Source organism: Zonotrichia leucophrys, chromosome 8 (genome assembly GCF_028769735.1).
Source record: "Zonotrichia leucophrys gambelii isolate GWCS_2022_RI chromosome 8, RI_Zleu_2.0, whole genome shotgun sequence".
NCBI classification, from domain to species: domain Eukaryota; kingdom Metazoa; phylum Chordata; class Aves; order Passeriformes; family Passerellidae; genus Zonotrichia; species Zonotrichia leucophrys.
In genome coordinates, this window is record NC_088178.1 from 15,160,298 (window position 1) to 15,280,200 (window position 119,903).

Below are 119,903 nucleotides of genomic sequence, written 5' to 3' on the forward strand. Positions count from 1 at the left end.
AATTTCAAGTACTCGTAGATTATATTCTTACTATCAGTCCAAATGATAAAAGAGTAGTGAATCCTGAAACAGCATAGCTGACTTTATAAGATCACTGTGCTTCCACATATCCAGTTATTCCCTAATGCCATCTTTCCTGTGTTATCTTTTAATTAAGGCTGCATAATGCCAGTTTATAAACAAATCTCTAAGTAAGATCAAAAACTGACATATTTTAAATGTTTTTCATTCTCTAGTTTGTGGTCTCCTGGGGGTGTTATTCTAAAATGTACATCCCTGTATGAAATTACTTTTTTATCACATTGTGTATAATGAAAAGAAATGTTTGAATATTGTTCTGTAACCTGACAATGAACAAACAAATGAAAGAACAAGTGCTGGGTAGTGTAAAAGATAAGCACAGTGTACAGTAGGTAGATAACTGCAGAAAACATTACTGTACTTTGTGATTTTATTTCTCTTGATAAAAAAAAAAAAAAGAAAAATACAAGACAAAATCCCCAAAGCCTCACTAGGCTAAATTTCCTCCTTCTTCTTTGAACAGACTACACAGATTTTGTTGACTAATTGAGATCAATCCCAGTTGTAAATCGCCTTGCTATCCTACAGCTTTAATTAAGCTACCAGAGGGAGTTGTTTATCAATTAACACTTGTTACAAATTATTAGTAATTATATGGACTTTGCGTATATACATCAGCCAGTAAAGACTAAGCCATACTGCCCTGTGATATAAATTAAGTCAGATATAGTGTATAATATTTTTCTTACCAAAAAACCAATCAGCACAAAAACATATGGAAATTAGACTGGTGCAGGAAGACCTAAAGTAATCCACATATTAATCTTAACTAAATGCAACAAATTTTAACATATCTTGTGCATAAATGTAGGCAATTACACTAAGTAAATTAAGTTAGTCAAACTTTTTAAACAATGGTAATGCTCTTTAATGCATTGCGTGCATTCCCATTTTGAGTAACAAACATCTTAAATAAGGAACATTAGGTAAAAGTTGATAATGTATTCAAACATTAAAGCTACCTATTGCTCTGTGCACTACATTCTGTGATAATTTTAATTGGCTTAATTGAGATGCACAAGTCTGATTAATGTTTAATTCCTTTATATTAAAAAAGAGGGAGTCAAGTAGTTAGACATTTCTTCAATTATGTTAGATCTTTCTCGACTTCAAAGGAATGTTACAGTAGACAGCCAGATACTGGATGAACTGATTAAAGAATAAAGACTGCTCATTATAATCTAAGAGTACAAAATTGGTTTGTGTAGCCTTTGAAAGTTGAAATTAAGAGCTGTTGAGTTAAAACTCAAGCTACAGTAATTAACCCAATTTATAGCCATCTTCACTTACCTGGTTGACTAAGATTAGTCATTTGAAATGATCCAGTAGATTCACTGGTTCATTTATTATTCATTCCATGACCAATGAGATATAATTTCACCCTGATGAAACCTTCATTTATGAGACAAAGATTTAGTGCCTCTACTTAATTTGTTTTTAATTACTTAGGATAGAACCTTCCTCATTCACATTAATGAGTAACAACCTCTTCAAAACCTGCTGAAGAGATTTTGGTTAGATTTTTTTTAAATTTTCTGGCTATGTAAGAAATTAAAGATTACCAATTTTTTTTTATAATATTATAAGAATTGCATGATAGAATTAAGTACATTACATTTTATATCAGTACCACAGTTGCACTTTGCTAGCACAGGTTACTGTCAGGCAGAAAGGGATAGGCTGTTCCTGCAGGAGGTGTGTGGATAACACAAAACTACCAGGCAAAGCTGAGCTTCTACTGTAATATTAGAAAAGAGGCATTGAAATTTCTTTGAAACTAGTCTATGTTGGCAGGAGCTTAGAGTTTGTCTGTACTGGCAAGAAACACCAAATCAAATGATTTTAAAAAACATCTTTGTGTTTTGACCAAAATAACAGCTTGAAAAGCCACAGCACCGCACTTGCTGAAGACAGATTCACAAAGGTCTCTAGTTAGTAACTATCTGCAACCCTTCATAAGGAGAGATAGTAGAAAATAAGCAAACAAAATTTATAGTAATAAATGGGCTTATGGATAGAACTACACTGCTAAATTAGTCACAGAAAGCAGAACACGAGCACAAAGAGAAGCGACAGGCAGGTAGCCTGTTTTGCCAAATGAAATTAGCTGTGTAACAGAGTGTATTTGATTGTCATGGTAATGATTTGATCAAGACTGTGCTACAGCTAGGCTGACAGGAGAGCCCTACACCCAGAAACAGGCACATGGACTGTGAGGACACCCACCCTAACTAACCAGCTTAAAGGTCTGTAAAACCAGAAGGGATAGCAGAGGAAAAAAAGCTTTTCAAATGGAAGCAGTACAGTGGCCAAGGGCTTGCCAGAAGGCATTGCTGGAAACCTCTGAATACATTATTTTCTGACAATACCTGGTAACTGTAACTGAACATAAAAAGACAACAACATCTGGTAATTTCTCATCTGGTGAAAACTCTCAAGAGTTCTAGTGACACTAGCTGGGGCAGAGGTAGTTTTCATATTCTTAGAAGATATGCCTAGCAGTTTGTAGTACCTCACTAGTACTTAGTTACATTAGTGTTACCTACAGAGGAATGTTGCCTTGTAATCTATTCACCACAGGCAAGAGGGGTTTTCCTATTCCCCATTTTCCACACAAAATGAACTTATTGCTCAGGGACTGAAGTGGCCTCTCTCTATAACACATTATGGTCCCTTTCCCTGAGCTATCAGATTTATAGTTGATTAAGGAAAAATAAACACAAAATATATCACAGTATCAAACCTGTAGCCATCTATCCTGCCATATAAATACCTAAATAATTTTTTACAGAAATTCAAAAGCCAACTAATCTATCTCTAAAAAAGAAGGCTATCTTTATTTCAGAAGGAAAAGGAAACACTACTGAGGCAGACTGACAGCCCCAAATCTCAACTATTCCCACAAAAATGCTCAGGACATGATTAATTAAACAAGATTATTTCTTCAACAGAACTAGAAGGAACTGTTTTTAACAGACAAATTATTTCAGATCAGTTTTCTCCAACCTCTGGAAAAAACCCAGATGGAAAATTCCTAGAACCTTATCTTGTCTGCATCAATGTGTGGCAGCACAGACCAAGGAAAGCAGCACACTGAGGAACTGGCTGGTTTTGCAGGAACAATGCCCACCACACAACAGCACACTGCTTCAGTCTTTACCTGCAAAGTCCCACAGCCACCCATTCAAGTTCCTGCTCCCTCTCACAGCAATAGCAGATACCACCAAAGATACAATTCCACCGTGCAAAGCCATGATAGCATCCACGTTTTCTGATATCAGAGAAAATGTGCTCATTTTCTCCATATTGAGAGGTTTTTACACAAGTTAGGACAAGCTGAGATTTTCTGTCCTCTTCAATACCACTGCTATTTCATCCCCTCACAAGGGAGACTGTCCCCCAGCTCACTGTATCAACTGATACTTTACAGATATAAAAGAAGTGGTCAGGTGGTAACCTGGAACCAAAAGTCTTCCTTTAGACAGTTATGTTTGAGTCCTGTAGTGTAATTCTGCAAATGGAAGCCAGGAAGACACTGAAAACCTTTTTCCATCATGCTCTTCCTAGATATGCAATAAAAGGTTTTTATAAACATTTTAATGACATGCTCCTATGGCATTAATAGCATCTTATTAAATTACACAACAATTATGGGGTTTATGTTTTTCCATAGTACTCTTCTTTCTTTGGGTGAAAGACCATCACTCATCCAAAAGGCAGCTACATTTTATTGAGGGGTAATACAAAATACAGTAATTTTTTTTAAGCAATGGGTATCCTTTAGAAAGTAAGATACTATTTGTTAAGTTCATCATCATCTACCCTTGTTTTGACACTACCAGATCTGCCAAATTATATGTTGCAAGAACGAAAGGTGCAAACTTATAGTGCCTCCCCACCTATTCAGTCTGTTCAGTGGATAATGGGAAGCTCTTACAGCCTCAGGAGTGCTCACCTGAATAGATGGCAGAGAAAAAGCAGCCCAGGTTAGGAGTTCTGCTCTCCTCCACCTGCGGCAGGGAGCTCTAGCAGATTTCACATCTAATTGTGAAGTTTCTTGATCTGCTCAAAAATGTTCCTAAACTACAGAGTACCTTTGAATTTTCATTGTTGGCTGAATATGACAAAACTCTTGGTATCATATCTTACTCTCACTCATCTTGAGCAGATCTTGTTAGTGCAGATTAGATCTTGTTAAAGATTAATTCTTAAAGCATCCTCAAGCTTTCTTTTCCAACAAAGGAAACATCAATTATAGGCTCACACATAAACTTTGCCCCTATCTTGAATACTTGCTGCCCTTTATAAATCTTAGATTTCTTCCCCTTGTGTGTGTTCAAAGGAGAGATTTTATTGCCTCCAGGGGTTGTTAAACTGATTGCAATACCACGTATTTAGAGCAGTTCAGTGGGAATTAAGCTGGTTCAATGCTGTCAGACCTAGAATATAGCTGTCAAATAGCATTACAAGTAAAACACCCTTGATAAGAAATAATGACCAAATGTCAATCTGTTTTTTACCAGCAGCGCTACAGACGTAGCCTTGCCAATGAAAAATGCAATATTTTGCACATTATAGTAGCTGTGCTTTTGTGATGTTACATAGTAAAGGGTGTTTCAGTCTTTCAATGCAGCTTATTTTTAGATGATAGGATTTGATCACAAAAATGTGTGTCTTGAACCCACCTTGGATTCACACTAGCAATGCCTTAAGTGTGGCTTTACCCTCCTTGCAATTTTCTGCTATAAAAAAGCCACAAAACAAAACAAAACAAAACACAACTAAAAAAAAAAAATCACAAAACCAACACATGCATTAAAAATTCATTAATCATACTTCCTAAACGTTAGCCATGCAGAAATTAAAACAGCCAATTTGCTTGGAGCTGCTTTATGCTCTTACAGCATAAAGGTTCATGTAACTTCAGACTGCAATGCAATACATTAGCTAATGTTATTTTTCTGATTTATGGATTGTTGTTTTTTAATAACTATTGTGTAGAAAATTAATACATTTCTTACAATTTCTTTGGCAGATACAAATATTTGTCACCTATATGAAGAATTAATATGCAATAAATGTTTTAATACTTACATATACACTATTTCTAATCCAATACTTAAATAGTTCTTACTTCAATACAGTGTTTACAAGTGTGTATTCATTTTTGATAATACATTTTTGATGTATATGAAATTGTTACCATAAATAACAAGACTTTAAAAACTAAAATAAAACCATTGCCAAGACACAACTTAAGACTCATTTATCCAGATGTGATGGGGTTTAAAGCAATACATCTGAAAATTTGGTTTAGATAAAGCAGGAAGTATTTAAAAATATCTGCAATAATTTGAGATCAAAGTTTGAGCCAGAATAATCACTTCAAGAGTGCTTTTTTGTCTAGGAGAGATCCAAGAGGAATTATATACAATGGAAAGGCAAGGAAAATCTAATACAATGTCCTTCAAAAAGACATGTTAGAACTAAGAACAGTACTAGTTCTCCAGGAAGTGATGAATGAACAGAGAGGGAAAACAAAACATGATGCAAACACTCAAGCACAGTAAGACTATGAATGTGAATGCCAAATTGTGCTCTCCACAGCATTCAAAGAGGGCACCTGTTGAGAGCAGTGAAAATCTTAGCACATGAGATAAAATTAATGCAATATGTTTAAAACAATTACACCACTTTGACAGAAACCTCCCAAAAATAATTAAAAATATTTGAGTGGCATTAACATTGTCTCACAATTTAAATCTGCAAAATCTACATGACATGGAAGCTAACTCTGAAAATGAGCTACAACATTTGAATAGAGGTTTGGGGTTTTGTTTGGGTTTTTGGGGGTTTTTTTCCACAGATGTATTTCAGACAGTAAAGCATGTTGCCAGCTTCTGACCCTGATCTTCCTCATCAATCCAAGGCTTTGAGCTCAAACTCAAGAGCACACTCATGGTATGTAACAGGCAGGAACTACTACCAGGCAGCAGTACGGGATAAACAGTACAATATCATAACCACTCTGAAAGATAATATCTATGTTCCAATGCATTTAACAAGTAAATACTACTTTCTGCATTAATGATCAGCATTCATTATTAATGGCTGAAGTAATGCACAAGGTAGTCCCTTTTGGGTGAATTCATGAGAATTAAATTCCACTCGTAGTTTTATTTTAATGCTTTTTCTTTTCCTCTTGTGAAATGTTTACAGCTCACACACTGATGCTGGAGGAGTAGCTGATTTCAAACTCAATGCCATCGTTTCATAACTACACTTAAGGACTCACAGGGGAATTGAGTGTCACCACTGAGTAATATGAATAATTTCACATTGTGAGATAAATGAGGCAAAGATAGGGCATTTATCCAAAAATCAATCCAGAGCTGCATGCAAGATTCCCTTTCATTTTTTCTTTCTTAAGTGAAGTGGAAATATCTGTGGGTGATGTCATTTGGCTTCCAGTTAAAAAATTCAGCATGCAGTCTCTAATTATAGATTTTGGCACAAACCAGCACAAGTTTCTCACTATGATGTCAAAAAGCCAGCCCTTAATTGGTCTTGCAAATGATTTTCTTTTCCTTTATTGTAGCTATTTCACAACCAGTTAAGACATACTGCAGCAAGGCTCTTTTATATTTATTTGTATTTTAGCAAATATTTTCAAATGCAATTTTTGTACTTATTTTGAATCAGAAGAGTACTAACCAATGCATCAAACTGACATAATCATCATTTATCTTTTTAAAAAAACGGTTTGAACTTCACTTAAAAAAATAGAGCTTTGCTGCCCTCTACCTGTCAACTTCCAGATCGTGAAACAAGACAGAAAAATCAAAAAGTGGGTCCAAAGTCCCAGACGCCACAGAATTCTAAAGAGAGGTCAGAATTCAGTATATATACCGGTCTTGACCAAGCAGAAAATCAAAGTCTCAATTCTTGTCCCCAGTGATTGAATTTAAATGAGGAAGTAGAACCATAGCATGTTTTGGGTTGGAAAGGACCTCGAAGATGATAGAATCACAATCATCAAGTGGGAAAGGTTGGAAGGAACAATGGCACCATCCGTTCCAACCTCCCTGCCCAAGCAGACTCTTCCAGGAACACACTACACAGGATTGCATCCAGATGATTCTTTAGTATCTCCAGTGAGGGAGACTAAGATCATATAGTTCCAACGTCCCCTGCCTGCCATGGGCAGGGACACCTTCCAATGGAATGGGTTTCTCAAAGACCTATCAAGCATAGGTTCCTACCTTGGACAACCTGTTCCAGTGCCTCACCACTCACACAGAAAAGAATTTATTTTTAATACAATCTAGACCTACCCTTTTTCAGTTTAAAGCCATACCCCCTTGTTCCATCATTACTTGTCCTTGTGAAAAGTCCCTCTCCAGCTCTCTTGCAGACCCTTCAGGTACTGGAAGGGGCTCTAAGCTCTCAACAAAGCCTTCTATTTTCTAGGCTGATGAACTCCAATTCTCTCAGTCTGTTTTCACAGAAGACGTGCTCCAGCCCTCTGATTGTCTTTGTTGCCCTCAACTGGACTCATTCCAACAGGTCCATGTCTTTCTGATGTTGGGGCCCCAGAGCTCTCTCTGTATTGTCTGATGAGAGCAGAGGGGAGAATCACCTCCATGGCCCTGCTGGCCACGCTGCTCCAGCTGCAGCCCAGGGCAGGGTTGGTTTCTGGGCTGTGGGTGCACATTGCTGGCTCGTGCAGAGCCAAACCCCCATCCTCCCCAGGGCTGCTCTCAATCCATTCTCTGCCCAGCCCTGTCAGTGCTTGGCATTGCCCTGAGCCAGGAGCAGGACCAGACTCTTGGCCTTGTTAACTCCACGAGGTTCACAGGGCCCACCTCTCCAGCCTGTCTGTGTCCCTCTGGGTGGCATCCCTGCCCTCCAGCAATGTCAGCCACATCACACAGCTTGGTGTCATTGTCACCAATGAGGGTGCTCTTGACCCCACTGTCCGTGTCACTGTGAAACAGAGCCAGTCCCAATATTGACCCCTGCGGATCACCACCAGTTACTACCCACTGGATTCCACTTGGGCATTGACATGTTGACCACAACTCTTTGAATGCGGACACTCAGCTAATGCCCTATCCACCAGGTAGTCCATCCATGAAATCTATGCCTGCCCAGTTTAGAGACAAGGATCTCACGTTAGGGCAGAGTCAAATGATTTGCACAAGTCCAGGCAGATGACATCAATTGTACTTCCTTCATCCACTAGCACCAACTCCCTATGTAGAAGGCTCAAAATTTGTCAGGTATCATTTTCCCTTAGCAGAGCCATGTGGGCTGTTACCAATCACCTAATTTTCCATGTCTTTGCACAAGTTTTAGGAGGATCTGCTGCATGATCTTGCCAGGCACTGAGATGAGACTGACTGGCCTGTCATGCTGTAAATTCTTTATGAATTGTCTAAAACTATTTGGAAAATATAATAAAAGCTGACCAACAAATCAGTTTGTGATTAAACATGAGAAGTGCCATTGGAGGGATGATTGCTAAATGCTTTTAATCATATTCAGCTGTAAGATGCTATCCCAAAATTACTCATTCAGTCCTCCCTTACCAAAGCTACCAGCGTGGTTTCCCAAAGACACTCCATGTCAGTGCACAAAGGACAACTGCAATGTTTCTACCTCTGCTTTCTCTCACAGTCTTTTTCTTTTTACAAAAATTCTGAGTTTGTTTTGCTGTTACATAAGGCAAGACCTGGACAAGAAAGCAGGAATCAGTCTGCTCTGATTTTCTTTCTGTTGCACAAAAAAGTTCTGAACATCTATGACTGAAATCACTGAAACAGAAGAAAACCTCTCTTCATTACTCTCCTTTTTCCATGAGAAATTTAAGTTTTATTTGTGCTAAATACTTGTGATCACAGAATCAATACAATGATTACTACATTCAGACACTGTTAATTTAGATGTCAACAGTTTTACCCCTCCTTTTTAAACCTGCAGTTTGTTCACTGCTTTCTCCTAATACTCCCTTAATTAAAACATCAAAAGAAAAAAACCTCCTCTTTGAATGCCATTTTCTGTCCATCCTCCTCTCTTACTGAAGAGTAAGAAGAGCTTCCAGTGAATATTTCCAATGTCCCCAGTCAGTTCTATGAAATCAAGAGACAGACAACATCCTTAAGATCATGATGGCTAAAACCAAATAGCAATAACCCTGCTGTTGCTGATATGAAATTAAAAGCTAAGGAGACACCCTCCACCCTGTCAGCTCAGCTTTTGTTACTGAAGCCATCAGCCAAAAGTAGGTGTACATGGAATATCATGAACACCCACTGTATTTTAGTGAAGTCCTAAGCTAAGACAGATGACTCATGATACTTGTATTGCACACTGCAGCACACCAGGTCAAACATCCAGAGCAACTCATTTACCTTAAAATGTAATGAAGCATTTGCATCTACTGAGTGTAAAAACAGAGGCTATGTCCTCTTTGTTAATTGAGTGCACCTTTTTTAGACATGGTCTTGATTTGCTCCAGAGAAAAGCCCTTCTTCACAGTCAGACCCCACTAATGGTTGTCTCAACATGTTTTATTCCAGTCATATAAGCAGCCCTTCAGATCTGATTCTTACTAAAATCCAAAAATCAGGATGGTGAGCAAAAGTTACTTTTTGTTAGGGTTAATGGCAAAACTTCTGAGACAGCTCCTGTTCTGTAAAGCTTGTAAAGATGTAAGAAGAACATACACTATCCAGTGAGTGAGAAGGGGCAAAAAGGCCTTTTCTCAGTCATGGTCTGGGTTCCACTCCCTGACAAAGCTAACAAATCAACACTGATCATCTCAGGATTACACCAGGCTCTGCTGTCTACCACCACAGAGGATAAAAAGCCTCCAAGTTCACTTGGGATCTCATTTTATTAACCACACAGCTGCACAGAAACTACACCAGTGGGCTCCATTATAAAGTCTAAAGACAGATAGCCAGACAGACTCAGCAATTCAGACTTTGTTGGGGTTTCTTTTTAATCCTGAGCTTGTTTTAAAGAACAACTCCTTTTTTCGTGAACTTCCCAGAAAAGAAAAAAAAAAAACAAACAAACCCGAAGTCTTTCAAGAGGACCTGAAAACTTGATGAGCTTCAAATACAAGAAATAACAAGCTTTTGAATGGAAACCATGGAGAGGCACTTTGGAAATTCAAGGACTGAAACACTGAGCCAGCACATGGAAAAGGAATTAAATTTTGCTCATGAAAAAGGAATTAAATGAAAGCATTTTCTTCAAGAAAGAACACAGAAGTCCTGGGGTTATTAAGTAATGGTAGCAACAAAATAGGTGATTCTGTGGTAGACTCTTTCACTTGGAATCTCAAAATATTTTCAGCTGCTTTATTAACTTTTATAATTTCCTTATCCAAATGAAAAGATTAATCATTACTAAATGAATTCCCACAAAACATCAGAAGTGCTTGGAAGAGCAAGAATCCTTGCTTGACTCTTATTCAGTTACTTCTAAAGCAATGCTTCACTGTGATACTACCACTCATTCAAGAACACTTTGGTGTTTTGTTTGGGGCTTTTTTGTTTGGTCCTATTTTGTTCATTACCAGTGTTCCCAAATAGCAGGCAAGCAAATAAGAAACTAGAAGGGGCACAACAAAACTTCTTCAAAGCAATCCTTTTTTAACTCATAGCAGCTCCTCAAACTGAGGTCAATGTAAAGGACCGTACAACTTTAAGAAGGCAGTTTACCTCCACTGACAGAAGTGCAGCAACCCGAAGCCTGTTCTCCTGTGAAGGGTGAGGTTTTCTGACCCCCTCAGAGGAAAGGAGCAAATACAAGAAGTTTTGTGAGGACAGTTAAGGATTTTAAAGTAGTATCATCACAACTGTACTCCGTCATGCAAGTGCAACAAAACTAGGAGGAGAAATGTACTATTGCTAGGGAATATCATTAGCAAAATATAAATATTCTGCATTTTTATATTGATAAAAAAAGGCTAACAGGCTTGAGCTTATGACAGTCTGTCAAAAAGGATTTTAAAAAATATGAACACTGATATAAACTTACAAAAAATAAAAATCAAGCCCTTTATAATAGGGATTATTTTTCTTAAGTTAGGAAAAATAATTTCCCAATAATTTGGGGGAGGGGGAAAATTATGGCCAAACTCCATTTGGAAAGAAAATACATTTCTCAGGAGTTAAACAATTAAAAACCTCTTACAGGAAGTGAGTAGGGGTCTGAAATTAAATGAAAGGACTCACGAAACATTGCATTCTTGTTCTGCATTTTGTGTGCCTTATTTTAGTTGCTTAAAATCTCAGGCACTTTAGTTTGAAATACAAAAGGTACACTGAAGTTAGATCTATCTGAGCTTATGTGTCCAGTGCTACAATTACATCTGGATTTAAATAAAGTTTCTACTATAAATGTATAGTAAACAAAAATATTGGAAAGTGGACAACTCCTTTTTTGTATTCTCTCAAAGATTAATATTTACCTGTCTGTCCATACTTACACTTCCAGCAATATTTATCATTGATTCAGGTTGGCAAAAGTAGTGATAGAACAACTGTGGGATAAGGAAGAAGAAATGAGTCTGTATAAAATATCCTTACCTCTTTGATGACAAATTAGAGACCATGAGTGGAAAAGGAAATGTGATACAGGCAGAAGGAACCAAGAGAGGCAGAAGAGAAAGTAAGTCAGTCTTGATTTACACCAATAACATCAACCTAAGAAATGAGATTTGACAAAGCTAATATGCAGAAAGAACAATTAGCACAACAGGGTACTCTGGCACATTATGGCACCCTCCACAGGCCTGAGACATGAAGGGTTCTGAAGGGAGCAAAAGACGCTTAGAAGAGAGCAAAAGAGTACATGCAGATTATATCCTCATAAATATGTGGAATTTAGCTGCCTCTAATCTTGACATGTTCTCTCAGCTTACTTCTGTGGAAATTAAATAAGTATTCATTATTTGGATGAACAGAAGTAAAGTCTACAGCATCTAGAAAAACAGCAGGCAAAATTCACATTCTGAGACCCACAATATCTGTAAGGCAGGAAATTGGGTGCTTTTTGCTTGAAGTAATGCCTTTTTGTAAGAATAAAATTTTCACTAAAAAGCCCACTGCATTTAAAATGTCCCATGCTATTATCTATCATACCTTAAACGTTCTGAAGCACGTTATCGGAAAACAATCATAACAAAAAATGTTTCAAACACTGTTAAAGAAGTTTGATAAGTTTGTGAGCATTTTTTTATAAGAAACTAAATGATAATGTGATTGTTTGAAAACTCTGTGAAACGGAAGCAAGCTAGTTCTCTTTAATGAAGATCCTTCCTTGTTTTGGCCATATTTAATGTCCAAAAAATCGTATTGTCATGAATCTCCAGATAAAACAAACCTCCTGAAAGCAGCAAGGATAAAACAAATACAAATTAAATGCTGATGTGATGTTCATTTTAGCTAACCAAGACCATGTTAATTACATCCTACATTACACAATGTATACATAATGTCCATCTCCACAACAAGCACAGTGCTCAGCTCTTATGCAAAAGGAATTAGGAAACCACCGTGCTCTGGCATGGAACTTTGAGTGCCCTCAACAGTGCTTTATGTAAATGTTCTTACATTCACAAGGACTTTGTCCCAGCTAAATTTTGCTGCAATTAACTAAGACTAAAGATACTAATTACTTTACATTTACTTTCAGAGCTTGAGATAGCCTTTGTTTAGATCACCTGAAAACAAACACCACCCTCATTCAAAAAGGCTACTGTAGTTTAATAATCTTTAACTCAGTCCAAATCCAAGTTTATAAGGGATGAATTCATACAGTTTGATATTTAACTTGGGAAACTGAATCCTTTGTTTGAAATTTTTTTCTCAGCCTTCCTGAATTCCCACCTGACAAAGGACAGGTTAAAGACCAAAAGTGCAGAGCTGTTTTTACAAAAGGGACTGAAACACAAGTCAGATATGACTTGCATGGTTTGTCCTCTGTAAGTAAGCTATTCTTACACCTTCTAGTCGACCAGTCATTCATTACCTTTCAGAGAAGACTACCAGCTCTCAAAAATATGCACAAGAAACTAATGTGAAATTACAGATGAAAACAATAAAAGATTCCATATTTTCTTTAGAGATTAGCTTTCACAGAACGTGTATGGAATTGTACTTCTGTAGTATCAGCAGAACCATCAGTTTTGCAAGATTCGTGCTGATGAGCACTCAGCCTTACTAAAGCAGGCTGGGAGCTGTCCTGCCTGTGCTGCTGCCTTTGGCCTCAGTGCAGGGGGAGCCTTGGCACAGAGCAAACTACTTCTGTCAAAATGTGACTGCTTTCCATACGCTAAATATATTTTTCTGGCAAATAGGAAATCACCAAACTGAAGCAGTTTCCCGTCCTTTAAAGATGTTGCAGAAAATAAAAATAGTGTGACAATTTTGTCAGCATTAAAGATGCTTGGATAAACCAAGAGCAATCAAAGACTGATAGCATGAACATAACACCTCACACTTAAAAATAGCCTTTTACACTTCATTAATCTCAATGTTTAAGCAGATGATGGAGGTTTAGGAGTAAACGAGTGCTAGCTTTCAAGTAGATATGTTCTAAATAATTTATAGTTAAAATACATGTCAATGCTGCGACACAGACATGAAAGTTGCAAAAATCATACAGCTGAAGTGAATATAGCTAGAGATTACAAGGAGATAGCAACAGCTATAGGGCAGGGATCATCTTCTGTCTGTACTCTGAAATGCCTGCCAGGCTTTTAGGTGGTGTGAAAACAGAGTATAAAGTAACATTTTCATGAGGCGTGTGTAGCATAAAGGTCAATCAATCACATTTTTCAAACTATGTCTCTTTGTTACAACATAAATGTTGCTATTTCACAAGAGTATTTAAAAACAGATGTTATTTTTAAAGGCCAGAGTTGTATTCTCATTAAATCAATAAAAAGCCAGGAAATCCCTGGAATTAGAAAACCTATACAGCTGTCCTCCTTACCTCTTATCCGTGTGACATAGAAATGCAGATTGTGACTGCATTGTGCAGATCTTAGCAGTGAATGCAGCTTTACAAGGTGCTTAGATTGAGTCTATTTCTTCTCACTTAAAGTTACATTATGCTAGACTTAAGGCATGCTTTATTTACATGCATTCAATCTCTAGTGGGAGTTTATATACTGTGCACTGGATAATTCTCTAAGTGAACAACAGTCCAGCATCAAGAAGAGTTTCATGCAGAATACAAATAGAAAGCATTAGACAACTACCTCCCAGGGACAGTGAGTTCCCTGGGCTTACGTTGGGGATGAGGATTGGTCGATCTGCTCACCCTCCGGGGCTGTCTGGAATTATAGATCAGGGACCTTATTGTCATACCCCAGCTGCTGCACAAAGCCACTAGAAGAAAGGAGATTTACGAGTATTTCAGCAGCACTGAACAAGGGATACAGCAGCTATACAACTGGGAGTACAGTGGCTCTAAATCTGTAGGCATTATGCAAAAAGAAAATGCAGAGTTCGGCATCAAGGGAGCTCTCCCAGAGCAATAGGACATCTTTGTAAATTCTCTAAAGAATAAATTTAACAGTTATTAAAGAACAACACCCTGTTATTGCAGTCACTGAACTTTACAACACAAGGAAAGATGCAAGGGATTTTCAGAAAGACATCTGTCATTTAACAGTGACAGTGACCTCAGCACAGACAAGGAATTCAAATCCCCAGTGATGGAAACAAATTAACCCCTTGGTACACAGTGGGTTGAGAACTCCAGCATTAAGACTGCTGTGCACTCTAACAGTAGAAACAGTTTTACCACTTAGTTTTACCTTCAGCAAAGCAATAGATGGAATGAGGGATATTCTTTAATTTATAATTGCTGTACACTAAATGTTATGACATTAATTAACATATGCTACTGACAGTCAAAGAAACATAGAATTGTTCAGTTTGGCAAAGGCCTTTCAGTGTTCAACCACGAGCCTAACACTGCCAAGTGCACCATTAAACCATGACCCTAACTGCCACACCTACATGTCTTTTAAATAGCTGCAGGGATGGTGACACGGCCATCTCCCTGGGCAGCCTGTTCCAAAGGTTGATAAACCCCTCAGTGACAAAATTTCCCCTAATATCCAATCTAAACTTTCCCTGATGCAATTTGAGGCCCTCTCCTCTTGCTTGTCCTACTGCCTGTGACCTGGGAGAAGAGACTGGCCCCTGCCCTGCTACAACCCCCCTTCAGGAAGTTTTTGATAGTGACACAGTTCCCCTTGAGCCTCCTTTACCCCAGACATCCCCAGTTCCCTCTGCAGCTTGTAGGACTTGTGCTCCAGATGCTTCCCCAGCTCTGCTGCCCTTCTCTGGACATGCTGCAGCACCTCAATGTCCTTTTTGTAGTGAGGGCCCAGAACTGGACACAGTATTCAAGGTACAGCTTCACCAATGCTAAGTACAGGGAGACAACTGTCCTGCTCCTGCTGGCCACAACATTGCTGATGCAGGCCGGGTGCCACTGATCTTCTTGGGCACCTGGGCACACCCTGCTTCATGTTCAGCCACTGTCAATGCCGTGTTCAGGAACTGGACACAAAAGTAGGAAGGCACTATCATTTGTATATACCCATTTCACACAGCACTTATGTTTTTGGGTGTTCAGTCAGTCAGATTCAGAACTGGAATACCAGAGAGATCCTCCAAATTGTCTCTTAGGAAACACTACAACACTGGCCTGCAGCCTGGCCTGACTCCAAATGCTACACATAGCTTATAAAGTCAGGGAGAAATACAAATTGTGACCAGAAATAAAAAACCCAGACACACAGATGTCTGTAGGGCAAGAAGAGGGACAGGCCACAGACATCACTCCATCTCAATGACTCTAGGATGCCATGATACACATGGAGAGCAGGCCCAGATAAGAAGCTCTAGGGAGCAGGACATCCAGCACGGCTTGACCCCAACTCCCATGGTAAGGCAACTGCTAACTGTCTACTCCCACATGTGCAGTAGCTAATTAGCTTAGCTGTGTTCTAAGACATTCAAACAGGCTCCAAAGTGTTTCAGCGTGAAAAAAGATTGATTTACAGGTACATTTGGAGGAACTTTAACAACTGATGGTTAATGATGAAGCAGCCTTACTGACAACAAAAGAAAACAAAAGGATATGGACAATCATGTTATTAGCTGGTGATGAAGGACATCTTTCTTATCACCTATCTGAAGTGAGAAGATTGAAAAGGATTATACCATAAAAGGTGTTCTTTTTTAAATGGGCCATGTTAACACTTGTGGCCCTTCTCCTAAGCCCACACAGCTGTTCTGCTCTTCAAAATCTTTGACAAATATTCAGTTATTACACAACAGTAGGTTATGCATATTCACAGTACAAGCATTGCTCCTGCCACCATGTTATCCATCCTTAGCTTTTTTGATCACCCACAAAAACTCTCAATATTGCTGACTTACCTTCACAGCTTTGGGTATATAAAGAACTCTACAAACACAGCAACAGTTTGGAACACATGTCCTAGAGTCCACAAGGAAGACATCCAGGGTAGACAGGAATGAAGATCCTAAGTCTTCATAAAAAGAACTGGCATGTTTGTTGCAAATACCCAAATGTTTCACCTGCAGGGGACCAGAAAGGCAAGCAGGTTACTTATTCCTTGTTCTCCTGTAACACTTGGTAATCCTCAAATCATGGGGGAAAAAAAAAACCACCACCACAAAAACCCCTCAATCACACTTCTGCATACAGAAAGGACTTTATTTTAAATCAGAATCAGAGGATAGTAAGGGGTTGTGGGGTCTTAAGAAGTCTTCTCTTTTGTTTTTGTCTCAGCAGATTCTGATGCTCAAATTTACCCTCTGGATATTTACTCCTTTCCCTGTTGGCATCGGCTTTGAAGTAAAAAAGAATGGGATGAGGAAAGCTTAGATTTGCAGAGTAAGATCAGAAGCTCTTTTGTATTAGATGTTGGACTTCAGTTTATACACCTTTTTATTTATACCGAAAGGCTTATTATTCATCAGCTAACTTTACTTTAAACCAGACAAATCTGTTTGAATTGAGATGCAGGACTTGACTTGAAAAAGAAGTACACTATTGTAAGCCTAAAAACGTGACACAATTTTAGAAATTAACTTTAAGAAATTAAACAGATGCTGTATTACTCATTTTTACATTTAGGTCAGAACAGACTTCACTGCTAAATTCCATGTAACATTCTAATCCTCTCACATGATTTGAGGGACTTCACTGCAGGCTTTTGACTCAAGAGGATGTGGGATTTAGCAAGGGTAGGAGAGATCCAACTCCCTGCTTGCTAGGGGCATTCCTTACAATAAAGTTTCTCCCTACAATCTTAAATCTGAGTGGGTGAGGACTTCAATTAGTAGGAAAACCAACTGAAGAAAAGCTCTGGATCCTCTATTTTAGGGCTACTTCAAAAGAGCAGAAGACATTCTAGAAGCTGAAAAATACATTTAAAGAAAAGCTTAATTTTTTTTGCAGAAGTCTGATAATCAGACAAGAAGAAGAAAATGTAAGCTTCTATTCAGCAAGCTGAAAACTGATTTCACTGTAGAGACACAGCAACAGTTTGGAACACGTGTTCTAGAGTCCACGAGGAAGATATCCAGGGTAAACAGGAACGAAGATGGTTAAGTCTCCATATCTCCCACATTCTTAACTGTAACAAAAACAGGAAAAGCCAAAGCAAGAGAATCTACAGGCTTGTTTCAAGATTTCAATCCTTCACACAGCATGAAATCAAACCAAGTATTACACAAGTACAATACTAATCATCCTAGAGTTATACTGTGCAGCAAAAAATAATTGTAGGTAAAAACCCTAGTGCATTTTGGCTGCAATATACATAAGAGCTGGCATATATGGCAATTATTCCCTGTGAACAAATTGCAAGGATTAGTGCCCATATTTCTTACTACTCTACTGGCTACCTTGCAAGTTCAACCCTAAAGGAAACAAAACCACAAAACTACACGTAGCATTTGTCAACACTGCTCAGAGCAAAAAGATTGAGGTAGACAGAATGTGAGACAAGCTGTATGTACTCTTCAGCACAACTATAAACCAAATACACCATTCAGTCCTATGAAAGACTAAAAATGCATCAAGATGTTTCCAGCAGAAATAAAAAAAGCATTAGTATCATCATGCAAGTCAAAAACTCTGCCACTCCTGTATAATGTGAATCACCACCTGAAACATTCCATACCATTTCACTACTCAGATAAGAGGCACCAAACCTCCTCTACTGATTCCACTCAAGACCCTAAAAAGTTATACAGCTCATGCTGTTAATTCCTAAGATAGAGAAGAGTACACCACATGTAAACACACAGAAAGCACACTTTCCCCAGGCCCAAGTACTTACCTGTCCTGGCAGGTGGACTCTGAATATATAAAAACTCAGCAATAAATGAGTCACTTAAGATGCAACTACAAACTTCAATGATAGTATCAATCAAGATTTAATTTGAAACCAGTTTAGTAGTCAGCATGGGGAAATTTTTGAAATACTTAAACTACAGACATTTAAAACAGTAATACTTCTTATGTATTTTATTGCTACAAACTGGTACATCTTATCACAAAAAGCTACAAGGCATATTATAAACACATACTCTATTATACAGAGTGCAATGCAGTCCTCCAAACAGCCACACTCAACAGCACAATTTTTGAAGTTACTCATCTTGTACTATGAGGTAAATATTTATAAGCTTACACCATAAAGCTTTTAAAATATTTACCCCACAGACCCATCCTCCTTTTCAACTGATTAGACCAGAAGTTATCATATCCAACTTTCAGTACACACACCAAAAAAATAGGATGCTTAAAAAAATATACAACACAATGTTTTGATCAGCTTTAACAGTCAGTTTTCTATAAAAAGCTCAACTAAAATAGTCTTAATTTCATTTTAACAAAATCAGAAACACAGAGGAATTATATAAACAAGTTCTCCATGGAATGGAATGCATGCATATCGTGGGGAACCTTCAGATCCATTTGAGACTATTAAAAAGTCAGAGCCACTTTAGAGCAGAAATAAAAAGCTGGTTTGCCCCCACTAATTTATTTTCATTTTCTTGCAGTTAGTTATCTTCAGTGTGGTCTAAAGTGAAGTCAGTTTGTTCTTCAGTTTCTTCCTCCTCTTCTTCCTCCTCTTCCTCACCCTCAGCTGGCTCATCAGCTTTTTCTTCTTCTTCCGTTTGCTGCTCCTGAGCCTGATCATTAATTTCAAAAGGATTTTCACCCTGAAGGAGAAGATTGAAAACAAACACTTTGCTATTTATTTTAAATATAAAATCATACTCATCATTTCAGTGAATGAAAGGGGCAGCCACTAAGAAATGCTACATTGCTTTATTTTAATAATTGTGGATTTTTAGCAAGAAAATCAAAACACATTGGATTTAAAACTAGCAACACCACATCTTTATGCACACAGGAAACTGGGAACCCAAGAAACTCTTTTAATGAAAGTGGACATGGCACTGTGAAAAAGCCAAGTATGCTAACTGAACTACTTCAGTTTCAGTTAATTCTACATTTGAATAAGGATGAAATATTTGCACAATCAGGAGCCAGATACATCTCCTTGAGCAGGTCCTGCTGAAAGTGTATTAAGTTCAGTCCACTACAGAAATCACCAGTGGTAGGCACTGTGAAAACATCATGGTCTCCTTGTGAAGACAATCTTGCAAATTTTTCTCTCCTCAGTTTCTGAACTGATGAATGGCAAATTTCCATTCTCCCTTTTGCCGGTCTCTCGCTAGGGGGCTGTATTGGACAAGGCACACCAGGCATAAGGAACTGGGAAGAGGTGGCTGGAAACACCAGCAGATATTCCAGGCTCTGCTCTCTGGCCATCTGCAACCTTCCCTTAACAGATCCACAACAGTTGTCTGAGACTGATTCACACACCCATCCATACATAATTTTTCAGGACACAACTAATTTGACATTTTAAATCACAATTAACTTGGGCACTGGCTCCTACCTTGCCATATTTCCAAAAGACAGTATTGCTTTGTCTGCAGGAGTCTTACTGTTATGCCACAGGCAGAGTCAGAAACCAATTAAAGGTAATCCAGAAATAGCTAACAACAGTACAACAGTATTACACAGTCACTTAGCTAAGTAAGTGACCCAGCAGAAAAAACTTTCCATTTTGCTAAAATGAATTCACCTGTTTCTCAGGCCACATATCTACAACACAGGCTTCCATGCCTTTTAAATTCTCTCATCTTATCAACTACTGTTGCAAGCTTTTGTTTTTGTCATGAACCCTAAAAATTTTGAAGAATAAAAAGCAGCTGAGTAGTGTGCACACTATATTTCAGTACAAACCCACATGCTGGAGCTTTTGCTCTAAATGTGAAGATGGAAGTAGATTATGTTTTGTGCTCTGCAGTTAACATTACAGATAAAGACACTGCTGATGTTTGCCTGAAGTTTGTTTTGGTTTCTTTTTTATTAGAGAATCCAATTAAAAATTGCCTAGATACAAGTTTTAAATGACAACCAAAAGTTGGTGAATCTGGAGGTGGTTATTTTTGTTGCAAAATAATTTATCTGAGACAATGATTTTTGACTGGCAAAATACATTAAAATATATTAAATCTGTGAGCTATCTATAAGACAGAGATTAAACTCTAACAACATGGAGAAAATGGCAAACAATTATTTTCTTTTCATTTGCATCATACCTTCACATACAGCTCATATCGTGCCTTGACAATAGGATTATTCAAGATGCTGGTGGCAGTAAGAACACTCTCCCTTTTTATTTGTTCTCTGTAGGCCTAGGAAACAAATTTGACAGTGCATAATTATCACATTCCTATAACAACTGCCACATGAACTTGAATTCATGGTCAGTTTCTGTACATAAAATAATGAACATACTACAGTGTGAACTGCTTGCTCTTAGTACATAAGCCCAAACTAACTAACCAATTAGGTTTAATTGTGTTTACATCTTGTTACTTTAGCTTAATCAAAAGATGGATCTTGCTTATATAAGGGACTACAACCTGTTATCTGTTCTCATCTACAGACAACATCCAGGCTTCTCCATCACAGTCTAACATATTGTTGAAGGTGATCCTGCTCATTTTCATGGTCCCTTACAATTCAAAACATTCCACAATATCCCACAATCAGAGAAGCTCATATGAAAAAAACCCGTAACTTTGGCAATCTTGCTTACTATCATGCTCATGCTACTCTTTCAACCCTTCTACCAGCCCTATAAAGTTTATCACTATAAATTTTAACAGGGACAAATACAACACAACTGCTAATTCTAAGCTGCTCTCAGCTGTCTTCAAATTAAAAAGACCATGGCCAAGAAAAGAGACAGTATGTCTATCTTGCTAGAAACTCATGTGTTTTGCTTTTCAATCTGAGTAATAAAATGTTTCCAATACTTAAACTCTGTAAAGCAAATCCTCATCAAATGAAGAAGTCATTTCTAGTAACTTTCTCATGATTTTCTACTGGCAGCTATTAAGCACACCAATATTTCATTAGCTGGGGTGCTTAAGTGCTGGCTGCTTGCTGAGGTGTTAAACTTACAAAGTGCATTAAGGACATTACAGCTTTCTAGAGAACAAGCCACATCAACAAGAACTTAGAAATTACTTACACCAAGAGCTGTAACACTTTTCACCTATTTTTCTTAATAATAATATATCATATCTTACTTGTTTTCCTTTTGTGTGATCAGGAGATTTTAAGTGTTGCTGAACAGAACTGTGCAATGCAGGAACATAGACACTGCAAGCACTGCAGTGAACAGTCTCAACTTTCATCATATGGTCATCAGCTGTAACCCCTGTCAAAGAAGATGCAACAAATCATTAACACAAAATATGTTACTTTAGGTAACTGGAAAAGCAGCCTGTTTGTTTTTTACCCAAAAATTTAAGAGCTCTTGGTTGTTAAACACGTCAAACTAAACCACTGAGGAATATTCACCTAAATTAGGCTCTCTGAGGGCAATACTGGAAGAGGAAGTTTTTCACTTCAACACTCCACCTCTTCACAGACTACATATGAGACCCAGGCAAAGCACAAAAATAGCATTGATTTTTCCATCAACAATAGCCAATATCCTTAAAAATACACATTTTGATACAGGAAACAAAGCTTGACTGAAGTAACTGCACTTACTTTACCCCTTATAAAACCTAATTTACTTCCTTGCCCTCCCTCACCATCAGGAAGAGGCACATGAATCCAACTCCTCCTGTAATTTTAAGTATTAGCTTGGTAATAGAACATTCTCATCACAAAGGAAAAAAGGCATTCCAGTACTTAAGGAAAGTACAAAAGAATTTGGGATTGATAAAATGTTGCCTATATTTTTAAGTAGTTTTTAGTATTTAAGTTCAAGTTAGGTAATACTGCAATAGTTATTGCTAAAATAAAGATGTCTCATTTGGTTGTAGGCCATATTCTGAAATCCCTCAAGCAAAGAAGGGGAGGATATGGCACAGCAAGGCAGGGACACATTAATTGCTCCAGAAAACTGCCTGTAAGACAGCTAAGGGGAAAAAAAAATATTCCAGGCCAAGATGCATCTTGGGTAATCAAAAAATGCTCCAGCTCCTCCTTTTGGCACTGTCCCTCCAAACAGCAACTCTATTTGCACTTCTCCAAATCCTTGTATTTGACCACTGTCACCTTATTGCTTTATTACACTCTATCTACTGCATCCACCTGCTGTCACTCCTCATGCCTTATACTGAACAAGACTGTGGCAGAGCCCAAAAAATTTTTTGTCAGGTACCCAGCAGGATGTTCTCACCTTCTGACAAGGCTACCTGGATACCCAACAAACAAGGACTGCCATCTCCTGCTGGGCTTACATTCCACATGGGATCAGAAACAGAGCAAGGAATCTCAACCAGGTACAGAAAAGATGTGAAAACTAACTGGTTTGATGAATTTTATCAAATTCAAAGAAGAATGAAAGGAGTAACAGACCAGGAGAGCTCCAAATTACTCACCTTCCATTATATCTTTTTCAGCAGCTTGGGAATTCTCTGTTTGGTTACTTGTCTGTTGCTTACGCATTGCTGTCTTCTTGAATTTATTCACCATACACTCCTACAAAGGGAAAAAAATTGTAAATACCTGTGATGTACAATTGTTTAGCATTCCAATATTAACCCAGATATTGAAAATTCTTTACAACAAAGAGTAAACAATTGCTATTACTTCTTAAGTAACTACTTTCAACTGTAAAAGTAACAGTACTTTAGAGACTTTGGAATTGCTTCATTTGCTTGAACTTGCAGTAGTATGTGCTGCACCTAAAGTCATCTACAAAATTATTAAAGGTAAGTAAAGTGTATTTTGAAAATAAATGGTAAATTGTAACTATATTCTTACGTAGAAGTATTATACAGATCAAAACTAGCTGTCTTACATGAAGAAATTCCATCACTACTTTGTCAAATTTTGTTTGCTTCTGGATGTGATCCAACGTCTCCTGGTGAGCTGCACTCTCCAGATGTGACTCAATTTCTTTTTCTTCAAACGTTCGAAACTTGCAAAATGAGCAAGTAAATGCCATTCTATCAAGAGAAATATATTAAATACTACTATTAAAACTCTTCAAAACAACGACACTTGACAAACCCAATGAGAAAGGGAACAGGAAAAGTGTTCTTTGAAGCAGCCTAACTGAAAAAGAAATAAATTTAAAACAAAAACCACTAGAGTTTTTCCTTTACAAAGGGTAAGTGCCACATGAATCAAATATAAATTAGGCCAGTGTCAGAGTAACAAATTATCTATTCAGGAGACAAAAACTGCTGAAATCACAAGCCAGGGATTTAAAAGCCATATGATTCTGTGAGTTCATCTTTTGCAGTATGTCTCATAGGCACAGAATCATAGTCCAGCCAGGCCATGAATTCCTAATTGTAATTAGAAGAATTCATTTAAAGCTCATTTTCCCTACAGTAAGCTATATAATCTTTAAATATAAACTCCTCAGTACAATGAGGAACAGTCACTAATCACTAGCTAGGATCATATACTGCACTGACATTGAACAGTTTTGTAAGGTGCAGCCACTGGGCAAGACTAAGAAAGTTACAAACCTATGCACTTATTTTTGCTACAAAACAGCTGACCAGAGATACACACACATATATATAAAACTGAAATAAAACCAATTTCTAACAGCTTTTTAAGTCAGCATGAACATATACTTCAAAAGCAGTACCATTCTAATCTGCTTCTGAAGAGTGCACTGATGCACTTGTAGGGGAAAAGGGGTTAGTAAATTTTGGATTTTCTGATATAACAGTGGTCCAGTGAAACACCCAGGCTAAGCCACTGAATTTGGGTGCCAGGTTTTGGCTGGAGGTTTTTTCTTTATTTGGGTTAGCTTTTTGCTTTTGCTGAGGAGTGGGAGCAGTTGAGGGGTGTAGAAGGAGATGGGTTTTTTCCATCATTTCTTTCTTGCATTTTATTTTCCTAATCTCAGTCCAAAGGAAAAAAACATGTTCTTAGAGAGGCATTAAGGGCAAGAAAAATACTGTACACATCACAGAAACAAACCTGTATCCATCACCATATTTTTCACTGTTTTTTTCTCTTCTGCGCCTTTGCTTCTCTCTTCTGGCCTCAATCCGCCGCTTTTCTTCTTCCTCACTTTTAACTTCTCCTTTGCCATCTTAACATACAATTGAAGGATTAAAAACCAAATTCAAAACAAATAAACAACAGCAGAAGTACCTATCTCCTCCACAAACACTTCAAAATGCAGAGAAAGTCCCTGTAACAAAATGGTTTGATGGCTTTCTTAAATGTTCTGAAAGTTTTGCTTCCTTGTCCTCCTCTAGAGACCACCAATTTAAACACCTGCTTTCAACTTTGCAGCTAAGGTTTTACACTCTAGTTTACAATCATATAAGAAATTCTCAGTTAAAGCAACTCCTTCCCTGTTGTGCCTAGCTATTAAAGGCCTCTTCAAGTATGTGACCAGAAAAAGTTAACTGGAAAGACACAGAGAAAAACACATGGTTTAAAACTCTCCCATATTTTCAGAGCACCACTGCTACAGTCCCCTTACAAAAAAGGAAACTACCTAAAGGCTGTCTCTTCTACTGAGAAGGCAGTTCTCAAAAGTGAAAGCAAATATTCTCATAAATGAGACAAGACAGTGTTGCTTCAAGATATGGTACCCAATATTCCACAACTTTATTATTTTTACCCACTAAACTTCACTTGTGTTCACAGAAAAATATCCTGAAGATTTTCAGCCAAAGAAATAAACCAGTTAATGGAGGTGGGGACGAGGAGAGACAAAGACAGACAGATTCACCAAACAACAAAGAACCCAAGCAGACCTTCAGGGAAGAACTTGATTAAATTACTACCTAGCATGTAAGTAAAAGTGTCAATGAGTAAATGAACAGAATTTATTCTACAACATTTAAGACTTCTACAGACATTCAATTTTTGCATAAGTGCACTTATGTTTGTCTTTCCTATGTCTGCTTTAGTGGTCTTTGGACAAAGAGAAACAATTACAATATTATCCAGTGGGTAGTTTTAGACCAAAAAGAAGAGGACCACTTCATTTTCTTTAACAGATCAACCTTTGAAGAGAGGTCAGCCTCCAGGACATCTACCTCCATCCAAACAGCAACAGAAAGGAACGTACAACAGCATCACGCACAAACACCAAGACGGCAAAACATTCTGTGGATCAAGTGTCACTGAATACTAAAAAAATCTTCTAGACTAACAGCTCCTGATTATCCCAAGGTCTACCATTTTGTAGCAAAGAGTTTCAAAATTTACTGTCATCCAGAGAGGAGAAAAACTCCTGTCCATGAGACTATTAAAAAAAAAAATCAAATTGAAAACAAAAAACCACCTACCTACCCATAGAAGAAATTCCCATACTGATCTCAGGATTTAAATTTCATTTAGTGCATTACCACTAACCCTAGAAATATTCAAAGGACCACTTGTTTAACTGCTGTAATAACCATCTGGTATGATATTCTGTGCTGTGAAATGGCCTCTATTTTGACTCTCAAGCTCATAAACTGAAGTGCCTGTCCTGTGAGAAGCTGGGGAATAGAGACCTGAATTTATATATAAACTAAAAACTCCCTCTTTCCTTCAGTGCATTTATGCAAACTTTTAAAACAAAAAGAAACTCACACAATTTAAAAATAAACTCAAAATATTTACTATTATTTCAAGAAAATAAACACTCATTTGGCTGCAAACTTCCAGCCCTCCTTGCCCTCAAATGAGACTATGCCATATGCAATAGGGCAGCATACAAGGAAAGGGGGACTAAAAGCAATTTCAGCCTTATCACTGGATTTCTTTTTCTATGTGTCTGGAATCACTACAGTTCATACACACTTGAACTGACTTTTGTAAACTAATAATAAACCTGTTTCATTAAAACTGTACATGAAACAGACCCTGCATTCCTGATAGCAGCTCTCCAACATAACTGAATCCACTTGATTAAAAGTGACTCACCTAGGGTTTAAGGGTGAGGTTGATCAGCTAGTGGGATAAATAATAGGATATGGGTGAGGAACCAGTGGGATGAACAACATTCAATGCAATGGAATGGTAGCAGGTAAAGAAAACCACTTTTTTTTCACAAAAATAAAAAAAAAGGCAAACAGCAACATACTAAAATGATCAGAGAGCAGAGACACAGTAAGCATGAAAAAACCAAACAAGTTATAGATGGGTATTACAAACAACCATATTTCCACAGTCTAAATTTTTAAACTCTTTAAACAAAAACCAGGCAGCCATGCTACCAAATAACTAGTAAAGGTCATAAATACAGGCTTACAAAATGTAATCTCTCAAAGTCTCAAACAGAATACCTACAACACCTTACCTGACAAAGCAAACTGACTTACCTCCAAAAGTCTGATAACCAAGATCATAAGCATCTCTTGTGAAGTCTTCATATATAACAACTGCACCACTTGTATCAACTTCAATTTCCTAATAAAGTCAAATCCATAAATTAAAAAACCCATTCTAAATCCAGAAAGGCAGTGTAATTTACATTATTTCCAATTACCTGTTACTTGCTATTTTTTAAATATGACAACAAAAGAAAGTGAATATCTTGTAGAAATCCATGTACAAACATTTCTAGCTCTGCATTCCTCCATAATGCCTTACTAAACTATCTTCACAATCAAAATAGTTTCCTATATAAATATTTTGACTTCCAATCCAATCTTTTACTTAGTTGAGAAGGTGTTAATACCCTCACTCAAAAAGAAGGGAAATGCCATTCCAGTCCTGCACTATTAAACCAGGATATATATAGACACATGCTTAGCTTACTACTAACATTCTCACATAGTGCTGCAACTGATCTGTCTGAAGGAAAGGACCAATCTTCCCATCCTACCAGAGAATACCTTTTAACACTGATTCTTTTTCATTTACCCTCTCTCCTTGATGTGTCTTATGACTTAGCCATTCCTCCTCACTTCTGTTTAGTGATCTCCCTTGTACCCACCCAAGCAGGTCACAGCTGCATGAGCTCAAGCTGTCTACCTGTGGCAATATGAGAAGTGTTCATAATGCTCTTGTGCATTACATGAACAGGTAGGGTCTACCAATACACCTTAAAATTCACTTTCCAGGCTATCTGCACAAGCTACATCTTTCACTCAAAATCAACTGCCAGCAAAATAAGGCAGCTTTAGATAAAAATCCCAAAATCATGTTCAGAAAAACTTATCTAGTTTAATGTTCAATTTGGTAACTCTAGTTTAAGAATTGTGTGTCTTCAGGTATGCTATGCAAACTTCTCAAAGAATCAAAACATTTTCCAGTTCTGGGAATCTTTACCTCTACAGTGGAATCCTGGTAAGATGTCTTCGTGTCTATTAACATAAAATGAGAAACAATGCAAAAGTGCTGTCACTGACAATTCATTTTAAGACAATAAGATATTTAGGAAAAAAAATCAACTTTTTATGCAGGGAAGATTGTCTACATTTACAATTTATCATAGTTTAATAATAATGTAAAATCAGCTACCCTTAGAAATACAAACTAAACACTTTTAGAAGCAATCACCTGTATCTAATTCCAAAACAAGAATTTCAAGGTTGAAAGGACAATAGTATTTTGAGATATATTTTTATTCATACAATAGATACCAACTGCATCAAAGTTTCTGTTAGTTGTTACCCACTTTTTAGTTTTCAACTACATGATACTGCTTAGGTCTTTCAGTTCAAGTTTCAGAAACTGTGTTAAACTACTCAACATTTTCTTCCCCCTAATCTCAGAGCCAAGGACAGGCTGCATTCTTGCAGGCACTACATATATCCCACTTCCTAAAGTGACCCAAATATTATGTATCGGTCTTTGGATTGTGGAAATCAATGAAGGGGATGAAATAATAAATTAGAAGCATTATGCCTGAATGTAGCTTAGAAAGGAGAATCTACGAAAGTACTGAAAGAACTCAAATTTTAGAGACCCTTTTCATAACAACAAAGCTGATGAGACCACCAATAAAGCTCCCTATACAAAAGGCAGAGGAGTGTGTTCTATACAGCCAGTTCCTGAAATTGGTACAGTACTCTTGACATTACAGTTAAGGGAACAGTTATGTAATACACAATAATGTAACCAGAATAATTAAATCAAAACCAGAATTTATGCCTCAAAGTCTCTGCCAAGTCTGTGCATCTGCCTTGCAAGCTATGAGCTACATCAACTTTAAACTATTTTCATGGGTCATTTAAAGCCAAACTACATAAAACACTGCACATCAAAATTACAAGGAAATCACAAGCATAAAAACTAAAATCTGACTGCTGTACACACTTCACAAGATACAATACTTGAGTTTACATGCATTCAAAGCAAGTACTTTATTCAAACCTCACTAGTGGCTTTTTTCTCCAACTTAGACTGCAATATAAAATTTTAATATTAGAGTTGTAGAATATCTTTATGGAAGCTAAAGAAACCAAGCATCACTAATACAATTTGCAGTTTGTATTATGTTTATCTATCTCAGTTACAATTCTTCTTGTCATTAGAGCATTTCATTTACAAGTGGGAGCAATCTCTTTCTGCCTCTCATAAATTATTATGTAACAATTTTTGCCATTTATGCAGTTTCCCTCTTCTCTTCACCCACGCCTTGTATCTTTATTTTAACTGCACAGCAGCTGATGAGCTGCTTTTTATATCCAAAGAATGTGGACAGCAGGGCCCAGGCTCATGCAAGAGCACATTTTAGTATTTGTCAGGCATTGTCTCTTCAGACAACCTGAGCTCTGACATTATTTTTAGTGGTGAAAATTTGCCTCCGGGAAGTATCATAAAGTCTCAGTGTGATAATCTTCAATGGTACATATCTGAGCACATCAAAATATTCAGAATCATTTAGCAAAGTATCCTTGCAGTAGGAAAGTCAGATATGTAAATTCCTAAAATCCACTGTGGACTATTTGAAAGGTAGAAAACAAAGAATTACAAAACAGCACATACAGTCCTCTTTCTGAATATTTAAACTAAGTAATTTCTAATGAATAAAATCACTCATTTTAACTTAAAAATTTTGACACTTGCTACTTACTAGGTGACTTTTTCTGGCTCAGCTTCAAAACAGGCTTTGTCATTTTGGGTTTCTTGATAAATGTCCCACCAGGTTTGTTATATGGCTGTGGTATCATTTTTCTTTTTATTCCTCTTGCAGCAACTGCTGCAGGACTGGGTTTGTTATGATAGTCAACGACAATTCCAGGTCTGTGCATTCCGCCAAAGTCTCCCATATGCTGAAAATTTGTGAAATCAAGAGAAAGGTATTAGTATATGAAAGTAATGTCAACAAAACAGCTACTTGGTACAGTATGACTGTGACCTTAACTAAAATCTGTGTTCTAGAGCAAAACGTAGGAGGAAACTTAAGTTCCTGGTCTGATGTTTGTTTGTGCAATGGCTTTGTGGGTGTTTGTCCAGTAGAACTAATACTTATGTATAAACTGTGTTTCTGCTTATTCAGAACCATTGTCCAGGCAATGAACATATCTGTCATATCTCAGCCTAACATCTTGGCTCCTCTCTTCAGATTCTCTAGATAATGAATTCCATCTGGCTCAAAATAATAATAAAAAAAAATTTTAAAAAAATAGCTTTTACAAAAAAGTTTCCTTGTTTGCATCTTTAGCAAAATGATATAGTAGTGATCTGAAAACTGAGTGAAGAAAGTTGCCCCCTGTGGAATACTGATTAATTCAAGGAAGCCCATTCTTTCTTTTATCTATCTTTCCAGTATTCTCCAATTCAATAAAAAGCAGAATTTTTAAGTTGGGCCTGGATAGAGTGATACAAAAACAATGCAGCAATAGGAATGAAAATTCTATTGAAAGACTAAACCTTTCCACTACTTCTAAAATTACGTACAGTCATTTGTGGATACTTGTATATGAAAGTTACCACTCTGAAGACACAGAATAAATGAGTAATCTGAAGAGGGGAATTTAAGTAGCTGTAATATTTTCAAAAGTGCAAACATACTTCTTAATATTAACTTAATTACTTGATTAATAAAGGGCAGAAGAGAGCCCACAGACTGGATGAGTGACTTGGATAAGCAGAAATATATCTCTTTCCATGAGAAGAGAATTAGTATTACACTGTCAAAAGAACATAAAAATAAATTCAAAACCTTTAAGAAAAGCATGACTTTTTTAAAGCAAATTTTAAATGACAGACAGAATGTACCAAAACAGGCACTTTCCTTAGTCAGAAGTCCATGCACAAGATCTCCATGTTAATTTATTTAGCTGACAGCTATAGACTGCCTAGCAGGTACATTTACATCAGACACAAATTTGACATGAAGTACGCACTGGATAATTTCAAGTTCGGGTTTTTTTTAAACAGACAATCTACCTATTAAAGGTGCAATGCATTTTACATCTGGTAAGTAGTCTAGCCTTTACATTCTCCTTTATTACAGAAAAGACTAAAAGGATAAATTTCAAAAGCAAATGAAAAAAGAACTCAGTTGTAACTCTGCACAAAGCTTTCAGATCTACAGGAGTTCTGAAAGAATAGCATAAAGGCTTAAGAATGTAACATTTTCAGCTTCACAAGCAGAGAAATGAAGATTAGAATCTTTTTCTCATACCATGCTACATGCTAGCAAACAGCCATGTGCAAATCTGAGCTAAAAGTTGAATATGGCAACTACAATTCTCAAGAATGCTGCAAAGTAGACTTTCTGGAACAAAACCACCACACATGTTAAGCATATAAAAGACCCACTAAAAAATAATTTTCCTCTACACTTCAAGCTGTATAGTTTAAACTTAAAGAATGACTTCCCAAAGAAACACAGCACGCTCAGGAATTTTAAAAGGTAAGTTACACCTAGAGGCACAGGCAGGAAGGTGTTCACTGAATATTTTGTGCTTAAGAAAAAAATTGAAATTGGGATTATAAAACCAAGACAAAGGGACACCATCAACTCAAAGTTAGTATTTCTGTCAGGTTTGGGGTTTTTTTATTCTTTCCCCTAGGTCACTTAACATTAAGCATTACTTCCTCAAGCTGATCACTCTTTTGCAGACAATTAATCATGCTGTTTCCAGGACATATACTTTTTACATCCCATACTGGAAAGGAATCTGCTGAGAGGCACTTAGAATTTAAGTCTTCAAAACGAATACAAGTAAGAGGACTAGGCACACTGTGTAGAAATTAATTTCAGTTCTGCAAAAGGACCTGATTTCAAGTTGATGATGCCCCTTTAACCATGCTTCAATTCTGAGAAAGAATCACTGTAACTGCTAACCACTCACCTTTGCCATTTCCTCCCCATCACCCTTCCAGTAAACAAGTCAGAGTAAGAATTAAGTTTAAAAGAAGACTTGATGTTTGATAAACCATACTCAACATATTAAAGCATTAGCTCAACTTTTTCCTTTACATGAACCAAAAACTGCTCTAGCGTTCACAACCTGGGTTTTATTTTTTGCTTATACATTGCACCTTTAAGCTACTCAAAACTTCAAAAGACTTTGAATTCAACTTTCACAATATTCAAAAATTTCCCCACCAGCAGCAGAGATGCTAGTGTTGACAAGGAAAAATGAAAGTCCTTTTAATCCCTTTTAGACCAAACCTACTACTTTTATCTTCACCTTTCAAACAAAAGGAGAGATTTAACCAACCTTATCAACTAGTCTATTACTCAATACTTTCAGCAGAAAGAGGGACTGGGTTCTACTTGAAGACAGCTTCAAAGGGATAAACAACATTGTCAACCATGATCGTTTGCTTGGACAAAACCCCCACACTGTACTGAACAGTGCATTCATTTTAAAGCAGTGGTCTTGAAAGGGTTTAAAAGAGTGTCTAGTGAAAAGAATCTGAAAAGATTCTGTACTTACTCCTCGGCCTCGGCCTCTGCCTGTTGATGGTCCTCCAAAAGCATCATAGTTTCTGCTTCCAAATCCACTTTCAGGATAAGCAGGCGTTCCTCTCCCCCGAGAGCCTACAGGTGCAGGCTTCATATGGGGTGAAGAAAAACTGCTGTAGGAAGAGTAACTCTCTCTTCCTCTGTCCTCCATAAACCCAGGCCTCAATTTTGAACGGGAGTAAGGTGCTTCCCAGCTAGACCCGCCCTGGTTTCTACCTCCGAAAGAGTCAAGGCTATTCCGGTAGGAGTTGTCAAATCGACCACCATAACTACCTCCGAAGCGGCTTTGTTCGGGTTCATTATAACCATAGCCAGATCTGTACAGATCTCGCCCACCCAGAGAAGACCCGGAGTCGTAAGACTCATAAGGTCCAAACCTGGAAAAGTTGCACAGTGAGGAGAAAAAAAAGTAAGCTTACTAATGTTATACATTTCAAAAGACAAGTTAGCAGTTGACATTTATCAACTAAAATCAATTTATTACTATACTGATCTGTACAGTTGTGTTATTGATTAATCTTGATTAGGGCTGGGCAATTCACACTATGACCAGACAGAAAGCTATCTGAGCCATTTTGCTACAAACAATTCTAAAGTTCAGTATACCTGAACTTTGTTTACTTAAATTTTCAGCAACATTTATTTACTAAAACATTATTGGAGCCCAGCCCTAGTCTCACAAAAATAATCACCTGCAGACATTCAAAGTCTAGTCAAACTCCCCTTTCTTCAAAATCATACCCTCACAGTCCAACAGTTAAACAGCAGTTAAGAGGCAGCTTAGCTCTGAATCAAGAAAAAAAAAATGTTTTGGCTTTTTTAGTGGTACAGTTGTGAGTTCCAAGTATCCCACAGTTCTCATTTTAAAGGAAAAATACATATGCTCTTCTGTTCACATCTTTTCTTTCTGAAATTTTTTTCCCTGTAAAATTCAGTCTCACACTCAAAGAAGTTCATGGTCTTCAGTGTATCCAGCTTTCACTTGCAGACCATTAGGTCTAGCAACTCAAGATTCTGAAAGTTTCCCCAACGCATGCACAGCGGACACACAAAGAGTCCTTGGAATTTCAGAGTAAAGCAACAAGGAGCTACAATCTTCAGCTATTTATCAAGAGTTTGCTTTGCCTGGGACATGGGCAGTGTCAGGCTAGAAATCAATATCTGTAACTGCTTGGAAGAGAAACACATTAGTGTCCCTGCAGGGTTATAACAGGGTGATTGAGCAGGTGGGAAAGACAATCCCCTAACTGATACAATACAACCTACAAGAGACTCAACTTACTAACTGTATCTACAGCAAACTGAATGCCTTCATTTTAAAATCTGTTCATCTCAGAAGACTCAGGGATACACAGAAAATGACGCTAGAAAAAGTCCATGCATAACATCAGGTGACATAGCAAGCGACATTTTGGTGTCCAAGAAGTCATTCAACCTCTATCATATGCAGATTACTATATGGTAGGTACGGCTCACTCCTCAATCTCTGCTCAGACTTGTAAATCAATATTAACAGTCATTATTAAACAAGTCATACTTAACTAAAATGCTTTAAAGAACCGAGCAGCAAGACACAACACTTCTGCAGCCTCCCTCTTTAGTAGTGTCCTTCCCCAGTGGCACCACAGTGACTACAGACAGGAACCACACAATGATCTGGCAACAGCCAGACAAAAATTCAAGGATGCACAAAAGAAAACCATCAGATTATCTAAGTTTTCTTCGCATTTTATCTCCTCCAAGATAGAATCACTACTCTGAAAAGCATGCTTCTTTGAATGCAATTTTAAGACCTAAATCAAATCAGCTGCTCCCTATTGTTTTCATCTGAAAGAGCAAATGGTACCCTAGCATTAAATACACAACTTTCAGACCACTGCATGAGAATTTTTAGTTTTAGACTATTCCATCTTACAAAGCAGCACAGAACATGCACACAGTTTCAAGTGTAATCAGTACCTTCCAATGAAATAATCTGGACATGACTTTCAGATTCAATACCAAGACCACTTGAGCACTGCACATTTAAACCAAAGAACACATACCCTAAATGTTCCTTGAAAACGGAATGTTGATAGATTCAGTCTAAGACACTAAACCAATTGGGTCTAGTCTGGAATGTCAGAAATGGTGTGTCAGGCCAATCAGCTGCAAGTTGCTAGACAATACTGAAAAACAAAACTTTTGCTATTTTCTTTCAGACGCACTGTTCCGCTGTCAAACTTTTCCACAAAAATGCTGATTACTACAAGATCTAGCACTTACAGTTTAGTATTTGCCAGTATTTATCAAACATGAAGACTTAGAATGAAAGTGTTCATACAAAATCATAACAACATGCCTCAGGAACACTTAAGTTAGAAGAATGATTTAAACTTCAATTGGATTGGATCGATTCTTGGGACAACTGAAGGATTATTTTACCTGTTACCACCACCACCACCTCCTCCGCCTCCACCTCCATGACTCTCCATCCCATAGGATTGGTTAAGGTAAGAGTCCATGGATCGTGGGCCACCATAGCCTCCATGCCCATAATCCCGGTCCATGTCTAAAAAAAGAGCAGAAAAATGTTTATCAAGAAAGCAAGTGAGAATTCTTATTAAGTCATCTAGTTTAAATTCTTAAGTAAGAGGTTTAATCATTGCCACGGTGCTTACAAACAAAATACAGAATTGACAGTTGCAAACCAATTTTGACACTGTGATTAGAGAAGCCACGTGTCTTTGTCATCATCTGAGCACCTCTTGACTGGAATAAAGTTCCTCATTTTTTCCAATAGTAAGTAACTCAGGATTATTGTTCCATCAGCTGGAATCGTCATAAATTAAGCGAATTAAATGAAGATACCTGATGTAGAATATGTCTGAAGTTGCAGAGAATTATGACCACTTTCCAACCCTTTCATAATACAAAGAGCTCAGAGGCTCTCTGTATCCAGTGCTCCAAGAAACCTTCACTCTCATTGAGAGACTCTGGGTCAAGGTTACAAGCTGTCATGCTGCAGTGCAGGCTCTGGATATAGGCTAGAGTCGAACAAAAGAACTTCCTGACATCCAGCCAAACAAAAATCCACCCAAATCAGCACTGAGCTGCAGCAGCTCGCTAACTGCGCTAGGGTGCTGGCATTTCACAAACTGATGTCACTTCATGACATCTTCATCTCAGTATCCTGCAATGAAATCTGGCAAAAGAACCAACTTCCTCCTCAGCACTGGAAGGTCTATGTAAAAATTCTGGGCAAATAATCACTCAAATTCAAAGCACTAAAACAATGCTGCAGATTTGCATAACAATTATGATCCACTGTCTTCCTGTAATGTACACAATCTGCACCTCAGTGGCATTCTGGAGACCAAAACTGCTTCCCAACACCAAGGTTTGGGTAATACCAAGAAAACCTGGCAAGTCAAGATTCACAGAAAAAGTAACACAGAGAAGGAATACACAATGAACACAGGAAGGATAAAAATAAAACTAAGTAGCTGTTTAATCTGACAAGAGAGAGTATTTTATACATTTCAGTATCTCCACATGTAAACCACTGACTTTTCCAGGACAATTAGCTCCCCTGAAGTCATAAGAAGTTGTCCTATTTAAAGAAATACAGTAACTCTCTGTGCATTCATCTCATGAAAATAACTGCAGTGCTGAAAATATAAATTATATCCCATTTGTACCTAGTTCTTGTTAGCACCAAGTCACTGTCATTTACTTTCTTGTATCTGTCAACAATGAAAATTCTGCAAATTATATTAAGATGACTGTATCACTTTTACACAGATATTCTTAGCATGCCTGCACAGAGACTCCAACACACAAAGACCTACTGCTGATTTTTATTCTAATGATCACAGGTACTTTCTAAAAAAATTAAAGATAATACTTCTGGGAAAAGAAAAAAAAACTTCTAACACAGAAGTCACACTCTATCTTTTCATATTCTGAACATACAAGAAAGATTCAAAAACCAAAGCACAAAAAAACCATTTCAAAATACTAATCATGTAGCACCACCCATCATCAACTTAAATTGCAAAGAGTTACTGCAAAAAGAAACTGATGAGGCTTCTAATAAAAACATCTAATGCTCCTCTCTGGTGCTTCTGAATCATCTGCCACCTAATCCAATACATTATCCTCAAGACTGTATACATAAAGATGCAGAACAGCAAGAAGAGAAGATAGTCAAGAGAGTAAACTCAGTTGGACAGAAATTAAAATTGACCATGGGATAATTTAATCTCAGATCCAGGTTGTTAAGTTTTTTTAATACAGGACAACTTCAAATCAATCAAAAGACACTGACATTCTGAAAACTGATATACCTGACCTGAAAGCACCCAATAATTTACCTTACTTTCACTGGCTCCCTATTATCTACAGGCCCTAAGATGGCACAAAAATCAGTGAGGCTAAGAGTTGAGAACTGAATCATGTCATCCAACAAGGAAGAACACAACACTCTATCACGATCCCTGCCACTGCAATGCAATTCTACTACAGCACAGGAAGTAGGGACCAATGTTATGCATATGCCAGCAGTTCAGTACTGGAAAAACACAAAAACTTCCATATGTAAAGAACTCTTCCCAAAAATGGTTTAAAAAGCATCATTTTTAAATACGTATTTTAGTCTAAAATTTTTAGCATGAAAGCAAACACTAAAATACAATTTACAGTCACAGGATAACTTCTGACATCCACACTTGTTTAACACTCCTCACTCAGTTCATGTTATATAATATCAGCAGTCTTGCTATAGAGCTATGCCAACCCTAAATGCTCAAACCCTCAGACCCCTGCCTTCAGGACACCACCACCATCTCCCCCCTGACAGTGAACAATTCATTCATCCCTTTCCAGACTCACTGCCCTGCATTTACCTACATTATAACAGACTCACATTTGAAAATGGTTAACACAGGATACAAAAGGTACAAAGACATGAAGAGGGATGATGATTTCATCACTTGGATGATTTACTACAAGAAACTGGAGGGAGCAAATGAAATTTACAAGTAAAAATCTAAAGAAGGACCCAAGTCACTTTTCACAAAACAGACATACAAGTCCCAGAACCGAGTTACAAGCACTAAGTTACTAATGATTAACAGGGATTTAAGACAGAAATGGGATAAATCAACTGACAAGAAATTCACAGCATGTCAAACACAGACTATGCCTGGGAAAGTCCTCAAGCTGCAAACCAGGGAAGGCACATAAATATACCAGAGGAGTATTTGTACAATTTGTTCCCTGCCTCCAAACAGAGAGAGACTTACAGGACACTGGTGAGGTAGGGATAGACACTTTTGGCCTGATCTACTGAAGGTGACCTTATGATCTCCTTCCAACTATATCAATAACTGCTCCACACTGCTGATCAGTTAACCTAGCATTCCAACCACTGCCCTCCTGCTTCAGTCACCAGCTGCAAACTTCACCAAAGATTCCTACATTTTCTACTTCATGCCCAGAGCATGACAAAGAAACTGCATTCAACTTAACAAGTACAGTACTTCTTGAGGTATTAAACCTCCCTTTCAAACTATGTTCTTCAGACAGGCTTTATCCTAAAAGGGGGAAACATACAAGACAACAGTAAATATTCATTCAGATAAATGAAAACAGAAAGGACCTTAGTGTAGTAACTGGTGATAATCACTGTCACCACCAGTAGAGATACAGAGAAGTTGCCTGTCTGTGCAGACTAAATGTGAAATTGTTTCACATGCTGAGAGAACATGTATTTAAGCACCAGAGAAAAAACACCAGGAATTGCATCCTAGTGTCTCAAACCAAAAATTCAAAAGAGTAGTAGTTATTTAAGTTTAAATAGTAACTGCTTATCAAAGAAACCTTTGAAGAAATATTTTATCTGTGTATCTATGAAAACCACAGAATTAAAAAGAAATTAAAAAGCAGTGGTCCATATTTGCTCTTAAAGCTTAAAAACAGAGAGTGAGCCTCAGAGATGAAGGTATTATCAAAGCATCTGAAACAAAGAATTTATTAACAGAATAAATCAGGTTTTGGCATCTGCAGCTTCTTGCATAAATACCCTGTGGATCAATGAGCCATTGAACCTAAGTAGGAAAATAGAAGAACTTGCAAAGAACTATCTGGTTTTAAACTTCTAGATTGTATTGAACTTGTATTGAAAAGAGGGGAGAAGAGCTACGTCAAAGGTGAAAATAATATATTAACTCTAAATGTATAAAAGAATGGTATACTAAAACACAAGTTTAATTTAAAAATTAAAATGTTAACGTATATGTATTTCTTCAGATTAATAAAGAAAAAAAAAGAAGCCATATTTGGTGGAGAGAGCTTTTAAAACAGCTGCAAAATAAATCTCAATAGCCAGTAAAGAAAAATCAAATTTTCCAAAGGAAAAGAATTACAAAGTAAACCAACAGTAGGTAAGACTCAGATCCTCTTGGTACAAAGAACTCAATTTTTAAAAAAAAGCTTTAGAGCAGAGAACTTTGAAATCATATTCACAGCATAAAGACAAGGAATCATTTTAAACAGTGTGCTCCACGTGAAGCAGATGAAAGGCTAAGAAAATGAGAAAGACCTTGCAAAATAAATGATAAATTAAAAAAGCTAAATGTTGACAACCAGAAGCTTAAGGGTCTGTTGTGCAATAGGAAGCAGTAATTTTTCCAGGCACATTACATTTTCATAACACCATGTGTATGTTGTTAGCATCACAACTTTGTCATTAGGCCATTCCCCCTCCCAGACTAAAAGGACAACAGCTCCAGTAACTAAAATATTAACATGAATATTTAATAATATTTGTGCTAACAACACTAAAAATTTATTCCAAAAGACCTGTCAACTCTGGGCTCAAACTGAGCCATCAGGAAGGGACAATGGTGCAATTACAGGAGTCATGAGACATACAACTGAAAGTGCTTCCCACTGGCTGAAAGTTTCCAACAGGAAGAATCCTGCCAAGAGCTCAAATGAAATCTAGGCAAAGATGAGAATTCCCAACATCCACCCTGTGCTGCCTGACTTCTGAGCCCCACAAAACAGCCTTCAGTCCCCACTGCAGAACCTGGGTAAAGCAACTTTTATGCATGCCTTGCTCATGTACATACAGCGTATAAACAGTCATGGTAAAAAGTTTCAAGCTGCATACATCATAATTAAACTTTTGTAATAATTACAAATAACACAAAGCTTAATTAACACAATGAAAACTATTATTACAGAGGTACATGAAAGGAACACTCTAATTGTACAATACACATTTGATTAGTTAGTTCCCCTACAATCAATGAGCCTGGATTAACTTTAATATTTGTATAATCAGATCTCAGAAAAGCAAGTTCTGGTAGTTACAGTGAATATTCCAATAAGATACTTAAACTAGCACTTAAGAATAACCTTTCATTCTAAAAATCAAGTGCATATTTAATTAGTACTCAATACAGAAGATGAAAACACGGGGCAATATATTTATTTATTCACTACTTATTAATTTTACTATGCAAAAAGATAAACACAAAATAATATTATTGGCGAGAAAAAAGCTAAGACTCGAGAAATGTGTAACAAAATTATTATATTGCAATCAAAGACGCATGTGTAATTCAACGTGTTATATGGAAATAACAGCCAGCAGGAGTGTCAAGAGAAGCAACAGCAAGCACTTGACAGGATCTGTAAACACGGCTTGGATACAGTATCAGTAAAGCTTTATATTAAGATCCTTTTAACACTTGCTTGTATGGTGGCAAGAGATGTCAAAACATTTCTTGAGTCTTTTCTGAAATCATAACTTTAATCATTCTATCAAACTATGGGCACTCCTTTTTTTTTTTACATAGTATTTTTAACAGTGCAAAAAAAAAAAAGAGGTAGCTTTTGGTCTTGGCTTTACGTGTTTTTTCTATACTCCTTTCCAAACTGTTAGTTAAAGTAAACTTTAAGGGGGCAAAAAGTAAATAAAACCCAAGCAATTACAGGTTCTGGTTTATGTAAAAAAGGAAAATATCCTTTCTTTTCAACAAAAATAATACTCTAAGAATATACTGATTTATGTAAAAAAAAGCATCACCTTAAGAAGTCTGCATTTCTACCCCACCCCCCCCCATCCCCACTCCTTTATCTCACAATTTTTCATTTGGAACGTGCAGTTCATGTTGACATGCCCAAGATGAAAATCAAGTCTCACTCCCAGACAGTTACAACTCCTCCAGGAAACAACATGAGCACTTAAACCATGTCACGCACTTTAAAAAACCCGTTTCCTTTTTTGTTTTTGTTAACACTGATTGCTCAGCCCCAACTCTTTTTACAGGTTAGACGTATTTATAGCTCATACCTGAGACTGACCCACTGGGCATGTTCACACCACAATGCATGGGGGTATCTGGGAATCTCCAATCTCTGTCTTCAGCTGGAGAGGATGGGTCAGTGAGAATGACTTAGTGCTTAGCAAGAGCTGGAGGGGAGAGACAGGGAGCCGCACCAAGAGGCGGCTCTCTCTCCTGTCGGATCTCCAGGCTCCTGACACGACCCCCTCAAAGAGCTCGCCCCGAGCTCCCCCCGGCTCTGCCCGCGCCCCCCGCCCGCCGCCGCCCCCTCGCCCCCCGCTCGCCCCGCGCCCCCAGGGCGCCGAGCTGCCCGCGGAGCGCCGCCCCCGCCCGCGCTGCCCGCCCGCCCGCGCCGCCCCCGGGGAGGGCCCTCCTCCCGCGCTGCCCTCCCGCCGCCGGCCGCCGCCGCAGCTCCCCCAGCCCGGCAGTGGCGGCGGGGGAGGAGGACGAGGACGTGGGTGAGGGGGGCTCCGTCCTGCGCGTAACAAAGCGGTCGCTGCCATTTTGAGTCACGGCTGGGCCCCGCGGCGGCAGCGCCGGCCGGGCCCTGCCCGTGCAGCGGGGGAGCGCCCTCACCTTCCCCGTAGTCCATGGCGGCGGCGGCGGGCGCTGCTGGCGGGAAGGTGGCGGCGGCTCCGGCGGCTCCCAATGGCGCCCTCCACCACAACGAGGCGAGGCGGGACCCGCGCGCTGCACGCACCGCCACGGCGCGCGGCGATTGGCTCGGCCGGCGCGTCACGTGACTGGGCCGGCGGGCCCGCCGCGGACGGCGCCGCGCACGGGTCCTGGCTCCGGGTCACGAGGGAGGCTGCGCGGCGGCCATTTTGAGCCCTGGCAGCCGCCATTTTGTGTTCTGGCGGCGGGCCCTGTCCTGCTTGAGGTCGCTGCAGGACGAGGAGTGGCGAGACATCCACACCATCACCCTCACACACCCGCCCAGCGGGCTCTGATGAAGGGGTTCAGAGTGCGCTCCACTGAAGTCAGGCAGAGCCTGGCGGGACTGAGCCCTCGATGGCACCCCTGCAGATGCAGTGCCCTGTCCATGGACCCGGCCAGTTCCCAGTGTGAGCCGCTGCTGTGTTACGCAAACCTAGCGGCTTTGTGAAATAAACCCGTTTGTTTAAGAAATGCCCTCTGTGATGCCCCCTTTGATGGACCTAACACCACCAGTTTACCTAACAAAGAAATTCTTTACTGCCTGGATTATGTCACACTGTCTAGTGTGAGGTGTTCCTGCTCTTGGGGGGGTTGAGGGTTGGGACTAGATGACCTTTTATATCCTTTCCAACCCCTTAACATTGTATGATTCAATGATTCTGTGATGCATCAGCCTCCAGCCAAAGTATTTTGTGTCTGTAACAGGCTGCACTGTAACACCCAAAATGGCTGATGTTAAACACGGACTTCATTTGAGGTTAGTTGTAAGGTAACACTGTGCTCCTTTATGCAGCCAAAAGATTTGAAGAAACAGACTTCATCGAGACACACGATCATACAAAAAATCCTCAACTACTTGTGTGAAGATCATATGAGGAATATGCCACTCCTTAGAGTTTTATACAACCCTGAAAGAAACAAAAAAAAGGGGGGGGGGGGGCGGAAGAAAAAAGCAGAATAAAAAACATATGAGATGGTAATGAGCAGATCTGGTACATAAAACCTGGGAAAATGTCTCTGAGGACAGGCTGTGGGTGAGCTCTCAGGCTGTATAAGCAAGCAAAGCCACTCTCTCATGGGGTTTGACTTGCCGGGGAATCAGGGCTTCCTTCACTCTTGGGCGGCCGTAGCAGTTTCTCGCCATCCGCAGAGTGACAAAAGCCCCACTGCAGGCCCGCACGATTTGAGTCACCGCGGTGAATGCAGAGCGGGATCCGGTCAATCCGGGGCGGACGGGCACAGTTCCGCCGGCCGGGCTCTGGAGGGCAGCAGAGGCGAGCGGATGGGCCCGCACCCGGGAGCGCCGGCACCGCCGCCATCCCCGCTGAGGGAGCGCTGCCTGCGGCTTCAGCCCGGCCTCTCCGCCAGAGGTACCGTGTGCTCGGGCAGAGCCATGGCTCCGGGGATTGACTGTGCCCTCTGTTCTGTGTCCGTGCATCCGAGCTGGTAACGAGCTCCAAGCCAGTGGGCTTGGTGAGTCACATGAGCAGTGTGGCAGACAAGTGCTGGGAGAGCCTTGAAGGATTTTTCCCGATGCACGCATCCTTAGGAGCAGGATCAGGCTATGCGTGCTGCCTGCATATGCCTGTTTGGGGTCTCTCTAAAGACCAAGACTGAGAATTGGCAGAAGCAGGTCCACAGCATCTAACACTCCTCATTCATAGGAAATTATGCCCAAATACATATTTTTGTGAATCTCTCCACTATTCTCCTAAAGCACATCTATTATGTGACTAATCATCAGCAAAATTACTCATTAGAGTATACTAGTCTTCAAAGAGTGCACGGGGTTAAGCCTCTATAGTTTATGTTAAAAATCTGAATTCAAAAAGTCAGAAGCAGCCCCTGAAGACATGAGTGATCGTTGAAATCAGCAGTTTCCTATGGACTTCAGGAGGTTCTGAACTGGGCCCATGCACATCATGTCAAGATTTCTTGAAATTTGTATGCAATTCTCCAGTGTTGCTGCGAAGATTACTGCTGTCCTGTGTGTCCTTTCATGGTGTGAAGAACTTACTGACAACAGAGATGGTTGTTATGGGGACAGGCATCTGTCAAAGAAATGTGCCAAAGAGAACACCTGATTATGAAAAATTTGGTTTCATACAGAAGAGGAAATACAGCCCTGAAAACACAAAGGTTTATTTGGGCTTACTGTCCCATAACCAGAAGCTCAAGGAGAAGAAACTGGATCTGGGGGCAGATCAAAACTACAGCAGGTACAACATACAATTTTTTGGATTCAATACAAACAGGTCAGCAAAAGCGTATTATTTTAGACTTAATTATGATCAATGGGCCACTGTTGGTTTCAGACTTTTTAAAACAAAGACTCCTTCTTTTCTCCCTGCAGGACTCCAAAAAGGAAAAAAATCTAAACTAGGCAAAGTAAAACAAAATGGAGGCATAAGATGAGAAGGGGAACAGACCAGCATTGTACTTCATTTGTTCTCAATGATCAAAACATGAATGTTTCAGTTCAGTGTAGAATCTCCCTGTACAATTACATTCTGCTCTTGTATTCATGTTCTAGTGTTTCCTTGGGTTTGTTTTCTCAGTTTTTTGTAAATTCTTCAGAGCAGTGCAGGGATAAGAGAACAATGAGTGATTTTTTCCAAGAACAAACAGCAGCACGGTTACTGTGAAATACAGTTCTTCTGCAGTTCAGTGCCGTGACTACCCACACCCTCTCCTCCTCTTCCCAAGTACTGTGTTTTCCTCTGCCCTTCCTTTTAAAGCTTTGTCTAAAACCTGAAGAAATCGCTGCGAAAAGTGGTTAGCAACCAGGTACCAACAATTGTGAGGCCTAACACTAACACAGTTTAATTGCAGTGGAGTTGATTTACATTTCACTGAAAAGAAAAGAGAGGGTTCTTCTGGCCTTTGATGGAAGATGTCTATTAACCCTGTTTAGAGCAGGTGTGGCTAACATAATGTTTATACCTACAGGAGTACATCTCTCCAACAGCACCTCTCTCCTGTACCATTAAAGCAGTGTTCACAGCCGGGCTATATATATGTATGTGTGTGTGTGTATATATGTGTATATATAGATATTTAACATGGATGTCCACTGACACTTGACATTTTCAGGAAGTAGCCTTCTTTACATTTTAGGATGATGGAGAGTAGGGCAGGACCATGAAAATTACATTGATTCTTTCTAGAACATGAAATCTAATCCCCTTTGTTTCTTTTTAGATATTAACATAGAAGCAGATCCTTCCATCCCAGCTTCACAGAAGAACCATGGTAACCATCCAAAGCCACACTGATTTCAGTCTTATGTCTGTCATAACAGCATAAATCAGAGCCATAATGTGGATTTCCAAAGCTCAGATATGCTCTCTGAATGCATATATTGAGAACACAAGCATATAAGATGCCCTAAAAATCAGCAGGAGGGAGTGGAAACATCCTATATGCAGAAACTAATCATGTTCTCCTTTCCTCCAGGGGAAAAAACCCACTCAGAATATAGATTAAAAATCAACCAAACTTAAACTTCCTTATGTAGCTCCTTTAGAGGAAGGACTAGAAGCCCTCAAATGTGCCATAACACAGACCTGCTGGAGCTCACACACTGGGTGGCCCTGCTGGAGCCTCCTCAGGATCCCACCAGCAGCAGTGGGTATTTGCCAGAGACAGTCATTGCTGTAACTCTTGGGTAACAGTAGAACACTGAATTTAGGGTAACAAAACCCATCTCAGGGTTTGGGCTGGTTTTTGGCATGCTTGCCAACAACTGGTTAGTTGGGAATAGAGACAGAATATCAGCTTCATTATGACACAGCCCTAGAGGAGAAAGGATCTTTGCAGAACAACTTTCTAGTAATTGTCAAATTATTAGTGAAGTGCTTTACTTTTCTTGAATGCAAATACAAAAAACATTAGCAATTAGGCTTATTGCCCTTTATATTCACAACTTGCTTTTGCTTGGCACTCCTTGACACCCAGCTCTAGTTGTTATCTAAGCACACAGAAAAGTGCTGCAGGAGGTGTGTGGGACTCTGGTCGGGCTCTTGCCCTGTAGCCACCACACTGGGAGGCAGAGCTGCATAGGTGCCCTGAGCAGGGACAGACCTGGAGCTGTCATTGCTCTTTGCCTCTCAGTCAGCCCACTTATACCCTGCAGCATTTCTTTCAGTTGCTTATTATGAGCCCATTTGCTTCCATGTTAGAGATGCCTGTGCCGTACACCTTCCTAATTTTCTCTTTCCTTAAAAAGAAAAAAAGCCCAACAAGACAATAAACTAACACAAACATACATATTCATTGTCAGTATTTTTCAAACCTTCTGTATAGGTAATTCTGTATCAGAAAGAGCACAAACCCAGTTCCTTTTCTTTCATGCTGCAGTAGGCTCAGATGTGGGTTTCCTACAGGAACTGTTCACCGAGGTACAAGACTGCCCATGCGCCTGTGCTTCCTTCCTCAAAACTGCCATGCAGTCACAGAGACTTTTAAAATACATTTTAAAAGGGTAAGGGGGACAAAAAAGTTTGAGCATGTATTTAGATATTTACACTTGCAAGCCACTTTCTGAGCCTTTGCTCTTGAGTTTTATTCTTAGACTTTTCAGTGTGACTAAGCAGTATTTTTTCTTGTTTTTAATTTATAGGTCTTTGTTGTTACTTAAAGCTCAAGTAAACAGCTAGAGCTTCTTTCTCACACTGCATTCATGCTTACTTCCCATGCACTTCAAGGATGACAGAAGTTTGAGCAAACTCTTTACTGTTCAAGGCTCATAAAACTTACATATGCTGCACATGTTTCTGAATCAGATTTTTGTATGTAGTGCAATGTGAAAATTTAATGCTGAAAATAAGGATTCTCTGTGCTTCCCGTTTGTTTTGCTTTGAGTTAATCTACAGTGAGGAGCCTCACATACAAATATTGCAGTTTCCGTGAAATGTCTGATGATTACACACTCTGTTAGCTCAATAATTGTGCTGGTAAACTCACTCTGGAGTCTTGGTCTGGAGACAGGATAAGTTTATTCAGTGCAAAAGGTGGCTGCTGGGCCACCCTGCAGGTGTCAGCAGCCAGGCCAGCAGCCCTCAGGGTGTCAGGGATATGAGTGCCTTGGCACTGATGGAGGTTTCACATCCCCTCAGCTCTTCCCTGGTCTGAAAATGACTTGTCCCCTGGTAACTCTGCCTGCTCTGCTCTGCAGTGCAGCTCTGCCTGCCAGAAGACAGCTGTCTCTGCTGAGGCCAAGGCAGCTCGTCCAGAAATGATAAAAGCATCTGCTCATTAGCAGCTTTTCCTTCCTCCTCCTCTTGCACTTCACTTGTTACTCTGGATCTCAAGTCCTGGCATGAATGTAGAGATGCTCTACAGAGCCTGAGCATATTCATCAGTATCTGCAGTATCTGTCAACATTTCCTCCACAATATTTGAGAGCTCTTTGAAAACAGTGCTGGCTGTCTCTCAAAAATCCTTGTGAAACGTGGATTTCACTCAGCTCTGTGCTCCAGGGTCATATATTTGTTGGGCACGTGGTTCCAGCAAGATTCATCATCTGTGGTGCCAATCCAGAAACACTTTAAGAGCAGATAACCACAACTATAGATCTTAATGTGGATGCACAACATGGTTTTTCTGCACACAAGCACAACTTCCCCCTTTTTGAGGGCTTTTGGAAATCTCATTCTTTCATACAGTTTATGTGCAGTCATGCAAATAGCTGAATCAGCACTCCTGAAGGGAATTTCTGAGAGAGGGCAGGAGTGTGTATTGTGGTGATGGGGGATTCAAAGGCAGTTTTTCTCACCTAATTTTGCTACCAAGGGACATGTACTGCTAGGTTAATGGATTCACCCCCTGCACTGCTGAGATTCCCCTGCACAAATCCCAGAAGTATTTTAGGTAGCTCTGGGAGGGAACTGTGAAGATTTGTATTTTAACCTTCTAAGGGGTGTACGTTAAGTACTCTGTGACAGAATTGTCAAATCAGGATTCAAACAAAAAAGATACATACACTCCCCCCTCTTGTCAGTGATTCTCACCCAGCTCAGTTGTCCCCAGACAGGGGCACTGGTGAACTGGTTTTGTCATGGGCTCTGAACCAGATCTAACCTGTGGCTGAGATACACTTCTATTCCTTTCTCTTTCTCCCTTCACAGTAATGACTCCAGCAGCTACAGGAAAACTAGCAGAGAGCTGCAGTGTGAGGGGTATCTGTTTATGTATTTTTCTATGAGAGGCAATAATGAAATGCAAACATATACATCTAACATAAAGTTAGGCCCAGAGACCCAGAACACCAGGGTTAGTGCTCCACAAAGCAGTGGGCTTGTCTTGCCTCCTGCAGCATTCCTGCACACAAAATACCAGGTTTTGGAAATGTACATGCCATGGGCAAGGGCTCTCACTGGCCCCAAGCACTCTGGTTGCTCAGCCCACACCCACAAGCAAAGGCCAGTTCAGGCTCCCTGTGGGGCAGAGTCCATGTGGGAGTTGGCTGCCCCAGGAGCTGATGTGCGCTAGGCTGGCCATGGCTTTATCCTTGTATTACGTTCAAGGAATTTTTCCTGCACTGCACTTGTTCGGTGGAATTTGTATGCAGAGCCAAAGACTGATCCACAACCACCTCAGAAAATTTTGATTCATCAGATGGCATTTGAAAGGGACCATCCCAGTGTCTGTCCCCTGGAAAACCCCGTGATGTACCCACAGAATTCTCTGCTGGCAGTGCTTCTGGAGGTGGAATCCTGTTCTGGTGGGCATTCCTAGCAGACACCCATACACTTATATTGTCTTCTCAGTGTATTATTAACAAACACTTTTAATTTACTCACCTGGAACAGGCTTTCAGTATTACAGAAAAAGAAAAAAAAAAAAATTTCTGTTATTTCTGGAGGCCTATATAAATTTTTCCACTTTCTCCTTTCCACTGCACATCACCTCCCTTTGCATAATTGCATTAAGATATATAAACTCTCCAAGATATATACTAGGGGTAGGAGAGCAAAATCAGCAATAACTGAAAAAATACCGAAATATCACTTTCCATCCAAGTTACACAAAAAAATTTGCAAAATTATTTGGCACCAGAAGCGTGGGAAATCACTAGCCAATGAAGGTGGGGTTCCTGTGTGCACAGTCAGGGGTGTCCCAGCAACAGTAGGAGAGGTATTTTCACAGACCTTTGAAGTAGAAAGTCTCAAGACCCTTTGCTGACATCCAAGTCACTGCTGGTCAAACCAGCAAAAGGCAGCAGCACTGGAACTGTGCTGTGATCATACCCTGCCTTATCATGTAAGTTCAGCTCAAGTGAAAAGGTCAAAGATCTTTCTGTGTATTTTAAAACACAGAAACCAACCTGTTGTTAAATCTAGGACACCTAGGAGATCAACTGTAGGATGTGGGGCTTTGAATTAAAACTTCGTCTTCTTTGCCTGAGGATCTAAGTAAGAATAGGGAAAAAGAAAATTAATGTTGTTTATGAAATCCTATAGCCCTGTCAGGTATGATTTCTTCAGCAAATTAAAGAAATTGTAAGCTGACCAAAACCAAGGCAGTTCCCAATCTGCTCAGGATTCCTCCAGGCCTCATGAGGGCTGTGCCAGAGCAACTGTCTGTGCATGAACTTTCACCTGTTCCCTCCTGAAAGAAGACATACAAGCTATTAGTTCAAAGCTACTTTCCAGATGCTCTAAGTCACAAGAAAAGCAAAGCTATATATCAGCAACCGTGGATATGGCATTGCCAATTCCAGCTCTTGGATTAAATCGATGCGCTCGCCATTCATGGGAATTGAATTGATGGGCTTGGATCTTTTCCCAGCAGGCTGTGTCCACTGCTCCCTCCCCACAATGAATACACCATCTGGCTCTCCTCTTCAGCTAAACACACAGAGCAGAGCAAAGCAGTGACCTCCCTTCTCAGCTCCCTGTGTAGGTGCCAGGGCAGGGCTGGCCAGCCATGTGCTCACTGCTGCTTCCCTGACTGAGCCAGATCAGCAAAGGCAGGGGGACAACAAAAAGACTGGACTTTCTTTTCAGCCACAAGCACATTTCTTTACCTGGAACTCATGTAAATATTTATCCCCAAATGGCATCTGAAGATCCACACTGTATACGGTGTTTCTATTTTCTCTTGGTATACCTGGAACAGTGAAAATCAATAAAACAAAGTTTCACTTGCAGAGTTTGAAACCACGGTGTTTCCCCAATAAACACCCCATGCACAGTGCTTTACTACTTAAGAGAACTGCATCAAAGTAAAAACATTGCAGGTATGAATCCTGATCCTAGAGCTTGTAAAAAGATACTTACAGAAGCTGAAGGACTGAGTTGTACAACCCTTGCAGCACTGAGTACTTACCTGAGCACAACCAGGGCATTGAGAAGGCCTGGCACAGAAATGCTCCCCACAATTCTGTGGTTTCAGTAAAACAGCAAATTAATTAATGAAGGATAGCAACATCTCCAGAACAGCCCTAAATTTTAGAGAGTGGTTTTTTTTTCTGATGAAGTTAGAATAAATGTACAGTAACATCCTTTCAGGAAGAAAATGTTCCCCACATACTAATAGGACGATACAGTAGAATGGTTTCCTTCAGATGAGAAGTTTTGCACTAGATTTTTTTAGGGAGGAAGAATTTAGCCAGAGTTTTTCCTGTTCCAAATCAGCAGCAAAAAAGAAGAAACCAAAACAAAACCCACAGAGAAGAGAAAATAAAAAACTGCAGATATTGTTGTCAAACTTTTAGCAGGTTGAAATCAGAGCTACCATGCGCAATGGCTCAAGTCTGCAGTTTTCAAAAGAGGCATCTGGAAAAAAAAAACAACATTCAATTAATTTTGAATGTGAAGCCAAAGGAATTCAGAATAAGCATTTTGGTAAAAGAAAAAAGTTCTTTAAGAGGGGTTAGAGCAGGAACAGTTCACCTCTACCCTAGTTAGCAATGAAGCTCTGAGAAGCAACCCAGGTTTTTTAGGATTGTTTCACTGGAGCTCATTCAACCACATGCTTGGTACGACAGAGCTTCAGGAGGTGAGCAGTGAAGAGGCAGAACAGCCTGGGAACAGTCAGCACATTGAACTGCAGGACTTCTTTGCTTTCTGTGATGTGTTAGGACCAGTTCCAAACTCCTCATAATCACTGCATTAATCTCACAAGCTGTGCCTCACTTCAACCCTGCAACATTAGAAACAGGAAATTTCCATCCCCCTGGCCTTTGACAGCCACTTTGCCACTGCCTTTGTGCAAAATCTCATAGAACGAAACAAGAGCTGCATCTCCAAATGTGCCTGCTCCAGGAGACAGTAGGTCTCTGTCTGCTCAGTCTGAAAAAACCTTTGCATTTTTAAGTCAGCCCGAAAGAGCTCTGAAACTGTTGGCTCATTCTGCCCCAAAATCAGCACACCCCTCAGCACCCCTCAGCATGCAGGTGAGGTGGAGGAGCCCCATCTGGGCCCTTTTATGGACAGGGCTCTGGAGAGACAAAATCGGCAAAAGTCAGACACCAGCCATCTATCCCTTCCTCTCCATGTGTCAGGCCAGAGGGACATGCCTGTCTTTAGCACAAATCAGGGACAATGGGGGTATCTGGCAGTCCCTTCTCCCACTCTGTGATCAGGAGTAGAACTCAAATATCCTCTGCCATCCTTTGCAGTGACTGAAGTCCCATCCTTGTCTCCTGCACAGGAGCCCACACTGGAGCCAGTCCTGGAGGGCCACACAAGCTCAGAACACTCAGGAGCCAGCAAATGATGGAGCATCCTGCAGGCAGCAGGGAGGAGAGGGGTCCTGCCGGGTGTCCTGGGTTGACAAGGAAGTGACAAGTTTGCGCCATCGTCAAACCATGACACCAGGGAGGAGCCCCCAAACCGGGAGCACGTTTGAGTGCGTTTGTGACACAATCAAAGAAGTATCTATCAAACGCTGTGGCTTACACCGAGGAGTAAATCTTCTCCCCTGTGAGCAGATGGTGCCTGTGTGCCCAGGTGACACCACTGGCTGGTCTGGAAAAAGCAAGTAAGTTTGTGCTCTGAAGGATGGACAAAAACGAGACAGAGAAGGACAGGGAATTTAGCTTTCCTGTCACAGAAAGTTATCCCAAGCAGCCTGTAAAAAAGGTGTCACGATGGAGGAGTTGAAGCCGTGCCTGAGGCTGGTGGCCATCCTGTGTGCCCTGCAGCGTGAGCACGTTGTAGTTGTGGTGCCTCCTGATGGGAAGATGCTCTCCACCACAACACTGTGGGAGAACCTCCCTTCTGACAGGAGGTGCTGCAGATCATAGGGAAATCATGGCACAAGCCAGGGCCTACCACAGCAGAGGCAGTTTCCATGTATGTGTTAATCTTCCCTTGAGTTCTCGCCCATGAATTTCCTTTGCATCCTCTTGAGACCAAAAAAACTCGTATCATCCCCAATATCCTGTTGCAAGGCATTTCACATTAAACCTCCTAAACAGCACCACAGCAAAATACTTTTGTACTAAAATGAGTGCTTAGAGTTGTTTTTCTTCCCCAAAATGTGTAATTCACAGTTGCTGACAGGAAGAGCCCCAAGATCATTGGCTGCTGAGGGCCAATGATCTTGGGGCTCAGGGCATTTTTAACCCAAGTCCTTGTAAACAGCCCAGCCCCACTACACATCACAGCATGAGAAATCCATCCCAGGCACCCCACCTGCTCCACTCCCATACACAGGGGAGCAGCAGCTCACACTCAGGCCCATTTGCTGTTAAGCACTGGAAATGCTGTGGCCAGCAGGACAACAAATGGAGAACCAGCATCTACACACGTTTTTCCACATCACACAGGACTGACGTAGTTTTATAATATCCAGTGCCTAGTCCAGTGTGCATCTGTCCATCCTTTAAGCTTCTTTGAACTCAAGTCTTGCACAGAGCTAATCACACCATCACCCCCATTTTGCTAATAATAGCAGCAGCCCTTCAGGCTGTCAGGAGCACTGACTGCTGCCTAACAAAACCACAGCAATGCTACATCTCTGAGGTCTCTTCCATTACCAGCCCCTTCTCACTCTGGGGAGGAGAGAGCAGCAGGATGTAAAGCTAAATTGTTATTTTTTGGACCCTCAGAGCCCCAACAAGGCTGTTCAGTGTTTCACAACCCATGCTGTCTGCTGCTAGCTCCTCTGGGGCACTCAGCACTTAGAAGCCCTGTTAAAGAATGTTAAAAACATTAATTAAACAAATCTGTTCATAGTTAAAGATGTTGCTGAGGTTGATCAATGCAAGAAGAAACACGAACAAAGCTCCACAGGCACAAGGACCTGTACATAGGGCAATAAACCTGCCTGCTTCCGCTGAAATTACCTTTCACAGTGGGTGTAATTCTTCTGGGGGCAACTCCTTCACAGACAGCTTGGCTGGGAGCATACCTGCTGTTCTGGGATAGATGTGGCCAAGATTCACTTGAATTCCAGGCAGGGAGGAGAAAGGCAGGTTTCAAACTATGCTCTAGCTGCTGTCTACATGATTATTTTACATTTTTTTAATTACTTCAGAAAAATGTTTTAATTAAGCCCTCTTCTGCAGAGTTCTAGTTCAAAACTGCAGCCTGTCAGCTTTACTGGTCCTAAACTGAAAGAAAGGTCCCTGAGAGGGGACACGCTGAAGCTCCTTTGTGCAATGCCTGTGTGGGCTCTTGGAGCTGACCTCTGCCTTGCAGACACGACACTGAATTCCTGGGGTTTCAGATCAGCAGCACCTTGGGAAAACACCACTGTGCTCTGGGTGAAGGCTGAAATCCGTGGTGAGAGGAACACGCACTCAGCCACAGATAGCTCTGAAGGTTTGAGGAACATTCCCAAGTACAATTATTCATCCACACGAGTGCTGACTCGCAGGGACAGCGCCACCGCACACACACTCAACTCTAAAGCCAATTTACTTAACGAGATCTTAGTACAAAGACAGCTAGAAACCTATCTCATTCTCCTGGGTCAGATCATGCTGGCATTTTCATAGGTCTCAAATACACAAACTGATACTGACAGTGAGCAATTTACAACCCAGCTGGCCTTTGCTTTTTGTTAAGCACATTTCACAGTTTCAGTAGCTTGAAACCTGAGGCCCTGAAAGGCACCTGGTTTCCAGCTCTCTTGTTCATTACAGCCCTACAGACCTGGATACACACTCAAGAGTCATCACTTGCCAGCATTTTACAGGATATTCTTGCAGCTACAGTGTGGGAAGAGCTCCACAATAAAACTCTCATTATAGGTAATAGCCTGGAGGGCTTGGAGACAAACCACTGCCTTCAGATGTATCCCTGGACCTGAGAGCAGCCAAACAGCAAACGAGGGCAGCAGCCCCTGTGCAACATCCTGCCACTGCCCTGACCAGCCCCAGACCAAGGGCACCTTGCAAAATGGCCTCTGAATTCCCTTTCTGTGGAGGGCACCAGGAAGTCGTGGCCAGATGGAGGGTGGGCAAACCAGACATTGGGCGACACTGTCACTCCTGGGGAGACTCCTTCTGGCTGTGTGTCCATCCTTAGGGTCAGGGCTCTACACTGGGAGGCCTCAGCCCACGTCCCACATCCCAACACTGCTTTTATCAAACTTGGTAAACTGAGAGGATTGAGAGGAGAGAAACAGGAGTTACAAACTACTGAAGGAGGAGGTTTAACCCAGGGCAGAGAAAAATAAAGGTGGAGGAGAAGCACTCACTGCAGAACAGGCTGTGACAATCATCAGGTGTTCTCTGCATCCTCCCCAAACAGGGTTAGAAACACACAGCCCAATTTCCAACAGAGACATGGGAGGCTCTTGAGACATAAAACTGCAGGAGCCATGGGGATGCCTGTGGAAATGGCAATGCAAGGATGTTATGGCAGCCCCTTTCCTGGAGGGCAGCAGAAGAAGGTGGCTCTCCCGGCTGTGTGAGCTGTACACGGACAAGACCCCCTAACCCCAGCACTTCCATGGAGCAGCCCCGGGAGCTGAGGGAGGTTCCAGGCGGGCTTGCAGGCAGAGCTGTGCCCCACCCGGTTCCGCCTGCCGGCCAGAGGAGGACAATCCCTCTCGGGGGAAGCTGCAGCTCCCAGATTAGGCTCTGGCCCCGGCAGTGCCGGGGTTCCGTGCAGGGCAGGGCTGCAGCTCCGGGTAGGGCCCTGCTGGGAGAAGTGCCAGGATGCGCTTATCACGGACACTGGCACGGAGCAGGAGGGGACGGAGAGCATCTCAGCAGCCAGCTGCACAGGCACCCTGAGCCACTGCTCTGACAGCCAGAGGGGACAGATAGCAGGAAACAAAATAGAAAAAAATGGCAAAGTCATACAGCGCCATGAGAATTTGAACTTGGCTCTAGGCAGGAGCACTTACATTCCAGATTTTACACTTATCTTTCTTAAACTTCTGAAATTTCAAGCCAGAGGTGGGGGCTCTATCTCCTCTCAGGACCATTTATTCCCACTCATTCTGCATTTCCTCCTGTTATCAAAATCCCCATCTTTCAGAAACATTGCATATTTCATTCAACAGTATTCCCTTTATTTTGTGGTTAAGGGCACACTCTTTCTTGTATGACATCTCCCATAGATGTCTCTGGAGGAGTGAGGTAAATCTGGCTTTCCCAGAAGAGTGAACCCTCCATGGGGTGCTGGCAGCAGCCACAACACCCAGACCTTCTCCCACCTCAGCTGTGCCAGAGCACCTCCAGCAACACCCTCTGGGGTAAGCCTGCCTTCCCCAGGCCAACAACATTGGCTCCAGAGTTGCTGCAGCATGGTGTTAGGGAAAATGGTTTTAAAATCCATTTTCACAAACCACGTGAAGCAGCAAAAATACCCAGAACTGATTAGCAGAACAGCAACATGTCCATGCATTTATTCCTAATGGTCTACACAACCCAGTCCTAACTTGAAATTTTATTGTTTATGGGCACAGCATGTTCATTTTATGGGAACAGACCTGCTCTGTGCTGGAAGACTTCCTGCAAGCAACTGTGGTGTTAATTTAGAAGATGGCTTTCTTCCCAAATAGTCATCATTAAACCAATAACCTTGTGTTACCTCCAGCATCAAGGGGCAATGTGCTGTCGGAGGCAAGACAGAACAAAGGTCCCAGTGATAGTAATTGCAAAAGGGCTTAGGGGCTGTTCTCTTCAGGGAAGGGAGAGAGATGCAGCCTGCCCAAACTCCAGGCTGTGTGGTTTTAAAGATCCTCACTTGAGTTGTATTGTGTTAATGTGCAGCATTACAGAGCTGCCACTTCTGCACCCATGCCTGGTTGAGTTACAGGAACTATTTTTAGCATCTCAGAAATGACATCTCTCACGACTTTTATCATGGAACGAGTGCGTGTTTGTAATCAGCTTGGAAAATCTGTTTCTGAGCTTAATTCTACAGCCTCATCTTTGCTACAGAAACAACTGCACTCAGTGACACAGCCTACCCTCCCTTGAGCAGCATGGGGAATGATTTGCTGTCCTGGGAAATTGGTAACAGCATAAACCCACAGGGTTTTGCAACCTCAGTGTTTGATGCCTTTGGTTCAAGTGCTGAACATGCTGTATAAGCACAAGCAGCCAGCCTGAACTGGGAACTCTGCTGTAGTGCTGAAATGCCAACCATTTGGGTAAATCATTAGTTTGTGCAGTAATTTCATCAATTCACAGAGGGAGGCAAGGGATTAATGCCAGGGTCAAAATCACTACAGAATTAGTCTCAAATCTTTCAAATTTGGTAATCTTAAGGATCAATTTGCATGTTCCTACAGTAAACTTGCTCAATAAACTTTATTTAAATGCCTTCATAAAATGTCTTTCTGAAGAAACAAAGCACCCAGGCTTTGCAAGGGCAAGGATATCAGTCTCTAGGCTAAGACAAGGCACACCAGACATGGATGCACTGCACGGTGGTTGGCCCTGCTGTCACTGGAGAGCAGAACTGTTTGTGCTGTATCTGTAACTGAACTGATGCAAGCTGTCCCTCAGGGCTTTTCTCAAAGGAATCCTGAACTTCAGTCTGCCCAAACTGCTCAGGATGCAACATATCCACACAGCATATCCACAGTCTGTTTGGCTGTACTTCTGCAAGCTAATAGGTCAATATATTTCTAACCATTTGGTTTGCCTCAAACAGAGCATTAGCAGTTCTCTTGCTGTGCTTCTTCAACACAGAGATGATTAAGTAAACAGCTTGCCTAGAGAGGGTGGAATTTCCATCGCTGTCTAGCCCATTCTAATATTGACCAACATCTGGCAGTAATGAGTTAGGGAACCTTATTTCTGTATGAGGCAGGGTGGCAGGCTTAAAGACATCCTGAGGTACCTTCTAGTCCTGCCCAGACTGATGGTGATTTGCTGTCTAAATTAAATTGTGCTGGGATCACACATTAGAAACATGTTGACATGGCTCTGCCATGCAGCTAATGATGAGACTGCCTCTTGAATCCTTCTACATGACATAATTTCTGCATGATTTGTGTTTTTCACAATCATTCAGGTATTTTACCTCCTTTAACAAATCCACAGGTTATAGACAGGAAATGCTTAGCCTCCCTCCTTGCTCTGGACTGAAAAGCAGTGCCATGGTCCATGATGGTTTGAGGCCAACTGTTGCATAGAAAACAATCCTATCACACTGGTGACAGCTGCCCAGATGAGCTCCCCTTGGCCCAGTGCCACTGTGCCCCTGGCTCTGCTCCCCTCAGCCCACCGTGCCCATGGCTCTGCTCCCCTCAGCACAGTGCCACCGTGCCCGTGGCTCTGCTTCCCTCGGCCCAGTGCCACTGTGCCCATGGCTCTGTCCCCTCAGCCACTGTGCCCGTGGCTCTGCTCCCCTCAGCCCAGTGCCACTGTGCCCATGGCTCCACTATCAATACTGAGATCCCTCACCAAATCTAAGACTTCTGTTCTCATGTTTAGCATGAGAACCCTTCTGAGGGTCACAACCCAAAGGCTCAACAGAAGCCCCATTTGTCATGTTCACAATAAGCTGCAGCAGTTACATGTGGGACTGTCAGGTTTCCTGCTCAACTCCCTGTCTTGTGAACTGAGAAGTCTGAAAGCCAGATCCTGTAAGAAATGACAATGACAGTCAACAGCACAGCTGTAGAAGCACCTGCTTTGGTCAACTTAAATAAAGGAATCGCAATCTAATCCACTGCTTTCATGTAACCATACACCACTAATTTCTCTGCACATCCCTGGAAATACAATATACAGCTATTTCTGTAAGATTTTTATTAAAAATGCAGTCCACAAATCAGAACCCTCAGACAAGATGTACAGCGCCTGGGCATCCTGCTTTGCTACCAGAGAGGGCAGCTCAGGACTGCAAAGCCATTTATGTAGCAGCAGAGAGCCTATCACGAGTGTCAGCATCTTCCCTTAAACCAAGAGGCTTGATGCCTGCCCAGAAATGCCATTGTTCAGTCTGCATCATTGGAAGCAGTTTTCAAAAGGTCAATTTATTGGAAAACTAAAGGACCTTCACCAAAATGAGTTACAGTGGCAGAAGCAAACAGAATAGGCAATTTCCTACTTCCTCTCATTTGAACAAACACAGGTTTTTCTTTCAGGGCCATACATGTGTTCTGCAGAATTTGATTAGCCAAATAAAAACATTTAGGTCATTTAGATTGTGTACATGAAAACGAAAAAATCTGAAGTACTGCATTCTAGATGGAAACATACCTACAGGATTTACTGGGAGCAGCAACTCATGCCTCTTCATACTTCTTAGAGTACAGGCACCACAGAACAAGTTCAGAATGAGGTACTTGAAATCAGAGAGTTTACTATGCAAACACACTTTTCACCCATTAAAAAAATAGATTAGAGGAAGATATAAACATCTTATTTATTAAATCAAATAGAAATGCAAAATATATTTCACATGCCTTACATGGAAAAGAGATGAACTTCCAAGACTTTAAAGCAAAACTGTGTCAGTTGACACGCAGGAAACAGGAACATTATAAACAGTCACAAAGAGGAGGAAGGACTGGGGGGAGGTGACATGGGGGTGCTGGGAAGGTCCTCCCCACTCTGAGAAAGATCTCTTAAAAACAAGAACGGAGCTTATGCTAAGCAAGCATTAGAAGTATGTTAATTTTAACATACATTTATTTTGGAGGAAATTATCTAAAGACATACAGTTGGCTACTAACTATTCAAAACAGTGGTCTAAGTTATGTATACCATACTCATTAAGTGGACATGGGTTTAATTTTTGAGTATAACATAGTCATATGAATTAGACACAGGTTTATTTTTTGAACATCAGTAGGGCCAGCAGGAGAATCAGAAACACCAAAAACACCTTTTAAAAACTAGATCAATACACAGCCATGTTCTGTGCGACTCTGCTATTAAAAAAGGGGAAAAAAGATTAAAAATATAACTATTTTTCTAAGTATTTTAATCATTTTGTCATCCTCCAATTCTTCCTCCCTCCTACACACAATTTCTTGGAAACTGAAATGACACTCAACAGCAAATACAAAGCATACACCAATAGTATAGTCCACAGTTTTTCTAAGGAGTCAATAGTCCAGCAATTTTAAAGTGATCTATGTGCAAAAAATAAACAAATGAAAGAGTTTCTTAAAAAAAGAAAAGTCCGCTGCAGCCTTAACTTCTACTTAAAAAAAAAGAATCTGAGGATTTGCACTAAGTTTCCCAGTGGAGAACAGATCAGTAACTCCAAGTACTCTGCCTAACCTGTGACTTGGTGTTGCAAAACCGTCAACATCCCAAGTTTACTACCTGCTGGCAAGTGGAAAACAGACTGTATCCCCATGAGAAATAGGAAAACCACTATTCATAAACTGGTCCTCTGAGATACATAAACATGTGGTGCAGGTATGTATTCAGAGACTGCTACCTACAGCTGAGAACAGTCCTCTCAGCATGACTAACAGTAAATTATTAACAATAAAATATTCAAAACTTCTAAGAGCAGTATTTGAAATGTTCCTGCCTGCTCAGTGCCTCTAGGCCTAAGCTATCCGCTCGTTAATAGTGGTGTAAGTCAGGGCAGCTCTGGTGAAGTTACAGTGGAAATCACTGTGCATGAGGATTTGTGTGTGAGAAGAACAGTCCCCTGAACTACAGACTAGTTCAGTCCTGACCACACTACAATAGGGAATTGTGTTTAAACCATGAGTAATCATGCAGTCATCTCCCAGCATAGTACTTCTTTTCTGCACACATGGAATGTAAATGACTGAGATTTACAACTGATGATTTTGCAGATTTAATGGATTATATTTCTCTAATGGTTCTGGCAATGCAAACTCAGTAAAAAAAAACACCACCAAAAAGGCCAAAAAAAACCAAAAACAAAAAGACCAAACCCAAGCTCACTGCTGTCTGCTTTTTTCTTTATTGGATGACTTATCTGGCACACAGTGAGGATCAAAGACATCAGATTAGTTGGGCTGGGTATGGTAAAGCCCAGGTGCGGAAGACACCACAATAGATGATAAAGCTTAATCACGGTTAAGTGAAAAAGCAGATCTTATGTCTGTTATTAGTCTGGTAAATGGAGATGACGCCCCACATCCTAAGCCAGGGCGGTGAAACAGAACAATCACCAACTCACGAGTTGGAAAACGCCTCGAGTTTTCCAGATAAAAACTCAGAAGAGCAAAACATGAGCACTAAAGTCACTTGGTGTTTAATGGCTTTCAAAGTCACCTTCCAAAAGAGCACAAACATCAAAACTATCTCCAACTTGAAAGCCACAGGGCAATATTCTGCCTTTTGCCACCCACTGCTGCATGGGACAGAGGAGCACTGTGGAGGCTGAGGGGGAGATCAGCTGCAGGAAGGTGACCAGCCTTTGCCACGGTGAGGGACTTCCACAGAAGCAATCTCACCCAAAAACGTGAGGCTTTGAGAATGATGGCAAACACACTTGGACTGATGCAAAACACTGAAGTACTGCAGAGTGTCCAGAGAAGGGCAGTGGAGCTGGTGAAGGTGTGGAACACAAGTCCTGATAGGACTGGCTGAGGGAGCTGGGAGTGTTGAGCCCAGAGAAAATGAGGCTCAGGAGGGACCTTATTGCTCCCTACAACTACCTGAAAGGATGATGTAGTGAGGTGGAGGCCAGTCTTTTCTCCCAGGTAACAAGCAGTAGCACAAAAAGACACAAGTTGTGCTAAGATAGATCATTAGGAATTTTTTTTTTCACTGAAAGAGTGGTCAAACATTGGAATAGGCTGCCCAGGGAAGTGGTGGAATCACCATCCCCAGAAGCATTCGACAAAAACACAGACAGTGTCATTAGGGACATGGAGGACCTGGCAGTGTTAGGTTAACGGTTGGACTCAATGATCTTACACGTCTTTGCCAACCTAAATGATTCTATGAAACCACATACCTTAATGCAGGAAAATGGTGGCTCTGGTGCAGCTCAAATCACAGCCAAACTGGTTTTATTTGCCAAGGACAGGTAAACACTAACAACACAATTCAACCTGTGTTTCAAGTGCTGTTAGGCCCATACCACATACAACATTTAGCCTTGGTTTGTCTCCCCATAATGCACTAAAGTAAAACCAGACCTTAAGGAATAACTTGCATAGTAAGAAAAGGTCATCAATTTAATCATTTACTTTTAAGCAGGCAAGCAAATTTGTAAACATTCAAAAGCGGCAGCATCCAAGTTACAAACAATTTAAGGAAAAAAGAATTGAGATTATTAAGGTTCTTTATCCTCTCAAAAATTTTGGAAATGAACTTTTAAAACACTGCAAACATTGAACACTCAGTTGCACTTCTAAACCTGCTAGTAATTCTGCCTTCCAAGGAATTCTGCTTTCTAAATCAGATGATCTCACAGTTGCCATACTTTTTATCATTTGCCATTTGGAAGTCAGCTACCAGAGCATTTCACCTCAGTCTAAATCCCATTAGCAAAGGGAATGCCCGTGTCTTGATTCAACACCTCTTTAACTTCTGAGGGTAAAGTGTCAAAGAGGTGATCTTCCACTACGAGCCCACTTTTCCTGAGAAGCTGACACTGCCCCAGCGTAGCTGGCAGACGGTCCAAGCAGTTTCCCTTCAGTTCCAGGTAAGTCAGCTGCAACAGCTGACTTACTTTATCTGGGATTGAGGTAATACAGTTTTGTCCCAGACTCAAAGTCCTCAATTTAACACATTTAAACAACTGTTTTGGCAAAATGTCGACTTTGTTTCCTGTGATGTGAAAATGCTGAAGATTTTGAAGCAAACCTATTTCCACTGGAATCACCGCAATTGAGTTGTAGCTTACATCCAAACACCGAAGTTTCTGTAAACTGAACACTGCGGCAGGTAAGGTTTCAAGTTTGTTATTGGAGAGATAAAGAGACTCCAAATTCTTTATGTGAGTAATAGATGAAGGAATGCTGACTATTTTATTGTGCCACAGCTTTAAACAAGTCAATCTTTTTAAATGCTGGAAACTGATAATTTCTTCAATTGTGCGTATGCTATTTGACTTTAAATCCAGTTCCTGTAAGTTAGAGAGACTGAAGATGGCATGGGGAATTCTCTCCAATTCACAGTTCTGCAGTTCCAACTCTGCAACATTTGTCATTTTCTTAAGGCTATTGAGTACCACAAGCTTAGTGCCATCATTATGAATGACTAGTTTTGTCAGATGTGGTGCTACATCTGTGATATTGGGGGGAATTTTGGTCAAATTGCTCTTCACGTGGAGAATTTTAAGGTGTCTCAACTCTCTAAGAGATTCAAGCCCTATCATTTTATTATTTTCAGAGTTCAAGTTGCCTATCAAATACAATTCACGGAGGGTTTTGAGCAAATACACCCACGCAGGAATTTCTGCAACATCTGTGAATTTCACATGAAGGCATCTCAAGTGGTCCCGGAGGAAGCTGAAGGCAGTCTGCTCGACCTTCGCAGGGCAGTGGTACAGATGAAGCTCCTGAAGATTTGTCATCTGGGAAATTTTGGCTGTAATTTTCGCTTCAGGAATCAGCTCCAGTTTCAACACATCCAGATCTGTCAGATCAAACACTGCATCAGGGACCCCCGACAGCATGAAGAGATGCAGCTCCTGCTTGTCCTGGGCGTTGCGGGAGACGTGCTGCCGAAGCTTCTCGTAAGTCCATTCATGGTTCAAACTAATCCCGCGCAGTTTGTTCTCGCTTACCTCTGACAAAAAGACACCAAACCGCTTCGAATACAGCTGGTCATACTGATCCACCATGTGCAAGAGAAATGCAAAATCATTTTTGACATCTGGGATATCGCTGAAGCTGCTCTCTTCCCTGACCTTTTCAAAGGAGTATTCTTTTAAAGGTATCCGGAACAGCCAGAAAAGCGTGTAGAGGCAGATAAAACCATAGACACAGATGAGGGAAATGTAGCTGATAAGCAGCTTCTTCAACATATAAGCCATATTGTGTGTACATTCAAACTGTGTGTAGCCAATCAGGTGCTCCACTTTTGGGTTGCAGATGTGTTCAAAACTGATGGTGTTGACAAAGTTTGCAGTATAGCAGAGAATAAATATGAACTTGACAGTCTTGATGACAGTCTGGCCAACGTAGAGCTTGTAAATCAGATCGCTGTCTTCCACGTGAGCCCGGAACTTCCGGACTTTCTCAAACAGCGCCTTGGCCTGTTCTCCATCTTTCTTATCTAAAATCGTGACACTGGGAATCTCGATCATCGGCTTGTCGGCTGAAAATTTGAAGCCAGATTTGGTTATCATGGGAGTGCTGGCACTTGGGCTTCCTTCATCACTGCTAGTGGAAACATACTTGGGCAGGGACTGGGCACCAGTTAACCTCTGTTTGTTCTCCTCAGAGTCCTCACATGCCGTTTCAGACAATGCTTTTGTAGTCCAAGGAGACTCAAAGCACTTCCCCAGTATAGACACAAAATGCTCAATTTTTGAGCAAGTCTTGGGATACTTGAACCAAAAATTACTACTGACTATTAAAATGATAGTATGGATGAGAACAAGATAGGGAAAGTACTTTGAGTACCAAGGAAGAGCCAAATGATAGCACATCTGGTTAATAAATACATACTGCTGAAAATCCAAATTTGTTTTACGGCCTGAGGAATCTTTCTGCTCCTTCTTCAGCCCCTGGTCTGATTCAGTGGGTTGATACTGAGAAGGGGTAGCTCTGCTCAGAAGAATGTCAGGTGTTACAGTGGGGGCAAAGGAAACAGTTCTCATTGACTCTTCTTCTTGACCAGTGGTTGTTTCAACAGTGGTGAAGTCAGCCTTCCCTGCTGTATCAGGCTGCACTCTTGAATTTACAGTAGACTGCAAAACTGGCAAGCAGACCACCTGGTCTTTTGTCAGCTGCATGGTTCCAGCAAAAATGGCGACCATTAACATAACAACAGCGAGATAATCCATAAATACATCCCACCATGGTTTCAAGATACGGTAAGTTGGCTGGATGTCACTGAGCGATGCAACTTCTGCAAGGGTAAACATTCCTACAAGAGAACAAAGACAAAGTCACTGTTATTGACTGGGGGCAATAATTTTACCATTTAAAAACAATCCCAGCTTGACATTCACAACCTCAGAAGGTTTCTCTTTTGTAATGTTTTGTTGCCTGTTGTATATTGTCCATCATGCCACTTAACAGTTTTTCCAAAACCAAAACAATGAAGTATTTTAGCAAAACAGAAGGCTTCTTACTTCAGGCCACACCATGTTTATGTATCTTTGCCACTTCACAGCACTGAAGCCTGCTCTGTGCAAGTGAAATATCTGAAAGGTATAATACTCTATCTGATATATATTGATAAAAGGAAGAGAAACAATAGACTACAGAGCACAACATCCAATTCTGTAAAAATGATTGCTTAAGTCTGAGCACAAAAAACCCAGCACTAACAGTATTTTGTAGTACCTTGCATTTAAACAAAATAGCATTTCTCTCAATACTTTGCACTCTGCTCATGACTTGGACAGCACATTTTAGGTCTCGTTACATCATCAGCAAGGTCTCTCATTTGTTTTAATCTAGCACAACACAGTATCTTCCACTCCTTCCCCCTAAGCATCCGCATGTCTTATCAGATTGATTGGCTCCTTTCCCTTTTAAGTATCACTGCAGCACAAGTGAAAGCCTTCCAGTCACTATGTGAACATTTGGCACAATCCTTTTTAATATACTTGGATGTTTTAAAGTAAAAAACAGTTGGATGGGGACTTGAGCAACCTAATCTAGTGAGCGGCATCCCTGCCCATGGCAGTAATGTTGGAAATAGATACTATGTTTAGGAACCTTCCCACCCAAACCATTTATTCTAAGATTGGACTAAATATTGGTACTGTATACATTTTTCTCCCCAGTTGATTTAACCCAGCTAACCAAGAACAAACTGCACAACTCTTTCTAATAGGGAAAACATTTTTTCAGATATTACCACATCTAGTGATCACAGGAAGTCAGTTAGTACAGTAGGAGAGGAGCTGACTGCAAGGCTTTCACTTTGTCTTAAACATATGGACGTGAGACAAAGCAGCAAACTGACCATGGGGAATCCAAACCTCTCTGCAGATTTAAGCAACTTGCTTTGCTTTTTGTTTTGACAAAAAATGGAGTAATCAATTTATCAGCTTTAAAAAAAATAAGCTTCCTGCGCAAGCAGGATGTGGTAAAATCATCATTTTGACTGCTGAATTTGTGACTCAAGTTGTCATTTCTAAAGAAAAATATCTAGCTTGTGTGCACACACGCAGCTGGGAAGGAGACAGTATGTACACTATCCCACAGAGTCTGTCTCCCTTGCTTGGGACATGAACAGCTTAGCAGAGCCCAAGGAGATCACAGCAGACAATAACAAGATGCATTGGATTTATTATTTTTAACTTGTAGCGTAACAATTCATACAGACCTGCACCTTACACATCATAAAGGACAGTGTCAGTGGCAACATATATACAGTGTGATAATTTAATTATTTCTGGATAACAGACATTTCTACACACAGAATTCAAATACCAGCAATTGCCTATATGGTAAAAGCCATGCACTAGCACCCTCCTTCCCCACACCAGTACAAGCAGCTCCCACACCTCGGTCTGTGGGGAAGGCCAGCACTTGTCTTTACTACCACAGAGCTCACCATCAGTGTCTCCTCCAACACAGGGAGATACCCAGCCCCTGCCCTCCCACTCCTCCCTGAAGCTTTTACCAGTCTTGCATACCAAGCCTGCGATCTGGTGGAGGCAGCCAGAGAGGAAAGGACTTTATCTCACTGCAGCACTCATCTCAGTGCTCTTGGCACAGCTGCCAAAACTTAAGTTAGGGCTGAGTTTCTCAAGGAACCAGCAGAAGGAGCTTCCAGTTCGCACTTTCTTGGGCAAGTGAACGTCATATACTCCTCCCTCATTACAAGTTTTTGAGGTCTTACAATCCTCCCAGCTCCACAAGGACCTCCTTGCTGAGAGGCTCCTGAGCCTGCCCCCACACACCTGCCCAGGGCTGCAGCACAAAGTGCTGAAGGACACCAACCAGTAACACACCCCAGCTATCAAAGCCTCACAGTGCCTGACTTGGAAGTCAGCTACAGACTCCCATCTTTAATGTCTCCCAGTGCTTCACCTGCACTGAGTCACAGCATGACTTCTTGCCCTGGAGTTGCTACCTGTGACATTTAAACAGTAACAGTGTGCACTTGAACAGCATTAGCCATTTGTGCTGATGTGAACAGATTGATAAAAAGGACCCTCCTAACTCCTAGGGCCCAACTGCCTGTCACCTGCCCACAACAGGAGAACCACAAAGCAACAGCAGAGGTGACTTTTTCCCCCAAATAGATATTTTTCTTTCTAGGACGCTCTCTGGAAGGCATATTCTCCATGTCCAGGCTGTTTTCACTGTGCTCTCACCTACCCTGGCTGCCACAGAATTCTGCCCAGCAGGTGCGTTCAGCAGGAGAGCGCCAAGCCAAGGCACACCAGGATGAGTCCTGTGGAGCCGGAGAGCAGGCTGGGAAGGAGGAACCAGCTCGCTGCTGCAGCAAACATGGGCAGCTGCTCCTGCCTGCTCCTCTGGGGCCAGCCTTTCACTCAACTCTGCACCAGCTAACTACGTGGGAAGTTCCTTCACTGCCGTTTGGGGCACGGCCTCCAGAATTCCTTTCACAAAAAGAAGGTGTTTTTTTTGCTTTTGCCATGAGAACACGTGGACAAAAGATGGAGACCCAGGCACTGCAGACATGACTGCTCTGAACAACTGAAATAAGGGAAGAGAAATGACAGAGCACAAAGTGGTTTCAGCTGAAGACTTAGAAAGAACAGCAATAAAAGCAAAAGTTAACAATCACCTTTACAGGACCTCTGTCTTGCACACACAAAATCATTCCCAAAAAGGTTAGGAGGCACAACAGAGCCTGAGTAATCCTCTTTGTGAGGCTGTAGGAAGCATGGTGTAACAGGAGCTTTACACTAAGAAGCACCACATTCAATGTTCTGAACACATCTTTTCTTTCAAGTTACTGATACTCAGAGAAGAGCTCCTGTTTTGGCAGAGATTAGCAGTTATAAAACAAAAAACTGCTCTGTGGCATTACTAACACTGTCTCATAAAAGACAGACCTTTTTCTAGCTAGCAAAAATCAGTTCCAAGAGCTGAAAACAGATTTGCCTCCTTACATGTCCAAAATGTTTAATGTTCTGAGTCTTAAAACCAAAATGAAAAACTATAAACCCTCACACAGTATAAGACAGGCTGCAAATAAATTTGGCATTTTCTCTCTTAAATCTATCATAACATGCATTGGTGTCTGATTTTACTAAACTAATAACCATAGAAGTTAACTTTTATTATATTTCTGCACTCACTTAGGAATCAAACAATTAAGAGGCACTTAGAACAACGGGCCTGTACAGTATGGTAATGAGTTAGGATTTTCTTTATTCCTTTTGAATTTAAACTATTCAAAGCTTTTGAAACCTACTGTCTAGAATATTCCTTAGAGTAGGTGGAGAGTATTTTCACTACTAATTTTCAACTCCTTTTAAGAGTGACAAATTGGGCTTTGAGTTTCATTGTAAGTTACAGTGATAACACTGTAACTGTAACACTGTTTGGAACTAAGGAAAAAAGAAAGAAAAAAGAAAGATGCAAATGCCAGACTGTGTCTGGCAAAGCCTGCAACCATAGATGGTCTCCCCTCAAAACCAGTCATGGCCTGTTCTACCCACAGCCCCAATGCAGAAAACATCTGTGAGCAGATGGATCAAACTGAAGAACAAAGTCCTGTGCAGCTGAAATGTTAAAGTACCTGATTTCTCATGTGAAAACATGCCCTTCTTTCAGCCCTTTTCAGGGCTTACAAGGCACCAAATGGACCTTGAGGGTCAGCAGAACATGGGGCTTTGACATACCCAAATTCAAAAAGAGATCCACACTAGAAAAGTGAGGCTCTTGAAGAGAAATTCTCATTCCCAATATGGAATGTTAGGACAGACTCCTTTCTGAAATAGCACATTTTTGTTTAGTTTTAATAAGCATAGATTTAAATTCAAAGATATTGCAGTATGATCCTTGAGGCTGCACAGCTACATAAAGGCTTTAATTTTAACAAATAACCTTTTTTCCTCCCAAACCCTGTCTCCAGTTCCAGGATAGTACCCTAGGATAGCATCAACTTCTTTCAGCTGCATCTATCACTTCTAGCTATCTACTGGGTGTATTCTTTCTCCTGAAACAAAAATCTTTTAGCCTAAATAAATGCAACTGTTTTAAGCAGAGCTGTTTCTTGCTACCTTCTAATACTTTAAGGTGGAAAAACTTGAAGTTCTGAAAGTAGAGCAGTAGTGTGACTTGGAGCTCTAGAATTAAACCTACTTAGTTTATTTTGCAGGTATACAAGTTACAGTGAAACAGGAATACAAAGAGAAAAAAATTAACAATGACAATGGAATTGTCATAGGTCCACAGTAAATCAGCAAGGGTAGCAACTAATTCAATAAATCAGTACTCTTAACATATCATTACTCTTAATTATAATAATTTCATTAGTCTTAAATAAAAGCTGTAATAGAAAGAAAACAGAATGTGACTAGCCTGGTGAATTTCAGACACATTTCAGACTATAAATGCTGAAATACAAAATGGGCATATTTGGGATAAGAAACTGCTCTAGCTTAAATACAGAAGTTAGCAGAAAAGGAAGCAGCAGATTGGTATGTCACTAATGTTTATTTACATCCTACTTCTTCCTGTACTTACAGATAAAAACTGTCTGTCCTGTAACTCCCTGGCCCTCCTGTCTTAAAAGCATATTTAAAGTTAAAGCAAATTCAAAGTCAGAACAAACAAATAAAAGGAGAATTGTAGCACATGATACACTCATTCACTCTCAGGTTCCCAAGACTCCAAACAAGTCCACTTTGTTTCAGGAAACAAAAAGATTCTTGAATCCGCCTTGTTACTGCATCTGGTAAAGAATTTCCTAAAAAAACCCTCAACATTTCTAGCTAAAAAGTGCTGCTACTAACAAAATTGTTTTCTCCCTTCCCACAGGAAATTAAGGAGAAGAAAATTTTTCCCATAACTAAAAGGCATTGCTAGCTTGTTTTTGATCAAGTGACCATAAGTTTAAATTTAATTTCCATTGTATATTTTGTTGTCTCTTTCCATCAACCATTTCTACTTCTGCAATATCCTATTAAAGCAGACTATTTGACCACAATGTGATAAGAATAGAATATGAGATTCCTGTTAGCCAGGACCCTGCCAGTATCAATTGTTCCATGGACAATCTGCCATCAAAATGATGGCACTATCCTTTTTTTCCTACCTCTTTTCCACAGAACCAAATACAAGAAGCCTCAAGACCCTTGTGAAATGATGCACAAAGACATACAGGAAGGTCTAAAAATCAGGTTAGGCATTCTGAGCACATCCAGATCCATGCCTGCATTGGTTATTCAGTTTCTGAGATGGGAAGTCTGAAACAAACTGAAGGTTTAACCACCAGCAGGCTTTGGGATAGAGTAATAGAGGGAAAGTGCCCTGCTGAACTAGGTGGGAATATCACAACTGTCCCTAGCCTGGTTTGCAGTTCCTAATAGGCTGGCTAAGAGGACATTTTATTTCACAAGGGATTATTGTGCTTTACCTGAGCCCACTCAAGCTACAAAAGCAGCTGAAGGTACAACTGTGACTACAGCTCCTCCTCTCAACCAGCCTGCAAACAAACCCCCAAAATTCAGCTAAACATGGATTTTCACACTGAGTGTCTCTATTGCCTGAGAAGTCCAGAAAACACAACATGGGTGCTTTTACAGTATTTCTCTACTATAGGAAAAGTTTTGGTGCTACTTCAGTGATGGAAGGCATTGCAGAACATGAACACCAGGATGGGGCTTATGTTATCACACACTTCCTGATCAGTGCTTTTATCTCTGGAAAATCAAAACCAGATTTAATATAAAAAACTGCATAGAAAAATACTTCCATTATTTCTTTCTACAATTTCTTTCATTATTTCTATGACAAGAATTTCCACTTACTGTTTCTTCCCTAAACACCTGACAGAAACCAAATCCACCCATTTGAAATTAATCTGCAAGATCTAGTTTGGATTATTTTTGTATGGCTGCCCTGTAATGGATGATGAGGAAAAGGAAAGCATTGAACACAAAGCTGAAAGGACATTTCCTATAGAGGAAAACATTTCAGCTAAGGAACAAGAGTTCTACAATAGCTTTTAATGAAATAATAATTCATACACTCACTGTTTGAGAAACAAAAGCAACGAAACAAAATCCCCCACATCCAGCCCATCTCCCCAGCTCCCCCATCCCACTGCCCAAACTGCACAGCTGTAATTTGGACTTTCTCTTAAAGCAGATATGTAATACCTCTCTCTATATATGTCTATATATTTATATACATAATATATATAATCTCTGACATAGTCTGCAAATACATTCTCCAGTTAAGGAAGCATCACTTTATGAACAACATGAACCTCATTGACAGTAACTTGCAAAATAAAAAATTATCAAAATCCTATTTCTCTTGGATTGCATAAAGAAATATTAGGCTGCAGTAAGCTGGAGACAAAAATAAGATTCTTTACATAATCAATGTCAAATTAGTACCACTTACAAAAATTAAATCTATAAAAACCACTTTTTTCTTTTTTTAAAATCTTCAAAATTGCTGCCCTTCAAAGCTGGGCTTTTTCAGGTTGTGTAACACTCTAACCTACTTTCGGATGCTGCTATTTAAGTGTTTACACTGAATCTTCCTTGTTTACCAGTTCTTTGAAGGTCTAGTGCCATACACCACTCCTACACAAATGGTTTTGTAATCAATGTGATATTTAAAAAGCAGTATTAGCAGCCATTCTTTCCCTAACCATAAACTGTCAAATCTTACCTCATTCTTGCCTTGCTGCAAATGACTGGAAAGGTCTATTTAAAGATGACTTTCAAAACAGGAGCCCATTTTTACATTTTGGAGTAGTTCCACAAAGCATCCAAAGATTATTAACATAATTAAAGCTCCCAAAAAAACCACCAAAATTATTAATACCAAAATTATTTTAAAACCCTAATAATAATAATAATAATTATTATTATTATTAATTATTACCTCTGTATTTGCTGCATGCAAATTCTGTGTCTACAGAGCACATAAAATGAGTAACTTCTCGCTTTGCCTAGTGCAGTAATCCTCAGCATGCTCTTATAAAAGAGCTGCTTGGACAAAAAGTGCTAGCTTCAGGTTTTATTGACATTTATCCCCAGGCTACAGAGTGCAGATCAGGTGCCCAGTACACTTCAGAAAGCTCAGGGAGACCCAAGCAGCAACACCACTCCATCCTTACTTCTCACAGGTTAGCAGAGACCATGAAGGGCAGCAGAGAAGAGATGGGAGAAGCAAACAAGACTGGAGAGAGTGGTCCTCTCTGGTAAAGAGATCAGGATTAGATGTGCTCCACTTGAAGTCAGTTAACCACGTGTGATTTTACAGTTACAAAACAAACCACCTAGCAAGGCAACGTGCAAGAAACCAGAAGAGGTGGCTAATGAGACACCAGCAGGGTAAATCCTCAAATTAAGATGGTCTTCATACCTGTAAACAACAGTCCATGAATGCACAGGCATTTCAGGGGCACAGCTGCCAGAACAGAAATGCTGCAGCAGAGTGGCAAGGAAGGCAGAGAATACACCTTGGATGTACCCTGCACATGCACTCCCACCTTACACTGCTGCTGCAGCCCCTCTTATTTATGCAATGCCAACTCATCCTCCTTTTATCTGAGGCAGCACATTCCCAGCGATCAAAGTCGCAGAGCCACGGCTGAGTGACCAAACCTGCAACAGCATTTCCTGTTTCACCTAGCCAGGGGGAAAGAACAGTGAGCAGACACTTAGGATTTCATGTCACAGAATTCCCAAAACAGCCAGAGCAGCAATCTTGAAACGACACCCAACTTGTGTGTGCAGGAGTCCCAGTTTAACACCAAGCACTTTTACTCAAGTGCAGACACAACTGAAGCACATTTAACCTGCACTGGCATGGATGTAAAATGCAATCAGAAGTTACACCACACAATAAACCAACAGCTGCTTGCTCTCAACTGTAAATATTTAATCCTTTTGTCATTTCTAAATCTGCTGTTCCCCTTCTTTTAGGCCATGAGGTTTCTGCAGTGTTTTCATGACCACTATCAGAAGTAGAGGAACACACAGTAAACATCTGGCACTTCTACTAACCAGAGCACTTTGGGAATTTATCAAGTTGCAAAAGCAAGCTGCACCAAAATAAAGCACATCTGGTAACTCTTGTCCCTAGAGGCTGTTTTTTATCACTAAAAACAACCCAGCAATACAATTAAAAATAAATTTAAAGGATTGGGAGAGAAAAAAAGTAAAAAGTGTAACAAACTTTTATTTCCTTTTCAGTTTAGAAATCTGAAAAATAGAACAGTAAAAAATGGTTAACATCCAAGTTATTCAAATTTCCTTCTACATAAATAAGTCCACATGGCTACAAAGCTTGTTACACAAAATTGCTTTATCTCAGATAGAGACAGCACTCAAACTCATGCAATTCCTCTGAAAAATACTCTTCTCTGATGCACAGCCACACATACTGCCAGTCTGTCTGTCTCCTCCTTCCAAACCCACTTGGAACCAGGGCAACTTCAAAGTGGTAAGAAATTGAACCTGGCACACATGGAGCTGATAGTTTGGTGATTTTAAGCCACAGAATGTAAAGATACAAATCTTATCACAGAATGTATTAGTAGCTCTAACTACACATCCTAAATGCACCATGGGAATACGGAGGAATGCCTACCAAAGAGAAGGAAATGTGTTGCTGAAGTTCACTCTGCTGCAGATTTTAATAGCCCCTCTTCAGGGCAAAATGAACTCTCCCTAGTACCTTAGCTCATGGTACTAAAGTCTTATTTTACCTAATTTCTAAACTGCATTCCCATCCATATGGAAGCAGGTTTACTGAGTAACTGAAGTAAATGATTTTCAATGAATACTTTCTCCTTCCTTTTATTTCAATGGACGTGTGAGCAACCTTGAATTGGAACATTTACAGCATCCTCATGGAGATCTAGAGCCAAGAACAGACAAAAAGTTCCTTTAACTAAAGAACAGGATCCATTGTTCCCTATCTTAGCTGGTTCATCTCTTCAGCCTGCAAACACAGTGACTCTCACTGGGTTACATGTTGAACAGAAGTTTCATAAAGATTTGCACACATACAAGTTACTGTATTTCAAATATCTGCTGTGGTACTTTCATTATACCCATTAGCTAAAAGCAAATCAGGAAAGGTCATACTTAATTTAAAAACTTAAAATAACAAAAGCAAATGACACATATGCATACACACAAAGTGCCCAGTGACACAAGAAGCTACATGTAAACACAAGCCTCCTACTCACACACCAGCAGAGTTCCTCTGTTTCTGCTAAGAGCTTTTCTGTAGCAAGAGCAGTAGGAAGGTGCAGTAAGTCCAGCTAATAATCAGGATATGGAAAAACACATTCAAAGTCACCTTTCCTTTTAGTCACTCTACTGCTTTGGTGAAAAAATTAAAATGCTAGTTTACAGCTTAATAAATAGGCTGCACCCTCAATTTTCAAATACAGTCTATCCACTCTTTATGGGACAACAGTCTAACTTTGTTTCAACTTAAATGTCACACAGCTTCTTTTATCCCCAGGGAGAAGGGGATACTTCCTTGCTCAAGCCAAGGTCCAGCTGTAAACCATGTCTCAGAAACTACTGGAGGTAGCAGCCCCTGACACCCCCAGCACGACGCGTGCCCCGAGCCAGGACAGGCAGCACACACAGCTGCCAGCCTGCTGCCAACCCTACCTGCTCTTTATCGAGCACAGAGATCTCCTACACCTCACACATCCTGCCAGATGGGTAACAATGATGGTTCTCACATAAAACTCTGATCAGCAGATGAAGGATGAGTTATTAATGTTACCACATTCCTGCCAAGCTTCCAATAGCTGAACCTCCAGTGGTTTCATGCCAGGAAAAATGCCTGCAGCTGAAGCAGCATTTATCCTCAAAGGGATTTATTTAAGTTCACTATAATTCTTTTTCCTCTTCTAAACTTAAGCTGCTTTCTGTAAGAGATAAGCTCTTTGCTTAGTCCATCTAGTCCCATAATTGTTTGGTTCAGGGTGTGTACTTCAGTACTTTGACATAAAAAGAAATTGCGCTTCAACACATTTTTGGGAGCTCTTTTGAAATTTTGCTGATGAGTTCAGATTACCTCCTTCCTTTTTAAGCTTTATTTTCTCAAAACACCATTCAAAACATTGCCTTAAGAACAAAAAGAATGTTCCATGACTTGCTGTCCTACCAGTGATTACAGCATTCCTGCTCTAACAAGAAGCAAGTTTTCAGCCCTGCAAAACCGTTCAGCAAGGTTCCATTGTATTGCTTGATGCGATTCACCAGCACTAACAGATCCATACAACCTCCAATTTAAATATTTACTATTGCTAAATTTGTATTATGATTTGACTCAAATGCTCCAGCTGGAACTGTAACCTCTGCACTGAGGGCCCTCCAGCAGGGAGTGGGCAGACAACCCTTGCCCCTGAAGGCTCACATTCTAAAAGTGATTATTTGTTAGGCAATGATAAGCATTTGTGGCTGTAACATTCAAAGCAAAAAACCAAACTCCCTCAGGCTTCCAGAAAAAGATAAAAAAAGTGGGATAACAGCCTGATTAAAGTATAATCAAATTTAACGTTTTAATGCACTGCAATCTTTGAGAAGGCTTAACATTATGTGCCAATAAATCCCTTTACAATTACAGCATTCCTATATACTTAGCCATACTCCTTCCCACTGGTGATGCTATCTAAAAAGTAAGGCACTAAATGTAACAGCTCTTGAGACCTACCTTTCCATTGAAATGGACAATGAAGCTTTCCTTTCCAGTCAAATTTGTCTTAAAATAGATAATGAAGCTGAGTGTACACTTCAAGTAAAATAAAAATACAGAAAAGAGACACTTCACTCAATCCCATTTACAGACAACACCACTCCTGCTCCAGCACTTAGGACTTTTCCATGACTATTCCAAGCTTCCACACACACTTGCAATAAAGTTTTTGGCAGCCACCTTCACCCATGTACCATACCACTGTCTGACTTTTACAGCCAACATCTGCTTGGATGGTGACATCAGAAAACCAGTGCAGAGGCAGCTTTTTTATTTGGCGGGCAGCTTCCCCTTACCCCAGGTGCTCTCCATCTGAACTCATTTCAGCAAGTTTCACATCACTTAACGGTAGCACAATAGCTGCTCCCCAGCTGCTACAGAAGTAAAAGCAGAGTGCCTTCTAACTGGAGGAAAACACAACAATCAGGTTCTGTTGCTGCCGCTGTAAGCAATTTTCACATCCTTCAGCAGGGCCCAGCCAGGTCCCCAGGAGATTCTGTGCAAGCATGAATAACCAGCAAGGCAAGTTCAGGATACAGCACTACGTCATACCGACCTGGCAGAAGAAGGGTCCTTACCTTCTAAACCACCTTCTAGCCCTTCCACCAACATGCCAAGATCTCACAAAAAATGGAAATGGAAAGCCTGAGCTTGTGCAAGTACATCAGTGATTTCAGCATCCTGGCTCTCACTGTGACTTCCATCAAGCATAATGCAAGGCTTTCAGAAAGAGGGGCAGTCCAGCCCTTGACTGCCCTGAGCAGAACAAGAACTTGTCCCAAGCAAACTCTTAACATCACATGCAGCAGTATTTCTTCAGGCATGTGTGATGGACTAGGCATCACCTACACACGATGCAGGACCAACAGAGCAAATGAGTTTCTATCTGGTAACAACACCAGAAAACACCAGTTTGGTGCAGTGGTGATGGTGAGAGAGGGAACAACTACAGGGTTCTCCTCCCAGGCATGCAGAGATCTCCAGGCACTCTCAGTGATCAGGTGGCAAACACCCCTCCCAGGACAGGGGAGCCTGGAGACATCCTGCAACTACCAGGGACAGCAGGGATTATTTGAGCTCTTGGTTTGCATTTCAGGTTGTTGACTCAACACAAAATAAAACACAAAATGGCCACAATTTCCCACACAGTGACCTGTATCACGTCATAGCTGAACACAAGTCATCTTGCATACAGACCTATTTGTAAGTCTGACTGGCATTATTTTCACAAGGATCTACTCAAGAACATTAGGACATCTAGCCAACCACTTTATTTACATTTTCCTGTTATCACACACTTGGACAACTGCCCATGCATGTGGGTGTACAACAATAATACACATATGACTACATACCCATCAGCCATCAGTCAAGAGTTTAGGATTTGTCATGGCCAGACTGAAACCATCCATTTAAGATAAAGTTTTGTAACAGCCTGTCTTTGACCAAGAGTTCTGTCTGCCAAATCATGCCTGAGGTACATTTTTTTTAAACAACAAAAATTTTATCAAGGCCCAGAACTCAGCTATAGTTTTTGTTCCCTTTTAGACTAAACAGCAATTCTAATCTCAGTTTCAAGTTCCTCAAAGGCTAAAAGAAAAACCCTCTCTCAAGATATAAAAACACCAAACGACTTTGGATTAATGAAAATTTAAATTATTCTTTTAAGCCTGCACTGGTTTCAATTTCCCAAGAACAGATTTGCTTTAGGAAGCCAGATGAAGTACTTCTCTCTCATCATTAAGCTCGGGACACCCACATATAGCACCAACTGACCTTGAAGGTAAGACCCAAAATGGTGAATCTAAAAAGGCAGGTGATGTGCTACTGCTGTGAGCTCTAAATTCTTGCATATGGACACAGCCATGTGCACATTCACTGTGACAGAGCCCTGGATGACAATACCAAAGCTGGATCCTTGCTCACCACTCATAAGCAGGCAGCCTACTCTTGAAACACGGCTAACAGCTTACTGTGCTGCCTTGTTGGGTTAAAGCATTCTGTATGAGACAGAGCACTCCGACAATCCTGCTCCTGACTCAGCAGGGACACACCGTCTGTCTCACAGATGCCACTCACTACCTTCCACAACACCTGAACTGGATGTTCTGTGCACCTTGCATCTCCAGCTCCCGTGTCTTGGTCAGTTTCTTCAAATTGACACAAACAAACAAAAAAAAAAAAAAGTGATTTTTTTGACTTAGACTCTGCTAGGACTTGATATTTATAGTGCATAAAAGGATCAATTCCCTAATCTATCACAAAGCCCTACTGCATTATACAGTGTGTCATCCTGTTTCAAAAGGATTATGGCCCAAAAATTCAGTTGAATTGCATCAGATTTCATGCAGCAGAGTGTTTGAGGAAGGCAGAGTTTCAAGACTGACCAGTTATGATGAGGAAGAATCTTTAAGTTTCTGCCATGGGCTAGAAATTGGAATAAATCTTTTATTCTCTACATTAGCAGCACTTTGACCTCAGGATAATCACAAAGTAACATCATCCTAAAAAAAGTTTTCAAGTATTGGCAGTGTGCTGGAATTAATCCTTACCACACAACTCTACTATGAAAAGTGACTGAACAAATGTATTATTGAAAGATACAAAGTATCAGGGAATTTTGGTATTTCCATGCAGGTGTACAATTCACAAATAACTCCATTTCTCTCTACTTACTGGAACTCTTCTTTTGGGAGTTTAGCCAAGTTTTCCACACACAGTTGATCTGTGTATAGTGTTCCTTAATTCTCTGCATAGACTCACTTGCTGAAGCCGGCCCTATTCACTGATCCTTACTTTATCAAATTACGAGAAGCAAGATGTAAATAAAGTTTTACTTCTACCCCTAAAGGGGGGAGAAACTGACTGTATGAAATGAGTAATCATGAAGTGGTTTAAAACAGAAACAAAATCCCCATCAGAAATTAAAACAGTCATGGATGGAGGTAAAGGCCAACAGGATTAGACAACAAGATCTCAAGTTATATAAATAAAAGCAATAATGCTATTATGACTCATTTATTAGAGAATCTTTATTGCCTTCAATTAACAAAAAAAATAATGTGAGGACGGCACCACTTGAAATTAAGTTACATAAAATGATTTCTTGCTTTTAAGTTGCTGTTTGTGAATAGCTGCAATTTGAACAGAGATCTCAAATCTTCACTGTAACATAGACTCAAAATTGGAAGTTTTTTAGCAATGAGCAAAAGCATAATCATATTAACATAAAATATTCAACTTTTCCCAGTGAGACTTGCACTTGAGCTTTTTAATTACAAGGTCTACACCTCTATCATCCAAGGCAAGGATCAGCAAGGAACAATCAACCACGTTGCAACACCACAGCCAGCTCCCGTAGTTTTCTCCAGTCCTCCTCTGTGACATCTGTCACTGTCAAAGCCACAACACACTACAGGGTCTGATCCTCCAACTCCTAGAGGAGGTCTCCCTGCCAACTGTAACACCATCTCACCAACCACTTCCGGGCAAACTACTTCTTCTTAGTAATTCTAAGTCACTGAAAACCCACAGGACATAAAATTATAAGTTACCATAACCCTGCCAAAACACAACATGGCCAAAACACAGCAGCAAAGTATAGCTAGTTCTCTGTGGATGAAAGCCAAGGGATTTCTAGTGTTTTATTTCCTCTAATGCACAAAACCTAAATGCCAGCAGCATGCTCCTTGGTAGAAGCCCAAAGACCACTTAAAAGTCTCCATTTTCAAGATGTCTTAGAGGACATAACTTATTTCATTACCTTCCCCCCCTTAAAGTACAAAAGCAGCTTCAGTTTCCTCTATGATCCCCTCTGACTCTTGGAACTCCTGTGGGTAGACAAGAACAGCAAGAGTTATGAATACAGCTCGTATTTGGCATTAACTGAACATCTTTAATTTATGATTACTATTACATTACAAAATGCACATATACACAAATGTGTCTTACAGATCAAGCCATCTTTCCACAGTCAGCAAATGATGCAATTTATTCAGTCATCACAGTCCAGATCAGACCAGTGACACTCTAAGACATCACACAAACAATACAATAGCATGTACTGAGGAACTACTGAAAACTCATTTAACAAATAAAAGCCATCTCGTAAAAACATCCCATGAGAGTCTTTTGCTGCAGTATATCATCTGTGTTTCAGACTCAGCATTCAAAAATATTTAGCTTTTCTACAACAAAGAATTTTACTTGTGTTGGAATGACTGCATGCAGGGAAAAATATGGCAGTCATACAAAAGCCACAAAATATCACAATTCACTGTGTTTGATGCAGCTCTTAAGAGCCAATTCATAGCATTTATGACTTCAACATCGTGTTCTCCTCTGTTCACAGTCCAGTATTCTTACTTGATTCTTAGCTAGACTAGTGCTACATTAAGCTAGAAAGGCAGACTGTAAAGGTAGGGCTGATGTGTTCCTTTATCCTTGCAAAGAACTTCAAAGAAAGTCTGCTCACTGGTCCCCATCTTTGGGCCACAAATGGCGTGACAACAAAATAACGTTCCCATCTACAAGGACAGCAAAGCTGAAATGCTTCATCTTTTGAACCTGCTCTAGTTTTAAAACTTTAACTACATCACCATTTTTCTCATGTTCTTGTTCTATAATCCTGCAGATTGCTTTCCACCAAGACCTGGGTGGCGGACAGACGTGGGTTGCAAGACCCATGCAGAGCTGACCTTCTTTCTTTGATCACGTACATGTGTTTCAGTGACAAACACAGAGGAGCTCTCTGCTCTTCAAGCGACAACTCAAGAGCACACTGAGGCATACACTGCTAACAGTGCTGAGCAGCTACCCTGGGGCCTGGAAACCATCAAAGGGAAGCAACAGTGGAACAGCCCTCACAGTCATTATGCCTGTACCTGCACCTTCCCATCAACACTTTCTGTCCACTTGTATTTACCAGATGCAACTGTCACGCCAAATAAAGTTCTGGGTGTGCCTGTCTCACCTACATGTAACCTTGGGAAGGGAAAAAGGGAAAAGAAAAAAGTAATGACGATTACAGCATCTGTAACTCTTCATTTAAGAACAGAGAGAAGCTTTCTCCAAAACAAGTGTCAAGAGGTAATTAAAAAGGAATACTTCTGCCTGACAAAAATACAGCTAAACCTTCTTTCCATAACTTAAATCTCCTTGCTCTATTTTTCTCTCCACTTCTGATAGTACCAGTCCTCATAGACGCTTCATTTTCCCTGCAGACCAATTACTTTAATACAACAGAGAAATACTGTGCAAGTATTGTCACTGAAAAGCTGGGTGTTCAAAAAGCAGTTTGCTCCATGCATATTCTGTTTGTGTATCAGCATGTATGCCCTGCAATCAGAGGCACAATGACACATTTTAGCACACAGGGTGCGTTCTCCCTTTATCACCACCTCCCCATCATACACACACCCTCAGTGTTCCTTCAGCCTGAATTATGCTCCTTCTCATATTAAATTTAGAAACAGAACTCTGAATCACCAGTTCCTGTTGTGAAAGTAGCTAGAAACAGATACAGCAAAAGGAGCTTCCTAGTAAACAGCTATACAATAATCAGTCCACTACATCAGACCCCACTGTTACCAATTGCTTTTTAAGTCCAGAACAGAATCATACAGATTTATGTGAAACTAAAGAAATAATTTCCTGGGTGTCTAATCCTTCCCAGAATCCTATCAATTCTTATCCGTAACGGTATCGTGTAGCACTGAGTTTCAGAAATTAACTGTCCACTTTAAAAAAGAAAAAAAAAAAAACAAACCACACCCAACTCCCCAACCCCCCCAAACATTACTCATAAACTCATTGCTAGTGAGCCTGCTGCTGCACTTACTCCATTTTGTTCTACTTTTCCTCAACACTCTTTTAGATGCACCTTGAAGAAGAGGAACAGAAAGATCTAAGCTGCTGCTTTGCAAGAGAAGAGCAGCACAATGACTCCAAAACTGGTTATATGCAAGAAAGGTCAGTTCCAGAGTGAGAAGAGTTCAGACAGCATTACACACAAGTTAGTCTGCCCTGCAGACAGCAATTATTTCCTAGCATAAGCAGAGTGGAAATGCACTCATGTCTCCCAGTTAGAGTCCATGAAGAACCATATGTGTGGTTAGGAAACTCTTGGTCACCACTTGTGGATTCCAGTTCCTTCAGTTGCCCTTGAAATATTTAACAAAGGAGCTACGTATCTCATGCCTAGAGGCACCGCCCATGTACATGCCTCTCCTGAAGTATACACACACACACATATGCTCTATATATATATATATACACAGACACTTTCTAGCAGAGAGGCCAGCTCAACTATGCACCACATGAGAAGAAGAGTTTGGTTTGCAGGTTTGTATAGTCCCATCTATGACTTACTGAAGTCAGTTTGACATCACTTACCACTACACTCAATAATTCCTGTATTTAGCACAGAGGACACTTCCAGAAAATCTTTCAGCCCTGGGAACATTTTGGGTGGAGTTCACCACTTTCCTCTGTTATTTATTTGTTCTAGCACTCATGCTCTCTCACCATTATAAATGCACTTATTTCCAACTGCCTGATTGCAGCTCCCAGCCATCAGTTCTGTGTCATGCCTGTTTCTGTTTGCATTTTAGCCTTCAGTGTGCTCTCCTTCAGAAGGTGTTTCCCACCAATTATTAAGTTCCTCTACTTATCTACCAAGAAACAACAAACCCAGCAACAGAATGAGCCTTTCAGGCTCGTCTTGTGGAACACCAGTCAGCCTTCAAATACCTTCTCTGATTTATGTGAACTCACTCCCATTTTCAACAGGCTCCCCTTGATATTAGAACTGTACACAATTCACCTTCCTTCTCCCATTGCCCCTCCTACCCCAGTTATGCCCCTTTGCTGCCCTGCAGGACAGCAGTCATGTCCAGCTGTTGACTCACTGTACCCCAAGCAGTTGTCTCCCCAAGCTCCTATTCTGTCACTACACTGAAGTGCAACACCTGCAGGCCCCATGATATTACAGATTATATCAAATTGCACCTTTGATTGTTACAGCTCACCAGGCTGTGTGAATTCTGGTGTCCAAGCTGCTTTGTCCTTGTTTACCACACTGCCTGGTGTGATATGGCCTGCCAATTCTACCAGTACAGATCCTGCCCCTGTCTCTAGCTTCTTGATGAAAAGGTTCAATGGAATATGCCCTCACCTCAATCCTTAAAACAAGATTTCTAGAAGCATTCGTTTGTTTGACAGTGATTCACCACAAGTGACTAACCTTCAAACATCAGTTAGTCAGTTCTTAATTCGTTTACTTTTGCAGTATCACAGAGCAGTAACATGTCAGGACAGGAGTCCCCAAGGGGCACAGCAGTCCTCACTGACTACTGTGCAGCTGCTGAGAGAGGGAACGGGAGACAGCACTTGGAAGGAGCTAGGGAGTAGCAGAGGACCATAATGGGTTGAACTGTCTCCATCCCCCTTGCAGCAGATGCCTTTGAAGACATAGCTTTACTACATCTCAGAGTGCTTTAATGTTTTTCAGTATTTTGGTGACTGATAATTTCAAGCCAGCTGGATTATGATTAAGTCAGTCTCCCACTCTTTCCTTGTCTATTCCAGCACAGTTAAAACCCCCAAGACCAACAGTTATTGAAAACTGTCTGCATGCCTACAGACTTTTAAATCAGACTTAACTCTCTGTTGGAATTGCACTGATGGTATCACATTCTACACCTTCCCAAACATGGAAGAGTATTAACAAATATTTCTACTTTTTTGCATGAGCGACTTTAGTATCCCTGTCTAGTAATTTGAATGATTTCTAACACAGTTGAGCTGTAGAAAATATTCAGTTAATTCTTTAACTTACTTCCTTAACTTCTAACTTCATATATCCAGTTTCCCCTTAATTACTGGCTTTTCTTTTAAATCTCTAGATGTGTCCTGAAATCAGAGGGCTGTTAGTGTAGATGTCTTCTTTCTTTAAACCAGAATTTCAGATTTTGGACTATTTAGTAGCTTCTTACAAAGATCTGTTTTCCATTCACTTTTTTTCCTACAAGGACACTGAGTTCTCTGTGATGACAAATATGCTCTTTTGCAGCATTAAGTGCAATTTCTTTGGGGCTGTTTGCTGTTTGCCTATCCTTTACATAAATGGGTCACACTCAATGGTCCCATGGCAACCAACCAACTTCTGTGTGATAACAAAGTCCACAGTAGCTTTGTCAGCTGAAGACCTGAAACAAGAATTGACCTGCAGTGGGCTAAATTTCCATGAACATCTTTCCATGATGTCAACAGGGATGTTCAGCACTCTGGAGGCAACAAAACTAACCAGAGTGCACAAAGGGAAACAAACCTACCATTTACTGATCAGCCATTTCAGATATCTTTAAAACGCACCTCAAAATCTAGTCCTTGACTGTAAAGATGAGGAATTTACCAAGTAACCAAACTGGTAAGTCAAGCAGACTGGACAGTGTACAGATTCAGACTCCCACCACCAGCCTGACCCTCACTCAGGTAAACAGCTTCTGCACCCCCCAGCCACCTGCTGCTTGTTTGATGAACAAGGCAAAATGAGCTCACCTCAGTGTGGCCCCAGTGGGACACTGCACAGAAACTGCTCCTCAGCCAAGAAAGGCAGCGCAAAGCACGTGCACTCTGAGTGCAGAAACAACGTCCCTCATCTGCCCAAGGTGAAGGCATCTGTGCTCTGCCTGGATTTGCCCATCCTGTCAACTTAAACTTCATGCAGAATCCGTCCTTAGTCTCTAGAACCAAATCTTTCAGAGGGCAATAAAAGTATTCAGCAAGGAAATAACATTTGACTTTATAATTGCCTCAACAGTAAGAAAAACATCCAGAACCTTCAATTTTCACAACCTTATTTAAATAATATGCTAAGTATCCCCACATGGTGATCTATTATGTGTTCTAAAAGCATGGCAGTAGCAGTCTACAGATGGAATTCTGCAGTTCAACATACATGACTGACTCTTCTACTTAATCTCACATGGCTGGTGAAACACATACTTGCATGAATTTAGTTAAATTAGAAATTCCCTACTGTGTTTCACAAGTCTGCATTCAGTAACTGAAAAGGCAATAATCTGTGTTCTTGCTGTACATCAGCCACTGCAACTTATTTTGCACAACTGAAAATGTCTAAGGAAAAATAGCTACAGTAATTCAGACATTCCTCTTCTTATTAAAAAAGGAAGAGAAGTAAAAAAGGAAGAAAAAAAGACTGTAGCAATACATTGAAATGCAAAATAGAAAGCTCTGTCCATAACTTCTCTAACAAATTCTTCCTGAATTAAGCAGCAAATATTCAAAACTGCCAGTCTGCACAGGCAGTTCAGTCCGAAGTGCACAACCCCTGTGCCAGATTCCCCCGTCCCTTTCTCTCAGGCTTGAGGTAAACACAACTATGCAGATTGCCAAAAGCCTCAGATAACAGAACATACAGCCTTTTTCTACTATCCTGATTTTGCTAAAGGTCCCTGTTGCATACACACATCGGAAAAAAAAACTTTGTATGGGATGGGAAGAATTTCAATTTGGGGTGGAACCCCAAGATTTGCTCAGAGAGCTTGTACTCCTCTAACTTCTTCACCCTCCTCCCATCAGCTTAGAAAATCTAAGAAGAAATCAGCAGCTTTATCCACTAAAGGGCATTTCACTTACTATAAAAGATTAAATACGTGAACTAGAAGTTTCTACTGAAATTTTCAGTCATTACATGGCTAGTGACAGCTTTAAGGATGCCATGAGCAGCATTTTAAAGGTCTATTGCAAAGACTAAAGTCACTTCACATCCTCCCATAATTTCTGCTTAAGGTTAGCAGAGTCAGAAGGTTGAAAAATGAATTCAGATGAAAGTACAAGGTGACTTTAAAATACAAGTGCCATTCCTGACTAGTAATACATCTACATCCACATAAACCCTCCCAAATCCTTAAGAAGAGCCTTCCCATAAAATATAATCCACTTTGAGGCTTTGTCTGCATAAGGCACTTTGGATTAATTCTTAAGACAAAAACCATGCAAATTAAAAAACTGATTTGATTAAACTCTTTGAGACCTTCTTCAGATGCTCTTCTTCAGAATCAGAGTGACTCTCAATTATTCTGCCTCAAAGATGTAGAACAGTTGAAGCAATTCACTTTAAATTCACACCTTCAGCTGACTTGAAGGATTTCCTAATGGCATGTGAAGACAAGCCCTTAACTCCAGAATGACACACAGAATTTACTTGGGAGTAACTGTCCAAAATACCTCCCTTGGGAGGCAGGCTCAGACAACACAACATATCAGGACACTGGTTCAACACCAAACCATTCTAAGAATGCAAGAAACCACACAATCAGAAAAGCTTGATTTCTGGCAAATGAAATTCCTGACTGTGTATTTGCAAGGTTTTAGAATAGCATTTCTAGCAGGCACCTAGCCTAGGCTTGAAAAGCCTTCTTTCTGACACAATTATCCCTGATTTCTCCCCAGCCCTTCCCTCCCCATCCCTACCCTTTCTCCCCAAGCTGCATTCCCCTGCTGCTCTTCCAGACCCCAGCCTGTTGCCCTAACAGCTTGACACGTGGGGCATCATCTAAGACAAAATGTGATAGCCCCTTCTGGACAAATTTTAAGCATCACCTGCCTACAATGCAAAGCAGCTTGGAACAGAAACTGCAGGTGCAGAACCAGCAGAGAAGTGCTTTGACTTCAGATGCTCCCACCCCCGCAGCTTAAGCTCTCATTGTTTTTTCCTGGGGATACATCTTCAGATCAGAGCCACAGCCTGCTGCAGATATAGATCAGCTTTGCTCATCCCACCATTCTCTGTCACTGGCAAAAAATAGCTCTGGAGGGAGAGGAGGAGGTTTTCAGCTGTTTTCTTCTTCCCTTCTCTCTCTCCTTCCTTGCAATGAGGGAGAAGCCATTTTCTCATGTTCATGGCTTGATGTCAGATTAACTGTTTTCTTACTCTATAGAGCAGTAAATCCCCAGGTGTGCCTGTAGAAGAAATTTAATAGCAACCACAATGTTCCACCAGCATCCTCAGCAACACGATCACCAGGCTTTCCACGCAAGAGCTGAAAAAAGCTGGCTGGCATAATACTTGTTTCCTTACCAAAGGCAGCCCAGAGGAGTGGCTGGCGCCAAAAGGAGAGATCTGCACAGATCCTTCTCCTAGGCATCACTGATACTCTTACAGGGTTCAAGAGAACCACAGGAGAGGGACATTTTCCTAGACAGGGTCAAAATAGATGGTCAAAATATACTATTCTTTAATTTTCTCATAAACAGTAACTTTATTCTTCTCGAAACACTGATTGACATTTGATCCTGTTATGAACAATTCTGAGGCCTCCCCCACAGAGCATCTAAGCTGCATCACATTAAAGCTGTTCCTTTCTCCTTGCCTCTAGCATATTCCTAACATGTAAACAACTCTGCTGTGCACACAACCAAAGGCACAGCTAGCTAGTGAAAGCTGCAGCACTAAGGGCACCATAGGAACCCATCCAACACTAATAACCCATTAATTTCACAGGGCACTGTATTTATTAACTAGAAGCCAGCTGCTATTAATGCAAATGTACATGTGAAAAATTAGCCCAGTGGAAAAGCTGAAGGAACATTACAGACCTACTTTTCACAGACTGTCATGTTTCACAAGCTTTGTTACGGGGGTAACCCGTAACCCAAACACACAAGAAATGCCAGCGTGAATGGTGGAAGAATTGTGACAGACTAGGAGAAAGGCAAGTGTCGGGAAACCCAGCAGCCTTACTGTCTGAGGATTTCAGCTGATGTGACACCACATGATAAGTAATGTTCTTGTGTCCAAGCCTCAAAACCCATAGGGACTATTTCTAGTTCAGCTTAATAGAAAGAAAAAAACCTCCCAGTCTTACTTATCACGTATTCAACAGCGAGGTAATTAACAGGAGATACCTTACAAAAGTTACCAAAGTTAATGCACAAGGATTGCCCAGCCACATACGTTGTGTATGTTAACTCCACAGGCTCTGAACCAAGACACCCAGGCACGCTGCCCTGGTGAGTCTGGCTCCTTAGGGCAAGTTCCAGTAGTCAGATTCACCCGCTCGGCCTTGGAATCCTCTTACAGCACCATTGCTCAACTCACAAATCTCTCTGCAGGCAAATCTGATAAGGCCTGGAGGAAACACCAGTCCATCTCTGACCCCTGTCTCACTCATCCAGGGGTCCCAGAGTGATCCCAGAGAAAAAGCTAATGGAACTGTAACTGCTTCTCTTCAGGGACTTCTCTGCCTTAGGATGTTCCCAATGGCAGTAATTCAGAGCAAAGTGGCTCTCAAGTTGTGAGCTGGAAACAGCTGCACTGCCAGGCTCCAGCATCAGGACCCAGAGCAGCTCAGGGTGCCTTGGGTGACCATTCCATTGGCAGTTTTTTGCCCCTTCAGCTAAAACAAATCCTGGTGATTTCTTGCTGTCCTTCTGATTTCTGCTGTCCACACCTACTTTGTAAACTGGAGCAAATCAGTCATGTCCCAACACCCACTAGCTTCCTTTGGCTTCTTTCCCACATTCAAAAATGTCAAACTATGAATTCCAGGCCCTGCTTCTTCCTTCCAGAATGCAAAGTATCACCCTAGTCACACACACACTTCTCCCCTCCCACTTCTTGTCAAATTCCACTGCCCATACTGACACCAGAGCAAGTTTTATATACTTCAGGCTGTGAAATCATCCACTTCTTCCCAGCACCCCTCAAGAGCAAACTGCTTTCCTGTCCTCCTCTCCCGACAAACCAGCAGGTGAACACCCACTCAATCCTGCACATGACGTTTACCAAAGGAGGCTTTGCTGGAGTAAAACAAGCATTCAAGAAGGTCTAGTTTTATAAATCAGATTACATATTCTTCCCTGCAGCTAAAATCTCATCTCCACATTTCCTACTTTCAGTGCTTTTAACACAAATTAAATAGGTAGTGGGAGAGAGAGCTTTCTCGTTCCATATTCTGTGCACAGACAAATGGTGATTTTATCACAAAGGCCAAGAAACAACCTCTTTTTACAAACTTCCTGAAGTCTAACCCAAATGCTATCCTTGCAAAGGCCAAAATCCCTACTCATAGTAACTCTGCAATATGCAGTAACAATTATACAGCATTTGTAAAGCAGTGCAACTAAATCTTAGCTTTTGACTACAGTAAAATAATGTTCACAGTTAAAGGAGGCCAAAGTATTTCATTATCTGCAGGCTGGAAAATTTACAGATCTTCAAAGACTGAGGCTTTGTAAAGTGCAAGGTGTCAGCTGCTGCACCTTACATATCTGACAACATGCAATGTCACAAACACCAGCACCAGAAGGTTGGAGCTACATCTTGGTACCAAATATCTGGCAGCCTTTTTCTTTTTACAGAAGCCTGATCAGAAGACTACAGCCAAGCCAAGTTCAGAATTTAATGATTAAGAGGATCATTACATTGAAAAAGTGAAGCATTTCAGGTTTAAATTATGAATGATAGCAACAGCTCAAGGTAAGATTATTACACATTTTCATTCACCTTTCACTCTTATAAATAAGTAAAAATGAAAGTTTCAACAGTGGCTTTTTGTACGCTGTCAGCAAACAGATGTCTTGATGTATGTTCACCATGAGCTAAATATTCAAGATTCAGTAACTAAATTGCCCAGGATTGCACATAGCATGCTTTTAATTAACTAAAAAGACAAAACACAGGTTATTACCCCTTCTAGCATCAGAGTCACAAGACCTATCTTGTATCAAAGACCTGCCCCAGATAGGAGCACTCAAGAGGGTATCAATTCACCTTAAAGGACTCCAAAAGGTCGCCGAAGCTTCTGTGCCTTTCATGGATTGGTTTTGATTGACCCCATATCTCTGACCTACTGCTGTTGAACCCCTCTCAAATAGACATTATTTATGCTAATTTAACTGAAGTCAAAGGGCTCGTTTTGAGGGTTACATCCTTTCAGGGTTACACTGCAGTCAGCAGCACCTTTACTTTTATCACTGTGCCAGCATAAAGGCAAAAAGCACCCTGAACCCATTATCCTATTAGAAACCACAGGTTTCCCATTAGACATGCAGCACAAATGCAAACCTGTAGAAATACAAATCCTTGACTGACAAACGTTTACTGAGGAATAGCAAAGAACCTGTATGTGAGAATTTCTGAAAATCAGGAACGCCATTACCCATGAAGTACCTGGTATACCAGTGTATCTCAGAAGGTCACGAGGCAAGTATAACCCCAGCCCACCAAATGGGAACATTTGGCTCCTTCTAAGTGCAGTAACCTCATCAGAACACTTGAATCAAATTTGACATTTATATCTCTATAAATAATGTGTGAGCAAAAGCAAAGACAAAGCAACATTTTCAGTTCAGGGAAAGACATCAAAGTAAACACGTCCCTAGTACTCAAATGTTAAACTACATGTGGGAATCTGATGATCTTTTGAATGGCTGAAAGCGAGGACACAGAGGAAAGGGCATCTTGTTTTTAAATTAATTATTAATCAATCTTTTCAGCCATCAAATCCGTGCAATGACTCATCCACTTGCTTTACCAAAGTCTAAACTGTTATGGGGAGACTGCAATTCCATTGGAACATTACCCTGAGTAATGCTTAACCCTGTACATATGAGAAAGGATTTTAGTAGTTTCATTCCTCTCCCACAAGATCATCAAGCCCTCATTATACCTGGAAAGAAAAATTCCTCCCCCACCAAAAAAAAAAAAAAAAAAAAAAAAAACCAAAACACAAAAAAACCCCAAGCCACAAAGAAAAAAAGAGAAAAGGTATTTAGAATTTTACATTGAGAGAAACAAGAGAAGATAAAGTCCACTAAAGTCCACCTCAGTTATTCATTGCAAAGCCAGTATTCTTGCAGCGACACTATACACTGTAAATAATAAGAGGCTTCACATAGTGAGAAATCCTCAATTATCATGTCATTGAATTATACCATTCTTCTGTACTCATTCAGGCAGTTTCTACTGTCTGTGAAGGAATTTAGAGAACTGTGGATTGATAGAAGCTACTTTTGAAGTTTACAAAATTCCAAACTTGATCCTGCACCCCACATCCATGCAAATCTCTTTTCAAAGTTTGACAGCTCTACTAAATAAACTCAGCTGCAAGACTGCAGCTCAGTTAGTGATACCTATGTACAGAGCTTGCGCTTTTCCTGTGCTAAAATTATATCAGAACACTACAACACATTTGCATATCTCCCACACATGTAACTTTTTGCCAGCAGTGAGAAGACGACATCAAGGCTTGGAAAACGTACCAGAGACAGAAGGAGAGGGTGGAGTTTCCTGCAGGAACACCCAGGCTGAAGTCCAGCAGCTCCCTGGGAAGGTGCTGCGTTCTACCCGCCCGGTGCCTTCGATCAGGCTCCCTCTGGCCAGTGTCAGATGTGAAACCCCACCCAGGAAACAAAAGCTTCCTATTGCTTCTCCCCTCTCTGCAGCCTCCTGGCTACTGCCAGGAAAACCAGCATCACTTCACCCTTTTTCCCTAAGAATGATTTACATCTTCCCCTTTTACTATACTCAGCCTTAGAGCTACCAGAGAATATGAGGAAAAGGAAAAAAGTCTCTGCTGGGTTACCTCCCCTAGTCTCTCCTGTACGGCTTTTCTGAAGTATTTCTAGCAGCAGCCCAGAGTGCTGCTGTTGATTTTAACCATGCAGAAGTAATACGAAATTCACATGACTACTGTCAGTTTTCCAGCCACACAAGTTTTTCAAAAACATCAATTAAAACAATCTGATCTTCCAACTTTTACCTAGGAAAGCTATGAAAAAAAATTACAAAGGCAGCGGTACCTGGGAGAAGTTTCATTTACACACTGGTGGACAGTTATTTTCAGAAAAGCTTTTCATTAAAAAATAAAAATCATGACAGCACTGAAGATTTCTGGCACTTTACTTCCTCCAAAGATGCCAATGTGGAAAAAAAGAATCTAACTGAGCCAAGTAAAAGCAAACAATAAAAAGTCACAAGAAAATACCTGACTTGCCATGAATAAAGTGTTACTAAGGTGTGAGAGTGAGTCTAAGTGATTCTGGGAGTCAGTAATGGAATCCAGTGTTATTCAAGGTATGCTACACAGCAGAAATTCTAACTTGAATGCTCAAATTATAGGGAGCCTCCAAGGCCTTTCTTCAGTATCTTTCCAGTGGCCCATTTTTACCAGTCCCACCCTACCACGACATCCCAATAAGCAGAACTCAGTTAAAATGCAAGTAGAACAAGACAATTAACCTGAAACTCAAGTCAAGTATTGTGCAGGAAAATTTGAAAACAAGCCCCTACAAGTGTGACAGTGTAACAATAACTAACAGACTAAATACAATTCCCCCCAAATCATTAATACTTGTTTGTTAATGATCATGTACGTTAGCTGCAGGGGAAGTGCCTTTGTAACATAACATGATTAAGACATAACTAGAAAAAAGTGAAATAATCAAAAATTACTTTTGTTAGTATCAAATTAGACCAAGTACATATCACATACATAGAGATAAGATCTACTCCAGGAAGCGGGCTTTTTAACACCAGCACACTTAAGATCTAAATTGCCATGGACTGTGGAATGGAAAAATGCAGAACCGCATAAAAGGCAGGCAGGCAAACCCTGCTTACAAAATAGCAGTGAGTCAGCTCCTGAGGACTGCTCTGTGACTGCTGTGAAAACAAGATGCACATTCCTTATGAGCAATCTGATTGTACAGAACCAAAACAAGCCCATCCCCTAAATATGCTGTTAATGGGGTAGAAGGCAATGCAGAAAAGGTGTCAAGAAATGTCAGTAATGCTGTTTAACCCATGCAAACTTCAGAAACATTTTCAGCCAGTGCTGATCCAAAAAGCGTTTTATTCATACACACATCTACTCACATTTGGGTCATTTAATAAGCAAGAAACACTCATATCCCTGGCCTCAGATCAGTAACAGTTTATCTTGGGGACACCTCTAACTCTAGAAAGTCCTTGAGATATTCATTTAGAGAATCACTTTCTAAAATGCCATGACCCTTTAGCTTGTCCAGTTCCATCACTGTAATCAGACTATCTAGAAAACCAAGAATAAACACCAAGGCCTTTTGTGACAAGCTGTGAAACTATTAATATTAACAGGGCATTTAATACCATAAGGAACAAAACATAACATAACTACTGCACTCATTTATTTAGAGAACACAGTTACATTTTTCCTCATTCAAAAATCCAAGATAAAAGGTGAGCTTTCATAATCTGTTCCCCTCTTAGCAAGTGCCCTTGGCTACAAGCAGCTCTCCCCCTGACCACATTATTGCTCATATTTTTGTTGCTGTTTAGGGATATCTGGGGGCTTTCTGGTCTTCTGCTCTTTTTACTGTTTTCAGATGCTATTGGTGAATGGGGCTTTTCCTGCTATATTGATTACTTACGAGAAAAAAAATACATTCAAAGAATTAACGTGGCACACATGCAGGGGAAAAAAAATCCAGAAAGTCAGCTCCATCAATATTACTTTGCTGACAACTATTAAAACAAGGTGCTGACCACTGAATATCATGCCAGCACACACTGAATAGAAGCACCCTGTCCAACCCCTCTGAAAAAACAGAAACCTGGAAACCAGCTCATTTCAGGGAAAGGATTAAAGGTTGTTTTTTCAGGTGTCCTTGCACACCAAATCCCTCTGCCAGACACTGCAGTTTATCATTGCTAAACACTTACACTGCAAAAGTACCTAGAGACCTCAAGTAGGTCAGGACCTCAGCATGTAAAGTACAAAATTGATGCATAATACTTGACAGCCCTTGCCTCATCATATTTTTCAATTTTAAGTGTTTGTCTTCCCAGTAGCACAGCTATCTGAACAACCCACACAAGGAAAAGAAACTCAATAGCACTGCAAAAAACCCATCCAAGTTCCACCACCAATGTATGAAAGTGCTGTCCAACACATAAGGAAAACAGAAGTAGCTCTGGCCCTCATTAGGACATGACACAAAGACCTGGGTGAAAGTTAAATCAAAGCAGGTTTGAGGCTTTTTAGGTTGGCATACCTCCAACTATTCTAACAAAGACAGAAGAGGCTGTTGAAATAAACTTTGTTTAATGTTTATAGATGAGAGCTCTAATTCTCATTTTCCCATCTCCTACAACCTAGACTTACCCTCTCAGTGAAGGGAATAGTTTCTCACTTGCTGCCTTCAGACTGAACCCTGGTTGAGACAGAGCAAGGGGGCAAAAGCAAATGAAAAGAAAATTTAAATGAACTGCAGGGAGTGGAACTAGTGTGCTAAACCACACATTTGCATCCCCTGAATTAGTCCCATTAAAGGTAAAAAAAATGCAATAAATCTGAAATGAAGCTTAACAAAATGATAGAGTTCTTGGCAACGTGATTATTTTAACAAGCTGACAGCCAGTAATTTCAGATTGTCTCAGTTTAAATACACATACCAGGACAGCACAATCCAGAGGAGTGGGCCAATACACTCCTGCAAAATTAGCTGAGCTTTATGTTCCATGTTCTCCCTTCTGATGCCTCCCAGCTCTGTCACCACCCACATCTGCCTTCACAAACACTCACCCAGATCCTGCACAGGTTACCTGCAGCTCTCCATCCCGTTCCCTGAGCTGAAAAGGAAAATCTAGCATTGCTGTGAACTTCGCTGCAAGTTACCACCAATCAGTGACTGCCCAAGGACTAGAGAGCACAGACACTTTGGAAAAAACAGCCTTCAGCCAAAAGGTGGTGACTTGAGAGGCGGCTGCTGGTTCTATCACAGCCCACTGCTTCTTGCACCTCAAGAAAAACCCCATGCAGCATCCCTGTTCCCAGTCCTTCCTATCTCACCCATGGCACAGGAATGTCTGCTGCTCCAGCCTCCAGCAGCACTACCAGCATCTCAGCCTGCTGGCATGGCAGGCAGCAAGTCACCAAAACACACCACCTGCCAAAAAGCAAAGCACGTGGGACTGCCAGATCCAGCTGCAAACAGGACAGCTGGACACCAGAGAGCAGCTCTGGTACAGCAACACTCCGGTGGGGTTTTGGGGGAAATAGTGGAGTGGCATTTGAGCTCTGCCTCTAAAGCCTTAAATTACAATGTTTCCTCCATAGTAAAGATTGGAAAAAACAAACCAAACCCAAACCTGCGCAGTGCTCCCCTTAACTAGCACAGAACTTCAAATCAGCACATGGCAGGGCCAGGGGGAAGGGGCTGTATGGTGTCTTCCTTTCTCAAAAATGTCTTTTCATGTAATTGTTTCTCCCCCAATGTTTCAAATATCAGTAATGTCAACAATTACTATATTCCTTAAATAATTACTTGAACTCCCCAAGAAAATTGTTTTGCAGTTTGCCTGGAAAAACATTTTACCTCAAAAAGATTCAATTTATGAGCAGGGAAAAAAAAAAAATCACTTTTTTTGCCCAGCTCCTGCAGAATGTAAGAGTTAATGGAATAGAAAAGAGACTGATGCTTTATTGATCAAAACAATTCCAATTATGTAGAGAAGACTTTTCCATGTTTCCAGTGATACACTGAGCAAAACCCACTTCATGAAATGCAGGCAGATAAGCAGAAAGTTTGGGAGCTCATTGCTCAGCAACAAAGGCCAGATTTTATATATCCAATCACCAAAGGCAGTGGAATGTTTTAATTGAAATAATAAATAGAACTAGAGAAACATTATTTATGTAAATTTTAAATTTTTCTAAAAGAGGCCCATAAAAAGCTGTGGACAGAGTAACACAATATAACAGCTAAACCACAAAAGCACTAAAATAATTGAGCAACAAAGAGCTGTTTGTTCATTATTTCCTTGCAAATCTTTCTCTCTTCCCCCATCCTTACTATCTGAGATGCAAGGCAATAATGTCACCAACATCTAATGGTATGTCCTCTTTACCATCATGTGCAAATACAGCACCACAAGTCTTGTTGGGCCCATCTAGACAAGGAAAACCTGGTGTTGAAGAGGTCAGCTTCTCCCCAGTCCAGTCTCTCCTGTGATTTCTCAGTTGCTGGGAGTGTTTCATCTCTCCTGAAACCAAATCAGGTATGGACAAGGAGAGGCAGACCTTACTGTTTGATGCTGCACCTCACTACACCGATTTAGTGCTCCAGTGTTCACTCAACCTCTGAGAGAACAAGAACTGTGATGGTGCTGCCTTCTTCAAAACAGCATCACCTACCAAAGACAACAGATAAAGCTTAAGGGAACAACATATTGAGAATCACTTCCCATCCATCCAAAAGGAACCACCTGAGATTCCAGTCAAGAGAGCAGGTAGGTATTTCAAAACAACATCATAATATGTCAAAACACACAGCTAAGAATACTGCAGCCCACTGAATTTGATACACATCCAGTACAAAACAGGTCTGTGACCACAAAACCATGCAACAAGACATGACTGCAGGGAAGGCTGAAAGAGAGCAGTGCTGCATTTTGACCCTGCTCAGACTTTTCCCTGCTATACAAGCTGGCCACAAGCCCTGCCAGGCCATCCCCTTCCTCCCCCGTGCTGTGTCGGTGCCACCGCCCGCAGCCAGGCTGGGTCAGGCTCCAGAAGGACAAGCTGGAAGCAGCTCAGCTCACTGACCCATCACTGCGAGGACTGCCTTTGGCTATCAGTAATGGACAAGTCTCCTGTCTAGGCAAAGAAATACGAGAGCAAAACCAGTGAAAAAAACACCAAAGTGGGGCTGTTCTCCAGCTATTTTCTAGTTATTTTTCAGTTTCTGTCTCTAATGATAACATTGAAAATTCTGCTGGAAGGACAGGAAGAAAGAAAAGATAAACCAACATGAAAATTGTAACATTGGAGCAAGATACACAGAAGTTCTTCTCACTGCAAAGAATTACTCAAAATGACATCTATATCTGTACTAAGGAAAACATTGCTTCTGCCTTGAGGTAGCCTTGGCAATAACACTAATGCAAGCAAAAACCATTTCACCATTTTGGAGGGAATTCCAATCAATTTAATTTATTTGTCAGTTAATAAGCTTCTAACTACTGCTTCTGGTATTGAAACACATGCAGAGGAAACAGCCCTTGCTCTCCAACCCCCTCTCCATACCTGCTCCTGGCAGTGGGGCAGCAGGACCTGCAGTCATTCTGGTTTCCAGTCGAAGGTCAGCATTGCTGCTTATTATGTTCGTATAGTAAACAAACAGCTTATACAGACAAGTTGTTCTTAAAACAAATCAAAAGCACATCAAGTGAAATGTGAGCTAAAATAAGGCAGCAATGTTTCAGAATATCACTATTTCCCCTGGCACCTCGGGATGCTGCAGTTGCAGAAATTCCTCTAAAACAATTCAAGACTTAAAGCTTATGCCACCACTAAAAGGTTTCCAGACAGAAATGTTTTATAAATACACACACACACTCCATCACAGTAACCAGACCAGAACACTTGCACAGCAAAGCCCCTAGCCACACTTTAACATTTTGTTCATTGAACTGTATCAGCCAATATTTTTTTTTCATGCTTCCCAACTATGCCAGTAAAAATCTTACCGCAAAAGTCCTTCTAGTGATTGCAAAATTTTTCTGCCTGCATAAACAGTTCCTTTCATAGAACGTGGTATAAGCAGTACTAGCAAAAAAAATTCCTCTCATACCAGTAGAGGAACCTGAGAAGGAAGCAGTGAGACCAGGTAACCAAAGTGTGCAAGCAGGAAGGGTGAAAGCCAAGAAGAGCATTGCATCAGTCTAGCTTATGTGTACAGAAAAAGGCAGGAAGCAGTAACTGCCCTCACACCTCATTTGTGCCAGCAGAAACTAAACTGCAAAGTCACATCACTACTACAAGAAGTAACAGCACAAAAACACAGCACGCAGGTCAGACTGACCAACTTGACTGTGACAGACCTGGCATTTTGTTTTCTATTTGGATTTTTGTGTCACGTTTTGTGTAATGTATAATCTTGAGAAACAAACATCACCTAGAAACCCAAGCGTAAGCCATTCCATTTATGTCAAGTGGATACTAATCCTATTTTCCTGAAGAGTTCAAGTGTCAGTTGGGTTAACTGTTTCACTACTGATAAGATACTTAGCAGTTTCTTTACTAAAACCTATCTCAGAACTCCAAGCCTCTTATGAGCAAATCCATCCACATATTCCTCATCCAGGAGTAAACAACATCTCTCCACTTTTCTTAATGAGCATCCTTATAATACAGACCCATCCTGCTATGTGAAAAATACTCAATACTAAGAATAGAGAAGTGTGGGTTAGAAAACAACAAAAAAATTTAAGATCGATTCAGTACACTCTTAAAGACTTGCCTGTCTGTGTTTCCACTCAAACACAAATCTTCTCTGTATCCCCCTCTGCTTATTTTTTTTTAAACCCCAGATCTGCTGCAGGTTATCCAGCCTGCCACATCACATCAACACAGAAACCAGTTAGGCCTGGCTGCAGAATTTAGGTCAGCTCGTCTGTGGAGTACATAAGGTCTTCCACACAGCCATGAATTTCCTAGTAATGCTTCAATAATCCCTCTTCATCCTGCTATGCAGCTATTTCACTAGGAACTGCTAGCTTTCCTCTAACTCCCCAACAAAGACTCTCCACAGGAGGGATGTTTGCAAGCAAATGAGCCACTATCTCTTCCTTGGGAAGCAGGAAGCTGGTTGTTCAATCAAATAAATGCTGATTCTTATTTCCCAAGACAACCAAAAAAAGTGAAGTATTCACAATGGATGCTAGAAAAAGAGTCTATCTTTTAACCACACCAGGAAAGATATAATCAGAGCTGAAAACTACCTCTAGAACATTAGGAATAATTTTCTTAACAGATTTTAAGCTACCCTCACTGTTTCTACCTGGGTCAATAAATAAAAAAATAGCAAAAATTTGACTAATAAATTCAGACAGTCTAAGCTACAGAGGCTGGTATTTCTGGAGAGAAAGCATCACTTGATGTGAAAAAACATTGTGCCTCTTCACAGAATGCTCCCTCCAACACTGAATTGCATGCCACTGCCATCCCTGTCATTGTACAAAAGCCCACATAAGTACTAGCCCTGTTCACAAAGGATCTCTAATAGTACACAAAAATATGCTAAGTCTTTTCAAAACATGGTCTTCAGAGCAGGAGTTCCACATAAACTACAGTTACGTAAGACAAAAATCCCAAATTGAATAAAATAAATCAAAATCTCAAACTTGTCTGTCTTCACACTAGATGAACCTAACTAAATCTTCTCAAGTAAGACAATCTGAAAGATGTCAATGTATAAATAAATACCAGTTTCCAGGAATGGTTATGGACATCTCAGCAAATAAAAACCTAACAAGAAAATTGAGAGTTTGTTGTGTGTTAAAACCCATCAGTCTGCTACCTCTGTGCTCTGCAGTTCCTACATAATATACTGCTCATCAAAAGCTAGCACTGAAGTATCCCTACTAGAACAAAGAATAAAGCTGAGGAAAAATCTTTCCTCAAGACATCAAACTGCTCTTCAACATCCAGACATTTGTGAAGAGTATTCCTAGCCCATTCTTCACAACTTACATGAAGCTTGAAAACGGTATTTGCAAATCAAATACCCTTGAAAATGTGTTGCATTTGTTTATGTTCACCTCAGCTCTGTCAGAGAACTCAGACACCCATAACACCCACCCCTGCCAGGCCCACGGATGTGGCTGCCTTTACTGGGCCTCCATTGAGCCACACACGTTAACAAGACCTTCCAAAGAATGTAACTTTTTATAACTGATGATCATTCATAACTTAACTCTGCATGAAAGACCCCTTCCCACTCCTGGCTCGGTACCTGATCAGGCTGTGCTCCTCCGCCCTCCTCCTCTGGCTTCAGCAGGGCTGAGCGCTGGCTCCTGAAGGCTCCAGCAGCAGGAATACCAAACCACACTGATGATCACTTGCTCATTTTGACAAGCGCCACAGACTCCTCCTATATAAAAACAAACTCCTGTGAATCAAACTGGCCAAATAAAGTGGTCATAGTAGTGGGGGTCAGAGGAATGCCACTCTGCAAAACAGAAGACAAAGGTTACTCACATTTTTGCTGACTGTGCTTCATCTCTAGGGAAGACTAAGCACAAACTTGTTTTAATTTAGAGTAGAGGAACTACTCTAAATGAGTTGTCCTATTCTTGAAGAGCATAGATCCCAAATGAGCAATTTGTCATTTCCCACATATTTTCTTAAACATATTGGCTCATCCTAACTTAACCAAGAACACTGTTATTTCTACATCATCACCTCCCAACAGCACCACAAAAGCCAGACCAGACCCCAGTGATGTGGTAGCTGCACAGTGCACATGTTTTACGCAAACACTTGGATGACACTTCAACTACTGCATTACAGCCCTATGCCAGGCAAGCAGACCACTTTGAGTCAAATGAGCTGCTTGGAAAAATCTCAGGAAAACACCTCTATCCTCTGGGATGAATAAAATAGAGAAAAAGTGAGATTGTCTCCCTCCTTCTTCAGCCCAAAACTTCCATCAGCTAAGATCCAGCAGAGCTGCCTTCACTTCCAGAGACCCAGAGGTTCCAGACCTATGCAGAGCACACAGACAGAAAGCAACGACTCAGCAAAAAGAACAGACTCCAGCAGGTAATTCATGAATATTTATTTTACTTTGCTGCTTATTAAGTATGCCTTGTTATAAATCAAGTATTTTACAGTAATTGCCTCCAATCAACAAACACAGGGAAAGCTGCTATATAAACCAGTGTTGCTGCATATGCAAAAGGAGTCCCTTAGCAACAGGCAGGATTCTACAGGACTCTCAGTGCACAGCCTGCCACGGCCCTGCTGTGTGCCCAAGGCATTCCCAGCACTGCCAACCACAGCACCCTGTGCCAGGCTGCCAACACCAGTGCAGCAGGTGCTCACTGCAAGGGTGGCAAGCCCCAGGTACACAGGCAGCCCTCCAGAGCAGAGGATGCTCCACAGGCAGGGACAAGCAGCTGCATCCCCTGCTCCAGCCCCCAGCCCAGCAGTGCCTGTAGCAGGGCTGTTCTGCTGTAAGGGTCTGCACCCAGCACTGAGAGCAGTGCATTCACCCACTTGAGCTGCTCAAACCACTGCAGAAAAAAAGGCAAACACATCCTCCCCCCAAATCTCCCTTTAATTTTCTTCTGAGGCTTTTTCAGGGGTGGTACCCACTGGCACTCAGAGGCACACAAGAACAAGCTCTGTGTCAGGCTTTCCACTGAGATAATTTTAAAGGTCAGCAGGAACCTGCTGTTCCAGGTTTCTTCTTAACAGTAGAGACCTAGGATAAGGAGATGGGGAAAACACTGTCACATCCTCAAATAAAATATGCCTCATAGACTTTTCTTCTTGAAAGGGCTTGGAGTAGTCAACTGGTCTCAGGAGAAGTAAATCTTTTTATGCAGAACTGGAGTTTTCAGAGACTCTAGGTTTTTAAATAAATGGAGGAAAAAACCTGTGACTAGATACTTTCCAAGGGTCTAGAGCAAGCAGGCTTCAGAACAGACCTTTGGATCATACTTGAGGTCTAACAGAAAATGCTCACAGCCACGGGGCCATTCACCTTGGCTGTTCCTGTAACCCTTGTTTTTCAGGAGGTCAGGGAGCCATGTAAGAAGGGCCTGAACCAAGCTCACCATGCCCTCCAGTCCCTCCTCAGCAGCGCTCCCAAAGGCAACCAACCACTTCTGAAAGCAGCAGGCAAAGGCAGCTCCCACCTTCAAAGTAGGACTGTGCTTTTTGAGAGTGTATTTAGGGAGAGCATTTAGGGGGCCAGGAGAGGCTGAACAGCAGCACCACCACACTTGGCAAGGCATGGGAAGAACAGGACAGCTTGTCTTCAAGAACTGAACCACAATCTGAAACACTGCTGAGGTCCATCACCACCACCCTCCCCTTCCCACAACAGGCTGAGCACATGGACTGGATCATACCTAAGGAAATGTAAAGGATGACAAATGACAAAACACTTACAAATTTTTGGTTTAAAGCAAATAAAACAAAACAAAAACCCCAAAACCAATCTAAAAGCAGAACTTCTTATGTAAATCTTAACAGTGCATAAGTAGATGTTTGGGCAATGCCAAGAGCAGCGAAGGATTCTTCCCTGCAGTTCTTACCACAAAAATCCTCATGGATTTTGTTCCAAATCCCAATTGTCAAATTCTCACTTTATGCTACTTCCTTCACCTCCCTCTCCCACTTTTGAAGTGACAACCTCAATTTATTAAAACAAAGCAACATGTTTTTTACAGAAACATCTGCTTTGATACAAGAACACACACCCACTGGTACAGTCAGTGTGTGGGACTGTGGCTACGAAGGAGATCAAATAAGGAGCACATGCACCACTTCTCTCTTAACCTCGTCCCCTCTGGCACTCACTCGCTTCAATACTTTTCTTTCAGGGCCCTACAGCATAGGGAAAGACACCACATTTACATTGGGGTGTTGGCATCAGCCAGTGCCAATTTCATCTGAATCACAGCCAAGTACTTGGCACTTCAGGCATAACACATGCAACCTCCAAATGCCACGTCCTATATACAGTGGCTGCCTCCATTTGTACAGTCACTTGATCAAACATCTTTTCCATTAAGGAAAACAATACTTCTGATGCTTTTAACAGGGAAATAATCATTGTTAACAGACTGAAAAAAACCCTGAACAATTCACTTAGAACAAATCATTATGAATTCTGTAAAGAAATGAAAAGGAGGGAAGTCACAGTATTTTGGGGAAGAAGTGGATATTTTGGAATAAAAAACCCCAAACCCCAGCTAATTAAATAAGCAGTTCCAGTCATTAGAGGTTTAATTTCAGCACAGCTGAATAATTCTCAGTTCTACATATATCTCAAAGTACCCAGAAAACAGCAGACATTTGACAATCTCTTCAGTTAAAATGCCATCTTCCTCCCTTGCTGCTGCCTAAGAAAAACAGCAAACCAGCACACAGGAGAAGCGTCATGCCATCAAGACAGAAGAAAAACCTCCAGCAGAGATACCTCCTGTAGAAATACTGCCAGAAGTAGCATGTAACCGAACCAGATAAATACCAGATTTTGTTGCTATCTCCGAGTAAGTTTTGCAATTAGCTGCCGCTCATTAGTGGCCACCCTGCTACTTAACATTCCTGCTCTCTCCGTGGTATGTGCCTGGGAAAGGCATCTTGCCCACAGCAGAGGGTGGGCTGGAAGGCAGGACTTCCCCTTTCAACAGCAGTGCAAGCTCAAATTTGCTCCAGCTGGTCTTGAAACCACACTCCCCTTGGAAAGCACCTTAGGCACTGCTCCTGCTACATGGGAGCCTACAGGATCCCACTGAGACTCCCTGTAGAGCTCATTGTCCATTCTAGGCCCTGCTTTTCACATGACACCAACACCCAGCTTAATTTGAGCTCCTTGTAATTCCTCCCTTCTCTTGGTGGCCACCCCCTCTTCTCCCATCCATGAGCCAGAGGCTGTGTGCAAACTCCTCCCCACTTCCTCTCTTGTGCTGCAGACAGCAGGAACAGAGCAAAGACATCAACAAACCAAACCTTGCTGGAGAAGCAGGCAAACCTCCTCACTGCTGCAGCTCACTCAGTTTCACACAGGCAGCAGAGAGGGAGCTGCTGCTGTGCAAGCTCTGGTATCACACTCTTCAGCAGAGAGCAAACCAGAGCTAAGATTTTACAAGTTCAAACAGCAAAGGGGTAAATGATCAGACACTGAAGAAGTCTTATCATGAATGAGGTGACAGAAATCAGCAGCTATGGAGTGTGGAGGGCCACCTTCCTCTCTTCACGCACAGAAGGAACAGCAGAGAGGGGCACTCTGCTCCTCACACTGACCAGCTGCACTCTCTCTGCCTGTTTCCAGGCTGCCCTGGGCCACCGCGCACATGGACACACTGCAATCCTAAAATACAAATGAGGCACGTGCAAACCATTAGGCAAAACCAGGCTTGTGCTAATTCAGCCCGTGAGCTTCAGGCACCCATTACATTTCATGCAATTAATTTTTTTCAAATGCTTTGCTTCGAGCTAGCTCCAAACAGGGAAAACTTGGCCATTCCACTGTGAGCACAAAAGCCTTGTTTCTGGAATGAGGCACCCTCAAACAAACAGAATTCATACACTTTCCACTTGCAGGACAGCATATATAACCTCAAGCTTTTCAATATTATGTTATATTTACTCACACTTCTCTCCACGGTTTTGTTATCTCCTTTTCTTTGCCTCAATATTACTATTTTCTTTTGTATTTTTGCATGTTTCTCATGATTTTCAGGCTTTACAATCTTTTTTTTCCTGTAACTCGTGCCTCAGTGGTTTCTTTCTTTAAAATCTGTTCGGGTTAAACTGATCAATGCTAATAAAGACATTCTTAAATTCACCTTTCAATCTAAGTACATACTAAATGAACTTTCAGTAAAAATAAACATAGCATAAATACAAGTTTTAAACACTGGAAATATATTCTTGTCCAAACCTGTGCATCTTTCACTTTTCTGAATGATTATTAGCACAATTTTGTTTCTCTCAGTCCACTCCTTTTTTTTTTTCTACCTACTTTTCATTGGGACACCAACACTGGTTAAGCTCACAATTTCTGCAGCACCAACAATGTATCTGCATTCCTTCACTTCCTTGTTTCCAGAGCCAATACATCTGTTGTCAGAAGGATAGAAAAGGAGAGAAGCAAAACCATCAAACCAGTTTTTCCTTCCTCTCTATTATCAAGGCCAACAAGGCAAAACTGTGAATAAATTTAGTATGGCTTATAAACCATCAAACATTACTTAAAAAACTCAAGTGCATGAAAAATTTCTCTTCTCTTTTGTCAGTTCCTCTGCTAAAATAGGTAAGTTAGGCTTTGTTTCTTCATTTAATTAGTCAGAAAGTAAGCACATAGAAGTTTCTGTATGGCAGCCACTGAGAGGAGCCCTGTATGTGGACTCCTCAGTTTGTATTTGGAAGCACAGCCAGATTAACCGTGCAGTCTGGTGCTCCGTGCATCCTTGATGAAGGCAATTGCTAATGCATGTGGAAAGCCTGTGTAACCACAGTGGTGCCTGGAAACAAAGCAAGCCAGGGCACTACCTCTAACACTGCTCCCTCAAGTTTTAATGCACAGACTGTCAGGCCAAAGCAATTCCTATCCTCCCTTTCCATGTTCTGTACACAAACCACCATTTACAAATACGCAATATGGACCTTTTTTCCCCCCTTATTCATTGATATTTGCATTGGTTTAGTGGACAAATTTATACAGAACAACCCCAACTACATCAGCTTAACACCATGTTCCTCTGTGCAGGACTGCAAAGGCAACAAAATGTCTATTACATAACACTTCTGTATAAAATATTAATTCTCACAGAGGAAGCTCTTGAACCGAAAGGTTATTTTCAATGATTAACAAATCGGTGTTGTATAAGCTTGGTTATTTAATCAGTGTATTTGAGACAGACAATAAACCATACCTTTTATTGATAGAATGTGAAAAAAAAATCAACTTTTTATGTGCACACATCAAAATATATCCATCCCTAGCACACACAGATTCAGCAAGCCTGCACTGGGGTAATTGCAGCCATCTGCAATTTTTATACAAGTTCTCACAGCAGCTGAAAGCATGTAAGCTTCCTTTCCTTGCTATCCTGCAACAGATGAAAACCAGGTAAATATTCAGACATCATATTCATATACACATCCTGTGCACTGGTTCTGTCCTTAAAGCTATAATCTCAGGTTGGAAAATCACTGCAGCAAGAGTAAAGTGCTTCAAAATTTTTTCCATACAAGAAAATCCCAGCTTTTAACAGGCATGTTGGTATCTGTGCAATTGGCCAGACTTGAAAACATTATAGGTGTGGCAGCCCTGGCTTCTGCAGGACCCAAGGGCAATCAGGAATACCTTTTCTAAAGAAACTATCTCAATGCTGACTTGCAAAGAATGAAGTTCAAGAGAGGGAAAAACAGACAACCTGTATCTTGGCTGTGACTTTGTAGCCATTAGGTTGCATGAGGACAGGCAGAAGCCTGTCTCACTGCTTCATCAGGACTATGAAGAACCTTCATGTAAGGGTTTTTTTCCTTTCTCTGTGGATCTTTACATAATGAAGGCAGTGAGGGGGCTCATCCTGAGCACCACTGTATCCAGCAGATGGTCTCATCATATTTACCAGCTCCATGTCAGTGTCACAGGTAAGACATCTAAAAGAGCAACAGACGCTTTAGTCTGCCTTATCCATGGTCTAACCATGCAGGGGAAATCATCAGGAGATACAACTCAGAAAAATCCTGATCAAATGAATAGAGAGCTTTTGAAACTCCAGTTTGAGAACTGTGCATTTGTTTTCCAAAATTTATAAGCACAGCAAACAGTTTGAAGAGACATCTGATAGGAAAAGGTAAAAACACCCTTTAATTACGTGTAGTGGCCATTCCTTAGGTCTGAGAAATCTTCCACTGCAATTCTCTGGTCTTCAAAGTAGACCATCATAAGCCAGAACACCTGAGATGCCTAACTTTTGACAAGAAGACCATATACAGAGGAGTTTTGGGGTTTTTTTTTAAACACTAACAAAGAGTAAGGCAAATCACAAGAATCAGACTATTTCTTATTTTACTGATCACACAATACAAAAAGCAAGACTATGAAGAATAAACACAAATGCTATCCTCACTCACTGCTGGATGCCACATGCTTTCAGCCTTGTTATTTCTTTCTACTTCTTAATCAGAGTTACCTTTAACAAAAAAGGGCCTCCAAAAAGAAAAAATATCTGAGCAACAACCATCTTTCCTCCTCCCTAAGGGTGGCTGTATTTTACACTACGATTGCTTCTCAAGTCTTGAATGTCGCAATTACTTCAGTCTCGGAACAAATCACTTCTGAGGAAAGAGCTCAAGTGGAAAGAAGGAAAATTAGTTTTGAGGCTACATGAACAATATGGTTTTGTATCCTGATTTATACTTGAAGAGGGAGAAGAAGAAAACTAAGGTATTTCTTTTAAACAAGTTAGAACAAACGAGTCCTTGGCGCAGCCATACTCACTTCCCATACTACAGCCTGCCTCCAAGTGTTGGGCAAAAGTGGCATTTTGCTGGCTGGATTTCTAGAAAACAAGCTTTCTCCTTCCAAGGATATCTCCTTCAATATTCTGGCAGCTGCTACATGAATGTCTTTTAACTTCTCTTCCTGTCCTTTTCCTGAAGGGGGACAAGAACCTGTTCTCGCTACTGCCGAAGAGAATAGAGAAACAAATGAAAAGAGTTTCAATTCTTTTAATTAAATAAATTTGTGGTAAGAGAAAGATTGAAGCAGTGTCAGTTAAAATTAATGATGTTGAAATTAGTATTACTGACGGCATTAGGTGCCAACTTGACTCGTGACGCACTTTTCTTTTTCACATGCCAAAACCAAGATGATTCTCAAGAAGTTAAACACTAGAAATCCTGGCTTTGTTCTTTCCTAAATTTGTTTGTAATCTCTGAGGGGAGAAACTGTTTGGCAAGCAATTGGTACCTATTCTTTGTTATATGGTTAAAAGAAAATTGTACTCAATTTGCTCCAACCAAAAGGTCTTGAGCCAAAACCATCCCCAACACAAGCAAGTCAAAAAACGTAGCTCAAAGTGTTCTCAAGGTTAGAAGTACAGGACAGCCTTGAAACGCTAATTACAACTGCTTTCACAAAACATAATGCTGGTAACTGCTAGAGAACTGCATTTCACAAACACCTTTCTTCATATCTCAGTCTTGTGTGGACCCACAGCAGCTCATCATCACAGCCAAGAATAAAAGCAGGTAGATTCCAAGATCAAGCAGCACTAGCGTGACCCCAGAGAGCCTCGTGCATGCATGTGGACTCATGAAACTATACATAGGTGGAAAATTAGTCATGGACACAAGTCTTTGCATGGTGAAGTCCACAGACTTTTCACTGCTTGTTTAAAAAACATGCTTAAAATGTCAGTTATGCAAAAGCACAGGCAAGTCTTTACCTAAATGTAAAGTTTCTGGGGAAAAATATTTCCATTTTTCTTAACACAGCAATAGCTTTTTCTTTTTAGGTTGGTTAGGATATAATCTCCGCAACACAAGAGACAACAAATAAACAAATAAAACAGAAAGAAAAAATAAACACAAAAGGAGAACTGTGCAGCACTATTTCAATGCTAGCAAGAAATGGAAGAATTCAAATAGCAGAAACTGAAGTAACAGGTTTTGTTCTTTCCACGTAATGTTACTGTGCTATTATATGTAACATCTAAGTACAAAAATTGCTAATTGTGTTTTATGATATTTAGGGACCTACAGCAACTTCGTTAATTGGAAGATAAAAACTGCTTTTTTGAAGGGAAATTAAAACCTTCAGAGTTCATTATTTTGTAAAATACTTACACTGGAACTCCCTTTTTTTTCTTTTTTTTTAATCCAGTTGAGAAACTTGTTTACTGAGTTCCCTTATGTTCCCCCACTTGTGACTCAGGGTATTCTCAGCAAATCAGCCTTCAGCAGCCCCACAGAGATGAAGTGCTGTAAGCCTCAGGACACTAACCCAGCGGTCACAGCCCCTGTACCTGTGGCCAAGCTCCCCTCTGGCTCTGAGGGCTGCAGCACAAGGCACAGGGAGAGGCTGGGCTGAGGTGCTGAGCCAGCACTCTGCCAACCCTCACAACGCAGCACAAGCAGGAGCTGACACAGCCACTGGTGCCATCAGAGAACACAGAGAAGGAAGAAACTCAGCTTGCCTACGGGGCCTGATTCAAAACCCACTTACTGCCACTGGCTTTAACACACTCTGAATGGGACCTCAATACACAGAAGAAATGGGAAAACCTAGAGAATTTAAAAGAACCAACTTCAACGCAGGAAACTTCCCTTATAAAACTGCACCACACCACAACATGCATAGCTGCAAGTGCTTTTGACCACAGGGACGGACGTACCCTTTTCTCCACTAGCCTTTATTCTCTTATCCTTTTGTCACTGGCAGGACTTATTGCAAGTCCAGCACAAGCAGCATTAGCTTTTTTCCTCCCTATCCAGGCACGTAGTCAAGAAAAGTGTCCATAAACAGGAGGCAGAGCTGTGGTATCTCTGTACCACCACTTATGTACTGCCACACAAAAGACAGAGGCAACAGGCACAAAGGGCTAAGAAAGAACTGGAGTACAAGAGCTACATTTCAGGTGTACAGCTATGTGTTAGTACAATGTTCACTAGTTAATCTTTCCAGGGCAAGCACCCAGGTGCTTTCACTCTCTCTGCATTGTTATTATAGAGGTTAGCTCCTATTAATAATTACCTTCCTCTGACAGCAGCACAAAGTCTTTCTTCATTGCTGGTACTGCTGGTTAGAATTCCTTTTACAGATCTCAACACACTGGACAGATTACCATGCCCTCAAGGATGTCAAGACTGGTAGATATATCTGTTGTGCATACCTGGATCTTACAAAACAAATGACAGCTTAATGCTGCTTCCTTCCCTGCATAACATCACACAGCTGTTGTAAAGTTTTAATATTTTGTGTTGAAGTCATCACAATTACAAAAAACAGAATCTATTTAGTATCCCCTGCTATTATGTGCAAGGAAACAGACAGAACAAACAGACAAGCATTTCTGACACTAAGCAAGGTACAAGCAAATCACCAAGTGAGTTTACTATAAAGGCAATGCCTGCATAGAATAGCTACAGAAGCATATTCCTAGGTCAGGACCTTATAAATCAGTTTCAACTAACAATAAAAGGTTTACAGGGCATTTGTAATGCACAAAGAATGAATAGGATCCTGGCTCCAAGTAAGGCTTGGTGAATTAATTTAAAGATGGCAATCAAGAGCAAATAACACAACACTAACCTTACCCTAAGTTTGAAGAAAGATGGTTTCCTTTGTCTCCAGGAAGAGGTGAAGGGAAAAAAACAAAACAAAACACCACCACAAAAAACAAGAAACAAGACAGAAATAACGGAAAAAAAAAAAAAACAAAACAGAGAAAGGGACTTAGCTACCCCATCTGGCATGAGAGTGCTTTTTTGATAGCTCGGAGCTGTGGGTTTAAAAATCTCAGCCCTGTTCAAGCAAATTTCTCCCATCCTAAAGCCCTCTCTCCCAAACAAGCGGTCATTGTCACTCCCCACCTTCAGTTTTACAGGCAGAAAACACTATCCTTTCCTATCACGGTGACAGACATAATGCTGAAAAAACACCAGATACTTCCCTGTAGTGTTAGGGGATTGCTTTAAAGCTGTAAGTGGCAAAGCTTATGAGCAGCAGGTACCCCAAAGAGCTCTCTGCACCAGCAGCTAAGTCAAGTAAAACATCACTTTCAGCACCACCATTACAGGAAGTACTGCTAAGACTTATCCACCAAACAACACCACCACCACTACCGTCCTCCATTTTCAAGTCTGAGTAACCGATCTCATGGCTCCTACACACTGGGAACATGCAGAGGAGAAAGTGCCACGGGCTGCAGGCGTGCAGGAAACGCAGAGCCTGAATCCCCCCAGTGACCGCAGACCAGCTCCCCTAAAGGATGCTGGGCAAGTCACAAGCCTTCTGCGCCTGAATTCGTATTTGTTTGAGAGCAGCAGCAGCACTTGTGGCGGGGAGGGGAATGCAGGTTGCAATACAGGAGCTGCTGTGCCAAGCTCAGGGATCCTAAAGGAGCGGGAGTCGGTATTGCCACGTACTGGGGAGCAGGGGAAGGGAGGAGACGCGCCTCGAAAAAAACAGAGATGGTTATCTGACAAGGGCTGGTTCTGCCCTGAAGATGTGCTTTACTGACTGGCTTGGGCCCCTTTAATCTGCGTGCGCTGGAACACGACGCACAGCTGACCCCATACAAAACCCGCACAGCTGCCGGCCCCCAGAGGGGCCGGATCCAACCCCACTGGCCTCGAAAGGGGCTCGCAGTTCCAGCCGCATTCCCCAGCACCACGCCGCACTCCCAGCCCCGCTCTCGCCGCCGGCCCCCCGCTCATGAGGGCCCATCCTGCGTGGATGCGCATCCCGCGGGAGAGCAGCGCGACGAGCGCAGCCGGCCCCGGGGTCCCGCCGAGGCACACCGGGCTGGCAGCAGCACCGGCGAACCGGCCCAGGCCGGTCTGCGCGCAGAAAAAGATAAAGAGGAGCTGAGGGAAGGCGCGAGGAGGGAGCGGCGGGGGTGCCGGTGAGGATGCCGCCCCCTCCCCACGGCCCCTCCGCCGCCTGCCCGACCGCCTCCCGCCGGCCCCGCGCACGCCTCACCTCAGGGACGGCTCTGCGGGCTGCGGACCCCGAGAGCCGCCCGGCCGAGCAGAGCCGAGCCGTGCGTTCGGCGGGGGCGCAGAGCTTCTCAGCGGCGGTCAGTCCCACGGAGCTGCCATGCGGGCGGGCAGAGGCGGGGCGGGCTCGGCTCCTAGCAGCGTCCTGCAGCGCGCACCCGCATGGCTCGGCGTGCGGACAGCACCGGCTGCCGGCGGCGGCGGGGCCGGCGGGGCGGCGGCCAATGGCTCCCGCGGCGCCGCGCATGTGAGGGCCGGGCCGGGCCGGCCCCGCCCGCTCGCCCCCCGCGCAGCCGCCGCGCTCAGGTGCCGCGGGCCGGGACCACCGGGGCTGGGCGGGGGCGCTGGAAGTGTTCGCGGTGCGCAGGTACATGGAACGTAGTGCGTGAGCCAAATAAAGCAGCGACAAGTTCACATTGCGTGGCTTCATTATTAAAATATTATCATGGGGAAGGAGGGAAGTTATTTCATTTGTCTGTCTTGAGCCGTTGAGGGAACCAAAAAGTCGAAGGCAGCTTTAGCTGGGGCGGGGGCGGCACCGCTGGGATCGCACGGACGGATCCCTCCACGGCGATTCCAGAGGCTGAACACAGGACACCGAGGAAGAAGCCGAACTGACTCCGATCCTCACCCCGAAATCCGCTAGAACATTTTTTTCCTCCTTTAACTGAAAAGCCACCGATATCCTTAAATATTTCTTAAACACTGAACTGACACGTGACCAGACATGCGGGTCTTTTTAACTAGATGTAATCTCTTGCCTTTGAAAGTATATTGGTCTTGATGAAGAATGGAATTAAAAATTAAAAAAAAAAAAACGAGCTTATCTTTTCCATATTTTATTTCCTCCCCATGTTTTCAAGAACTGGAGGAGATGGGAAGTGATTTTTGGTGCGTGTTCAGAATAGCTTTATGGCCCTTTAAAGATTGAGAATTTCCCCGTCACATTTTTAGATGCATTTTTAATCAGACCTTCTGGTCTAAATGACTGTATGACGTATCTAAGGTTACAAATGAAAGCACTTCTTAGCAACAATTCACTCTGAGACCAGGAAAAATCAGGCCAGCTTGTCCTGCTCTCAGCTGTTCAGCACTATTTTCATACCAGTTTTCATCTGGTGGGGAATTTTAGCAGAGCTCAGATTTAGTCTAATGAGCTAATGAGTCAATTATTTTAAGCTTTGATTTTTAATACCTTCATTTGGCCTTTTAGCTATTTTCTTCCCTGAGATCATCATCACTTTTGTTATTTTTGGCCAATATTTTAGACCTCACTGTTTTCTCAAGAAGGTGATTTTATTATCTATTTACTTATTTCTGCTCTGACCCAGTGGCCAAGGCACACAGGGTGTGTAATACTGGGGCTCCACAGAGAGGGAGGGTTAATAGAGATAAAAGCAGTCCAATCTGGTAAACATCAAGGCAAGTGAAAACAGATAATAACAAGAGCTGCTGGCTGGGAAATCCTGACTCGAAGGCAGCTGGCAGAAAAATCCAAGCGGAAGAAAAAAGGATTTTTTCAGATGCCAGAGCTGGTCAGAGCTGGCTGAATCCACATTCACTTAGCAATCAAGATACTTTGCCAAGCTGAGGCACACCAGCAAAACAAACAAATGGCTCCGGGGACCTGAGAGAGAAGACACCTGGAACTGGGCAGATCCGGATCCAATTAAGATTCCCTTTCCAACAGGGCAAACACAAGTGTGAAGGACTCGCCTCCTACAGAACATATGCTGAGTTGTTTGGTTTTTGTTTTGGTTTGCATTTTTTTTTTCACTTGTTTTGGTATGTATTTAAAGGTAACGCAAATGGGTTTTAATTTAAACCTCTCTACACCCTCTCTTTCAATCTTTTCTAGTAGAGACCTATCCCACTGTTTCAGGTTTGGTCTTCCCCAGGCTCAAGTTTGAGTACTTTTGGGCAACTCTTTCTACCTTGCTGTTTCTGGCTCTGACCACCTAAGACATGCTGAGGTGGGACAGAAAAGAGAGGAGGGAAATTATAAATTTAAAAGAGCTCAGTTTGGGGCAAATAAAAATCCCAGCTGTTTTGTTATCCTGCTATAGTCTATAGGCAAAAGTACAAGGCAGCCAACTCCCAAGTTACTCCATGTGATAAAAAAGATGCAAGAAAACAGAGGCTATGGGGGGAAAATGGCTCTTTTCCCCTTGCACAGCTTTGACATTGGCCCTTTACAATTAAATAAACTAATATTGTTATTTTGATTTGTGGCTCAGAGAACTGAGTTAGTGATTACATTAACAAGCAATAGCAATGCAGCCACATGCCTCACAGGATAAACCAATCCTGTTTGGATTTCCAACTGCATTTTACTTTCAATTTTTCAAATTCCATAACCTTGAGTAGCCAAATATGTAATATTTTTCAACCTTATTGTTATCCTCATTCTTATATCATTAAAAGTTTTTAGAAAATATCAGCCCTCCAACAGAGTTACAGTTTTGGCCAGGTGGAAAGCTAACTATTTATTCTGAGATGGTTTCCAGTAGTTTCCTTCTTTCACTTAAGCAGCCATACTGTGCATCTCATATATATCTGTATGACATTGTCCAGCAGGTTCAGTCCAAGGGAGCCAGCTGCAAAGGAAGAGATGGTGTCAAAAATAGAGTGCACCAGTGGCTCCTCAGAAAACAGTGAGAAAATTCCATACTGGGAAATATTTCAGTCCTGGCTTTGAGTGGGCTGACAAAATTTTGTTCCAAGCAATTTTAAGATGAAGAGGAATTTTGATAATGTGGATTAGACAAGATAAGCTTTAAAGATGCCTTCCAACCCAAAGTATTCTATGATTCTATGATTAAGAAGTAGATGAGGTAACAGCTACATAGAAGAGGCACAGGCAGGGAATTGGCTTTCCCCCTCCAGAAACACCAATTTGGCTCCATGGAACAGGCAAAGCATGAAGGGGAAGACTCCAGTTTAAATAAGGAGGAGGATGCACATGAGTCACTTCTCTTGGCTACTGGCCACCTGTTTTACAGAAAGAGTGTTTCTAAGTGCTGAACAGCTCAGCCCGTGGTGTTCACCCAGGACACATGGACAGCACGATGGGGCTGGGGCTGCAGTCAGACTTGTCAGCCCCCATCTGCCACCGCCACCCCCAGGGCCATTGGTGCCACCCCTGTGCCACGTGCCCACCATAGTGGCAGTGAGGATGGCCTCCCAGGCACAACTGGGCGATGTGCTGGCAGCTGGTTTGTTGTCCTGCAAGCAGATGTTGGCAAGGGCCTGCTCTGCACATGCCCACAGCTGGCTGTGGAGAGCCTGTTCCATGGAGAGCCAGCTGTGAGGTGTGGGGCTCTGCTGTCCCAGAGAGGAGAGGGAAGGAGAAGCCCCAGGGCTGTGATCCTGTGCTACCACACTGCTGCAGCTCAGTCTGCCCATCACCAGGACAAACTGCCAAAGCTTTCAGAAAGTCTAATCAAATTATCAGACAGTCTTCCTTTTGATACATTTTTACTGACAATCCCAAAGAAATTGAAGAAAAGGAAAAAAAAGCATGTTTTTCCAATATAAATAGCATTGCAAAACCCTGTCCCTACTAGGTTAATTTGTAATTCCATCAATTTCTTTTTTAAGTTCCTGCTAACCAACTTTCTTTGCCATTATATGACTCCATTATAAACAATTATCCAGACCTGTGTTACCAATGTTTCTGAAGATACTTTGCTGTTATTCTTGTCTTCAATCACCTGGCACAGCAGCCTCTGTATTAAAAACACAATGACTCTTAAAGGCCTTGCAAGCCAGCCTATTCTGGCTGGAGTTCTCCCAGCTTCTGAACTTCCTGGATGGAAATAAATCACTGCTTACCTTGTCTTTGTGCTGGAAAAAGGAATGAATTACTGTTTTAGATAAACAGCAGTTTCTGCTTACATCCAGAACTCCACAATGTGCTCACCAGTTCTTTTGTTTCATTTCTGATAATATGTCAGCCACCCAATGTGCAGTTCCACTTCTAAAAATTTGGGGGATGGCCTCATTCTTAGCAAGTACCTTTGTATTCTGAAACAAGAGCAGCAGCCATGATGTTGTGCATTGCAAGCAGCCTGTGTTATCACACTGCAGCTCAGCAAAGTTTTTCAAGTGATGGCAGGAACACATGCTGGCTGCTTCTGATTACTCAGAAGACCTAGTTTTCATGAGTTCTCAAATTTCATCCAGTGGATTGACAAACAGATGGCAAATCTGTTTCATTCTGTACTTATCAATAACAGGCTATAAAGTCACAAAACACAGAGCATCATATGAGATGGGAGGCATGGCAGGAAGGCCATAAAAGGAGCTGCAGGCAAACCTGCCCTTCACCCTGGCAGCTTGCCAGGGCAGAACTTAGTTTAGCAGAAGCAAGAATATGGTTGTGCATTGCTTGGCCAGCCCAAGATAGAGCCTGTGTCAGTCAAATGTACTGTCTGGTAATATGGGTGTGTGTACTCAGTGCCCAGGCAGGAATCACTGCTGAGATGTTGAGTACCTTCAGATCTTCAGAGCCCGCGGGCTGGGAGGAGGGGTTCATCTGTGCCAGTCTACTTAATCTACTTAGCTCTTCCTATTTTCTTGATTTTGCACTTTACTGCTTCTATGATCTCTGCCTCTTCCGCTCAACACCATTTCCACAATTACTAAATGCTAAACATGAAGACTGAAGAGGAAATAAAAATTTAAAGGCTGTCATAATCAGAATTAGCATGGTAAGACCAAAAGAAGCTTTCAGATGTCACACTTTGTCTAGCCCTGCTCTCTGGAACAGTTTCCCTGCTTTCCCAGGGACATTTCAGTGTATTATTTCTTTCTTCAAATCATGCCTGAAAGCCCTTCTTTCCCCTTCAGATCTCAATTGGCTTTCTCAGTGAAATGGCTGTGGCTCCATGTGCAAACGGAGTGACACAAAACCTAAGTGCCCTACCTGGATCTAGGACAATGGTGGCCTTTAAAGAAATGGCAAGCCAGTTATCTTCAGAGTGCTGAGCTGTACCTGTGCCAGCACTTAACCTTTACTTCCCCAATCACACTGGTACAATAGTTAGACCTTGCTGATTTTGTTATTCCTTTGGAATAAGTTTCCTTAAAATAGCCTAGCCACAAGGGCGTAATGAGGTGCACAGCTGGGCAAAGCTTTCTGAGCAGCAGGAGGAAAAAGAAAGAACATATGTGGGACCAAAATGCTCTGAGCCTGCAAATGACTGATCTCCAGTCATTCAAATGGCTAAAGATTAAGGACTCACCCAACTAGATCAGGAAAAAATCCAGACAAACAACCCCTCTCCCAAAAAACCCCAACCCAAACCCAAATTGGAAAAAAACAACAACAACAAAAACAACAACAAAAAACCCCAACCACCAAAACCTATCAAATTTGAGGAATATGAGGAAAAAACAGCGGGGGGGGGGGGGAAGGGATAAGGGAGTAATATTTATATCTTACATGCTGCATTTTCTCTCTGCCTTCCTATTTTACCATGGAGCAAAGAAACCACTAGTCATTCTGTAGAAGGAGTCTATAGAACTCTTGTTTTAAAATGGAGCTCCTTAATCAGGGACCCAGAGGTACTTAGAGCTTTTTTCCCACCTCAAGAACTGCAAAAGGGCTGCTTGTTTGTTTGCTGGTTTTTTGTGAGTTTTTTTTGTTTGTTTTTTATGCCTGGGAGCCTACAGAACCCAGACTTGCCAACACAGCACTAAAAGAAGTTTTGCTTGAAATGGGCTATATTAATCTTCTTACCTTAAATGCAGCACATTCTGCTAGTTATGTGTATATATTATAGACCAAACAAAATCAATTGCTCCATTCTATCAATTTTACCCAAGGGAAAACATAGCAACAACATGACATAAATTCACCTCTGAATTCCTTTTCCCAACACTTTTTCAAATACAGTATTTGAAACAGTAAACCAAAGTATTACAGTCACTAAAGCTTCTACAAGTGGATAGTGTGATATCAGTCTACCATCACACTATCCACTCTAACATTACACACCTTAAAGATTCCAAGTGCTCCTGTGATTCCTATGCACAACCACCATGGCATTCAGCATGCTAATTTCAAATCTCTTGTTCCAAACACTGATACAAAGGAGGAGTGTTGCACACACATGCAATGACAGGTAAGAAGGTTACTCTAATGTCCAAATAATTTGTTTTCTCTCCATTTAACTTGAATATAAAGTAATTGGAGAAAGCACTGGTAATATTTTTATACATTAGAGGGCATAAGAGCAGCAAATTCACTGCCAACACTGTATAGCCACCACAAAACATATACCTCCCCCAGCCTCAAACACCTTCAACTTATTACCATTTAGAAATAGGTAGAGGGAGGAGGAAGGTCTGATCACGCCTTAACCTAAAATAACGTTTTGCTTTGTCAGGTTAATTATACGTTCTGACATCAGAAACTGAAATTAGCAGGCGATTTTCCCTTGGGTTGCCCGGACACCGTGGAATGAATCATGCTCGCTCTTGTGCTGCACCCGGGACCACGGAGAACAAGGGATGGAAAGACCAACACATTTATTTCCTTGCTCTGATCTCTGTGGCTAGAGTCATGGCCACGATCTGGCTTTGTAGGGGCTGTGATGTGGCTGGCTGGTATTGCTGTCATCCCCAGTGTGGCAGAAATGGCCATCAGCTACCAGTGGGTGCATTTCCACTGCCACAAAGGCATATTCACTGCTTTCCTTTGATCCTGGTGTGAACCCATGGCACCAGAGTTTCTCAAAATGTCACTGAAACTTTCTGAAATTAATTTGATGTGACAACAGTGTTCAACACAGGGCATTCTCCTCAGAAAAAATACAGCCAGACCTCTTAGCACTTAAATACACAAAACCCACTCTCCAAGTAACTAAGATACCCTCCTCCTCCTTACAGCTATTTAGCACAAGATGCCCTGAAGTTAGCCTAAGTCTTAAATCTTAGAAAAAGCACCCAGACACATCTTTTGAGATTGTCTCATTCTTGTTTTTTTATACCTAAAGTTCTCCTGGCATTTTGTTTCCATGGTGGCTGCTTTTCAACTACTCCCACGCTGAAGCCCCTTTTCCCTTCATCCATTCACGCTGTTCAAAGCTCCCTACCTGGTGCAGCAGAGCAGCCTGAAGTTACCTCCGTCCACCCCAGCCCGCCTCCCTCCTTCCCGGGGCTGCTCCTGCCAAGCTTCGCCTGCTCCTCTTCCTCTCCCGGAGCTCCCTCTGCTGTTGGACGCAGCTGCGAGCCCGCGGAGAGCCGAGCGCTGCTGCCGGGCGGGATGGATCTCCGGCAGGGCAGGATAAATGGAGCTGCATCCTTGCTGCTCACCCCGCAGAGTTGTTCTTTCTGTCCGAGCGTCAGAGCTATAGGAAAATTTGCCTTTATGTTCTGTCTCCAGCTGTTTAGCGTAGGACATGAGCACAATGGTGTGGAGTAGCTGCAGACTCAAACTGCTGATTAATTACAAGAGATGCTATAGGAAAGGAAGGGAAAACGCTGCCAAAATTTATGAGTGAAAAATAAGGCCCCATCCTGTGAAAGCCATGTGCTTTTTCTGCCTGCTGTAGGCAGACTGGCCTCACACCATGACAGCCTTGCTGGAGGGCACCTACACACTGCAGGCACCTGGAGGTACGTGCCAGCTGCAGCAGGCCATGCTGAGCCAGGGCATGGGAGATTTGAGCCCCCAGCCCCACGGCACACGGGCATGAGGAGGGGGGATGCTCACTCTCCCATTGCTCCCTGCAGAGCTGTCCCCTCACCATGGGGGACACAGGCCCCTCACTGCTGGCAGGATTCTCAGAAGCTCTCACTCTGCTGCGCTTTGGGATTCCTAGGATTGGAGAAAAAGAGAACAAGACACCCATTGCACAGCAGTGAAAACCTGCCAGTAATTTGTGCTGGTTTCTGCAGGGGCAGAGCCATGCTGTCCTGGTGGCCAGGGATGGTGCTCGGCTCTGCTCCCACCCTGAGCGACACAGAAAGGCACCGAGCTGTCCCCTGCTAACGCTGCCACGTTGGCACACTTGTTGCATTTGCCTTCCTATGTTGCCATAGGAACTACAGCCTCAGCATCTGTTCCTGCTGCTCCCTGCCACGCTGCCTCTGCACCCCACTGGGCTCAGCCCACTTCTGCTTCTGTGCCAGCCTGATCATGCCTCCCCCTCACTCACGAACTCCCTGCCTCATCCTCTTTTTTGGGTGACAATCAGATTACTGCTGTAGCAGTTAATTATTGCATTAGTTATAATTTGCCTATTCATTTGTCTTTCTTCTTCCCTCCCACCTTGGAATAATTCCATCTCTCCATCCTTCCCACCTTCACACTACCTCTGCTGTTTGACTCCCATCCCCTTTTCTCTTGCACTCCTCAGCTACACAAAGCTTTGCTGCACTGCTCTACCCTCTCCTTCATCTTTATCTCCCTGCTACTTGCATCTTCTGTGCTCTCTCCTAACACCTCTTGCTCCATCCTCTCTCCCAGTCCTCCTACAGTTTCCTTCTCTTTAGACCCCTTGCCTACCACCTCACGTTACTGCTTCACATAGGTCTTCTCTTTCTTCTCCCCCTGTGCAGGGGTACTGCCAGCTTCTCCCAGGTCTGAGCCAGGCTTGTTCCTCTCCTGGACTCTCCCTGGCTCTTATACAGTCAACAGCATGACTCTGCTCCTACTTGTCCAAATACCCCAGAAACTGTATCTTCTGCCACCTCCTTTAGCCTTACTCAATCCTTCACAGCTCCAAATCCTCACTTTCCTCCAGGCTCCTTTATCAAGACTTCCAAGGTAAGCGCCTTATAATTTCCCCTTGTCCCTAAATCCCACCCTTTCTTCTTCTTTGTTCTCTGAATGGGAGAATCCAGCACCACAGCTAACTCTACCCTCAGCTTAACAACCCTGATCTATACCTTTATTCCAGTGATTGCAACATTAACTTTCACAGCCTCTCACTCCTCCATCTCTATCTCCATCCCTCTGGTTGTGTTGCTGCTTCTGGTGCCATTAATTGCAAATTCCCTTTGAAGCTGTATTCCTTCCTGTCTTATGGAATTGCTTTTCTTCTCTGCTGCCTTCTTTCTTTCCACAAAGACCCTTGGATCAGGACCTCAGTGTCCTCCTTCTATTCCCACCCCAGGCACATTATTCATCCTTCCTTACCCTCATCTGTTCCCTGCCCTTTCCACATGGGAGTCTCCAGCAAGCCTATCTACTCCTTCCTCCCCTCACAAATGTCTCCTGGGTGACCTTCTGGAGAGCACCTCATCTGTTTGGAGGGCTTCAGCTAACATCTACAGCTCTGCTGGTCCCCACTACTGATGGATGTCTCTCCACCTTGCATCTCAGCCAACCCCTATCCTTTCCTAGATGAACTGAGTGCTGCTAACATCACCTCCTCTGCTTCTTTTACTTTCCTTGCAAGTCCTTGCATTTGGACACTCTGTTTTCCTACTAGAAACATCTCTCTTTCTTGCATTGTTTCTTTTGCTTCCACTTCTCCAGCTTCATTTCACCACCACAAAACCACCAGTGGTCATGAAATTGTAACATTTAAACTATTGCTGCAGGACATGCAGGAGGTGCATATGAGAGAGCACACACATAAGGATGCTCTAAAGGCATGGAATTTTCCATTTGTATTATATTTTCATACATACTTCAGACCA

At 41.4% G+C, this 119,903-nt stretch overlaps 2 protein-coding genes across 5 annotated transcripts; both read right to left on the reverse strand.

Moving 5' to 3' along the window:
- Positions 1–18,574: 18,574 nt before the first annotated feature.
- ZNF326 (zinc finger protein 326) lies at positions 18,575–41,663 on the reverse strand. Of its 2 annotated transcripts, XM_064719535.1 has the most exons (13): positions 41,524–41,663; positions 40,956–41,030; positions 35,036–35,162; positions 32,583–32,988; positions 29,762–29,960; positions 28,012–28,046; positions 27,060–27,147; positions 24,712–24,826; positions 23,570–23,717; positions 23,148–23,247; positions 21,840–21,970; positions 20,841–20,936; positions 18,575–19,385 (listed from the first exon to the last, which is right to left on the reverse strand). In XM_064719535.1, exons 1-13 carry the CDS (start codon positions 41,537–41,539, stop codon positions 19,224–19,226), a joined length of 1,698 nt encoding a protein of 565 aa, XP_064575605.1. In that variant the 5' UTR covers positions 41,540–41,663; the 3' UTR covers positions 18,575–19,223. The 2 variants fall into 2 exon arrangements, with proteins under 2 accessions (XP_064575605.1, XP_064575606.1); XM_064719536.1 differs by lacking the exon at positions 40,956–41,030 and having other exon boundaries at positions 41,524–41,650.
- Positions 41,664–57,983: 16,320 nt separating this feature from the next.
- LRRC8D (leucine rich repeat containing 8 VRAC subunit D) lies at positions 57,984–117,380 on the reverse strand. Of its 3 annotated transcripts, none has more exons than XM_064719869.1 (3): positions 117,350–117,380; positions 98,791–98,928; positions 57,984–64,009 (listed from the first exon to the last, which is right to left on the reverse strand). In XM_064719869.1, the coding sequence occupies exon 3, from the start codon at positions 64,005–64,007 to the stop codon at positions 61,446–61,448; it is 2,562 nt and encodes an 853-aa protein (XP_064575939.1). In that variant the 5' UTR covers positions 64,008–64,009; positions 98,791–98,928; positions 117,350–117,380; the 3' UTR covers positions 57,984–61,445. The 3 variants fall into 3 exon arrangements, with proteins under 3 accessions (XP_064575939.1, XP_064575938.1, XP_064575940.1); XM_064719868.1 differs by lacking the exon at positions 117,350–117,380 and adding an exon at positions 110,233–110,503; XM_064719870.1 differs by lacking the exons at positions 98,791–98,928; positions 117,350–117,380 and adding an exon at positions 110,233–110,505.
- Positions 117,381–119,903: the final 2,523 nt, after the last annotated feature.

Bases quoted from the DNA above. Each gene is read 5' to 3' on its own strand.
- ZNF326 (XM_064719535.1), bottom strand. The intron at 24,827-27,059 runs GTAAGTCAGTTT...TTGTATGTTAAG, and splicing joins TGGTTATCAGACTTTTGGAG to ATGGCAAAGGAGAAGTTAAA. The intron at 19,386-20,840 runs GTATGATGCAAA...CTTCTCCTTCAG, and splicing joins GATATGAGCTGTATGTGAAG to GGTGAAAATCCTTTTGAAAT.
- LRRC8D (XM_064719869.1), bottom strand. From the start codon at position 64,007: ATGTTTACCCTTGCAGAAGTTGCATCGCTCAGTGACATCCAGCCAACT.